The 102,497-nt window shown below is 41.1% G+C and overlaps 2 protein-coding genes and 1 pseudogene across 8 annotated transcripts; 2 read left to right on the forward strand and 1 right to left on the reverse strand.

The window, feature by feature from the left end:
- Positions 1 to 30,997: 30,997 nt before the first annotated feature.
- Positions 30,998 to 94,731, forward strand: LOC104593765 (ubiquitin carboxyl-terminal hydrolase 9-like). 4 transcript variants are annotated; one of them, XM_010253757.3, is made up of 13 exons: positions 30,998 to 31,645; positions 47,617 to 47,862; positions 59,461 to 59,605; positions 77,534 to 77,593; positions 77,683 to 77,778; positions 83,810 to 84,208; positions 84,341 to 84,481; positions 88,121 to 88,291; positions 91,726 to 91,983; positions 92,095 to 92,243; positions 92,656 to 93,222; positions 93,320 to 93,596; positions 94,128 to 94,731. In XM_010253757.3, exons 1-13 carry the CDS (start codon positions 31,494 to 31,496, stop codon positions 94,293 to 94,295), a joined length of 2,829 nt encoding a protein of 942 aa, XP_010252059.1. In that variant the 5' UTR covers positions 30,998 to 31,493; the 3' UTR covers positions 94,296 to 94,731. The 4 variants fall into 4 exon arrangements, with proteins under 4 accessions (XP_010252059.1, XP_010252083.1, XP_010252075.1 ...); XM_010253781.3 differs by lacking the exons at positions 30,998 to 31,645; positions 47,617 to 47,862 and adding exons at positions 51,181 to 52,251; positions 52,569 to 52,688; XM_010253773.3 differs by lacking the exons at positions 30,998 to 31,645; positions 47,617 to 47,862 and adding an exon at positions 51,181 to 52,251.
- LOC104593788 (Glycosyl hydrolase superfamily protein) lies at positions 48,821 to 98,208 on the reverse strand. Of its 4 annotated transcripts, none has more exons than XR_016084062.1 (4): positions 97,327 to 98,208; positions 96,113 to 97,224; positions 95,459 to 95,610; positions 48,821 to 48,923 (listed from the first exon to the last, which is right to left on the reverse strand). XR_016084062.1 is itself a non-coding variant. In XM_010253794.3 (3 exons), exons 1-3 carry the CDS (start codon positions 97,373 to 97,375, stop codon positions 95,545 to 95,547), a joined length of 1,227 nt encoding a protein of 408 aa, XP_010252096.1. In that variant the 5' UTR covers positions 97,376 to 98,208; the 3' UTR covers positions 95,026 to 95,544. The 4 variants fall into 4 exon arrangements, 1 of the variants encoding a protein (XP_010252096.1); XR_016084061.1 differs by lacking the exon at positions 48,821 to 48,923 and adding an exon at positions 93,753 to 94,288; XR_002022547.2 differs by lacking the exon at positions 48,821 to 48,923 and adding an exon at positions 95,026 to 95,188.
- Positions 98,209 to 99,451: 1,243 nt separating this feature from the next.
- LOC148801127 (F-box protein PP2-B10-like) lies at positions 99,452 to 101,183 on the forward strand (annotated as a pseudogene).
- The last annotated feature ends 1,314 nt before the right edge of the window (positions 101,184 to 102,497 follow it).

The raw sequence follows: 102,497 nt of genomic DNA on the forward strand, positions 1-102,497 counted from the left end.
GCTGCAAGTCGTGCTGTGGGCTCGAACTGTGTCCAGTTGGGCTATGGGCCAGGCTTGGGCCTAGGATGAACCGGGCCAAATTGTTTTTTTTATTAAATAAAATTAAAATACTTAATTTTCCTTTGGGAACAATTGAACAAATTGAAAATTAAAATTTCTAACAAATAAATGAAAAAAAATACTTAATAAAATACAAAATGTCAAATGGACAACAAATTAGAAAAAAAATAGGAATTTTATTTCATTGAAATTTGAAACTTTAACAATATAGTGGTCAAAAAATACTTAACAAAGTGGAATAAAATATAAAAAATATAATACAATTACAAATTAAAAATTATATTGTTGAAAAAATAACAAATAATTTAAATAAAAATATAAAATTGAATAACAAAATTTACAATAATTTTAAAAAATGTACAAAATTATTAAGTATACGAACAAAATACTGTCTTCATCATTTTTCTTCAAGTTCCACCTCCATCTCCATCTTGAGTTTGATCATCTACTTCAAATGAATCATCAAGGGTATTGCCATGCCTTCATTTGTCTTGTAATCTATCCTCAACATCTAGCCAATCTTTGAAGTAAATGCACATCTCCAGACTTTCATCATCCATACAACTTCTCTTGCCATCCAATACCTTAATACATGCACTACTAAAACAAGACTCAGATGGAACTATAGATACCCAAGGGGTTAGTAGATCACATGCGACAGGGATTTGATAATTTTTTTCAAGTCCATTCCACCATGCAAAAATATCAAAATTATTCATTCCTTTCGGGTTGAAGGAATTAATTAAACTAGAAAAAGTTGGTTGTAAATAAAAATTAAGTTAAGTAAATGAACTTGTTGAGAAGGTGGCATCAGATTTCTACGCCCTACTTATTAAAGACCAAAGTATATCTTTCACACTACTAGAACTAGTTGTTTTAGAAGTGGAAGTTGCACTTGTACAAATTGTAGATTTTTTATACCCTACCATATTAGATTCTTTTTTTTTTGGTAAATTACCATATTAGATTCATATAAATTATACATTTTAAATAATAAATTATCAACTATTCCTTTTGATTTAAAATTTTAATATTCATATTTTCACAATATGATTAAAGTAAATATCTACGCCATCTTTTTTTTCTAATCCTAGGATCTAATATTGAAGCTAAACAATAAATAGAAGAAATGTTCTCCCAGTATTTTTAAATTTATTTTTCATGTGGATTTTTTCAATATTTTGTAAAACATTCATTAACCATAAATAATTGATTAACTAAAAGACAACTTGTTAGGTAATAAACATCTAAAAATTCTTTAATTGCATCATAAAAACTATGTAAAAAATCTGTTATACAAATGGCCATTTCCAAATCTTCATCAAGTATAATATCATGTGGCATTTTTTAATTATAAAAATCAGAAATAAAAAAAAAAATTGTTTATAGGGAACACAAATTTCTAACATAAAATAGGTAGAATTCCATCTATATTGAATATCTAACATAAAATGTTTGGTTCTTGCTCCATAACTTTTAATATATATATATATATATATATATATATATATATATATATATATATATATATATATATATATATATATATATATAATACAATTTCTAATTTTAGAAATATAATGAGATAATACTTAAAGCATATTGAATACATAAATTTAATATGTGGTGTGCATATCAAATATGAAATAATTTACCATTAAAATAAGGTTTTAATTGAGATTTTGAAATATTTATTTTTGAACCATTATTAATGGCATTATCAAAACTAATAGAAAAAAAAAGTTTATTGACAATTCTATAAGCATGTGAAGTATTTAAAATACTTGCAGCAATAGTTGGGCTGGTATGTGGCCATTCAAGCCTAGTAAAATTTAAAAATTTATTTTTTTTTGTAAAAGCCAATTTTCATCAATAAAATGACAAGTAACACAAATATAACTTATATTGAATTTAAAAGTCCAAATATCAGAAGTAATTGCAACTCTAAAAATATAAATTAAAATTTGTTTATATGAATAAAAATTTTTCAAAGCTTCTGCTCTAATAGTATTTATAGAAACTCTTTTTAAATTGTGGATTTATAGAATTACATAAAAAATTAAAGTTTATTATCCTCGGCTAATAAAAATGGTTGTTCAGCATGTATAATATACTGTCAATTCTTGCCTCATTTTTTATTTTCAATATTTAAAAGTACCAACCCCCTCCCAATTTGTGTTTGGGATTTTTCTTTCCCTTCTTATTCTTCTTGTTTCTCATGGGTCAGCAAATGTCTGCCCAAATAGCTAGTACCACCCTTACTACAATAGCTAAATCCACTCCTACATTTTTTGGTAAAAGGCCCTTTTTCCCTTCCCCTCTACCATTTTTGTTTTAAATGGTTTCCAAAACCAAGCTAGTCAATTTAATTCCCTTCTTTTTCCTACCCCTAGCAATAGTACCAGTACTAAGGGTGGAAACTCCGGCAATTTCAGTAGCATCCATATCAATGTTATGACTGAATATCGTCAACATTAAACATGCTAGGGAATTGGTTTTAGAAGGAGTTGACAATTGTTTTTCTAAAAAATAAAAATTAATTTAATTCCACTCACCTAGATTGCCAGTTCAAAATCTCAACTTGATTTCAACGGTTGAAGCCTCTAAACCTCCAAAATTGCTAACTTGAGATACTTGAGCAAGCCTTCATCTTGTTGAAACTTGAAAAAAGTCGAGATTTAAGAATTTGAGAGTAGAGAGTGTATTGAGAGTATGAGAGAGTGTATGAGAGCCTAAGAGAGTATAAGAAAATAATTATTGAATTAATGTGGTAAGAATGGTGGAGAATCGGGCTATTTATAAAAATTAAAAATGAGTTAATTGCCCAAAATACCCTAATAACCAGCCATTTTGTAGTTGTTGGGGGTATTCTGGTCATTGTAAAGTCACTTATCACTTTACCCAAAATGCCCTCCCAAACTAATTGTTATATAGCTATCGAGGGCATTTTTGTTATTTTTTCTCCCATAGAGCCAAAATATATAAATACCCTCCTATATAGCTATTTATAGTTGTTGGGGTCCCAACAGTTTTTTCTCCCACTCTCTCATATTCGTTATGTAGCCAAATCAAAACCTCTCTCTCTCTCTTTCTCTCTCTACCTCCCTCCCTCCCTCCCTCTCTCTATTGTTTTCCCTCAATCTTTCTCATTATTCTCCCTCACTCTCCCTCTTGGTCAATATCTCCTTCTCCCTAAATCTCTATCGTTCTCCAATTGGTATATATTTCATAGCCAAGAGTTTCTTGTGAATTTTTATCAATTTGGTGTAATAATTTTTGAGCCATACCAAGTTGGTTTCATGTTATTTTGTACGATTTGATTAATACCATATAAGTGTGTAAGAAAATAAAACAAATGAGAGAGGGAGCGGGAGAGAAAATGAAGGAGAACGATAGAAATTAAGGAAGAATGAGAGATCGACCAAGAAAGAGAATGAGAGAGATTGAGGGAGAATGATAGGTAGATAGAGAAAATGAGAGAAATTGATATAGAGAACGTAAATACATAAACCAAAAACCATTTTTATTTATTTTCAAATCACATAGTCGTTGAGCAAATAAAGATGACTAAGAGAGAGAGAGACTAAAAACCCCTTTTATTTATTTTCCAATCACCCAACATTAAAGGGCAATTTCAATATAAGTTTTTTGTTGTGTCCAACATGGATTAAGAGTCCCATGTTGGCAACAACCACATAAGCCTCTGATGACATGGCAAGGGTTTTTATAATTTGAAATGTAGAGTTGGTTGTCAAAGTTATGTTGGTTTATGGACCAAGTCCGGATCTCCTACCCACGAGAACTCTGCCCCACGCCTACCCACAATACACTACCCCCCATGAATTTGGAACATCTCCCATAGAGGTGAGATGTTCTCCATGTGTGGCTACGATAATTGTGGGCAGGAGATTTGAATTCTTATGGACCAACTTGTAGCCCAAGTTTAAATGTACAACCGAATCTGATTATAAATTTCCTTAATTTAAAACTAATAAAAAAACAATGCTATTTTCTTATAGTGGGCCAATGATCCAACTTTTCCAAGAAGCCCATGATGACATAATTGAATAACAAATATTTAAGTTTATTTTTAATCATATTGTTACTTTTCTTAATTTTTAATTTCTATTTTAACTATGATATATCTAAAATTCAAGTAATTAATATGAATAAATTTTTCTCACATGCAACGGGATGTAGCGCGATCCGGTCACTCCTAGTTGGCACTCACGTGGCTCCTAAAAGGTACCTAAGATGAGGAAGAAGAAGAATCCCCGGGGAGTTTACCCGGTGGGGATGCTCCGACGCTTAAGTTAGTACTGTGAAGGAGAAGCAAGAAGAAGACGAAGGCTAAGAGTGCAGATAGCGCGTTCTCACTATACTTGAGAGATTAGAGGTCTCAAGAAGAAGTTTCTCTTCTGCCCTGATGGCTTTTATAGGGACACTCACAACAGGTTGGGCATAACCGCCTCTGGGCTCCTGCCACAGCCGTTATCTGCCAGGGCTACGCAGGTGGCCGTTGTGGCGTACGTCTCGCCTGGGTGAGTGACACGTTTCCAAAGTGGTAGGCACGCCTTTGCCTGCTGAGAGACATGGACGCAGACTGCCGAAAGGACTGGGACTGCGCCGTCAGTAAGGGATATGGCGCAGTATGGCCGGTACGGTCAGTCAGTCAGAAGCTTCCTGAAGAGCGCTCGTACGGCTCATTCGTGAGCTATTTTGTAGCGAGCTTGGAACAATCCAGGATTACTCTTAGTGGAATTGGTCATCGGAATGACTTGTCTGCTTGGGAGCTCAGACGAGCTAATAACTTTAGCACGCAAGCTACAGTTGCCTCGGAGTATCTCTTCAAAGGTAGCTCAGGGAGCCTGGGGTTCGCGTCGCGGCGAAATCCTTTCGCGAGCTACAACGTAGCGAGCTGCTTTGCAGGCCCGTCACTTGGTCGTACTAGGTTACAACGCTAAGTTGTCGCTCGTGTTGATTCAGTGTCCATGTGTCACAATTTCATAGGTGGGGTCAAATCACCCTCCATCAATTGCCCCCCAATCCTTGGGCTAAGAGCACTGCCTTAGCGCAGGGAGTTTGTGAAGTGCAATGGACTGATTTGACCGAAATTCAAACTTGATTGACTACCCACATTAATGCATTTGCAGGAATCAAGAGATTTTATGACTTTCTTGACTTTTCGAACGTGCTGAAGTGGCTTTTACCTCCGAACGTCATGCGGCCGCGATTACCTTAATTATGGAAGACGTGCCGCCAATCACCTTCGGTTTTTAGAAGGCGTGCGGTCAGGGCGCCCGCGGGCCATTGGATCTGCTTTGATCCGGGCCGCCAATTTGAAAGGATGGAGACTATAAATAGGGGGGCCTCCCAGGCCTCATTTTCTCCCACGCCATCTTGCTGTCTTCGGATTCTGAGGTCGCGCACTTCATCTAGTCTACCCGAATTCCTCATTTTGCTTCGTTCCGTCTCTTCTGGTGAGTCCCAATCGCTGTCAGCCATGTCTGGGTACCCATACCACACCTACCATCGGAGCGATGGCCAGGACGACGATGCTCCCTCGAGCTCGGGTGGAGCCTGGGAGCAAATCCCGGAAGCTCGGGAGGCCTCCGGCGATGTAGCATCTACTTCTAGGGGGAGGGAGCCCGACACTTTTGGCCCTTCCTCCATGACAGCAGAGAGACTCAGGTCTCTAATCCGCTACTTTCGCCTCCCTGGGGACCTGGTCTACAGCCACCCTACTGGCAACTTCCCTTGGGAGCATGGTCCCAATGACATAGTAATCTTCCAGGAACAACTCGAGGCTAACTTGTGTCTCCCCCTGCACCCCTTGATAGTGGAGGTGCTAAATCACTTTAACATCACCATTGACCAGCTTCATCCCAACGTCATTCGAAATATGGTTGGTACTATATCTTTGTGTTACGAGTACTGTCTTCCTTTGGACCTTGATATTTTTGCCTCTATCCTTTGTATAAAAAATGTTGCTCCTGGGGTTCCTCCGAAGAAGCGCTTTTACTACCTCTCTCCCTATCGCGGCTATAAGCTCTTGTATGAGCTGCCGAATAAGATTCCCGCCTGGAAGCGGGATTACTTTGTGGTTCGCAACCCTGAGGGGTGGCCCTTCCCAACTGCTTGGAGGGGCGCCATCCAGGACCCCGGGGCTGAGCTGGACCCCGAAACTCGGAAAACGATGCAGTCTTGGTCATCGGTAGGCTTCCTTTGCTCAGACTACTTGGCCGAGGAGAAGCTCGTGCAGGCCAGCTTAAGCCCGGGTAGGTTATCTTTTTAGGTCACGTGGTTTCTGTAACGATGTCGTACTCACATTCGCATGCATATATTTTATTCTTGTTGGACTAACACTGATGCTCTTCTTGGCAGCCATCATGTCTAGTGCCGATTCGCGCCGCCTTCTCTCGAGCAGCCAGAGGCACCATGCGAAGAGGACGCGCCCTGACCGGACTCCCCCTTCAGGAGGTACTGAGTTTGGGTCTCGAGCCGGTTTTATCCTCCCCTCCGCCCAAGATTTCGGCACCCCCTCCCGAGGGAACTAGTGGGGTCAGCTTCGGGGGGGATGTGCTCCCTCAGCAGGGAGAGGCTCCTTGTAACTCCCTCCAGCCACGCCCTTACCCCTGGTTCCCAGTGGGGAAATGGGAAGGGGTGAACGATTACCTTGTGGCTCGCCGGAGGAGCTGGAAGGCGATTACTAACGATGAGGTCGCTTAGTGGGGGAATATGGAGCCCGGAGACCTCGCCGCGTTCGCCTCCGCCCACTGCATGGTGGTAAGTGACCCCTTTCCCTCTTCCTCTCTTGTTTTGATCCTCTCTGCTGTCCTCTGATCTTCTCTTCCGTCGGCAGGTGAATTCCGCCATCCATACGCGCATCCATCGCGTCGACGCCCTCGACCAGTGGGCTGCTAACAAGAAGCTCCAGGGCGAGCTCGACCGAATCCGAGGCGAGCTCCATCACACCCGCAAGGGGAGCGTGTCTCAGGAGCTGCTCGTCCATGACCAGGAGGCTCAAATCGCCCGGCTTTCTGAAGAGAGCGCACGTTACAGGGAGAAATCGTCGAGGATGGTGGCGGAGAGGGAGCTCCTCAGGCAGCAGGTGCGGGACTTGGAGTCCACTCTTCTAAATCGGACTCGAAACTTTGATCAGATGGTGGAGGCTGGACGAGAGAAAGCGGTCTGGGATTTTAAAGACTCCCAGGAATTCCACGACCTCCAGGCGGAGTATGGTTCAGGTTCTTATTGCTCTAGGTTTAAGCTTTGCCGGTGGCTGGTTCGAAAGAAGTTCTCCGGACTCAACCTCGATGGCATTACTATGAAGGGTCTGTCTCCTGAGACGGCGGACCAAGCGGAGGAAGAGGAGCCTGACTCCCCAGAGGATGAGGAGGCGGATCCCTGAGGCAGTGTTTCTCTGGACTTCTGGTGGCTTCTGGATGCCGTAAACTCGGTCTTTCACAAGTCGTTGGTTGGGCGGTTGTGCCCTGTGATAGTCAGACTTTCCTGAGTTGTTTAGCTCGGTTACCGCATTGTTATTTTTCTTCTCCTTTTTTTTTAAGTGACAATGAAAGTTCTCCCTTTTTTCTTCCAAGTATGATGTGCTTTTAAGGCATCTTTATGGTGCGCGACAAAGTGATTACCACGTATGCCTGAACTATATGCTCATTGGTTATTCTCTAGTTCGATCATCGTACTAGAACAAGCTATGCTTGGCGGGGTTTAAGCCTGAGCTGCTTACACTTCTCACTTGAAGTTCGCCCATGTCATGAAGACAACTGGGTCTGATTGCGCCGAGATTGTGTCAGCCCGACATTTTGGCCCTTACTCTCTGGGAGTGACTTATGGTTCACTTTTGAAGTTCGTCTGTGCCTCAAAGGCGACCGGGTCTTATTGCGTCGAGATCGTGTTAGCTCGGCATTTTGGCCCTTAGGCTTTGGGAGTGGCTCGTGGCCTACTCAGTTGTTACAGATAGTATTGTCTTAAGTTGTTAATATTCCATGCCCGAGGTACTTGTTTAACTTCGAGGGTCTCAAGCTCATACATTCCTTCCCCGAATACTCGTTTCACTCGGTAAGGTCCTTCCCAGTTAGACCCAAGCTTACCAGCGCCGGGCTCAGGTACCATAACCTTTCGAAGAACCAGGTCGCCGACACGGAGGTTCCGCTTCTTGACCCTGGTGTTATAGTACCGAGCTACTCTCTGTTGGTAGGCTGCAGTCCTGATATACGCAAGGTCCCTTACTTCGTCGAGTAGATCGAGGTTGGTATGGAGCTCGTCTTCATTCATCTTATCACTATATGCTTCTAGTCGCAGCGTAGGCACCTCAATCTCTGCAGGGATCACTATTTCGGTGTCGTAGGTGAGATTGAAGGGTGTTTCTCCCATGGCGGTTTTCTCTGTGGTCCGGTAAGCCCATAGGACGCTAGGTAACTCATTTGCCCACAACCCTTTAGCCCGGTCCAGCCGTGCTTTCAGTCCGCGGAGGATGGCTCTATTCGTGACTTCTGCCTGACCGTTTGCTTGAGGGTGCGCGACTGAAATAAATTCTATCGGATTCCCATGTCTTGGCACCAGTCTTGAAATTTGATGTCCTCGAACTGCTTGCCGTTGTCAGAAATCAATACCCGAGGTAATCCGAAGCGACACACGATGTTCTTCCAAAAGAAGTTTTGAACATTTCGGGTTGTAATCGTTACGAGGGGTTCGACTTCTACCCACTTGGTAAAGTAGTCCATTGCTACTACTAAAAACTTCCTCCCACCCGTTGCCGGCGGGAATGACCCGAGTAGATCGATGCTCCATTGTGCGAAAGGCCACGGGCTGGTGAGATACTTGAGATCGACGACAGGTTGGTGGTGAATATTGGCGTGCTTCTGGCATTTGTCGCATTTTTTAACAAGCTCAACAGTGTCTGCCTTCATTGTTGGCCAATAATACCCCTGTCGAAGTGCCTACTAGGCGAGGGCCCTGCCCCCCAAGTGTCCACCGCACAATCCCTCATGAGTGTCACGGAGTACGAGCTCGACTTCGGTAGGTCGAAAACAACACAGATAGGGGAGCATGTAAGATTTCTGGTATATCCGTTCGTCTATCATGACATATTTGGCTGCCTGGCGCTGCACCCTTCTGGCTGCATTGTGATCTACAGGGAGGGTCCCGTGTAGCAAGAAGCTCGCGAGCGGGTCAATCCAGCTCGGCTCTGCTTGAACAACGGGAGCAACCTCCTCTACCCCCTCGAGAATGCTAGACCAAGACAATTCCTCTATGTACACGGTTCTCATGGTGATGTTGCTGGCGCTGGCTAATCTGGACAGGGCATCAGCCTCAGTGTTCTCCGACCTTGGGATTTGCCTGACACAGTGTGACTGGAAGTTGAGCAGGGCCTCTCTGACTTTGGCTAAGTAAGCTATCATGGTTGGCTCGCGAGCTTCGTACTCGCCGGTGACCTGGTTGACCACGAGCTGGGAGTCGCTGCAGATAACGATGTGCTTTGCTTTTACTTCTCTGGCTAGGGCCAGTCCAGCTATCAACGCCTCGTACTCCGCTTCATTGTTAGACGCCGCAAACTCGAAGCGTAGCACGTACTCCAGTTTCGCGCCACTTGGGCCGTGCAGAACTATTTTGGCTCTGCTGCCCTGTTGATTCGAGGAGCCATCTACGTAAAGGATCCAGGGCTCCTCATCCCAGCTCACGCTTGGCCGAACTAGGAGAGATGCCACACTGGCTGCTACCTCACGAGGTTCAGACTCGACCAGCCTAGGAGCTTCGGGCTCACCCGAGCTGGGAGCCTCGTGCTCAACCGGCCTGGGGACTTTGGAGCTAAATGTGCATTCGACTATGAGATCTGCTAAGGCTTGGGCCTTAATGGCAGTTCGCGGCTTGTACTAGAGGTCATACTCGCTGAGCTCAACGGCCTACTTTGTCAACCGACTAGAGACCTCGGGCTTAAGTAAGACTTTCCTCAGAGGCTTGTCGGTGAGAACGCTAACAGTGTGAGCCTGGAAGTACAGGCGGAGCTTTCGGGCTGCAATTACTAGTGCGTAAGCCAGCTTTTCTATCTCTGGGTATCTCGTCTCTGCTCCCTACAATACTTTGCTAACATAATAGATGGGTCATTGAACCTGATCTACTTCTTTTATTAGTACCGAACTAACCACTTCGTCGCATGCCGAGAGGTACAGTTCTAAAATATCATCCTCCTCGGGCCGGGTTAAGATTGGCACACTAGCGAGGTATCTCTTGAGCTCATCAAATGCGAGCTGACATTCTTGGGTCCACTCGAACCCTTTGTTTTTGATTGCCTTAAAGAACAACAGACAGCGATCTGTCGATTTGGACATGAAGCGGCTCAGGGCGGCTATGCGGCCATTCAACCTCTGAGCCTCCTTCAATTTCCAGGGTGGTTTCATATCTAAGATGACTTTAATTTTGTCTGGGTTGGCCTCAATGTCGTGCCGGTTAACGATGTATCCTAGGAACTTGCTCGAGGTCACACCGAATACACACTTGTTTGGGTTCAACCTTATATTAAACTTGCGCAAAATTTCAAAAACATAATGCAGATCTTGTACTAATTCATGTGAAAATTGAGTTTTGACGACCATGTCGTCTACATAGCATTCTACTTTTCTGCCAATTAGTGGCGCGAACAACTTATTTACAATTCTTTGAAAGGTTGCCCCTGTGTTTTTCAACTCGAAGGGCATAACCTTGTAACAGTATAGACCGAACTCCGTGATGAAGGCGTCCATGAAACTTAGCAACTTGATTTGGTTATAGCCCGAATAGGCGTCCATGAAACTTAGCAACTCGTGCGCTGAGGTCGCATCCACCAAGCAGTCAATTATGGGGAGTGGGAAGCAGTCTTTTGGGCAAGCCCGGTTTAGGTCAGTATAGTTGACGCACATGCGCCACTTGCCGTTGGCCTTCTTTACCAGGACGGGGTTGGCCACCTAGATAGGGTAGTGGACTTCTCTTATGAAGTCAGCTGCGAGGAGCTTCTCGACCTCCTCGTCGACCGCTTTCCACTGCTCTGGGGCTAGGTTGCGTTTTTTCTGTCTAACGGGCCTAATTACAGGATCAATATTCACCTTATGAGTTATAAGGTCGGGGTCTATACATCTCTGCCGCGGACCACGCAAAAATATCTACATTTTGGAGTAAGAAGCTTACCAGTTCGGATCGTAGAGGTTCCCGGACGGAAGCACTGATCTGAAGCGTTTGAGCCAGGTTGGTTGCTGAGGTCGAGACTGTGACTGTTTCTTCCATGGGTGCGACTCATTCTTCGCTTTGCTCCGTAAGCCGCTCCAGTTCGAGGTTGTTGGCCACATTGGTCTTTCCCTTCTGGGCGGCGACGTAGCACTTGCGGGACTCAAGCCGGTCACCCCGCGCTACCTCACACCGAAGTTTGTTGGGAACTTCATAGCCAAATGGTAAGTGGAGACCACCGCCCGTAGGACATGGGTGATCGGCCGACCGATTATGGCATTGTAAGGGGAGGGGGTCGCGACCACCAGGAAGTCGTGTTTGAATCTAACCACGCAAGGCCATGTGCCGATTTCCATAGGTATTGTTATTTTCCCAAGGGGCCAGATTTCCTCTCCGCTGAAGCCCACCAAAGGAGTGTCCGCAGACTTCGGGTCGCTTCTTTGCAGCTGTAGTTGGTCGAACGCAGCTTTAAAGAGGATGTCGACCGAACTGCCTGAGTCGACAAGTACATGTTTGACCTCGAAGTCGTTGATCCTTAGCTTTATCACAAGTGCGTCATCGTGGGGGTAGTGAACCCCTCGCGCATCATCTTCTGTGAAGAAAATTGACTCTTTTGTCCTCGGCCGCTTTGGAGGGTTATGCTCTTCTCGGGCGGCCTCACGAACTGATGTCCGAGCCGCTGCTAAAGTACAACCTGCAATGATCGAGCCTCCCACTATCATGTGGATGGTCCCCCGAACCGGCCTCTCTTCCGGAGGCTGCCTCTGTGGTTGTTCGACCGGCCTGCTGCTGGACTCGGGAACATCCTTACCGTGCTCCCCTTGCCGATCTGCTTTATTATTACTATTACTATTATTATGTACAAAATTTCTTAAATACCCATGACGGATGAGCTCCTCAATCTCGTCGCGGAGGTTTTTACAATTTTCGGTACTATGACCGTGATCTCTATGAAAACTGCAGTACAGATTCTTGTTTCTTTCATTGGGATTCCCCCTCAAACGAGGTGGCCACTTCACATACGGGGCACCCTTGATCGCCATCGGGATTTCGGCCTGCTTCGCGTTTAGTGGGGTGTAATCAGTTCGGCCCGCCACAGGAGCTCAGAACGACTGACCTGGCTTTGCTCCCCGAGCTGCATCTTTTTTCTTTCGACTGTCCCCTTGGATGGAAGGCTCTCATTCCCTCTTCCTCTTTTCGGGCACGCCCTCGCCCTACTGGTTGATCTCCTCTTCGGTGGTTATAAACCTGTCCGCGAGCTTAAGAAATTCGGTTATGGTCGTTGGTTGGTTGACGACCATGTGCCACTTGAACTCCTTATGCGTCACGCCTTTCTTGCCTGCTGCAAGGCACACAACGGGGTCCAGGCGCGATATCTGCATACAAGCATCGTTAAACCGCTTGATGTAGCCCCAGATGGACTCTCCCTCTCTTTGCACTATGCTGAGGAGACTCTCTTCAGTTCGCGAACACCGCTTGCTGGTAACGAAGTGGGACGTGAAGGCTTGCGCGAACTGCGCCCAACTTCTTATCGACCTAGGTGCCAGGTTCCGGTACCACGCACAGGCTGCTCCTCTAAAAGTGGTGGAGAAGGCAACGCACATGCACGACTCGCTGGCTCTTGCTAGGTGAATCTGCAATTGGAAGGCATCTACGTGATCATTTGGGTTGAACGACCCATCGTATTTGTCAAGAGGGGGGAGCTTAAAGTCTTTAGGCATTGGGACTGCCAGGAGCTCCGAAGATAGGGGAGACTGGACTGAAAGGAGGGGTGCCTTGGCTTCGCCTGAGCTTACCTCTTCTTTGCCTCCGAGCTTGGGCAGGTCGGGGGTGGCAGATCGGTGAGCTCGGCGGCGGCATCTCTACTTCTTGGCGGGCTCGGCGTTGGTGCTGCTCACTTCCGTGCTGTCAGGAATGGTATGTGCAGGAAGCAGCTCAGGCCGCTGGTGACGGCTACGGACAGAGGGCTCCTGCTTGGAGCCTGCGGCCAAGATCTCGAACCGGTTCTCTAAGAACGGGGTATTGGGCTTGGAGGGCTGAGACGATGTGGGCTTGGCGAGCTGGGGTCCTTCCTACCTGACCTCCCGTGGCGAGGCCGGAGTGGCCGACCTTTCCTACCTGTTGCGGGAGGAGGCCTAGCTCCTTGGAGGGTTCTGGGGGGCCTTTCCTTGGCGGGAAAGGTGCTCTTCTTGACGATGGGACCTAGCCTTCTATGAGGCTTGGTGCCGAGGAGGGAGTTGCGATTGCTGATGCTGAGGTTGCGGTAGCAGGGGAAATTGCTGCTGATACTGGTACTGGGAGACCTAGTGTAGCATGTGTTGTTGATAGATCTGAAACTACTGAAACTGCTGAAACTGCTGCATTTGAGCCTGCATGGCCCGCATGCACTGCACCAAATCTTCCAGCTAGTTCGGGCTGGCCGCTGGGGGCACAACCGAGGGTTCAGTAAAGGTTTTTCCGACTGTGGTAGGGAGTGGAGCAACGACGGGTGCCCCTGCAAGAGGCACGTCCAAACTAGGGATCCCGTTTGCTGAGAGGGGGACGGTTAACTGTCCGATACAGACAGTAGGGAACTGGGGCTGTTCCATGGAGTTATTGATGGAGTTATTCATCTCCATGCTTCGTCCGATGTTGCTAGAGGAAGCCATGAGCGTTGAGTTTTTGGAGAGTAAGACGATGTGAAAGTTTAGAGAAAGGCTTTACGAAGCGTTTCCCACATACGGCGCCAAATGATGTAGCGCGATCCGGTCACTCCTAGCTGGCACTCACATGGCTCCTGGAAGGTACCTGAGATGAGGAAGAAGAAGAATCACTGGGGAGTTTACCCGGTGGGGATACTCTGACGCTTAAGTTAGTACTATGAAGGAGAAGCAAGAAGAAGATGAAGGCTAAGAGTGCAGATAGCGCGTTCTCACTATACTTGAGAGATTAGAGGTCTCAAGAAGAAGTTTCTCTTCTGCCCTGAGGGCTTTTATAGGGACACTCACATCAGGTCGGGCATAACCGCCACTAGGCTCCTGCCACAACCGTTACCTGCCAGGGCTACGCAGGTGGCCGTTGTGGTGTATGTCTCGCCCGGGTGAGTGACACGTTTCCAAAGTGGCAGGCACGCCTTTGTCTGCTGAGAGACGTGGACGCAGACTGCCGAAAGGACTGGAACTGCGCCGTCAGTAAGGGATATGGCGTAGTCTGACCGGTACGGTCTGTCAGTCAGAAGCTTCCTGAAGAGCGCTCGTGCGGCTCATTCGCGAGCTATTTTGTAGCGAGCTTGGAACAATCCAGGATTACCCTTAGTGGAATTGGTCCTCAGAATGACTTGTCTGTTTGGGAGCTCAGACGAGCTAATAACTTTAGCTCGCGAGTTATAGTTGCCTCGGAGTATCTCTTCAAAGGTAGCTCGGGGAGACTGGGTTCGCGTCGCGGCGAAATCCTTTTATGAGCTACAACGTAGCGAGCTGCTTTGCAGGCCCGTCCCTTGGTCGTACCAGATTACAACGCTGAGCTGTCGCTCGTACTGATTCAATGTCCATGTATCACCATTTCATAAGTGAGGTCAAATCATCCTCCATCACAACGCATGTAGTGTATATTGCTACTACACTCAAGTAATTAATACTTATTGTTGTTATTTTTATCTTTTGAAATTGCTACTACAAAGCATGTACATATCTACTAGTATCTTAAAAAGTGTTGATTCAAGATCAAATATCATTTTGGATCCTCTCATAGTCTCATGCATGCCACTCTCTTTATTAGTCTTGAAACATTGTGCCGCAATGAAAATAGTAAATTGGGGTCAATCTTGGCTAACCTGATCATTTATAGTAGTCCAGTATTCCTTTCAAACACATTTATCCATAACTTTTTGTTCCTAAAATATAGATAAATCTTGTAATTAAATGTGGTAATTTCTTAGGAGACGATGGGCAGCATTAAGTATAAAGCATGTAATTATTTTTCCTGAATTATTAATTGAGACCTTATAAAAAGAACAAAGCACACAATTCAATGACCATATAGAAGATAGCGTAAAATAAGAAAAAAAAAGACCATATACATGGGTGAATAATGTTTGGGAATTGTGCTCTTTATCTCTTGTTATTATTATGTTTCTAAATTGGGTCTATTTGATTTATGGTTGGAATCAGAATTGGAATGGTTTATTTTTCTCACCTGTTTGGTTTAGACGAGAATTGAAATTAGAATCAAAATTGATTGAAATGGATTGTCATTCCCAGAGGGAGGGGAAGGAATGGCCTTTTATTGCAAGCTTACATTTGCTAAACATTTTGTCTTAAATCTGTTAAAGATCATTGAAAGTCAAACTCTTTTTACTCCCTTGAAAATGTATTCATAATTCATAATTCATCATCCTCATCGGAACCAGCAATGTTTTGTCCATTTCTAGAGACTAGATGTGATTCGTCTGTTGTTAGGAAGACGTGGATACCATAATTAAGCTTCATCCACACCCAACTGTGAATAGAGAGAGGGAGAGAGAGCCCTCCACCTGCAACTCGATTTATTATTATTATTATTGTTGTTGGTGGTGGTGGTGATGGTGGTGGTGGTGGTGGTGGTGATGATGCACACTAGACAATATTAATAACTCCTCCCCCAAAATCTATGATTGCAATAATCGAATTCACATTTATACTGGAACAAACCAGCTAACAGACACCCCTCAGTTGGTCCGATGTTCTTAATTGTGTTTTAATTATCACTTTATACAGTATGCATAACTCCTCCCCACTACGCTGATGTTCTACGAAAATGAAGAAATGAACTCGATATGCTAATAATTGATTTTAAATGTATGTTTATGATGAATTCAAGCATTTGCAACGGCATAAAAGATCAGCAATGTAGACATGATGCTCTATTCAACTCCCCTAATATTGGATGTATGGCTGAGTTTCGGCCAAGAAACTAGACCCTGTCCTAAACTCAGGTTTGGTTGTAGTTTGGGGCTTCTAGTTTCTTAAGCCTGTCCTAACCCAATATCTATAGATTCTTCAAACCTAATCGACCCATTCAGGCCCCAGCTCGACATGACCCAACTTAAGCCTAACCTGATTGTGTTCTGTTAAGCTCAAAGACCCGAACTCAAGTCATTCCTATTACCCAATCAGGTTTTAGCAGCCATTAAGACATCTGAAATGACTGATTTAGAAAATTTATTGTTTTGTCTTCTTTTATTGGCCTCATGGGGGCTATACAACAAGATAGGGTGGCATGTCCTGGTTTAGCTTGAATAAAATAGTATTAGGTTCAAGTTCAACCTCAAATTCAATTCGAATTATATTTTTCGTCTTAAGCTTAGTTCAATTAAATATTCAATGAGTTCAAATTTGTCTCAAAATCTCAAAAATAAATATGTATATTATATATGATATTTTTTATAATATATATATATATATATATACATATATATATATATATGTATTATGCATGTGTTAATCAAGCCAAATTCACGAGCTTCCAAGCCAAACTTTTTCTTGATCATGATCGGGCTTGAATAAATTAATCAATCGAACCCAAACTACTCAATTAGAGCTCGATAGGAATGCAACCTCACAACAGGATAGCCTATTCCCTATACCCAAAAGCCCATAACCTTGGTGACAATGGCATTTGATATCAAGTCTTCGCTACAATCAAAACTTGTCAATTGATTTATTATTTTGCCTTTTAGCCTTCTTAGTGGTTGACATCTTTTTTGATAAACAAGATGAATGGATTGATTACCATACACTTTGAGGGTAGTCTCACATAATACCCAAACTTTAAAACATGCCACTTCTATACCTAAACTCTCGACAACTGCCACTTTAGGTCCTGCCCTTCTCATTCCACCAGTTATGTATGCTCACATGTGATTTAAAACTTTCAAAATATTGAAATTGCCCTTTAGAATAAGACATTATTCATCGTTTTCTACTAAGACAATCAAAGCAAAGCTGAACATAGTCTCAAAACCAGCACCGGTTTACCTCCCTTCAAGTGAGTTCGGATCGTCTGTCCCTAGACTTATCAATTTTCTGTCTCCTCCAATGGAAATCAAAAACGTTGTTCTTCTTAAAAAATTTCAAAATTGACGTAGTCCAGACATTAACGGTAGTCTGGACTCCAAAGACATCAATTTTGGTTTAAGTGCCTTTTAGAATCCCACATTCCAAAATTTCTCTTCTTCGTATTCGTTCAGCATTCTTTTCCCTCTCCCAAACAACGAAAGTTCGCCCGCACTAACATCATCGCACACCGCCATTGCAATCGAGCCACCATTGTTCGTCCGCTGCAATAGCCAGAGTCTTTTTCAACCGTTGCTCATTCCTCCACTGCAAGCTTTCCGAATATTTTCACCGCTCACTGCTGATGTTCAGAGCCATTGCTGATTCTTTCCAGAATCTTTCCACTACAGCTCTCTGTTTTGCCTTCTAAGACAGTTTCTATTAAAGTACCAATGAAACCTGATGATCGAAGAGAACAACGATGAACCTGATGATAAGAGAAGAGGAGGCTACCAAGTTTTCCCTTTTCTTTTCGTTTTAGCGACGCTTATTTTGGCTTGAAGCCGTTTCATCTATTTTTTTCTAAGTTTTTATTCCTTTTTCACTATATCTTCTTGTTCCGAAAAATTCCGCACTATAAAGGTGTTTTATTTCTTCTAAAATTCCTTGTAAATTAATTAGATGGAAGAAGAAAAAAGTTATATGAGTCTCTCTCTCTGACTGTGCCGACATATGAGTTGCAAGCATATACTGGTGATCCTAACACCGCTTGTTCGTACTGCATTCGAATTTTCCGTCCACGAGGCTTATGTCGTAGAAATCATTGTTAGTGACGTTGACACTGGTGAATTCGGCGAGTGTAACGGGTGGTGCACCACCGCCCGCACACTTCAGTCCATTGCAGTCTCCGGTGATGCATTTACCGTTTCTCGTCTTGTCAATGTTACATCTGGTGCGAGCCCAAAGCCGACGAGACCATCCAAATGGAGCGATGAACTGTGTCGATGCAGCGGGTGCTAAAAACAAGCCACCCTTTCTAAGGATGGCACCATCATTCACTTGGCATTACCTCTTGTTACAAAGCCTAAAGTCCAGATTAAAGGGTGGAATATTGCCGGAGAAATTAAGGATGTTAGTTAGAGTTTAGGAGTGTTTTTTTGTTTTTGTAATAAAAGGACTACAGAGAAAAAGAAAGAGAAACAGATCAAAGAAACCCAATTCCTTAACCATACGGTGAAGAGGAAGAAGAAAGGAGGAGGGAGTTCATTAAAGCAAAGAAACATTTTGCCAGAACTCCATTAACTTGTTTTAATTAGGATCTCTTCTCAACAGTCACCTCGGGCGAAAGGAGGGCCGAAGGAAGAAGAGATACAGCGGAGGGGCGGTGGTTGGTTGTAATGGCAGTGAAGAGGAAAAAAAGGAAGAGGGAGTTCATTAAAGCAAAGAAACATTTCTCCAAGGTTCCATCAGCTTGTTTTAATTAGGATCTATTCTCAACAGTCACTGATGCTGCTCAATCTGAGGTAGTTCACGAATTGAGGAAGGCGATCAAATAGTCCTTATTGGCAGGGCAAGGCCGAGCTACAGAGATGAGGCCACGCTTCAAGACCTGTGATCAAGGAAACAGAAGTCAGAGACCCGAGGAGTTATCCCCGAGTAAGAACTCCGACGCTCAAGTCAGTAGGAGGTGGTGGGATGGTCGGGCCGAGCTATAAGGACGCCAGTCCGAGCTAAGTGACTGTGTAGGTCTCAGAAGTTGGATCCCTTACCTTGAGCATGTAGTACCTTTTTATAGCCAAAGATCCGTGTCTTGGTCGGATTGGGAATCCGGGGTTGTCGGGATGAGGTTAGCTGCCGAGGTATTCAGAATAGAGTCCCATTCCCCGGCGTAGTCGTCTTCCTTATTCCTCTTTATCCATAGTTGTGCTCATCCACGTGACGTGTAGTTGATGTGGCTGAAAGGAGAAGATGGGGGGCCACCATAATAGTGTAGCTCGGTTGAGCTATGCCGACATGGCTGAGCTAGCCCGACGTGGCTGAGTTAGGATGATGTGGCAAGGTGATAATTGGGTGGCCACGTGTCTCGCAGGACTAGCTCGGCCATGACTCGAACACCACTCCCCCAGTTCTGAAGTCGAGGAATGAAGTCTCCTAGGTTCGTTGCCCGGTTGAGGAACTTCCGAGCATGCGTATTGTCCGTGTCGTGTTGGTCGTTGCCGAGGAGTCCTTCGATCGTTGGCTGTAGAACTTAAATAAGAACCAAAATTTCAGTTCCCGAACCACTCCCCCAGTTCTGCGATCGAGGAGGGGGAATGCTCGGCTAGACCATTGCACGGCCTTGTGGCAGTAAGCCGCCTAGTCCGAGGATTTGAGTGACCTAGTCGAGGATTTGCGTCGAATGTTGGACCGGTACGGTAGTTGAACCGGTGCAATTAATGGGTGCAACCGTTGCCTGCTGAGGGTGCCGCTTTGGTTTCCGAGGCTTCCTCATGTATGCTATTGGTTGCACTGGTTGGCCCTCTGTACCGTTGATATCTCCTCAGTCTGTGCCCCTGATAGTTATAAAAGGGAAAAGGGGTCCCCCTTCCATCCCCAGTATCGCTTGTAAGAGTTTGGCATCCACTGCTCGGTAGATTCGTCGGTCGCAAAGTTTGGTAGAAAGCTCGGCAAATAGCTTGGCAGATAGCTCGGTAGCTTTCATTCTTTGACTCTGCAAATTACCCGGTATGCCCTTTTCATCTCGTCGGTCATCTTCCTTATCCGGGTCCTCCAGTAGTTCTGGTTCCAACTCTTCTCACGGTTTGACCTACAAGCCTGAGCTGAGAGACTTCGTGGTTGTCGAAATTGATGAAGCCGAGGCTGGTCCCTCTGGGATGGAGACAAAGCTTCCTCTTCGGGCAGGTCACCGGTTCGATACCACGCCCGGCGTCTTGACGCCCGGGGATATGGCTCGGATCCAAGCTACGTATGCCATTCCCGCGGAATACTAAATGATGTGTCTGCTGCCTGGGGATATGGCTATTGATGCTCATCCCGGTGAGTTGTGTGTTTATGAGCACAACTTGGAGGTTGGGCTGAGGTTCTCGTTGATCGAGGGGTTCGCCAAGGTGCTAAATTGGTACAAGGTGTTTCTAGTGCAGCTGATGCCGAACTCATTTAGGTTTTTGCTCGGCCTCATGTCCTATTGTGCGGTCCGCGATATTGATCTGACCCTAGGGATGGTGAGCTTTATACTCCAACTGAAACACCACCATCAGGGGTACTATTACTTCTCCACCCGATAGAACATTCGGTCATTGGTCGGAGCCCCTTCTTTTGTGAAGCACTGGAAGGAGTCGTTCTTCTTTGTGCTAATCCTCGAGGGTCTCTTTTTCCTTGCCGAGCTACGGGGGCTAAGGACGTCTATGCCGTAGCCCTGATGGTCGGCACTTACTTGGGAGGAGAGGTCAGCCCTGAGCATGATCCACGAAATCGACATTATCGCGTACACATGCTCGGAGATGCTAATGCTCGCCGGGTTGATGGAAAGGGTGGCCGGTCTGTTTCCTTTTTTACTTCTGTTTGCCGATCTGACTTTATCTTGCTTGCTTTGTACTTATCTTGGGCCTCCTATGTTGCAGGTGTGAGCATGGCCAGCGAGGAAGAAATTGTTCGTCGGATGAAGGTGCTCCGGCAAAGGCAGGAACGAGCCGGTGTGCAACCGGAGGCTTGTCCCGAGGCAGATGAGCAGCTACGATCCAAAGATAGAGCGGCTCGTCGGCAAAGAAGGGTTCGACAATGAGAGGTCGAGGAGGATGACATTGTCATGGTTGACCCCGAAGGGGTCCGTCGTCCCGCTGGTACGCCGGTGGACTAAGGCAGAAAGCAGCTTGGGTCTGCACGTGTCGAGGTGGTTGGTTCGCATGGACAACAATCTGGAGACACCCGAGGTTCTCGAGCAATTACTATGGGGAATCATGACAATGTCCATGGCTCGAGAATCGGTCGGGGTTGGTAGTGGAGCCTTGGAGTGTGCTCTGCTTCGGTCTACTAATCAAGTAAATCCTCTTCTCATTATTCCTTGTGTTTTGCTCTCCTTTCCGATGTACTTAACATATTTGTCTGCATAATGCTTGTGTAGTAGTTGCTCTAGTTGATCGTCTTCGGGACATTCGATCACCGTATGAGCGGGAACACTCCGAGTATCTACGGCAGAAGGCCCAATTGGTCAAGCTCCAGGCTGCTGGGGAGCGGTCAGCCGCGCTGGAGAGGGAAGTGGCCGAGCTAAAGGCGCAACTGGCTGAGCAAGCTGGTATTGTCCGAGAGCTGAAGCGGGAGATCACCGAGCTCAAGGCTGAGCGGGACAGGCTGAGGCAAGAGGCCGCTGGGGAATCCATCAATGAGTACAAGGTGTCAGAGGAGATGTAGCTGCACATGGACGAGTATGTCGAGGCCTCCTTTGCGGCTGGGTTCAACCTTTTCCGACGAAGGATCCTTCACCGTCACCTGGAGTTGGCCGATGAGTCGCAAGGCTGGTACGCTTTTGATCCAAATTCTCCGCAAGGGTCCGCCGAGAGAGTTGAGGATGAGGCCGAAGTTGTTGTTGGCGCTGCTGATTCTGCCGCCAAGGACTGATCGGTGGCCTCATATGTTCATTATTCCCTGTGTTATTTTTTTTTGTTGGCTTGGTATGTCGAGCCTTAAACGATTGTAATAGACCATCTTAAGTTGAATATTAGCTCATCTTTATGTTGACTATATATATATGCCTCTTGCTGTTGTTGCTATACTTGTGCATGTGCATTTTTTTTTAGCCGAAGCATGCCCAACCGGGTTATTACGCGTGTCGAGCTCAGCTATGCCTCGGCCTCTTGTTACTTGTACCATTTTTCTTTCGCTGGCCCAGGTGAGGCCGGTTGGGCTATTGTGTGGGCCAAGCTGGGCTGTGCCTCGAGCATCTTCTTCGTTCTTCATGATTCTATTCCGTTAATCGAGGTATAGTCGACCAAGGTATGGCTGGCCAAGGCATGACCGGCCCTGCTAAGCCCCGATGTCCCCCGTCTTGCGCTCACTGAGGTTACTGTGGGTCGAGGTGTAGCCGGCCGAGCTATGCCTTGGCGTCCCTAGTCTTGTGCTAACCGAGGTTACCGTTGGCCGTGGTCTAGTCGGTCGGGCTATGCCTTGGCATCCCTAGTTTTGTGCTGACCGAGGTTACCATTGACCGAGGTGTAGCCGGCCGGGCTATGCCTTGGCATCCCCAGTCTTGTGCTAGCCGAGGTGTCGTTAGCCGGGCTATGCCTCGACGTCCCTAGTTTTGTGCTGATTGAGGTGTCGTTATCTGAAATCTTTCGGTTTCTGAGCTCTCAGCCATGAGACGCTCAGTTTCTGGTCTCGGGAGCCTTTGGGGCCCTTCTAGGGCTAGCCGTTTCCCAGCTAGCTCAACCGTTAAGGCAGCGGTAGTGCAGAGTTCCTCGACCACCCTCAAGCCTTGGTGGGCGAGGGCATTCTTCCTCCATGTTTAGGCTTAGCTATTGGTAGTTGAGTCGGGTAGCATGCTTGGCAATGTGTTGTCGAGGTGGGAGTAATGGGCTCAGCCGTTTTGGGGATTGGCGGAGTCAGCTCAGTTGACAGTGTGACTTAGCATGTGCGTGTGTAGTGTGCGCGGTGGTCGTGGACACGCCTCTAGGTCGAAGAAGTAGCTTAAAAAAAGACTTTCATTGCTTGTGGGTCTACTAGTAGTACATCCTGAGGTTTCCCGAGTTCCAACTCCTTGGAATTGGTCGACCTTCGAGGTCTTAAAGTCTATAAGTGCTTGGTCCGAGGACTCTGGTGACCCTATACGGCCCTTCCTAGTTCGGCCCGAGCTTCCCTTCTCCTGGCGTGGGTACAATGACTTTGCGCAGAACGAAGTTGCCTGTCTTGACAATTCGTGTCTTCTTACCTTAGAATTGTAATGTTATGCCATCTTCTGCTATTGTGCAACCATCTTCACATGTGCTCAGTCCCGAGCTTCTTCCACCAGGTCCAACTCTGCGTGTAGATCTTCGTCATTCTGTCCCTCGTCAAAGAGCTCGATTTGAAGGGTCGGGGAACCTATCTCCACGGGGTCTCTCCAGTGGCAGTTCGCGGGGTTGTCCTGTAAGCCCAAAGAATGCTCGACAGCTCTTCAACCCATCTTCCCTTTGCCTGATCCAGGTGTGTTTTCAGGCCATGTAGTAGGATGCGGTTGGTTACCTCGGTCTGCCCGTTGCTTTGAGGTCGGTGTACCGCGGTAGTCCAGCGATCAATCCTTAGGTCGGCACATAGGGCCTCAAACTTCTTGTCGGTGAACTGTGTTCTATTGCCTGTGATGAGCACGCGCGGGATACCAAAGCGGCAGATGATTTCCTACCAAAGGAAGTTCCAGGCATTGTGGGCGGTGATGCGCGCCAGGGCTTCGGCTTCTACCCACTTCGTGAATTAGTCCACTGCTACGAGAAGGGACTTCTTCTGTGCAACCGCGGTGGGGAAGGGGCCGAGGATGTACATTCCCCATTGGGCAAATGACCATGGGCTAGCGATCGGTCTCAAAGGGGCCGCAGGCTAGTGATGTATATTAGAATGACGTTGGTAACTATCGCACTTTTGGACTAGCTGGGTGGCATCCTGCTTCATCGTTAGCCAAAAATACCCCTGTCGGAGTGCCTTATGGACCAGTGTGCATGCGCTGGGGTGATCTCCACAAATGGCCTCATGTATTTCCCTAAGGATGTAGTCTACCTCAGTTGGGGGGAGGCACCTCAAGTCGGGAAGCGTGTGGGAACAGCGGTAGAGTTGACCCTATATCAGGCAATATCTGGTTGCTCTGTGTTGAAGTCTTCTTGCTTTTGCCCGATCTTCCGGGGAGGTGCCTTCTCAAAGATACTCGATTATGGGATCCATCCAAGATGAGCCATGTTGCACTGGAAGGATGAGGATGGCTGATGATGTGATGCTCGGTTGGGCCAGCGTGTCTAGCCGGACGGTTGAGTCAAGGTCGGACTGCGGCGAGCTGGCAAACTTTGAAAGGGCGTCGGCTTGAACATTCTCGGCCCGAGGGATTTGCTAGATGTCGAAGTGCTCGCGCTGCTGAATGAGCTCCTGCACCTTTTGTAGGTAGTTCGCCAAAGAGGGAGTCCGAGCCTCGAACTGGCCGTGAATTTGGTTGACCACGAGATGAGAGTCGCTGAAGGCCTCGATCCGTCGTGCCCCGAGGTCTAAAGCAAGATGGAGCCCAACAATCAGGGCCTCATACTCGGCCTCATTGTTAGACACCTTGAATTCGAATATGAGTGTGTGTTCCAATACTACGTCATCTAGGTCGAGGAGAATAAGGTCGGCTCTGCTTCCTTGCTGGTTCGATGAGCCATCAACATGGAGGGTCCACGCTGGGGGCAGTGTGCCGGTTCCTCCACGGTAATTGTACATTCCACGATGAAATTTGCAAAGGCCTGGGCTTTTATCGTCGGTCGGGGTGCGTACTTGATGTCAAATTCACTCAGCTCCACGCTCCATTTGACTAGGCGGCCCGACACTTCCAGTCTCTGTAGCACCTGCTTGAGGGGCTGGCTGGTGAGTACTCGGACGCTGTGGGCCTAGAAGTAGGGTCTGAGTTTTTTGGCTGCGATGATGAGGGCCAGAGCCAACTTTTCGAGATTGGAGTACCGAGTCTCTGCGCCGTTGAGGACCTTGCTGGTGTAATAGATTGGTTTCTGTACTCGGTTCTCTTTTTAACTAATACCAAGCTGACGGCCTCATCCTCGGCCGAAAGGTAGAGCAATCTCCTAGGTTCAACTTAGTCAGGAGGGGTGGTGAACCTAGGCACTACTTTACTTCCTGGAAAGACTACTCACATTTTTCTGTCCAATGGAAATCCTTTGGTCGTTTGAGTGTTTTGAAAAAGGGGAGGCACCGGTCCGCGGACTTGGACATAAACCTGTCGAGGGCGGCTATTCTTCTGGTGAGCCGTTGCACTTCTTTGTGGGTTCGGGGGGATGGCATGTCAAGGATGGCTTTTATCTTTTCCAGATTTGCTTCGGTTCCTCTCTGTTTTACCATGAACCCCAGAAACTTGCCAGAGCCAACCCCAATGGTGTACTTGGTCGGGTTTAACTTCATCTTATACTTTCTAAGTGTGTCGAAGACTTCGCAGAGGTCGGCCAGGTGGTGCTCGGCCTTTTTGCTTTTTACAAGCATATCGTGAACATACGCCTCCTCGTTCCTACTGAGCTGCTCTTTGAATACCTCGTTCACCAGCCGTTGATAGGTAGCACCGGCGTTTTTTAGGCTAAAGGGTATTACCTTATAGCAGTACAAGCCGTGGTTAGTGATAAAGGTTGTTTGCTCTTGGTCGTTCTGGTCCATCCGGACCTGGTTGTAGCCTGAGAAGAAATCCATGAAGCTTAGGAGCTCATGTCCTGCTGTTGCGTCAACAATCTAGTCGATCCGATGAAGGGGAAAACTGTCTTTGAGACAAACCTTATTTAGGTCGGTGAAGTTGATGCAGATCCTCCACTTTCTGTTGGCCTTCTTCACCATCACTACATTGGCCAGCCAATCAGGGTATTTGACTTCCCTAATGAAGTCGCCGTCGAGCAACTTCTATACTTCCACAACGATCACTTGCCACCACTTTGAGGCAAAGTTTATGTTCTTCTGTTTCACAGGTCGGTAATGGGGGTCGACATTCAGTCGAAGTGTGATAACTTCGGGATCGATTCTAGGCATGTCCTCTGCCGACCAAGCGAACACGTTAGCATTATTTCTCAGTAGTCGAACAAGTTCCTCTCGGAAGTGGTCGCCTAGTGGGGACCAACTTGGACCGTCTTTTTGGGGTCATCCTCAAATAAGGGGACCTGGACGAGGTCCTCCACAGGTTGGCTGCGCTGTGCCTTTACTTTGTCGCATAGGTCATATGCTTCCGCCATCAATGTCTCGGTCACTGGATGTGGTCCTCGGCAGGATAACTGATAGCAATGTCACACTGTTTTCTAAGTCCCCGCACGCCACCCCTATGCCATACTTGGTTGGAAATTTCATGGCGAGGTGGTACGTTGAGACTACGGCTTACTAGGCATTGAGGGTCGGCCTGCCGAGGATCACGTTGTAAGAGGAGAGGTAGTGCACCACGATGAAATCTACCATGGTCGTCGCAGTCACGTCGCCATCCCTGATCAAGGGGGGGGGAGAGTTATCCTCTCAGTGGGCTGGAAGGACTCTCCCGAAAATCCCATCAAGAGAGTGCTAACTGGTGCAAGCCGTTCTCTATCGATGCCGAGCTTTTCGAATGCATCTTCAAATAATACGTCGATAGAACTCTCTGTGTCAATTAGGATCTACCGTAGCTCAAAGTTCGCTACTTAGGCTGTGACGACCAAGGCGTTGTCGTACGGTGTCTGGACTCCTCGGAGGTCATCGTCAGGGAAGGTAATAGATGTGTCGTGCCTCCTCCCGTGACCTCGGTCGTCGATCTCACACAACTAAGCATATCTTTTCTGTCCCAAGCTGCTTTTCCCTTCGGAGGCGGTTCCCCCCGATATCACATGGACAACGCTGGCTGGGGAGCCTCAGGGCGGAGGCTGCCAAGCTTCGTCCGGTCTTCTTTCTTCTTGGGCTGATTTCTCCTTTCTGTCTATGAAGCCACTGAGATAAACGTGCCTAATTAGATCTTCAATATGGTTGTGCAAGTCAAAACAATTCTCTGTATCGTGGCCGTGGTTCTTGTGGAACTCACAATATTTGTCTTGGTTCCTCTTGTTACTTTGTGTCTTCATCTTCTCGAGCCACCTGACATAGTTGTGGTCATGGATTTGCATCAGAACTTCAGACCGCAGAACATTAAGCGGCGTGAACTTCTGATAGGTCGGCGGAGGGGTGCGAGGTCTATGGTCGGTCCGACAATCTTGCCTCTCGGGGTCTCTGTTTGACCTCTCAGACTTTTGCCCGTCGTTCTCTCTCCTTTTTCTGTTGGGCTTCTCATCCTCGTCTCTAAGCTGCGCCTAAGCCTTTTTAGCGTTGATATACTTCTGTGCGTGGATCATTAGTGCGACCAACGTTTGAGGAGGATTCTTGGAGATGGAGAAGGAAGTTGAACGGGGAAGGGCGGAGTTCGTGTTGTATGGCTGTCACCGCGACTGATTGATTTAAGTCTCTGACTTGAAGTGCTTCTTTGTTGAACATCGCCAGGTAGTCCCTAAGGGACTTCGCCTTTCTCTGTCGGATTTTCATGAGGCTGGCCGAGGTTTTCCAATGCTTCTGACTTGCTGTGAACTGTGCTAGGAACTGGGTCTCCAGTTGTGCCCGTGACGATATAGACCTTGACGGTAGGGAGGAGTACCATGTCAAGGCTGGGCCTTGCAACGTGGTTACAGGGGCTTTGCACATCAGTCCCTCTGACGCACCATGTAGCATCATCTAGGCTTGGAGCACCGCAATATGGCCGAAGGGGTCGGAGTTCCCGTCGCACTTGTCAAGTTGGGGGGCTTGCCATCCGACAGGGGGTATCTCGTCCATGATGTCTTGGACGAAGGGTGGCTCCTTGGTGATATGTGTGGTGGCCTGCACAGGTTGATCTACGGCGGGGATTGCACTCTTATGTGCGGAAGTACATTCTAACTCTTCCAGACGTTGCTGAAGCTCCTTAATCTCGGCGTCTCTGTTATCCGGGGTTGTAGTGTGTACGACCTTCCTTTTGGGTCGTGTGGGGTGATCCTTGACCGAACTTGACTCGGCGACGGAGACCTTGAAGGGCGACGTCCTTTTGCCAAGCCTTTCTTTGGCGGGGATGCGCACTGATTGGTGTGTCTGGCTACGGTGGTCCCGTCCGCGAGAACAGACAGTGGTAGTGGGCCTTTGGGTCATGTCCTGCCTCATATGTTCAGGCCGCTTTGCCCTTACGTCTGTCCAACGCGCTTTGGGGTCATCGGTCCGAGAATCATCCTTTGTGCGTGTCGGGGCGTCGGGGGGTGGCCCGGTTGAGTGGCGCAGCAGACCCTAGTGTTTGCATGAATTTGAAGATCCTATCAACCTTTTCCTGCATGGCTCAGAACTGCACTTGATCTACTGTGGCTAGACCTGTTCATGGGTTGGGTGGCCCGACGGGCCGGCCCAGCCCGGGCCGACCCCCGGACGGGCTTGAACAGGTATATAGGCCCGCGGGCTTAACCTTGGACCAAAAAGCCCGATCCGCAATAAATTCGAGCCATGCTCGGGATTTGCCAAAATAGCACGGCCCGAGCCCGACGTATAACTAAACCTAAAAACCCTAGTTTAATACCCCTATTTTTTTCACCTCCTTCCCTTCTTTTTCCAACCAAATTCTTCTTCTCCACATCCTCTTTCCCTTCTTTATATTCTTTTTTTAATATAAATAAATTTTGAATTTATATATTTTTTTAATGTAAATAAATTCTGATTTATATTGATTATTGAATAGGGAAAATTTCTAATTTTTTTATTAGGTCGGGCTTAGGGCTCGAGCTCGGGCCCAAGTTGTAGGCCCGTTGGTCGGGCCGGGCTCGGGCTCGGGCTCGGGCCTAACATATTTCTGTTAATGGAGAGTAAAAGCCCGACCCAAGCCCGACCCGGCCCGACCCATGAACAGGTCTAACTGCGGCTGAAGGTTGCGGGACTTCTTGGTGCGGGGAGTGTTGGTTTTCCCAAGACGGGGAATGGCTAGCTGATCACTTAGGCTGGTTTTTAGGCATCTTGATCGCTTCCTTAATTGCGTGAAGAGGAATTAGATTTTCGAGAAAGGCTTTTTGTGTGCTTCCCACAGACGACGCCAATCTGATCCTGCTCAATCCGAGGTAGTGCACGAACTGAGGAAGGCGATCAGATAGTCCTTGTTGGCATGGCGGGGCCGAGCTACAAGGACGAGGCCACGCTTCAAGACATGTGATCAAGGAAACAAAAGTCAGAGACCCGAGGAGTTATCCCCAGATAAGAACTCTGACGCTCAAGTTAGTAGGAGGTGGTGGGATGGGCGGACCGAGCTATAAGGATGTCGGTCCGAGCTAAGTGGCTGTGTAGGTCTCAAAAGTTTGATCCCTTACCTTGAGCATGGAGTACCTTTTTATAGCCAAAGATCCATGTCCTGGTCGGATTGGGCTTCTGGGGTTGTCGGGATGAAGTTAGGCACCGAGGTATTCGAGATAGAGTCCCATTCCCTAACGGAGTCGTTTTCTTTATTCCTCTTTATCCGTAATTGTGCTCATCCATGTGATGTTTAGTTGATGTGGCTGAAAGGAGAAGATGGGGAGCCACCATAATAGTGTAACTCGGCTGAACTATGAAGACATGACTGAATTAGAATGATATGGCAAGGCGGTAGTTTGGGGCCACGTGCCTCACAGGGCCAAGTCATGAATCGAATAGTCAATTGAGGCGAAAAAAGGGCCGAAGGAAGAAGAGATACAACGGAAAGACAACAATTGATTGTAGTGGCAGTAAAGAGGAAGAAGAAAGGAGAAGGGAGTTATTTAAAATTGAGCGATTTAATAAAATTTAATGTTTTTTGAGTCCGGACTGCCGTTTAAGTATGGACTCATTAAATTTGAGTTATAGACAAATAGGTGTTGTGGTAGTATTTTATTGGATGGGACAGACGATCCGAACTCTCTTCAAGTCATCCATTAGAGTCATAGTGAATAATGTCTTGACTCAGGCACTTAACAATCTTGGACGAACGAGAGCGGGTCCTCTCAATATAGGCAACATATGAAAGTGTAATTTGATAAATTTACTATCCAATAAAAATGGCAATTCGTTGGTTATGTAAATGTATTTATTATTTGTAATATCGAAAGGGCAATTTGATAAATTTACAATCTACTATAATGTCCGTGAAAAGTGTTAAATTAAAAGCAGTAAAGGGACAGTTTTCAGGAGCTAAAAAGTATTGCATTGACACATTTTAAAGTTAGAGTAATAAAGAGATACTACCCTAAATTTTAGGGTAACATTGACACGGAAACTAACAATGCCACTCTTCCATATACAATGAACCTACATGTGAGCCCCATGTGTATTCACACACCTGTGTTGTAATATATCCCGGTTCAGTTATTTTATCCACTAAAAATAAAACAATAAGTCATTAGAAGAAGAATAAAAGGAAAAAGAAATTCTGATTAATACTTTGTATTTTGGGCTTATTGTTATTTTGGTTTCCAAATTTTTAAAATGTGTCAGTCTAGTACTTATCAATAACTAGCCGTTAAGTAGTATTTGAAAGAAGATAAATGCCTTTTCAAATATAATTTAATTCTTTTTATCAATTATTTAAATATTGATAAAAAATTGAACAATCCCAAATTCTTATCTATTCTATTCAAGCAAGTTGAATTAAGATGGGCATTCTGATGATTCTACCTTTTTTGAATAAAAAAAAAGAATTTAGGATTATTCATTTTTCTCAATGTTTGGATGATTGATAAAAAAATGTAAATAACGCTTAAAATGGCATTTGTATATTTTCATATATTTCTTAATGGTTGATTAACGGGTAGATATTAAATTGGCACGTTTTTAAAAGTTTAGACATTAAATTATCGTATTTTAAAATTCGAGCTGACAGTAGAGTGAGGATAACAATAATCGAAAATATTCCCAGAAAAGTTGAAAACACAAAATAACAATCAGTTCAGTCGTTTCTCTTTGAAGCGAAAATAAATAAAAGACATTGGGTCGTTATTAAATGGCCCCTTAATGTATCCTTTGCCTGTAATTGTATTTTGACCATTTGCACTCTGCGGGGTGCGGGCTGCCATTTAAAGCTCCGCGTGACGGCGTGACTGGTGACCCGATCGAGGGGAGGAAATGGGACACAGTTGAAGAGACGATGAGGGAGTAGAAGTCGGATTTCCCTCGTATTTCTCTTTTCTCTTCTTGAATTTCTACGAGATTAAAACCACGTGCAATCTTTGTTTCTTCCCACTTCCCTCCGATCCCCATCCCACTCCTATGAACAGAAGGAATCAGAGATTCATTTGATACTCGAACCCAAAATTCTATCCCCATCCCACTCAGTTTTTTTTTTCTCCCTCTTACATGACTTGTTTTGAGGGTAGATTTGGCCGTATATTGGGGATCAGAGGCTGCAATACATAGATGAGTTTGAAACCTGTGTACCTGTAATTGCTTTTTTTTTTTCCCTTTCTTAAAGTTTTGATCGGAGAAAGAGGTGAAGAAACCGCTTTCTGATCGATCATGACAATTTCCAATTCGGGTTTCCTGATGGACAACGAAGCGAGCTGCTTGCCGTGCACTCCGGAGGAAGAAAAACGCATTATAAAGGAACTGACTGAAGCAGCAGAATCTAATTTGAAAGAAGGGAACCTGTATTATGTTATTTCCGCTAGGTATTTAAATTGGACGTTTTGTTGCATTTTGCATTTTTATTTTTTTTATATGTCCATTGCTACTGAATTGTTGAATTCTGAATTAATATGTAATCCTGTAGTTCGTTCAGACTATCAATGATACCAAGGATGTGGCAGTGCTTGTTTAATTCCCGATTGTCTCTTTTTTTGTTTAGGTCTTTTACTTAGACTATATGACAATTAACACATATGGCATTAGCTCTTGGTTAATCAGTAGGCTTCGTCATATTTTTGGTGTTAGAAATCTATTTGGACTTTATTTGCTATAGGATTTTATTTTAGCACACTTCTAGTACAAACATATGAAATAGAAAGTTATTGTTTCCGTACCTTAGGCAATCTTTTGGAAATTGTGATCGTATCATAAATTGTAAGATTATTTATGTTTTTTCCCATAGACGTGCCAAAAATCTGTATTATCAATTTGGTGAGGTGATGACTAAGTTGTTTTGGCCTTTCATTGCTACAATGACTGGTTGGTGCCTAGGCGTTGAATAGCCAATAAAAAACATATGCTCTAAATTTTATGATATTAATACTATCAAGCTAATATAGACTATAACTATGCCTTATCCCAACTATATGGGGTTGACTACATGAACCCTATTTCTCGTTCTGTTTAATGCCATATCCATTGTTAAATTATTAGTGCTTAATTCATTTCATACTACTTCGATCCATGTCCTTTTTGTCTACCCCTACATATGCTCTAAATTTTATGATATTAATACTATCAAGCTAATATAGACTATAACTATGCCTTGTCCCAACTATATGGGGTGGACTACATGAATCCTATTTCTCGTTCTGTTTAATGCCATATCCATTGTTAAATTATTAGTGCTTAATTCATTTCTTACTACTTCGACCCATGTCCTTTTTGTCTACCCCTACTCCTAGCATTTTCAACTTGCAACAAGTCACTTCTTTTTATTGGTGCTTCAAAAGTCTTCTATGCATTTTACCAAATCATCTTAGTCTACTTTCTCTCATTTTATTACCTAATGGAACTACTCGTAGGTTCCTTTGAATGGCTTCATTTCTAAACCCTATCCTTTCTTGTTGTTCCACTCATCCATCTCAATACACACAATTACATATTTTTGTCACATTCATTTATTGGACATGTTTTATGACTGCCCAACACACTGTTCCATACAACATAGCTGACTTTAAAACTGGTTTATAAAAATTTTCTTTTAATGTAAGTGGTAGTCACCCATCACATAAGATTTTGGATACACTCCTCCATTTTGTCCATCCTGCTTATTTCTATGGATGACATCCTTCTCAATCTCTCCCTTGTTATGAACTATTGAACCAAGGTACTGAAAAAGGTCATATTGAGTTATCTCTTTGTCCCCAATCCTAGATGTACCCTGATTTGTACTTCTATTATTATTTAATTTTCATATCATATATTTTGTTTTAGCTCTACTTATTTTAAAACCTCTTGTTTCTAAGGCATTTGTCCATAAACTTAGTTTTGTATTTAATCTTTCATTAGTTTCATCAATTAAAACAATATTGCCAATGAACAACATGCACCATAGGACTTCTTCCTGAATATGTTTAGTCAATTTATCCATGATCAGTGCAAAAAGATAAGGGTTAAGTGTTGAACCTTGATGATGACCCACTTAACTGTAAAATCTGATGTCTCTCTCACAAGTGTTCTAACATTGGTTGTTGCACCCTCATACATATCCTTGATTAGGTCTATATGCCTATTTGGAACCTCTTTCTTTTCCAAGCTATGAAAGAAAAAAGTGATATTGAATATTTAGTTTATAGTCTTTGCTTTGAAAATATAAAAAACAATTTTTACAGTCCAAAGAAAAGTGTTGGAGAATAAAAATCTATTCGAGGCCTCACCTAACAGCTTAAGCTTTTAGGTTGAATGGTTCATTGAGATGGTATTAGAGCCTATTTCGACCACTTGGTCTAGTGTTCGATCCTCGTTGTCTCCTCTATAATTAATTAAATTTCAGCACAAGGTATGGATGGGTCATGGGTTTGTGCTTGTCCATACTTCTTGATGGGTTTTCACATGAGGGGGCGTTTTTGAGAATAAAGATCTATTCAAGGGCCTTTGAGCATGTTAAACAACAAGAAAGAAGAATAATAAACCAAGAAGAAAATAGAAAGAAGAAAGAAGAGAGAGCATTAAGATTTAACATGGTTTGACTTGGTAGTCTACATCCATGGGAAGAGAGGGAAAACATCCACTATGAGAATAAGAGATACAAAATGTCCACTCTCATTCAACCCTACTCCCACACAAACATTGGCTTAAATAAGCAAAAGTCTATATCAGAATTACACTCTGGCCCCTCTTTTTCCATAAATACATTCAAGTCCCCAAAATTATCAATATTACAAATATATCACTGTAACTTCCAACACTCTCCTTGAAAGATAAACCCAAGTACAACCAAATACAATATATCTCTCAACACACCCCCTCAAACTCAAGGTAGGAAAACCAGCTTCAGTTTGCAAGTAAGGATGCTGAAGCAACCTCAACACGCCCCCTCATTTCCAACTCACAAAACACACTTACCCAGTAGTTGACTGTTAACAGTAGCAACTGACTGCTTTAATGAGCGGTCAGCTATTTTAACAAGCTCTTGCCACCTACACCACTGCAATACCATGAGAATAAGAGATGCAAAATGTCCACTCTCACTCAACCCTAATCCCATATAACCAATGACTTAAATAAACAAAAGACCAAAGTATATCAGAATCACACACTGACCCCTCTTTTTTTTGAATTTTCACATTGACCCCTCTTTTTCCCGTAAATACAGACAAGTCCCCAAAATTTATCAAAATTACAAATATATCCCTGTAATCTCCAACACTTTCCTTGAAAGAAAACCCAAATACAATATACCTCTCAATAGAAAGTGCAACCTTGATTACTTGATCTCCCTTTTGTGTGTATCAACTCCATACTAGGATGCCACTGATTAAAATAAAACTTAAAAGAACTCATCCACTGCCTTCTTTTATTTTGTTTTTTTCCCTATTTTATATACCATCAACCAACCATGTTCCACCACAAATATTTAAAGTAACAACATGAATATAAAAAAAATGCAAACACATTTTATATCATTTTAAATAGATAGAGATACAAACAAGAAAGTAAAGCTTTAAAATGACTTTATGGTTAACTAGACAATCTAGTTGATCTGGCTCTCAACAAGCCAGATCAACTACTTGGTGTTGTGGTTGGTCTGGCTCTCAACAAGTCATCCTAGGCAACAAGCCAACAACATCATGAGTATCAAACAACTACTTGGTGTTGTGGTTGGTCTGGCTCTCAACTGATCGATTATCTAGTTGACACTTTGACTTTGATAATGTTGATATATATATACACACAAGTAAATGTGGACGTGCATTGCACACTAAAATTTTAAATTACAATGAAAATTATTATCAGCACCACCATCATCATCATCATCATTATTATTATTATAATTATTATATTTTGTATTCCATTTTCATCATAAATAAAATTAATTTTTATTTTAACAAAATTTTATTTAATATGATGAATATATAGCATTAAAAATGTCCCAAATGTTTTTGACAAAGTTGTATACTTTTCATTTTTTGTGTTCTATCTTTTTAGAATATTTATTATTCAATTATGACATCATCATGAGTTTATTTGAAAAGTTTGATAATTGGCCCACCATCTAGATAGGAAAATAGCATGCTTTAGATCAATTTTAAATTATATATTTCATCTACATTATATAAATAATGTTTGTTTGTTATACTTAATTTTTATTTGATATAATTAATATATAATATTATATATGTGTCCAAATTTTTTATAATTTTTATAATTTTAATTCTTTGTACCTTTTTATTTTTTAAAAATTATTATTTCACTATAACATCATTAATTAATCCATTTGACCCAAACCACTAACCTACCACCCAAACCATTTGTTATTGTATTTCCATCATTGATAAAATTTTGTATAATACTTATTTTTGTTCAATATAATGAATGTATAATATTATAAATGGACCCAATATTTTAGTTTTTTATAAATATATAACATCAAATATGTGCCCAAATTGTTCTCTAATTTTTTCTTTATTTTTGTATTTTTATTTTAAAAAAATTATTATTTGACTGTGACATCATTTAATTTAATTTCAAGGGTTATTTTAGATTTGTAGTTCCATTTTCATCGTTAATAAAAATATTTCTTACATTTCATACTTACTTTTATTTAGTATAATGAATATATAATATTAGAGATATGCTCAATTCTTTTTTCTTTGTATTTTTATATATTATTTATTTTATTTTTTATTATTTGATTATGGCATTATTGGGTAACCCATTTGACCCAAATGGTTGAATTGCTTACCCACCACTGGGAGGGAAGAAAATGGTTTTGTTTTCAAATTATTTTTATACTATTAAAATCAATGTTGTGGATTTAATTAAGAGAATTTAATGATGAGAAAAATATATCTTAAATATAGGATTTAATGAGAGAATATACCTTAGATATGAGAGACTTAATGAGAGAGAATAAGAAAATAATTTTATTTCCAATTGGTTTTAAATTTTATATTCCATTTCCATCATTAAGAAAAGTATTTCTTATTTATCATACTTATTCTTGTTTAGTATGATGCATATATAATATTAAAGATGTTCCCAAGATTTTCTTTAATTTCTATACTTTTTTTTTGCATTTTATCAAGTTTTAATTTTTTATTATTTAATTGTGGCAGCAACATGGGTTGGCCCGTTTGACCCAAAATTGTTTAATTTCTTACCACCACCTAGATAAAAATAATGCTTTTCCAAGTTAATTCCAAAAGTACAAGTTTTTATGTTATTAGAATTATTTATGTATGGATTTAATTAGTGGAATTTAGTAATTAAAAGAAACGAAAATGCCTTAAATTTATGGTTAAATGAGGGTGAGCGAGAGTTAATACCTTAAATGGGATTTAATGAGAGGGAATTGAATGCAGCAAATAGTAGTATTCAAATTACATTTTCTGCCCTCATAATAGATAGGAACCCTATTTCAAAAAAGGGGTATTTTAGTCCAGAAAAATTTCAGAAATATTAGACCCTATTCGTACTTTTTATAGTTGTGTGTGTGTGTGTGTATATATATATATATATATTATAGGTTTTTTGATAAATAGATATAGACACTACTTTTAATCCATATTCACCATAAGCCTAAGTGGCCGTTTGATGACAGCTGAGGTTGCTGAACTGAATGACTTATTGTTTTGTTTATTAGTGGATAAAATAAGAAAATAATAAAATATTCAAGGGTATGGTACTACCTAACTTCAGCTTCAACCGTTAAGGAGCCCACAAGTTCCTTGAAAACTTATTCGCTAAAAGACAAAGCAATAAGCTAATTCAACCATTTCAACTGTTATCAAGCAGCCCCTAAGACATAAACACATATGGATATCATACAACTTTATTTTAGTGATCACTTTTATTAATTTTTTGGGTTGAAAATTCGTGTATAACACTACTTATTTGAATTACATGTAGCCCCAAAGTTAAATAAAATTTAAGTTAATTACTTGCATAGCATTGGGGAATGGCCTACTGGTATGTGCTCACACCTTTAATTTGAAAGACAAAGGTTCACATCTCTCTATAAACATGGTACTTGTTTTTTATAATTTGTATTTAATAAGAGAGTATTGGCAGGATTTGAATGGTAATTAATGTGTTTAATTTGAATTTTGAAATTTAAAAAGACTCCAATTAATATAAAATGCGTTAAGGAACAATTAATGATAGGCTAATAGTGGAATTGAATGGGCTGGCACAATTAATGATTTAAAATTCAATTTGAAATATAAATATGTATCAGTTGATACGGAATTGATACCAACTGGTATAGGATACGGCACCAATACAGTATGATACTGACCAAACAAACGATATGGGAGGAATGGCATTAATATTGGCCATTCCACCTGTATTCTATGCCACCCAAGTTGGAAACCAATATGATACACCCTGTATTGGATCTATTGTAATAAGTTATCAAGGAGGTTGTGAACTCCATAATGGCTGAAGCTGAAGGTTGTTTGTTATACCCTCAAATATTTATTCACTAAAAGACAAAGCAGCAAGTCTTTCAGTTCAAACACTTCAGCCATGATCAAACAGCCCCTAAGTCTTAATTGAATTGATTTGAATTGCATGAATCAAATTAGAGGATTCAAATAATAAATCATAATACTTTTGTAGAAGAGGATTCATATATAAGATTCAAATAGAAACCCTTTAGATTCATCATTTGAATCATGAAAAGTATCATAAATTGTAAGATTTTGACAACCGTAATTGTCAAGGCACCAAGGCGAAGCTAAGCGACTAGGGAGTGGCAGTGAGTTTTGAAGATAAAATACCCCCAAATCCTAGGCTAATTTCATAATTTGCATGGTAACTAGCTATCATCTACACTAACAATTAACAATAATACTCATCAAATAACTTATAATTTCACATCAAAACATGTAAAAGCATCATACTGTTAACAAATTAACAAGAATTCATTTTAAATTTTAATATTTCAAACATAACAACTGTCACAAAAAGAAGAGCCAAATAGATCAATACAATGAACAGTGTTTCATTAGAGGATGTGTTATGCTTCATTACAGAGTTAAGCAATTAACTCTGTAAAGATTCATCAGTATGGATGGACCTTGCAAAGATTCATTAGTATGGATTGTTGATGTTGACAATACCTATGAGGATTCTTCTTCAGTTTTTCTCATCAATTATGGGAAATGGCTTGGTCTTGCTTTGGTGTTTTAGTCCTTCAGCTTCTACAACGGTGGACTCTCAAGGGTTTGAATGTAAGGGTCAAGCTGCTTTGGAGGATTTTTCTTGCTACTATATTGTGGGGTCTAGGGAAGGAAAGGAACCTATTGGATTTTTGACAATAAATATAATGATGTAGCTTCAGTCAAGAAAAAAAGTCTAGGCTTTCTGTGTTCTTGGTTTAAGTGTACAATGGCTTTCAATGCTCTCCAGATTTTCTTTTTAACTGATTTCTCAGGTCTTTTTTGTATATTCCCAATGTACAGGCTCTCATTGTACATGGGATGGTGTATTCAGTTTTCTTTCTTTTTCAATATAATACCTTGCCTTAAAAAAACAGTATGAATTTTTGTACAACATCCCACATGCAAGGTTGCAAAGGAAGAGATTCAATCATTGAGGTTGACATTACTGATTCTTTAACTGGATCAGAAGGGAGATGGTTAACAGCTGTCCATTTCGGGTTTGAAGGCAGGCACAGATTATGCAACTGCCTACATCAAAGAAGAAGAAGAAAGAAAAGAAAAGAAAAGGAAAACAGAAAAAAAAAACGAAAAAAGAATACCTGCTTCTTGGTCACAGTCCTGTATGGATCTTGTATTGATTCTGATCTCTGTGTTCAAGTCTTGCAGAGTTCAAACTCACTGCAGTGACTTGTATGTTTGATTGAACCCTAACAAAATGAGAAAAAAAGGAAAGAATATAAATGGCTTGATGTAACTTTTCTTATATTAACACTGTAAAGCACAACATATAAATTATAAAATACATAAGAATTAAGAAGTTAAGTGTCCACCTTTAATTAAGCACTCTCCTTTTATTTAAGCCCCTTCTTGTTGCCTGGGCGTGCAATTTCAAGATCTTAGGGCATGAAATATCTGAAAATTCAAACCAGTTGAGATTTTCTGTAAAAACAAAGATGGATATACTTTGATAAGTGGCAGAGGCAGAAGCAAAGAGATCCCTATGAAACAACAATTGATGAAGAAACAGGCCAAATGGACTGGTTTCAGTGGTGGCAGCAAAAAGAATGCTGTGGCTAATGGGTCTTTTTGTTGGTCAACAAGAACCAAAGCAATATAATTTGACCATTTCAGCAGCAATGCCCAAGGGATTTAAAGTGCTATGGCTAATGGGTTGGAACTGGAGAAGATTTGGTGATTGACTAGGGGAGAAAACTCTTGCATTGAGAAGAGGAATAAGGTTGCTATTTGATTTTTCAAGGATTTAAAAACATAGAGAGAAGGCAATAGAATATCTGGATGCACTTTTTACACTTTCATGGTTTCACTCTGGCACATGGACCAATGGTGCTTGGAGGAGCTACCTTCGTCCACTCATCAGTTACTTGGTAGACAGGTCCATAAAATTCAAATTTTGTACTTTATGAATTGCAATGTTATCAATTAACCCAGATGTCATGTTTTACTCCAATTGGTGATTTATGTAAAAAGGGTTCTAGTATCTTACAAATTTTATTTTATTTTTTAAAAAGAATACCAAGGCAAGGCATGTTCAAGTCTGATTAGTATGGTCAAAAGAGTGAATGCTAGTGATGCTAGACTTTTCAATGATATAGAAAGGACAGAGGTTCTTTGTGAATGTTTCATCACAAGGGCTATATATTGGGTTAAAACCTTAAATCTTTTTTCCCTTTTCCACTTTGGTGATATTTGGCAGAATTGGGGAGCTGTGGCAAACTGTGCAGATGCTAAAGCTAGGCCTAATCCAGCCTGGGTTCCCCGTGAAGAAGGTTTCTTAAAACCAAACTTTGAAGGCTGTAGCCTTGGAAATCCAGGGCCATCAGGAGTGGGATTGTGTTCAGGGAAGTGGGTGGGCATATAGTTGCTTTATATTCAGGCCTGGTTGGTTTGAGGTACTCTATCTTTTTTGAGTTCCAAGCAGTATTGCAGGGGGTGCAGTTTGCAAGACAGCTAAATATGGACAAATTGATAATTGAGGTGGATTCTAAGCTGGTAGTTGGGTGGATGACAGTTCCGGACTTTATTTTTTGGACCTACCAACCTACAGGGAAGCTGTGAAAAGATTCAAATGGTTAACCTCTAATACGACTGTAAAGATTCGTTGGCAAAGGAGTCCGACTAATGGGATAGCAGGTTACTTAGCTAAGCAAGGGGTGCATAGGGTAAATAAGTTTTGGGCTCAATTGTAATTTTCTTTATAATTGAGGCTGCATCTCGCCCCTCCACTTGGGAAGCCTCTTTGTATACTCTCCAGTTTAATTATTAATAAATCATTTCTTTACTGATCCAAAAAGAGAGGGAATGCTAATGGTGCCACACAATAAAGGAGGTGGAATCCCTAGGATTAATTTAGAAATTTGGGGAAGGTTGAGGTTTAGTTCTGGGGTGTGGCAATTAGAGGTGTAAACCGGGCCATGCTGTGTTGGCACGACACGACTTTGTGGGCCATGCCAGGCCATGAGAGGCACAATTTTTTAAGAAAATTGAAAAATAATGAAAATTTAAAATAAATTAATAAAATAGACAAAAAATAAAAAAAATCCTAAGATTTGATTTATATGAAAATGAGCTGTGTTGGACCGTGCTATGCTGGGCTGTGGGTCCGTGCTAGAACGGCCCACGGGCCTGAAAACCCAAGCCTGGCACGATCCGATTTACAACTCTAGTGGCAATTAGCTCTAAGGATGATTTGAGGCTTATGAAAGCAACCTTCTCGCAAGGAGACTCTGAAGATGACTCAAATTGGGAGCATGGTTCAAAGTATCGATACGATATGAGTTTCGATCGTATCGTATCGATACTTTGAACCATGATTGGGAGGTGTTAAGAGATGTGGAAGAAGACGAGGGTGATCTACTGTCAAGTATTGGTAGCATCAACTCGACAAAGACCTGCAAACTTTTAGACTTTGAAGCTTTCAGAACTGAACTGCTCTTCTCTAAAGATGCTGGTACGGAGACTCTGGAGATACAGGATTCAGGGGCTGGTAACCTTACTGCGGAAAGTGGAAGGCCTACAGGAGATTCTCAGAGAAAGAAGAAAATAGATACAAATCAAGAACAAAGACAGGGTGACAGTTTTTTGGAGACGGGTTTCCATTGCAAACCGACTTTGGAACCACTTGAGGAACAACTCCCCCCAGCTGCGCAGGTGGACACTGTACTTGAACCTGAGCCATCTGGGTTTGTCTTTGGAGGAATCAATGAAATCTAGATTCAAGATTAGTGAGTCTCTTCCCCCCTTCCTCTCAATCCAGTTCTTTCTTCGCCCCCACTTTTCTGTCAAAACTCATTTGATTTTGATCCTTGTAACCTTCGGCCTTTGGATTTTGTTGTTCCAGCTGTTGAAACGTCACTGGTGGCGGATAATGACCCATGTGCAATAGAAAAAGGAGGGGGTGGTGGAAAAGACAATGAGGAGAAATTGTTTAATGTGATGGTTTTGGAAAAGGATGAGGGGGGAAATGAAGTTATTGCAGGTACCCAAGAGAAGGACAAGGAAGACTGCCGTTTGGATGAGGGAGAAGAAGGCTGTAGAGAGGTACCCAAAGTAAAAGGAAAGGAACAAAAAGAAGCCAAAAGGAAGTTCGACAAAGGAAAGGTCTATCTTAGAAAGGGGGTAGAAGATGATAAAAAAAGAAAGAGAAGAATGAAGGAGGTGGAAAGGCTAGCCTGTGGTGTGTCCTATGAGAAGACTGTAAATAGGAAAAGGGAGAAGAAAAGAGGAGAATAGGATTTGGGATTGAATTAGGGTCGGGGAAAAAAGAGTGAAATGAAAGTGCTTTGCTGGAATGTAAGAGGTTTAGGAAGTGCAAAGAAAAGGAGAATCATCAGGAATGTGATAAGAAAGGAGAGACCGATTATAGTCATGTTATAGGAGACAAAGCTTTCGAACTTGAATAAAAGGTGGATAAGTATTTGGAGTTGCAGGGGTCTAAGTTGGATTTTTGCCCTGTCGTGGGGTGCCTCGGGTGGAATCCTTACAATGTGGAAGAATGAGGAAGTTGACTGTCAGGAGGAACTTATAGGTCAACACTTAGTATCAATAAAAGCCAAGAGGATGAGTGATAGAAGGGAGTGGGTATTGACTAACGTGTATGGGCCGAATTCATATAGAGAGATGTTTGGGTGGGGATTTCAATGTAATAAGATATACAAATGAGACAACCAACCCCAACCAACCCTTAACATCTAGCATGAAACACTTCAATTCCCTGATTGAGTCCCTAGAACTAAAAGAGCCTACCTTGTTACAAGCCTCTTTCACCTGGTCAAATCTCCAAGAAAATCAAATTTGCTCAAAACTGGATAGATTCCTGTTCTCCATTGATTGGGAAGAGTTGTGGGGCACTTTGACACTAAAAGCCCTACCTAGAGTGACTTCTGATCGTTGCCCTTTAAGCCTTTACCAAGAAAATCTTATTGGTGGCCCCACACCTTTTAGATTTGAAAACATGTGGCTAGAAGTTCCAAACTTTTTGCAAAGGGTAAAAGAATGGTGGTCAAAAAATGGGATTAGGGCTAGAAAGAAAGTGGTGAGATTCTCTAAGAAACTGAAAAGATTGAAGGAAAAGGTCAAGGAGTGGAACAAAGAGGAATTTGGAAAACTTGAGGTCATAAAGGAGGATTTAGCTAGGAAAATAGAGGAAGCTGACCAAAAGGAGGCTAGGAAAGAGTGTGGGGTGGAGGATAGAATAGAAAAATGGAACTTAAAAGTGCAATTGGAAGAGATTCTAAGAAAAGAAGAGATTTCTTGGAGGCAAAAATCTAGATGTAAATGGCTTTTGGAAGGGGATGGAAATACCAGTTTTTTCCACTCTCTAGCAAATGGGAGAAGATGGAAAAACCAAATTTCCAGTGTAGAGGTGGATGGAAGAGTGGTAACTGCAAAAGAAGAAATTGAAAGATGCTTTGTGGATCACTTTAAGTCAATACTAGCATCCTTTGATGAAAACATGGCAGGATTGGGAGATTTACAGTGGGACAGAGTGCCAGAATCCGAAGTTAACCTCCTAGAAAGAGCCTTCACTATTGAGGAGATACATGAAGCAATATTCTCAATGGATAGATCTAAAGCATTGGGTCCAAATGAATTTTCAATGGCTTTCTATCAGGATTGTTGGCAAATTTTGAAAGATGAATTAATGGATGTATTTGTGGAGTTCTATCAAGAAGGAAAATTATCGCCTGTAGCAAATGCAACTTTTGTTGCTTTAGTGCCAAAAAAGGAGGCCAAAACCCCTAAGGATTACAGGCCGATAAGTCTTGTGGGTAGCTTGTATAAAATCATTGCTAAAGTCCTGACTGGTAGGTTGAAGACTGTACTGCCCTATATTATCTCTCAGAACCAAGGAGCTTTTGTAGAGGGTAGACAAATTGTGGATCAAATTTTAGTGGCAAATGAGTGTGTGGCAGCTAAGAGAAAATAAGGTGACAAAGGTTTGATTTGTAAATTGGACCTTGAAAAAGCTTATGATATGGTGGATTGGTTCTTCCTGTTGAATTTAATGGAAAAGATGGGGCTAGGTGAAAGATGGAGGATGTGGATTAAAGAATGTATTAGCTTAGCACATTTTTCTATTCTAATGAATGGGGTAGCAAAGGATTTCTTCCAGGCTAAAAGAGGACTAAGACAGGGTGACCTCTTATCTCCATTCTTATTCACCTTTGTGGCTGAGGTTTTGAGTAGACAAATCACCAAAGCTGATCAAGAAAACCAGTTTAAAGGTTGGAGAATGGGTCGATCAGAAGTGGTGGTGTCTCATTTGTAATCTGCTGATGACATAATTATTTTCTGTGAAAGCTGTGATGAAGCCAGCTTAAGGAATCTGAAAAGATTGGTGGATGAATTTCAGCAGGCCTCCAAATTGAAAGTCAATTGGGGAAAAAGCTGTGTAGCCGAAATCAACATTGAAGGGGGGATATCCAAGCCATGGCAAATCTGCTAGGTTGTGAAGTGAAAAATTGACCTCTGGAATACTTAGGAATGCCCTTGGGTGGGAATTCGAAAGCTGAAAGCTTTTGGAAACCGGTGATAGAGAGGTTCATGAAGAAGTTGGCAATGTGGAAGAAAAATTATATTTCCTTAGGGGGAAGAATCACCTTGATAAAATCAACCCTTGCAAACCTTCCCACTTACTTCCTTTCCACCTTTAAGATCTCGGTGAAAATAGCTAGGAAATTGGAGAAGATTATGAGGGACTTTTTGTGGGAGCCAGGTGAAGAAAAGAAAGATTATTTAGTGAAATGGGAGCAACTTTGTTACCTTGAGGACCAGGGTGGATTAGGTATAGGGAACCTAATAAAGAGAAACAAGGCCCTCCTAGGGAAATGGCTATGGGGATTCCCTTGTGAGGAAGAAAGGTTGTGGCACAGGGTCATTAAAAGCTTACATGATGATGTAGATAACAGCTGGGATGCAAAATTAGCCCCCAATGCAGCTCCATCCTCTCCTTGGAAGGCAATCTTTGAGGTATATCCAACTTTTCTTCAATTTATCAGGTTTGATGTTGGTTGTGGCAATAAAGTTTTATTCTGGGAAGACCTTTGGGTTGGGGATGTGCCTCTTATGTTCAATTTCCCAGGCCTCTACTCTTTATCAAACTATAAAAACAAACCTGTTGCTAGGTTTGGTGTGCTTTCAGAATCAGGGATTTCTTGGGATTTTGGCTTTAGAAGAGGGTTGAGGGAAAATGAGTGTGAGTCTCTAGTGCTGTTGATTTCAACACTTGAGAGGGTCTACTTGGACCAATCTATATCTGATTGTAGAGTGTGGTCTCCAACTTCTGATGGTTTATTTTCCTGTGCATCTTTCTTTGGTTTGCTCACTCATATTAACCCTATGGGGGTGAACTTCCTAGTGATAGAAATTTGGACTAAACCGATCCCTCCAAAAGTACAAGCTTTCTGTTGGGAAGTGTTCTTAGGGAAGGTAAACACTTGTAATGTGCTACAGAAAAGGAGGCCAAACAATTGCCTCTCTCCTCATGTGTGTGTTCTTTGTTTGGGATGTGGTGAAACTCTAACCCACTTACTATTATCCTGCTCTTTTGCTTCTGGTATTTGGAATGTTGTTTGTTCTCTCTTTGGATGCAGATAGGCTCCCCCACAGGACGTGGTAAGTCTATTCAGCCCCTCTTTCCTGTGTCAATGGAAGAAAAGGGGAAAATGTATATGGAAGGCAGTGAGAGTAGCTATAGTATGGACTATTTGGGAGGAAAGCCTAAGAATCTTTTCAGTATAAAGCAAAACAATGGAGGAAGTTATTGAAGCCATAAAAATCAGAACTGCACATTGGGTGAAGACCATGGAGATATTTAGAAACTACTCCGCGAATGAGATACTAAGGAATTGGGCTGTAATAGCACAAACAGATGTACCTAAAGTTCTTGTAAGCATGGAATGGAAGCCACCAGAATGGAACAAACTAAAACTGAATTTTGATGGGAGTTCTCTTGGCAACCCTGGAAGGGCAGGCATAGGGGGTGTGTTTAGAAGTTATCTGGGTGTGGTGGTGACTCAATACAGGCTGAAACTCTAGCCCTACTTCAAGGTCTAAAGATGGCTGAGCAGATAGGAACAACAGACTTAGAAATTGAAGGAGACTCTCTATTGGTCATCTCTTGGGCCAAAAACATCACATCAGCACCTTGGAAGCTCAAGTTTATTTTCAGAGAAATTGACACACTTGCAAGGAAGTTCAACTCTCAGTTTGGTTGGGTTAAAAGGGATGCAAATGGGATGGCGGATACTCTAGCAAAACAAGGGGCAAATAGATCTTCATTGTATTGGGCAGAATTGCAACTGATTGCTGGAGGTTGCAATTTCCTATGCAATCTTTAGCTATTGTATCTTAATCTCTCTGTTATTAATGAAAGATTTTTACTGATAAAAGAAAAAACTAAAGATACTGGATATGTAATTTGAGTTTTTAATCATAAGGTAGCTATCACTTGATTTTAGGGTGGAATAGTTGTGAGAAATTTGAATCAAGAGAACTAATAATTTCATGATGCTAAGTGAGCTTTATGTGATAGTTATGGTCTTCTAAGATGTGGTGATGTTTCTTAGGGATGAATGAACCACTCTTTCTTCCTCTAGGACAAATCTTGAAGGTCTACGAAGGCAAAACTCCAGAAAGGATGCAGGTGAAATAGATCAAAAAGTAAGAACTCTAGAAAGGATAATTCTCAAGCAATAGATCTCATGAAATGAAGAAAAGTCAAAAACTGGTTCAAGAATCAACCAAGAACAAATCAAACCCAAGTCAAATCTGGCAACAAGAAACTGTATGATAGGTTATATCTTATGAAGTCAGATCTTTATGCAAGAAATTCTAATGAGTTTCTCTCACATAATGAGACTGTCATTGGAAACCCAAAAAGAGGATATTTTGAATTTCTCGCATAAATGAGTCTTAAAGAGATGATTGCATCACACCACATGTTTAGGCATGTCCCGGGAAACAGCTGAGGTAACTGGCTTCACCTGAGGCTACAGAGCTTCAATTTTGGTTTCTTCCAATTTCTCCTAGTCCCTTTTGCAAACTGGGAATGAGGCCTGAATCCTTTTAGTCCTTTTAACCTTATTTTTGTATCTGAGGGCTTCACTTTGGTCTTCCAAAGGGTTAAATCGATCTGCCCATGCACATGCTTCTGTATCAGATGCTCTTGGGGGAAAAAGCCATTACTCAATGTTGGTCCTGACTAATTGGGGTCTTGGGAGGGGTGGACTAGATATGAACCTAACTTCTGGTACACGTAAAATAATTTATTACCCAGAAGTTAGTATTTTTTATTTTTTATAATTTTTTTTATGAATATGAGGGGAGAGGAAGGGACTTGACTGAACCAGTGGTAGGAAAGATTGGGGGTCTATAGTACCACTAGGAAATGAAACACAAGTCTAGACAGATATGATTGCTGAATTTGGTATTATCTAAATAATGTCTTCTGTTTATATAAAATTCTTTCCATGCTTTTGCTAAATGGTCCAGTAGCTTAATCAAGGAAAATTTTCTGCTTTCATGCTAGACTGTATTGGCATCATAGTAGGCACCATTGCTTGTTTATATTGAAGAATTAAGTCTCTTGCTTCCTACTTTCTCAGGTGGTTTATGAGTTGGCAAAATTACGTCGGAGGAGACAATTGTTCAATTAATGATCAGTCTACTAGTTTTCAACATTCAAATGGGCTTTTAAAGACAGCAGAAAGACCTGGAATTATAGATAACTATGATCTAGTTAAAAATAAAAATGATACTGAAAGCAATGATTTGGAGCTTTCTAGAACACTGGAAGAAGGTTGTGATTATGTTTTGGTTCCTCAAGAAGTTTGGAAGAAGCTTGTTGATTGGTAATTATCTTTATCTTTGAGCTTCTTGATGTGATTATATTTGCTTGAGGAGATCTTTATATAATTGGAGTTCAAATGAAAAATAGTATTTTCTTTTGATAGATAAAGAACAAGCACATTATAGTAATATACATGGCTTTATAATACACACACAGACATACATGCAATGGTACAGTACAAATCCTTTCTAATTCAAATTAGTGCCTTAAAGTTATAGCAATGGAAAGGTGCCATCACTTCCAGATGTCAGAGGTGTAATCCTTGAGATGTGAAGTTCCATCCTCATGAGCTCTCATTTTTTTTTTCTGCAAAAAGAAAATTCAAATTACAAAGATTTTTTTTTTTTTTTTTGAAAACGAGGTTTGACAAAATGATTGAACTGGAAAAACTGGGAACCACTTGCCCCTCTGGTAAATTGTCTATCCCTTAAAGTCCATTTATTTCAGTAAACCATTGTTCAAACCAGTCCTGAGTGGACTCTCCTAAATGGAGATGTGTTTGTGTCAGACATGCATTGGAGCCCAACACTCCATGTATTCTTGAGGACGCTTCTACATAACAATTCTTTTTATCTCTAATAACTAGTATCAAGGTTCAAAATATCGATACGCCTGATATGCCAGTATGGGAGTATCGGGCGAATCAATACAGTGTTTCAGGCTTTTTTTTTATTTTTTTTCGCAACCGGTTCAGGGGGGCCGGTTTAGGTCTCCTCTACCCCTTGAACCGGTCAGACCTCCGATACACCCACTGTAGGGGCTTATCGGAGGGGTCCCGGAATGATACGTATTGGCCGATACAGGCCGATACATGTCGATACTTTGGACCTTGACTAGTATACAGGATTAATGCCATTTTTCATATCAAACATCATTCGGTAACAAAGGCAACACTTTATATTTCTTTTTGCAGGTAATGGTAGAATTCAAAAAATATGAACTATTTTAATAATACATACTTTTCCATAGATGTGTCTGTGACTCCATGTTTTCTCATCTTGCTAAGTCAGACTCTTGGATTTGCCTCAAACTCTGACTTCTATGTCCATATCCATGCAGTACCTGGTTCAAACCAGTCGAGTCATTCAAATTTCAAACAAGTAAATAGTTCTAATAACTTTGATGTTGGGTGTATTTTTTTTTTATTTTAATTTTTGAAGAGAAAGATAACTTATATTCAAAAGGGGGGGGGGAATGTACAAACAGGCCAGAGAATCTAAAGGTGCAGTTCAGCAGAGAAGACAGCTCATGAATTTCAGCAAGCAGGTGAGCTATCCTCCACAGTCCCTCATCTGAGTCTTTTGCCCACTAGATGGTGATCCTTGAATACCCTTCTACTGCTAAGAGGCTGAAATGGGGCCTCTTTCGCAAGCCTTAAGCCTTCTAGTAGGGAGTGGGCTTCTTCTTCAGAGGCATCTACAGCTTGAACTGGACCACTGAAAGCCCAGAAGATGTATCCATTAGAGTTTCTAACAATGCCCCCTATTCCAGCTGCTGAGGGAGGAAGCAACGACCTTCTAAAGCTGCAATCAAACTGCAACAGGAACTCACACTCCCTCCTTGGCGGATGTAGAGTTGTTGAAATTGGAGGGGAAGGGGAAGTAGGCAGAATCTGCAGCCAGCTTCTTTGTAACTCCCCTCTGCTCACATCATGTGTGTGTGTGTGATTATATATACACATGAGTGGTTTTCAGTAAAGAATAATAAGAACTTAATATGACACATATCAGCATGAGTGGTTTCCAAAACATTATAGGTCTTATTTCTAAGAAACTGCCACTTAATTGTTGCCTAAACACCCACTTAAGCACTTGGGGTAACGGGAGCAGGGGGTACCTTGTTGCTTAGTCTCGACAGCTATGTCAGTTACCAAGTGAGGAAACTTGTGGTGTAGCCGTGTAGGGGTGTTCAATGGTATTGGCATTATTTAAAGGAGCTGAGAACCTTAAGAGTCAGAAATTAATGCAAGCTTCACATGGACATACAGATCAACAAATGTGGTGGCAGATACCATGGCTAGACAAGGGGTTAATGAGGCATAAGGCATAACTCTACTGGGGTATATTGTATTAGGGCACTGATGTAAGGGGAGGGGGCGGGGGCAGGTGCTAGCCTTACAAAAGGAATCCTGGGTATTCTGTTGTAGCTATATACTTATTCTTTTTTAAAATCTAATAAAGTTCAAGTTACCAATAAAAAAATAATTGCATGGAAGGTTATAAATGAAAGCAGATCCTACTGATTAAAAATGTTTAATATACTGATTAAAAAGCTTTCTGAAGATCCACTGGATAAAGAACTAACTGTAACAAATTTGCAAATTGTAACACCAAGTCTGGATCGTCAGAAAGAACATTAATGGTACTTCAGTTGATCCAACAGAACAGTGCAAATCTTCTATTTGATATATAAATCACTTGGCTCTTGATAGTCCACAATGACAGGATAAGATTTGTCTAACTGACTTAAAATAGTTAGGATTACGGCTGAATTGAATTGAAATCACTTGAAATGGGAAGAAAATGTTTTCCTTTTACGAATATTAGACTCTTTAGCTTGTAAATAAGTATTCTTTTTTTTTTTACTTTCCCTTTATAGTTTTGTAGCTTCTATATTCATTACTATTTATGATATTTATTAAGATTACATAATATTCTTCATTAGAGTAGATCTTACTGGATGTTTCAATATCTTTCATCTCATTGTACTTTTAAGACTGTCACTTTGTTCAAATTAGGTTAATAAATGAGCCATATTGAATTATGGTACTTCTTGATGTTTAGAATTGGTGGTTAAGTATTAGAATATGAACTAGGATAATTATGACTATCTGTTTCATCTTTGTAAAAGGTTTTTGTCATTCAAATCTGTTTGCATTTTATTGTTTCACTTTCACAAGGTAATTTGTTGTTTTTTTTTTTTTTTTTTTTTTTCTAGAGTTGTAAGATTGGTAGTTTGCTGATAATTGGTACCGAATGTTAAGAAGTCTAAATGTTTAGTCTCTTGTTGCATTTTCCATTCTGCAAAGAAGTGACTTGCAAGTGTTGGAAAGGGATGACGAGGATTATTCCTTGTGGAATCCGAGTCAGAATCTTTCCTGTTTTTTTAGTTATTTATTTTCTTATTTAGACTGATTATTTTCCTTTTTTTGGCTGTGATTTAGTTTCCTTTTTTTCTTTAGGCTAAATTAGTGGGTTAGTTTCCTAGAATAGCTCCTAGATTGATTCTTAGAAGTTGTATATATTAGTACAAATCTTCTCAATGAAATTAGAGCAGAAATCTTCAAACATTTGTTTCTGTTTTCATGGTATCAGAGCCTGCGACGATGTCTAGAACGAGCCATTCTTCATCAACAGTGGACTCGACAGCAGTTGATTCAACCATGAATGCATCGAGATCCCTTGGAACCTCCTTCACCACCTCTGACATATTCCATTCTCTGCAGATTACCCAACACAAATTAAATGGGTCCAATTTTCATGAATGGTTTCAATTCGTTTTGTTAGTGATTCGAGGAAAAGGAAAAGTGGGTTACCTTACTGGTGAAATCCCTCCTCCGACGAGCAGTGATGCGAGTTACAAGACATGGGAAGATGAAAATTCCATTGTCATGGCGTGGTTAATTAATTCCATGGAGCCGCAAATAGGACGCACGTATCTGTTTTACAAGAATGTTCACGAAATATGGAAGGCTGTTCAGGAGATGTACTTAGATCTTGGAAACATGTCTCAGTGTTTTGAAATTCGTTCTCTCATGCGGAACATAAGGCAGGGATCAATGTCAGTAACTGAGTACTACAACAGGCTGATTGACCTATGGCAAGAAATGGATTTGTTTTATACAATTCCATGTAAGTGTACTGATGATGGAGTACTGTACAATCAAGTCCTTGAGAAAATCGAGTATTTGATTTTCTTCAAGGACTCGATAAAGACTTGGATGAAGTACGAGGTCGTATTCTCGAAATCAAACCCCTTCCTTCACTTCGTGAGGTGTTCTCTGAGGTTCGACGAGAAGAAAGGAGGAAAGTCATGATGAACCCATCCTCACATGGAATCCTAGAGGAACAATCTCAAGGAGCTACACTTGCATCTACTCGGTCTCAACCTCAGAAGAAAAAAGAAAACCACCAGTGGTGTGAACACTACAAAAAGTCGTATCACACAAAGGAGACTTGCTGGGACATTCATGGAAAACCTCTAGATTGGAAACCACGGAATCAGAGGAAAGGCAACCCTTCAGCTCATGTAGCCGAATCTGCTGAGACAAAGAAGCCTAACACAACAGCTTTCACACCGGAACAAATGGAGATTTTAAGGTCTCTTCTTCACCAGCAACAAATTTCTGAGACATCAGGTTCTACACCTACAACGGCAATTGCACAATGAGGTAATATCTCATCATTTCTATTATCACGAAAAGATGATCTCAATGACTGAATTGTTGACACCAGTGCATCAGATCATATGACAGGACATCATACAACTTTTTTGAATTATAAAAAATGTGATGGTGAGATAAAAGTCTCAATGGAAAATGGGAATACAATAATTATGGTTGGAGTTGGAGATGCTTTTTACTAAGGACTTTATTTGAAATTTGTTCTTCATGTTCCGAGTTTAAGATATAATCTCCTTTCTGTTAGTAAGTTAACTAAGGATCAAAATTGTAAAGTAACATTTCTTTGTGATTGTTGTATTTTTCAGGATCCGTCTTCGGGGAAGATGATTAGCAATGCTGAAGAACGACATGGTCTCTACTATCTCACTGATTCTTCTCCAAGGCCAAAACCAAGATGATTGGCATCTAGTTCGTTGAATTTAGATGTAATTCTATGGCACAAACGCTTAGGACATCCTAGTTTTCAATATTTGAAACATTTGTATCCAAACTAATTTCTCAATAAAGATCCTTTTCTTTCCATTGTGAGTCATGTATTCTTGTGAAACAGTCCAGAAAAAATTATCCTATTCACAATTACAAACCTTCCAAACCATTCCATCTTGTTCACAGTGATATTTGGGGAGCATCACGGGTTGTGGATTTAACAGGCAAGAGATGGTTCATCACCTTTATAGATGACCATACTCGTGCTTGCTGGGTCTATCTCTTGAAGAACAAATCTGATGTCGGGTATGTGTTTCAACAGTTCCATAAAATGATAAAGAATGTGTTCTAATGCAACATTCACATACTCCGCACAGATAATGGAGGAGAATACTTTGCACAGATATTTGGAGATTACCTCATTCAGAATGGCATATTTCATCAAAGCTCATGTACATCTACCCCACAACAAAATAGGGTTGCAGAACGAAAAAATCGTCATTTGTTGGAGGTAGCTCGATCACTCATGTTTGCTAGTGCTGTTCCACATCATTTTTGGGGAGAATCTGTATTAATTGCTGCCTATTTAATCAATAGACTTCCATCAAAACCCCTCAAATTTCGTACACCAGTCAGTTGTCTCCAAAAGAATTCCCTCATATTCGTTTACTCAACTCTCTCCCACAAAAAATATTCGGTGTTCTGTGTTTGTTCATAATACCAGTCCTACTTGGGGAAAACTTGATCCAAAGGCCATCAAATGTATCTTCATAGGATACTCTCCCACTAAAAAAGGATATAAATGTTACAATCCTGTCACAAAAAAATTCTATGTATCCTATGATGTTACATTCCTGGAAGATCAATCATTCTATTCCCATGATTCTCTTCAGGGGGAGAACTTAATTGAAGATAATCATTGGGATCCTTTGATATCTCTTCCTATGTCTTTGCCCCAGTCTCCATCAGTGTCCACTTTACCATCCTCTGAGTCTCCACCATTACCCCTACCAGATACAACCATAGGTCTCGGTCAAGGGGGAGAATTAGTCCAACAACAAAGTGAACTAATTGTTTACTCAAGGAGGCCCCGTGTTACTCAGCAAAACCAATCATCGGAACCTATGGCGGATTCACCACCAGATTCGCAAAGAGGTGCTGTTACAATTGATGATCTGGATGTTCCCATTGCTATAAGAAAGGGGGTAAGATCTTGTACTCAACATCCAATTTCAAATCATTTGTCATATTGCCGTTTATCTAACACTCACAGGGCATTTATATCTCAACTGATAATGTAACAATTCCTACAAATATATATGATGCCTTGAGAGATTCAAAATGGAAGGCTGCTGTTTTGGAAGATATGAAGGCACTAAATGACAATAATACATGGGAAGTTGTAAACATGCTTGAAGGGAAGAAGTTAGTGGGCTGTAAGTGGATTTTTATGGTGAAAGTAGGCTTGGAAGGGAAAATAGAGAGATATAAGGGGCGTTTGGTTGCTCAAGGGTATACGCAAATATACGGGCTTGACTATGAAGAAACTTTTGCACCAGTTGCAAAATTGAACTCTATACGGGTTCTCTTGTCTATGGCAGCCAACTTGGATTGGGAATTGCACCAAATGGATGTTTCAAATGCTTTTCTGAATGGAACTCTTGATGAAGAAGTCTACATGAAGCTGCCTCTTGGCTTTGAAGACAAAGAAAAACTAGGATCAGTGTGTAAATTGAAGAAATCTCTGTATGGGTTAAAACAATCTCCTAGGGCATGGTTCACTCGATTTAGCACAGTTATGAAAAGATTTGGATACACACAAGGACAGGCATATCGCACCCTATTCATAAAACAGTCAAGGGATGGAAAAAAATCAATCTTGATTGTGTATGTTGATGATATGGTAATCACGGGTGATGACAATGATGAGATTACGAATCTCAAGGGCCTACTACAATCTGAGTTCAAAGTTAAGGATCTTGGAAAAATTCAGTATTTCCTTAGGATAGAAATTGCTAGAAGCAAAACTGGTATTTTCATCTCTCAAAGAAAATACATCCTAGATCTGTTGAAGGAAACCGGGAAGCTTGGTTGTCGTCCAGCTAGCACTCCACTGGAGAAGAATTGGAAGCATAAGATCTCTGAGAATGATCTTCCAGCTAACAAAGAGAGAGATCAACGTCTTGTGGGAAAACTAATCTATCTATCACTTACTAAGCCCGATATTGCCTATAGTGTTAGCATAGTAATCAGTTTATGCATGCTCCAACTGAGAGACATCAGTGTGCTGTTGATCAGATCCTTAGATATTTGAAAGGAACTCCTGGCAAGGGTATATTGTTCAAGAAAAGTGATAACCGGTTAGTTGAGGGATTTGCAGATGTTGATTGGGCTGGTTCGGTTGAGGACAGTAAGTCTACTACAGGATATTGTACAAAGGTTTGGGGGAACATTGTTACATGGCAAGGTAAGAAGCAAACTGTTGTGTCCAAAAGTAGTGCAGAAGCAGAATACAGGGCAATTGCACAAGGGATTTGTGAGTTAATATGGCTTGAACGACTACTGTCAGACTTAAATGTTCCACTTGATATTACAGTAAGTCAACAATAGCAATAGTACACAACCCTATTTAACATGATCGAATGAAGCATGTTCGCATTGATAGAAATTTCATCAAATCAGAGATCGAAAGTGGAAAATTTTGTCTATCCTATGTGCCATCTGGATCACAGGAAGCAGACATCCTCACTAAACCATTACTTAGGGTCGGGTTTGAGACAAATGTATCCAAACTGGGAATGATTGATATACATTCACCAGCTTGAGGGGGAGTGTTGGAAAGGGATGACGAGGATTATTCCTTGTGGAATCCGAGTCAGAATCTTTCTTGTTTTTTTAGTTATTTATTTTCTTATTTAGGCTGTGATTATTTTCCTTTTTTTGGCTATGATTTAGTTTCCTTTTTTCTTTAGGCTAAATTAGTGGGTTAGTTTCCTAGAATAGCTCCTAGATTCTTAGAAGTTGTATATATTAGTACAAATCTTCTCAGTGAAATTAGAACATAAATCTTCAAACATTTGTTTCTGTTTTCAGCAAGATACTATTAGCAGAAAAATACAAAAGAAATAAGGAAGAAGAAGAGAGGAGAGAGAGAAGAGAGAAGGGAGAAGAGAAGAGAAGAGGAAGTGTTGGGAGTCAAATCTATTCTAGCGGCACCAGAATATATTATATTATATAGGGCGACACTTAAAATATGGGGAAAATACTCTTATGCCCCTGTGTCGCTTATAGTACATAAATAGAATAAAAAACTAAGTTATTCTAAATAGAACATAATAAAATAAACTGAACAAAATAACCAGAATAAACTAAGTTATTTCAACACTCCCCCTCAAGTTGGGACATAGATGTCATGTCAATCATGCCCAACTTGTCACAAAAATCATTGTGCTGCAAATGCTGCATAGGATGAATACCCTTGGTGAAAATATTTGCAATTTGTTCTTCTGAACTGACATAGGGAGTGCATACTTCTCCATACTGTAAAGCCCAGTTCACATAATAGGTTCTTTATCCACATGATTTTATCAACTCCATGAGACATAGCTCTGTATTCTACTTCAACATTGGACCTAGCCACCCCACTTTCTTTCTTACTTCTCCAAGTAACTAAGGCCATGTTTGTGAGTGCTTACAAATAAGTGTTTATTTGAAATAAGTGCTTATTTGGGTTGGGACCACACCATTAAGCACTTATTGGTGTTTGGGAAATAAGTGCTTATTTTTTAACCCCAAATTTCTAGCTTTTTCTCAAGTGCTTCAATTTTTTCTCCCAGATTTGCCCCCAATAAATTTTTAGAATGCCAATTATACCCTTTTTGTTACTTTTAGCAACAATATTGTTACTTTTATGAAAGCACTTTTACGAAAAACACTTTTATAAAAGTACTTTTACAAAAGAACTTTTATAGAAGTACTTTTACAAAAGAACTTTTATAGAAGTACTTTTACAAAAGTACTTTTATAAGAGCACTTTCGCGAAAGTACTTTTACAAAAACACTTTTATAAAAGCACTTATACAAAAGCACTTTTATGAACGTACTTTTATCAAAGTACTTTTATGAAAGCATTTTTATCAAAGTACTTTTACTCATTCACTTTGGATTGGATATTTTGAAAATTCGAAAGAAAATGAAGGACAAAAGAGTCACAAGTGCTTATTGGAGAAAAAGACCACCAAATGCCCAATACAAAATAAGTTCTTATTTTTTAAAATAAGCACTTGAAAAGTTGGGTGGCAAATGCAAATAAGTGACAAAAGAGTCACAAGTGCTTATTGGAGAAAAAGACCACCAAACGCCCAATACAAAATAAGTTCTTATTTTTTAAAATAAGCACTTGAAAAGTTGGGTGGCAAATGCAAATAAGTGCTTATTCGAATAAGCGCTTGTTTTTAAGCACTTATTTTTAACATAAACACTCCCAAACATGGCCTAAGTTTCATCCCACAAAGGTACAATACCCATCGGTAGACTTTCTATCATCAACTGCTCCTGCCCAATCAGCATTTGTATACTGTATACACTTCAACTTTCAAATGCCCATGTTTCTGAAACAACAAACTGGCCCCTGGGAACCTCTTGAGGTATCTAAGGATCCTTTTTGCAGCTTCAAAGTGGGAAAGTCTTAGGGTTATGCATGAACTGACTAAGACACATTTATAAAAAAAAAAAAAAAAACTGACTATGGACACCCACTACATAGGCAATGCAGGTCTGGTCATAGACTAATATAAGAGTCTCCTTTCAAGTCTCTGGAACCTCTTTACATCTTTCATAGCCTCCCCTGACAGTCACCCAATCGATGATTAGGTTCAATGGGTGAATCAATTGGCTTCACTCCTAACTTGCTTGTGTCCTCTAAAAGATCCAATACGTATTTCCTTTGAGAAAAGATGCCCTTTTGAGAGCGAGAAACTTCAATCCCAAGGAAATAATGTAAGGAGCCTAGATCTTTCACTTCGAACTGAATGGCTAAGAATTTCTTCAACTTCTATATTTCAGTTTTTTTATCTCCTGTGACTACTATGTCATCAACATACACGATTAGAGCTGCAATTTTCCCTTCACCTTTCTTCACAAATAGAGTATGATTTGACTGGAATTGTTTGAACCCCATTGTTGTACAACTAAGTGAAACTTACTAAACTAGGCCCGAGGTGATTGTTTCAACCCATATAATGATTTTTTTAATATGTACACCTTCTCCTCACTACCTTTGGCACAAAAACCTAGAGGTTGAGTCATGTACACCTCCTCCTCTAGGTCTCCATTCGAGAATGCATTTTTAATATCTAATTGGTGAAATTTCCAGTCAAGATTAGTTCCTAGTGAAAGGAGGATTCTGATAGAGTTCATCTTGGCTACTGGAGCAAAGGTCTTTCGTAGTCTACTCCATACATCTGTGTAAACCCTTTTGCCACCAATTTGGCTTTGCACCTTTCTACCGTACCATCAACCCTATGCTTCACTGTGAACACCCACTTATAGCCCATTGGTTCTTTTCCTTTAGGAAGATCCACAAACTCTCAAGTGCCATTTTTGTGCAAGGCATTAACTTCTTCATTCATTGCATTTGTCCATAGTCTATTCCATACACATGTGGGGCCTTATACTCTAGCAACCAAGGTGGTATATGATTGACAATATATGCAGCACACATAACAACATCCATCTAGAAGCATTTCAGAACATGCATATGGAGTAGTAATCCACGAGCACTTACAGTGCATAAACTCCAATGATGTATATTGTTTTTGTTCTCGGTGCGTTTTATTTGTATTAGTTGTATTATTTTCCAGCAATTCCCCATTTAGGGGGTGTTATGTAGTGTGGATGAGAAATTGGGTAGTGTGTTCTCATTCGCACCACACCTATGTGGACTCATCCATGCCACAGGTGGTGAGTTGTTCTATACTGTGGACAAAAATGAGTGGATTGAACCATACCACACCCATAGAAGCGTACTGCTACTGCAAGGTGTGGTGTAGTTCAGTTTACACCCTGTGTGATGATGCCATGCATCTCACATACAACATGTGGGACGATGTCACTGCTGATCAAGAATATAAATTATTGTGTTTTATAAGTAATATAAATAATAAAAAATGATACAAATTAACCATGGCCAATACAAAATATTATAGTATAAATAATGAAAAATTGATACAAAATAAACCATGTACATGTAATTACTAATAATTATAAAAATTTAAAAGTAATTAAAAAATTAGTGAAGTTCAAAGAAAATCTATCTAACAATAGCTAATAAAAATCAATAAATAATTAGTGCAAATATTTTTTAATAACCATAATAATGAAATCAAAATTTAAATTGACATTTATTGTGGTAGGCATGTGAAGCATTGAATTGAAGTTTTTTTATTTTAGCCACCGTGGCATGGAACCGACCACAAGATATAGCTGTGGGCGATTATTTGTTAGATAGTGTGGACCGATCCACAAGATCATGTGGATTGATCCACACCATTCCTCAAAGAAACTCCAATTTCGGTGTGACGTGTTTCAAAACTGTCCATCCAAGAGATGGACCACACACTGCTGAACACTGCCTTGGTCAATTATAGGAGCTAATTGGTCATGGCCCATGGGTGTGATTTTTGGGCACAACCTACTCATCTTTCTATAAATGTGTATATCATCTTCATTTTTCCTTATACGTTCAACTCTTTCTTCATTGCATTTTTGCAGGTACAAAGGAGGGCCTGCTATACCCAGAAGGTTGATTTTACAAGGTGATCTTAACAAGAATTTTATTGTTGAGGTTTATCCACTCTGTCTTAAAGTAATTGACTCTAGAGACAACACCCTATCAGTTATCCAGATAAGTAAGAAGGTATTTCTGTTTGATCCATCTTCTATCATCTCTTAGATTCTAACTATTTCATGATTTTCCTTTTGTAGTTGCTTAACTTTATTGTTTTCATTTTTTGATGGAACTTCATTGTTTTCTTACACAAGATGTTGATAGTATTTTACTTTGTTGTTTTCTAAAAGAAGTCTGTTTTTGAATGGGTGAAGTATAGAATTTCATTAAGCTTCAAGAAATGAATGATAAGCATGACCACCCATGTACACCAGAGGACTATATACTGACAAAATACAAAACATATAAAACCCCTAGGGCTTTATCTTCTTACCCAAAGGTTCTCCTTTACAAAAAAGAGGTAAGAGGGATTCCTTCAATTATAGATAAAAGACATGAGAATACCCCATCTGAGTTGAAGATATTGGAGAGTTATTTGCTGTGTTCAGACTACTTACACCTTAAGAAAGTTAGAAATTTTATTTGAAGCAGTAGCTAATTCTTCACAACAAAATTAACCTGGGTTAAACCAACGATTTGGGAACCAGAATCAGCTGGAAGGTGGAACCACTTGAACTGGGGCTTGGAATATTTTCTGTTTGGTTCATGCTAATTGAACCAAGCTACTATATAAATTAAAGTAGAAAAATTCTCAAAAAATCATCTGGTTCAGTCATGAGAAGAGAAGAAAACCAAAGATATAGTACAAGGAGTTGACTTTTAATGGTCCATTTGTTTGGTAGCATCGGATGATTAAAAGAGGTAGGTTGAAATTGCATGATCTCCAGATCCTGTTGGAGAATTCAAATCAAAATTTAATGCTGGAATTTGATCTCCAGTGTAAATATTCTGTAGCTTTGACCTTTGATATACTGCAACACTAAGTATGCCGGCATGTTCATAATTCCCTGTTCCCTGAGTGTTATCCACAAATCAGATCATCAAGTTTTGGAGGAGGGGAACAGTTTTAACTGTTTCACCTGGGACAAAGACGCTTCTTGTTAGTGGTGTTAGTGAAGGGGTATTTTGTTCTTTGCACTTGTTGAGAATGTTGATGTGTACTGTTATGTTAGTTCGAGTGCCTCTTACTTAAATAAGGGCACATAAGTCTTTTCCAATAAGTTGATAATATAATAACAGGTCTGGCCGAATCTAGGGAAAACTTTTTCTCTAATTCGAACCAGACCTTCTCTCTTTTCTCTCTTCTTCTTTCCTCTCCTACTTCTACTTCTTGCTGTTCACTTTACTTTACAGTCAACGAATAAGACAGAATTCTAGGGCAGGTCGAACTTCAACATGGTATCAGAGCCACATTGAACAAATCAGATTTGCTAGAATTCTGTCTTCTGCGCATTTGAGCTAGGGTTTCTCTTGGGTTTCTCAGCTGTGAGTTGGAGACTGGGAAAAGGGTTGAAAAGGAGTGATCGCCCTCTTCCCTTGGAGGTTCCTATGCCTCCGATTGTGTCGTTGGTGATTGGTTGCTGTGGTTTCTAAGCCCTAATTAGGGCTGGTACGTTTGGTGCAGTGGTGTCTCAGTCCTTTGTGTGGTTGGCCTTCAGGCGATGAGGTAAAGTTTCTCTTTATGCATATTTTCTGTTATGGAATACATGAGAGGTGTAGTACAGTTCGTATGATGGGTTTTCAGATTGCAGTATGCTAGGGTTTATGTTAGGGTTTATTCTGGTTTGTGTGTGATTCGAAGGGCAATAGTGTCTACTTAATGGTGAAACTTCCGGTAGCTGTGGATTAGGGTTTGTGGTGTTACAAGTGTGGTTTTCAGCATTTAATATTGCTGAAATTAGTGTGCAGACTTCGGTGAGTAGGGTTTGTGGTGTTGCAGTTTTCAGCATTTAATATTGCTGAAATCGGGGTGCAGATTTCGGTGAGTAGGGTTTGTGGTGTTGCAGTTCTTAGCATTTATTACTGTTGAAATCAGTGTGCAGATTTCGATGAAGTGTTTGTGTTTGTGTGTAGTGTGTAGTGCTCAGAATTCAGTGATAAGGGAGTTCGGCAATGGCAGAAAACAATGATAGTAAACCTAGTGTCATGATATCTACTGACTACCTGAATGTCCAAATGACCTCCATTAAACTGAATGGAGAGAACTATGTCCCTTGGGCCAAGTCTGTAGAGTTTTTTCTGAAGGCGAAGAAGAAAGTGAAGCACATAAGAGAGGAGAAACCCCCCGCTAATTCTCAGGAGTATGAAGACTGGGAACAGGAAGATGCACAAATCATCACATGGTTGTGGAACAGTATGGAACCCAGAATCAGTGTGAACTTCATGTTTCTTGACACAGCCAAAGAGGTGTAGGGTCATGCTAAGAAACTGTATTCAGGTCAGGATAATACCACTAGGGTATATCAACTGTATCAAGAATACTTCAATCTGCAATAGGGAAATCAGAGCCTTGAGGAGTACTATGTCAATGTGAGAAATATCCGTAATGAGTTAAACGTCTATCATCCTCTCACTTCTGATGTCAAAGTTCAACAACAACAGCGAGAGCAGCTTGATGTGACACGGTTTCTGGTGGGGCTGAAGTCTGAGTATGAACCAGTACGAGCCCAGATACTAGGGGGATCTGCTCTTCCATCTTTAGAGGAGGTGTTTGCTTGTCTTCGGAGGGCTTCCATTGGATCTATGGATTCTAATGTCTTAGATAAATTAGCATTTGCAGTATCGAGAGGTCGAGGTGGCAGAAGTGGGGCTCGAGGAGCCCAGCCTGGCAGGAGTGGTAGTGGTGGACCTACACATATCCGTGGTGGTGGTCGTACTGGAGGCAGAGATTCAGGGGGAGCTCGTGGTAGAGGACGTGGCTCGGGTCCACGGAAGTGTACTCATTGTGGTTTGGATGGACATACTATTAACTACTGCTATGACTTACATGGTCCTCCCTCGACGTGGGCCAACCATGCCATGACTAGTGACACCAGTTTCAGCTCTAGACAAGAGAACCGAGCAGCTGATCCGATGCCTTCTACTCCCTCAGATGGTCCAGGCAAGGAGATGATGAGTGTTCCTCGGGATGAGTATGAAAGGTTTGTTCAATCCAAGTCGCAGCAGAACACAGCTACCTTTGCACACTCAGGTATGGCTTGTTTGGCATCCACACCCAACCCCTGGATTATTGACTCCGGAGCCTCCGATCACATGACGGGAACTCCAAGTGTGTTTTCATCTCTCACCCATTGCTTAACATCACAATCTGTTACCCTTGCTAATGGCTCCATATCATCTATCTGTGGTGTTGGTAATGTTGACCTAGACCCTGTATCCCTATCCTCTGTTTTATTTGTACCTAAGCTTCCATTTAATCTTATGTCTGTTAGTAAGCTGACCAAGTCCCTTAAGTGCTCCATCACATTTTACCCCTCTATGTGTGTTTTTCTGGATCTCAAGACGGGATGAAGATTGGTGGAGGGCATGAAGCCGGTGGACTGTATTATCTTGATGGTGGTGGAAGAACGTCAATGGCCCTTCAGTCATCAATTTCTCCTCTCCAGTGGCATTGTAGATTTGGTCATTCTTCGCTGAAAGTGTTGCAGTCCTTAGTCCCTTCATTGAGTCAACTTTTTGTTTTAGATTGTGAGTCATGTCAATTTGGGAAACACCATCGTGTTCCCTTTCGTTTTAGGGTCGATAACCATGTGTCGAGTCTTTTTTCTTTAATTCATTCAGATGTGTGGGGTCCTTATAAAGTGATGTCATATAATGGATACAAATATTTTTTTATTTTTGTTGATGACTGTTCAAGAATGACGTGGCTCTATTTAATGAGAGAAAGAAGTGAATTATTTGCCATCTTCCAGAAATTTTATGCTGAGATCCGCAATCAATTTGGCGTTCACATCAAAATTTTCCGTTCTGATAATGCTCGTGAATACTTGTCTTCATCTTTTCAAGAATACTTGGACCAACATGGCATTATACACCAAACTTCCTGTGCCTACACTTCGCAACAAAATGGGGTTGCTGAGAGAAAGAACCGACATCTTGTAGAAACGGCACGCTCCCTCATGCACCACATGAATGTTCCTAAAACCTTTTGGAGCGATGCAATGCTCACCTCTTGTTTCTTAATTAATCGGATGCCCACGTCTATTCTTGATGGTCGTTCTCCTTTTAGTGTCTTATTCCCCAACATGTCTCCTTCTGCTTCCTCCTCGGGTATTTGGGTGTGTCTGCTTCGTTCATAATCTGGGTCCCGAGACTGACAAGTTAGATGCACGTTCCTTGAAGTGTATCTTCCTTGGCTATTCCCGAACTCAGAAAGGGTACAAGTGTTATCATCCCAGTTCTCGTCGTTCCTTGGTATGTGCTGATGTTACATTCTTCGAGTCTACTCCGTTATTCGTGGGGTCCGGTGATGCTGCTTCCTCCACATCACCACCTCCTCTTCCTCTTCTTGTGGCTGATCCACCTCCTCTGGTTCCAGTCATGCCTACATCCTTGCCTCCGGTGCCACCGTCTGTTGACCGTCCACCCATCCGTCACGTGTATACACATCGCTCGCGTGTACCGGCTGCAGCTCCTCCGACTTCATCACCGTCGACAGATCCAACTCCATCTCCAACACCAGCTTCTGACCTAGATCTTCCTATTGCCTTCCGGAAAGGTAAACGTACCTGCACCTTTCACCCTATTTCCAATTTTGTTTCACTTACTCACCTCTCCGCCTCCCATCACCAGTTCATCTCTTTGTTATCCTCCGTGGTTGTTCCTAAGGATGTCCAGGAAGCCCTTACCTCTCCAGAGTGGTGCCGTGCTATGGAAGAAGAGCTCTCTGCTCTGCATCATAATCACACTTGGGACCTCACCGCTCTTCCTCCTGAGAAGCAGGCTGTCGGTTGTAAGTGGGTGTATAGTGTTAAGTACTTGCCAGATGGTCGTGTTGAGCGCCTGAAGGCGCGGCTGGTTGCCAAAGGGTACTCCCAAACCTATGGCATTGACTACACAGAGACATTCTCCCCGGTTGCTAAGATAGGGTCAGTTCGTGTCGTCATCTCCCTTGCAGCTATGTATGATTGGCCTCTACATCAGCTAGATATCAAAAATGCCTTTTTGCATGGTGATTTGCTCGAGGAGGTCTACATGGAGCAACCACCAGGGTTTGTTGCTCAGGGGGAGGATGGTAAGGTATGCAGACTTAAAAAGGCTATATATGGACTTAAACAGTCCCCTCGAGCATGGTTTGGTAGGTTTAGTGAGGTGGTCAAGAAGTTTGGTATGAAACAGTGTCAAGTTGATCATTCTGTCTTCAGTCTTGACTCTTCGGCAGGCAAAATAATATTGGTGGTGTATGTGGATGATATCGTTGTGACTGGGAATGATAAAATGGGCATTGACAGATTGAAGGCCTTCCTATAGGAACACTTTCAGACAAAGGACCTTGGCAAGTTGAAATACTTTTTGGGCATAGAGGTAGCAAGATCTAAGCATGGCATTAATTTGTGTCAGAGGAAATATGTGCTTGATTTACTGGAAGAAACAGGGTTGCTGGGTACTAAACCGATTGAGACACCTATGGAAACAAATACGAGGCTGAGCAGTGATATAGGTGAAGTATTTGAAGACCCTGGCAGATACCGACGACTTGTAGGCTGAAGAAAACTGAAGAGAGGAGAGCTTGAGAGTTTAGCAATGAGGGTCTGAGAATGAGAGTTTCGAACCTACTCTCTCTCAGCACCCTAACATTCTTTTATTAAGATATATTTGAATAATTACAAGGAGGCCCTTAGGTGGGCAAGAATTTACAAAGAACTTAATATAGACAGGATGGGCCCAGAATAAGGCCCATTATAGAAAAGAAACATAAATAACAAGAAAGAATAAACAACCTATGGGCCATTCGGCCCATCTTCTCTACACTCCCCCTCAAGCTGAGCATAGATGTCAATCATGCCAAGCTTGTTGGTATCATGCTGAAGTTTTACCCGAAGATGTGATGAAAATCTGCCAACTATCCTTCAGATGTGATGAAAGGAAGACACACTTCACCCGAAGAGATCCTTTCCCTAATGAAGTGTCGATCAACTTCAATATGCTTGGTTCTATCATGTTGCACTGGGTTGTGAGCAATGTTGATGGCAGCCTGATTATCACAGTACAACATCATTGGCTTGTCATATTCAACTCCAAGTTCTTCCATCAATGATTTTAGCCGTAATAATTCAGAAACTCCATGTGCCATGGCCCTGTATTCTGCTTCAGCAGAGGACCGAGCAACAACCGATTGTTTCTTGCTTCTCCAAGAAACAACATTACCAGCCACCAAGCTGCAATACCCAGAAGTAGATCTTCTGTCATCAATGTTTCCGGCCCAGTCAGCATCGGTGTAGGCTTCAAGTTTCATATGACCATGCTTGGCAAACAGAATATACCTTTTCCTAGGGAGCCCTTCAAATAACATAGGATTCTCTCTGCTGCTGCCAGATGAGTGTCTCGAGGAGCATGCATGAATTGGCTAATGCAACTGACTGCATATGCAATATCTGGCCGAGTCATGCATAGATACAAAAGTTTCCCAAGAAGTCTCTAAAAGATTCCTTTGTCTTCTAACAATGTCCCTTCTGAGGCTGAGAGTTTATGACTCGTATCAATAGGAGTAGCAACTGGTCTAGCACCCATCTTTCCAGTCTCGGAGAGCAAGTCAAGAACATACTTCCTTTGGGAGATAAGAATCCCATCCTTGGATCGAGCCACTTCTATACCAAGAAAGTATCTCAAGTCCCCCAAATCGTTAATCTCAAACTCTGTATGGAGAAAAGATTTTAGATCATGAATTCCTGAAACATCATTACCAGTCACTACAATATCATCTACATACACAATGAGGTATACTGCCAGAGGTCCACTCCTCTTCACAAAAAGAGTATGATCGGACTGTGTCTGCACATAACCAAAGTTAACAAGTGCTGTTCTAAATCTCTCAAACCATGCTCTAGGGGACTGTTTTAGTCCATAAAGAGATTTCTTCAGCCTGCATACCTTCCCTTTCATATCAGTTCCATACATCCCTGGAGGAAGAGACATATAAACCTCCTCATGTAATTCACCATTCAGAAATGCATTCTTCACATCCAATTGATAAAGGGGCCAGTCAAAGTGAGCAGCTAAAGATAGAAGAACCCTCACAGATGTCATCTTGGCAACAGGTGCAAAGGTCTCTAAATAATCAATCCCATATGTCCGTGTATAGCCTTTTGCAACCAGCCTGGCCTTGTACCTTTCAATAGTGCCATCAGCTTGGTATTTGATAGTAAAGACCCACTTGCAACCAACTGGATCATTCCCTTCAGGAAAATCCACCACTTCCCATGTGTCATTCTTGTATAGGGCATCGATTTCAGATCTCATAGCATCCCTCCACTCTGGAATCTTAAGAGCTTCTGACACAGACCTGGGAATAGGATGAGAAGCAATAGAAGAGAGATAGGCAAAGTATGGAGGTGAAAGCAAACTGTAAGAAAGGTGCTTGGAAATGTAGTGTGCAGTGCACTTCCGTTTTCCTTTCCTAACAGCAATGGGAATATCAAGGTCAGGGAAGGATGAATCCAAAGATGCTGAAACAGTACCTGTTGTCTCTTCTGTGACTGGAAGTGTATGAGGCCCATGTGTTGTAGGAGAAACAACCTGCACATTTCTGGATCTTTGCCTTTGATACATCTTGGGATTGAGGATAGGACGAGGAGGTAGAGTACTGGGACAAGGGGAAAGGAACGATTGATCCACCCTTGATGCATTTGAAGGAGAAGCAGACACATCAAGAGACTCAACAGGGACAGGAAGAGGAAGAGCAAACACCTGTGACAAATCCTCCCCCTGTGGACAATGTCCTTCTGGAGAGGAACCATAAAAGGGGGAAAGCTCATCAAAGGTGACATCCATTGAGACATACCGATTGCCAGACTTTGGATCAAAACAACAATAACCCTTCTGTGTGGGGGAATAACCAAGGAAGATACACTTTTGAGCTTTGGGTTCAAATTTATGCCTTTGGACACTTGGAACATGTACATAACAGGTGCAACCAAAGACACGAATAGGGACAGGAAAAAGGTCATTGTCTGGATGAAGAAGATTGAAGGGAGATTTAAACCCCAAAACCCTGGATGGCATACGGTTTATAAGATAGGTAGCAGTAAGAACAGCATCACCCCAAAACCTGGTAGGAACATGTGAGGCAAATAAGATACTTCTTGCAACTTCAACAATATGCCTATTTTTCCTCTCAGCAACCCCATTCTGTTATGGGGTCCTAGCACATGAGCTTTGATGAATAACCCCCATGTCAGAGAGATAGCATGATAGGTTTTTCTCAAAGTATTCTTTTGCATTGTCAGATCTGAAGATTTTAATCCTGGTATCAAATTGGGTTAAAACAAATTCATGGAATTGTCTTACAAGTCTTGGAACTTCATCACGGGATTTCATCAGGAATATCCAAGTGAACCGAGAAAAATCATCAATAAACAGGATAAAATATTTATAGCCACCCATGGAAGGTAAGTGGTAAGGCCCCCACACATCAGAGTGCACAATATTAAAAGGAAAAGAAGATATTTTATTACTCAAAGGATAATTGTTTCTACAATGCTTTGACAATTCACAAGACTCACAATGAAGACTAGACAAACTAATTCCCTTAAACAGTTCAGGGAAAAGATGACTCAAGGCAGAAAAAGACAGACGACCAAAACGATGATGACACAACATAATCCGACTAACAGACTCTGAAGAAACAGATCCAAGAGCAGCATTCCCAAGATGATCAGTGCATTGTTCTGGGGTATCAAGCAGGTATATTCCGTTCGCCTCATGGCCACTCCCAATCACCTTCTGAGACTCTAGATCCTGAAAAACACAGTAGGAAGGAAAGAAGGTTACACAACAGTTTAGTGATTTGGTTAAACTGCTTACAGACAACAAATTTGTATTTAGTTTAGGTACATGAAGGGCAGAAGGTAGGAACAAGGAATCTGTAGCCTTGATGGTTCCCTTACCAGAGATAGGGGCAAGTGAACCATCAGCTAAAGTGATTTTATCACGTCCAGGGAGCAAGTCATATGAAACAAATAGGGTAGAAAGATTAGTCATATGGTCAGAAGCACCTGAGTCAATAATCCAAGGGATCTTGAGATTACCTGAAGTGGTAGCATGATTGGCAGAAGCCCTTATACCTGAATGAGCAAATGCTAAAGCAACAGAAGAATTGCCTGAAGGGTTGGAAGAAGAGGTCACATCACTCAGCTGACTGATCATCTTCCCAAACTTTTCATATTCTGCTCTCATGGCTGCCAACTGTGCAGAAGCAGACATTTCTTCACTAACTTGCCCGGCAGCTACATTTGCACTTCCTGATCTTTTACTATCATACTTTTTCTGAAACCGACTGGGAACAAGATTAGGATGTAATTTCCAGCACTTATCTTTGGTGTGCTTTGACTTCTTGCAGTACTCACATATAACTTCTTTCTTTCCTATGCCACCAGAAGTTCCAGCATTCCCTTTGGTGTTAATCCCCATATTGGCAAAGTGATCATTCATATCAGCCCCTTGAACCTGAACAGCCCTTCTGCTCTCTTCACTACTCACCAATGCATAAGCTTGTGACAAAGAGACACACTCCTTGGAAAGAATATTCTGTTTTGTGATATCATATTCTGGGTTTAGTCCAGTTAAGAACTCAAATACCCTGTTCCTTTCAACCAATTTTCTGTAGGTCTCTGCATCATTGGTGGTGTCCCAAGGTACAGCTTCTATTAGGTCAATCTCTTGCCATAAGGACTTCAGGGTTGAGAAATATACAGCAAGAGGTTTCTCCCCTTGTCTTAAATTCTTTACATCACTTATCAATTTATATGCCTGGGCCACATTGAGTTTTTGTGAATAGGTTTCCGCAACACTGTCCCAAATTTCTTTTGCTGAATTCATCCATAGGTAGTGTTGGCTGATTTGCGGCTGCATTGAGTTCACAAGCCACCCATGACAGTGTAATTTTCTTGCATCCACTTCTCGTAGGATGGATCATCTTCTGGGGGAGCCTTCTTACTCCCGGAAATAAATCCCCACTTTCCTCTACTACAAACATGAATCTTTACTGATTGTGACCATGCCAGATAATTAGTTCCATCTATTTTAATTGTGGTCACAGTCAATAAGGAATCATTTGGAGTTCCCTGAACCAGTCCATATTCGGCACCACTTTTGTTTTCAAACTCTAAGGAGTACATCATGTAAACACTCTAAACAGAGTTCAGCCGACCACAAGAAGACAATATACTGAGTTCAGCCTTCAAGAAGTAATCAGAAACTCCTAGGCACTGTGCAATCAGCCGAAGTACCTTTTCAAAGTTGTGCACTCAGCCAAGAAGAGTAAATACCCATCGGTATTGCTGAACAGGCCTTTTCACAAACACAGTGTGGGCAATAGAGACAGCCCCACTGTCAAGGAAGAGAAAAGACCCCAAAAAATAGTTTGTACAACCCCTTAAAACAGCCAAAATATGAGTAACAATACACAGCCTTGTTACAAGGATGTTTCGACAGGTTTTAACAGTCCAAGAAGAAGAGAAAAACAACCCAGAAATTTCTGGGTTAAACCAAATTTAATGCAGTCGAAGGTAGTACAGAACAGTTAGGGTTTTCGGACACTTCAACAGTCCAAACACAGTCGAAGATAATACAGAACAACCAAAACTGAGCACAACTTACAGTTCGAGCTTCAACAGTCCAAACACAGTTGAGCTTCAATAGTCCAAACACAGTCGAACTTCAAAGCAGAAAACTGAGCACAACTTACAGTTCGAGCTTCAACAGTCCAAACACAGTCGAGCTTCAAAAACAGAACCGAGCTGTTCCCACCAGTCCAAACACAGTCGAGCTTCAATAGTCCAAACACAGTCGAACTTCAGAGCAGAAAACTGAGCACAACTTACAGTTCGAGCTTCAAAAACAGAACCGAGCTGTTCCCGCCAGTCCAAACACAGTCGAGCTTCAATAGTCCAAACACAGTCAAACTTCAGAGCAGAAAACTGAGCACAACTTACAGTTCGAGCTTCAACAATCCAAACACAGTCGAGCTTCAAAAACAGAACCGAGCTGTTCCCCTTCTCCTTCCCCTTTTTTTTTTCTCTGATTCTTCCTGGTCACCGAACCCCTTCCCCAAGAGATTCTAGTCTTGGGCTCGTCCACTGACCTCCAAGAATCAGGCAGTATGTGACTAAGCTTCCAGCCCTATGATATTCAGGTTCAGATATGCTTTGATACCATGAAGAAAACTGAAGAGAGGAGAGCTTGAGAGTTCAGCAATGAGGGTCTGAGAATGAGAGTTTTGAACCTACTCTCTCTCAGCACCCTAACATTCTTTTATTAAGATATATTTGAATAATTACAAGGAGGCCCTTAGGTGGGCAAGAATTTACAAAGAACTTGATATTAGACAGGATGGGCCCAAAATAAGGCCCATTACAGAAAAGAAACATAAATAACAAGAAAGAATAAACAACCTATGGGCCATTCGGCCCATCTTCTCTACATAGGCAAACTAAACTATCTAACCATTACTCGGCCAGATATTTCATTTGCGGTTAGTGTGGTGAGTCAGTTCATGCAGAAACCTTTGGTCCCACATTGGAATGCAGTGCTAAGTATTGTGAGGTATCTGAAAGGAGCTCCTGGTTGTGGTTTGCTGTACAGGAGTGGTGAAAAACTGGTAGTAGAAGGGTACACTGATGCTGATTGGGCAGGTTCTATGTCTGATAGATGATCTACCACAGGCTATTGCACCTTTCTGGGGGGTAACCTGGTAACGTGGAAAAGTAAGAAGCAAACAGTTGTGGCAAGAAGCAGTGCAGAAGCAGAATATAGGGCCATGAAACATACTTCTTGTGAATTAGTGTGGCTAAGGAACCTTCTACAGGAGATAGGATATGACATCAGTACCCCAATGAAGCTCTATTGTGACAATCAGGCAGCGGTTCATATCTCTTCCAATCCGGTGTTTCATGAAAGAACCAAGCACATCGAAGTTGACTGTCATTTTGTGAGAGAGAAGGTGCTGAATGGAGTGATAGAAACTGCATATGTTAGTACGGGAAACCAGTGGGCAAACTTGTTTACAAAAGGTTTGAGTCGGGGGAGAGTGGACTACATATGTAACAAGCTGGGATTATATGATATATACTCACCAGCTTGAGGGGGAGTGTTAGTGGTGTTAGTGAAGGGGTATTTTGGTCTTTGCACTTGTTGAGAATGTTGATGTGTACTGTTATGTTAGTTCGAGTGCCTCTTACTTAAATAAGGGCACATAAGTCTTTTCCAATAAGTTAATAATATAATAACAGGTCTGGCCGAATCTAGGGAAAACTTTTTCTCTAATTCGAACCAGACCTCTCTTTTCTCTCTTCTTCTTTCCTCTCCTACTTCTACTTCTTGCTGTTCACTTTACTTTACAGTCAACGAACAAGACAGAATTCTAGGGCAGGTCGAACTTCAACACTTCTATTTGGTGAAGAAAGGGGTATGGGTGGTTAAAGGCTTTCTAAAATTCTTCCTCATTCCTAACTACATTGTGGTGGATTTAAGAGATTAAATTTTGGAGAGATCTTGGGGAGGTTCCAGTATTTCACTAGGTTTTGTGAACTGCTTACTTTTTGGTTGCTAAAAAATCACCTCATCTCCTCTCTCTCCTGGCTTTTTCTCCCTTGTTCCTTTTGTGCTTCCTCTTTTTTTGGATTGATAGCTGTAACTTTATTGAATTCAAATTTCAAAGTTTAAGTGCACAGCTATGACAGAGTGGTTAGCCTCAACTAACCAACCCAAAGGGATTGGTTTTGCCAAGACCTTTTCATTCTTAAAACAGATTACCCCAAAACATTTCTACCCTGTTTACCCTTTGCCTAGCCATTTCATCAGCTAGGCCATTTACTTTGGCCGCCAGCTCTCAAATCTCCATTAGCTGGTACAAGTAATGCAAAGAACCCTGCTTATTTTGGCTCAGCCAACACACCACGACCTTTGAATCAGAAGTAAGTCAGTCCTCTAAAACTGATATAAACTTGATTAAAATTAGAGAGAAAAGTGGAAGAAAGGTAGAAGACAGCAGTACAAAAGAAGATGGAGAAAAGAAGAAGAAGAAGAAGAAGAGTTCGATGATCTCCTCTCTCCCCTGTCTAATCCTTTTGTTAATCTTCATTCACTAAGTTAATTACAAGTATGCCCTTAAGTGGGCGGCCAGCTAAGCAAGAACTTAAAGTAAGCTTATAAAAAGAAGTAACAGGCCCACAAAGATAGGCCCATTAACAAACAAATAAATAACACACTACAAAAAAATAAAAGAATAGATACTAGGCCCATTCGGCCCAGTCTCTCTGCAGAATCCCCCTCCAGTATCTTATTCCTCAGGTTTAGAGACTTTGCCAACTCCAGCCCATGCAATGGTGCTAGCTGTTCTGCTCTTATTGAATTTCTCAATCTGATAGGTCCTGAAAAGATTGCCAAGATGCTACCATTGTGATCTCTGATAGTGATAGCCCCCTCTACCCCAGAAATCCCTGGGTTATCCAGGCTGCAAACGTCAAAGTTTAACTTGAACTCACCTTCAGGTGGCAGGGACTGCCCCAAAGAAGTTTCTACTCTTTGGATGGAAGTGGCATTTACAATACCCTAGTTTCTTAACAAATCATCACATGAGAAATCATCAAACATTTTCATAATTTTAATCCCTATGTACTTGCCTCCTTTTTTATGCTCTTGCTTCCTCTTCACAATCAATCTTCCTGGAAAAATCATTTGGTTTGGTCCTACTAATCTATCTATACTACTGTTAAATGTGTGAATGATAGTGTAGAACTTTTGTTTGACTAAAGTACCCAGTACCCCATTTTTTTGAATTTGGTCCCTCTAATTGTAAGGACAGAAATGCAAGTTGAACAACCATCTTTCTCCTCATTGAAATCCCTCTCATTAAGTCCTTTATTTAAGATATTAATTTCTATTATCATTCATTGGATCCTGTACTTGACTAGAATACCCCTATTTTTGAATTTGGTCCCTCTCTAATTGTGAGGGCACAAAATGTAATTTGAACTACTACATTTCTCCCCATTCAATTCCCTCTATTAAGTCTTATATTTAGGATATTAATGGTGTTGGATAGTATTTTCATTACCGTCTCTTGCAGATCAGACACTGTGATTTAAGGATACTTTCTCTGTTTAGGATGCTGCCTGTCCATCCTACTAATCCAAAAAGGTATTTCCTAAGAGTGACCAAGACTTTAAGGAGGAAGAAAAGCAAAAATTTTTCTGGAGCTGCATTTCTTTTGGAGTTTGTTGGGGGATTTGGAAGGAAAGGATCAGAAAGTTCTTTAAAGGAAAACACAGAAATATGGAGAGATTATGTGCGGAGATAGGATCTAATTGATTGGGTTTTGGTGCTTGAAGAGTTTGCTGAAGTCTCTAGAAATTCTCTTTGATCCAATTTTTGGTCCTCGTTAAAACTGGAATGAATATATGTTTCTGGATATGGAAGGATGGAGAATGTCTTTTTGAGATTTCTGATTATAATATTTGTTTTATGTGTTTTAGAGGGGTAAACAAGGAACTTTGTAGTACCAAGATTATAAGCTGTTAGCTTATTTTATGCTTTGGGTGATAGGTGATGTCTTATCACCCTCCCCTTTTCAGGGGCTTGATGTTGTCATCACCATCCAAGCCTTATCTCAACTTATGGGGTTGGCTACGTGAATCCTGTTTTATCGGTCTGTTCTATTTAATGCTTCATCTATTGTTAATTTATTGGTGCTTAAATCATTTCTTACTACTTGGTTCTTGATTACCAATGAAGTAGTAGAAAATAGAAAACAAAAAAGAAAAGAAGGGGTGGTTTGCAAAATTGATCTAGAAAAGGCGTATGACAGAGTGGACTGGTAGTGTCTTTGGAATACCTTGAGACTTAAAGGCTTTGGAGATAAATGGATTTGTTGGATGAAAGGCTGTATTGAATCTACTTGGTTCTCAATTCTTATCAATGGAGCCCCCCAAGGCTACTTTAAGGCCTCAAGGGGACTGAGACGATGATGTCCTCTATCCTCGCTTCTGTTCACTTTGGTAGCAAACTTACTGGGCTTTTTCCTTACGTCCGGTTCAAATAGCAATCTATTAGAAGGTTTCAGTAGGTAGAGAGAAGATATAGATCTCCCACTTGTTTTATGCTGATGACATAATTCGTTTCCTAGAAGGCAAGGTAAGTTACTTCAGAAATTTGAAGAAATATCTCAAATTCTTTGAGGTTTTGACAGGTTTAAGAGCCAATTTAGCTAAGAGCAGCATAGTAGGTGATGTAGCACGATCCGGTCACTCCTAGCTGGCACTCACGTGGCTCCTGGAAGACACCGTAGAAGAAGAAAATTCCCGGAGGGAGTTACCCGGCGGGAACGCTCCGATGATTAAGTTAGTACTTGGTAGGAGAAGCAAGGAGGAAGATGAAGACTAAGAGTGAAGATAGCATGCGTACCGTAGATGAATCCCCCTCCCGCCTTGATGCTAAACTCCTTATAGCAGAAATATGTTACCTCTCCCCGTCAGCCTCTGACAGGGCAAGTATAACCGTCACTGCCAACCTGCCGCAGCCGTTATTGGCAGGGCTGAGGTGGCACGTGCGGGGCCGTCACCGCTGGGTACGTGTCTGTCAGGTGTAGGACACCTTCTAAAGGTGGCAGGCACGACGCTGCCTGACGAGGGCACGGTTGCTGTCACCAGATTTGTCTGGTACGGCGGTCGGGCAGGAGATCTTCCTGCCTTCCCTCATGCGGCTTGCCGAGCTGCCACAAACTGGGGTGCTTCAGGGCAGATGGGTCCCTGCCTTGAAGCACCGAGGTGCTCCTTCCCAGGTGGGTAAAAGCTTGGCGTCCCTTAGAGGAGAGCCCGGGCTCTCCGAGCTAGGCGGGGGACTGACTCACCGAGGTATTAGCCCTCGGCGAGTTGATTGTCTTTGACTTAGCGTTTCCTCCGTGCCGAGTCGGGATCGTGCTGCTAGGCTGGACTGTTCACCAAGCCAAGTCATGCGCACGTGTCCTGGGTTCATGGGGTTGAGCCAAATCGTCCCCCATCAATTGCCCCCCACTCCCCGTGCTGGGGACGGGGGGCCCCAATGCGGGGAGTTCATGGTTCGCTGGGCGGATTTGGCTCGGTTGCTCACACTGCCGTGCTAGGCGGTTCAATGGCTGGACCGGCCGGGCACTTGGTTCTTTATGGGAAAAAACCCACATCTTGTGCAACTCACGCGCGGACGTCAGGCACTTTATGCTGCGCGGACGCCAAAAAACGCGCTAAATTAATTTCGCATCGGGAGCCCCGCTGCCGGTTTCTTTGAGGTCCGTTGGATTGATCCAATCTTGACCGTTGGTCACCGGGCGTCTATAAATAGTGGGGTTCTGGCATTCTTTTCGCTGCTAAGTAGCTTTCGCTTTGAGCTCGCATCTGAAGTCTCTAGCTCAGGTCTTTTCAGCTCGTTTTCGCCTATTTCAGGTGAGTCTCTGAGTCTTTCCTTTCCTTTTCTTTCTTCTTTTCTTAGCCCGTCCTCCTTATGTCTAGCGAGAGTAGCTTCTCGGATGAGCCTGGGGTGGGCACTTCGGGTCATGGTGACCCTTCGGATAAGATGGCGTCTACCTCCCATCGAGGTCAGGTGCCGGACCAGTTCGGTCCCTCTACTCTAACACCAGAGAGGCTTCGAGACCTCATCCAGCAGTTCAACCTTCCTTCTAAGTACGGCTACAGCCTTCCCACCGGTAATTTCCCCTGGGAGCACGGTCCGGATGAGGTCGTGATCTTCAGGGAGAAGCTCGTCGGCGGGCTTCGTCTCCCTCTTCACCCCCTTATCCCCGAGGTGTTAAGGTGTTTCAATATCACGCTGGATCAGCTCCACCCCAACTCCATTCGGAATTTAGTGGGGACCATTTCCCTCTACCATGAAAAGCGGTTCTCTTTGGACGCGGACATACTCTGCTCCATACTGCTGATAAAAAAGAGCGCCTCTAGCGCTCCCCCTGAGCACGGGTAGGTCTACTACTTATCTCCTCGCCCAGGCTTTAAGCTACTGCATAAGTTCCCGAGCAAGGTCCCGGCTTGGAAGCGGGACTACTTTGTGGTCCAGGCCAGCACAAGATGGCCTTTTTTTGCCCTTTTTGAATATAATAATTACCTTTTTTAAAAAAAGAATCATTTCTTACTACTTCTATCTATGTCCTTTTCGGTCTACCCCTTCAACTCGTAACAAATCACTTCTTACGGGTGTTGTTGATGGTCTTCTATGCACATTAGTCTACTTTCTCTCATTTTATCACCTATTGGAGCTACTCTCAAGTTCCTATGAATAACTTCATTAACTTCATTTCTGATCCTATTCTTTCTAGTTACTCCACTCATCTACACATTCTGCCACATTCGTTTTCTGGACAGTTTCTTGACTTCCCAACACTCTGCTCCATACATCATAGCTTCCTTGCAACTGTTTTATAGAAATTGCATTTGCCTTTAAAAACAAAAAACATCAAAATCTAACTAATACCACTTGCTTTTCTTTATATACATTCATAGAAACCTTATCCTTGGTTTCTAGAGAAGTTTTTCAGCATAAAAAAGATTAAAGAATTTGTGCAACTAGAATGATTTGAACCTTGATCTTTTCATGTGGATCATTTTCAATGGTTAGTACTTGTTTGCCCAAGGGAGCAATATTCTTTATCTGTCCAAAATTTGGTGCTAATAGTGGTTTAGATGATGCTATTTGATCAGACTTATTTGTGAGTTCTGTAAAATACTTTTTAGTGGAATAGGTTTTTTACTACCATTATTTGTTAGACAGATGCTTGTGTAAATTTCTTTTTCTTCTCATAAATACTAACTTCCAAAGAATGTTATGCCATCTTACATAACTTGATGAGCTTATCTTCAGGCTTCTATACATGAGCTTTATGACAAGGTCTGTGCAATTCACAAGCTTGAACAAGAGAAGGTATGCATCAGGAATATTTTGCTTGAGGTTCTCCATTTGGGCCTATTATTACACTTAATAAAAAATTACTTGTCTTTATTCGTCCACAGATTACCATTTGGGATTACTTCAATAAGCGGAAATATTCAAGGTTGACTGTTTTGGACCGGACCCTCGAGGAATACAACTTGCAAATGGACCAGGAAGTGAGTATTGTTTACAATATATTTAGGACCATTAGCTGGGAAATTTTATGGCTGGTGCTTACTGCTTGTAGACAACAATATTTTCCTATACCAATTATTGGTGTGAATCTAGCTTACCCATTTCCTGAAAAGCAAAGAGTGCCGTAAATGCCTCTTGTTGGGCTGCTGCCTTTCATCTACCATCTCTATGTTTTTGTCTTTCCTTTCACAAAGAAGCTAAGTTTCGGTTATGTACCAATTCCGCCGTCACTGTCATTAGCAAATTCATGCCTAAGTACTTCCGATGCGTATTTGTGGTAGTGGTTTTATTTTCAATTGCATGCATGCATGCATCATGCTAGACATCATTTGAATTTCTGTCTAATTTTCATTCTTTTAGTTTATAATTCATCAAGAAGTTGCATAAAGGATCCTTTTAAATGGGTATTTTTCCCCACTATATTTTTTGTCTGGAAAGTTTCTCTAGTTGTTTACACTTTCTAGGTTCCAGTTTTGATGGCTCATTTTTTACCCCCTTCAAGAGGGTTTTTTGTTTTTGAAGAACCATTATTTTAATGTACCCAAATTAATCTTAAAGGGGTGAGGAGAGCAGAGTTCTTAAAAGTGGTGTTTGTCTAATATTATGGTTTTACTATTGCATTGTTGATTCATGTTGTGTTGTTGTTAGCTTTCCATTGTAAGCTCCTTTTCTTTTGAAAAAGGTAAAGTATAATATTCATTAAAACCAAAAAAGTAAGCTATACAGACCCATGTCCAAGGTAAGCTTGATCTGGCTTCAAGTTTATTGGAAGCTAGATTAATGTATTCTTATTAGCTCTTCATTGATAAAAATCTCTTTGATCTTGATACATTTTTCTTTTTTCTGATGTTATAGTTTCTTTTGTAACCCACTAGTACAATCGGAAACAAGAATCCAAATATCAACTCTGACTACTTAGAAAGATTGACATTCTGTTTTGCTTTATTATATTGCTAATTTTCTTCTATTTTAATTTTAACTCAATAACGGGAAATTCCTTTTTCTTCAATATTGATTGTTTTGTATCAATAAATTTAAGAATGACAAAAGGTTTTACAAGAATCAGTTCAGTTGAATTATTTTGGATTGAATTTTTAAATTGCTATCTTTTCATATTATTGTGCTGGAATTTAGGGGCATTAAATTCTCAGCTTCATTGATCTTGAGGCTCAATTTTAACCTTTTTGTGTTGTATAGTTTAGTTTTAGTTTTAGTTTTCCACACCCCCCCCCCCCAAAAAAAAAAAAAAAAACCCAGAGAAAAGTACCTTATGTTTGAAAGACACATAACCCAGCTGGTTGTGTTCGAAAATTTGTTGTATATCATGGTTTGAAAATTTTACAAAAAATAGTGCACAGGAGGCTTGGAAATCCTCCTTTACAAGAATTCCTATTTACAATATATCTCAAAATAAAATATTAAAGTATGTAATGCCTCACAAACACCTACCTTTTGGGATCAAAATCAATCTTGCTCATCTTTGCAATTCCTTGTGACTGTGGGTGCTCACAAATGTATACGGACCGAATGACTACAGAGAGAGAAAGGAGTTGTGGGAGGAATTGGCTGATGTTAGAGGGTTGTGGGATGGGCCCTGGTGCATGGGTGGGGATTTCAATGTGATCAGATTCTCAGAGGAATCCAATAAGGTTAATCGGAGGGTGACAAAAAGCATGAGGAAGTTTAACAGTTTTGTGGATGCCTTTGAGCTTAAAGAGATTCCCCTAGCCCATAAGACATTTACATGGTCAAATCTCCAATCTAGACCCATTTGCTCTAAGCTGGATAGATTCCTGTTCTCTTTGGATTGGGAAGAACATTGGGGAACCTTGGCTTCTAGAGCTCTCCCAAGGGTGACCTCGGATCATTGGCCCATAGTGTTATGTAAGGAGGAAAGAAGGTGTGGAGGTCCTACCCCCTTTAGATTTGAAAATATGTGGTTACTTCATCCAGGGTTTACTAACAAAGTGAGGGAGTGGTGGTATGAGTGTAACCCATTGGTGGAATGGGAGGGGATGAGATTCCATAAGAAACTACAATTCTTGAAAGCAAAAATCAAGGAGTGGAATTTGGTGGAGTTTGGGAGGATAGAAGAAAGAAAGGGAGATCTTATGGATAAAATTGAAAGCCTTGACTCTAAAGAAGAAGGGAGAATTTGGAGAGGAAGACAATGAACTCAGGAGAGATTTGAGAAGACAGTTAGAGGATTGCCTGCACAAGGAGGAAATTAGTTGGAGGCAAAAATCTCAGTGTAAATGGTTGCAAGAGGGAGACAGAAACCCTAGGTATTTCCACTCTCTAGCAGATGGTAGGAGAAGGAAGAACTTTATCTCCAAATTGGTAGTAGATGGAGTTGAGTTAATACAACAAGAGGAGATAGTCGGGGCCTATGTGGAGCACTTCAAATCTATTCTAAGAAGGCTTGTGAGTAGAAGGGTGTGGGTAGAAGGATTGGATTGGCCAGATATAGGGGTGGAGAACAAGAGAAGGTTGGAAAGAAGCTTTAATTTGGAAGAGATCAAGGAGGCTGCGTTTTCTATGGATAGAACAAAAGCTCCAGGGCCGGATGGGTTCACAATGGCTTTTTATCAGGGTTGTTGGGATATTTTGAAAGATGATCTTTTGCGGGTGTTTGAGGAGTTTTTCAGGAGAGGAATTGTCAATCGGGGTGTGAACTCTACATTTATAGCCTTAATTCCAAAAAAGAAAGATGCATCCCACCCGAAGGATTTTAGGCCAATTAGCTTGGTTAATAGCTTGTATAAGATCATTGCAAAAGTGTTGTGTTTGAGGCTGAAGGAGGTATTTCCAGATATCATTGCACACTATCAAGGAGCTTTTGTGAGTGGAAGACAAATTACTGATCAGATTTTAATTGCTAATGAGAGTGTGGAGAACTTTAAGAGGGATAAGAAGAAGGGAGTGGTTTGTAAGTTGGACTTGGAAAAGGCTTATGACTTGGTGGACTGGGATTTCTTGAGGAAAGTTTTGACTAAATTTGGGTTTGGGGCTAGATGGTGTAAATGGATCATGGGTTGTGTCCGGAATTGTCATTATTCAGTGCTAGTGAATGGGACAGTGGTAGATTTCTTTCCAGCCAGTAGGGGTATAAGATAAGGAGACCCCCTTTCTCCTTTCTTGTTCATTCTAATTGCGGAGGTATTGGGGAAACTGATTCACAGATCAGATTCTAGGGGGCTCATTAGAGGCTGGAGAGTTGGGAGGGTGGAAACCCCCCTCACTCACTTACAGTTTGCTGATGACACGATTCTATTTTGTGAAAGCGGTAATGTGAGCTTTATCAGGAACTTGAAGTCGGTGATACAACTGTTTGAGCAAATGTCCAACTTGAAGGTTAACCTTGGGAAAAGCTGTGTAGTGGGGGTGAATTTGGAGGAGGGAGAGATCAGGGAGAGTGCTGAAGTGTTGGGGTGTGAAGTCTCGGGGTGGCCTTTGAACTACTTAGGGTTGTCATTAGGTGATAATCCTATGAGAGAGAGCTTTTGGAACCCGATGGTGGAAAGGTTTGAAAAAAGACTGGTATCCTGGAAAAAGAACTACCTCTCTCTTGGTGGAAGAGTTACACTAATTAAGGCCACGCTTGCTAACTTACCCATCTTTTTCCTGTCGATGTTTAAAATTCCAGTGAAGGTTGCTAACAGATTGGAGAAGCTAATGAGAGATTTCTTGTGGGAGCCGGGAGAGGAGAAGAGGGATCATAGAGTTAGCTGGGAGATAGTGTGTAGGAGTAAGACTTGTTGTGGTTTGGGGCTTGGGAGTATTAGGAGAAGGAATATGACTCTTTTGGGAAAGTGGTTGTGGAGGTTCCCTATGGAGAAGGAGAAGCTATGGGCTAGAATAGTGGCAAGTATACATGGGCTGGAGCACAATGGATGGGACGCTGGAATTAGAGCTAGGATCACAAGCAACCTTGGAAAGCCATTCATGACCTGCTACCAGTTTTCTCCCCTAATATCAGGTATGATTTGAATTCCGGTAACTCCATAAAATTTTGGGAACAAACCTAGGTGGGGAGTGCCCCTCTAAAGGATCAGTTTCCTTCTTTGTATGCTCTTTCTGATTTGAAAAATGAGCCAATCTCGTCTTTCACGACCCCGTCCTCTTCCACTTCTGGGATTGGGTGGAACTTGGGTCTAAGAAGGGATTCGAGGGACTCAAACTTCGACAGTATTTTGAGCCTTATTGCACTTCTTGATAATGTTGTCTTAGACCCCACTAGGGCGGATTCTAGAATTTGGACACCTACCCCCAATGGCATCTTTTCTTATGCTTCTTTCTTCAAAGTCTTAAGTCAGTCCACCAGTCCTACTTTTCCCCCTTTCCCTGTTGATGAGGTTTGATGCAGAGCAATACCTCCTAGGGTTGGTAGTTTTTGTTGGGAAGCCTATCTGGAAAGAATCAACACTGATGATCTACTCCAAAAGAAGAGACCCAATACTTGCTTGTCACCTCATTGGTGTGTTGTTTGTAAAGCGGATGGGGAGACTGGTTTTCACCTACTGGTGTCTTGCCATTTTGCGAGGTCAATTTGGGATTGGGCTTTCTCCCTATTTGGATGTAGCTGGAATCCTCCATCAGACTTGCAGGACCTTTTTTCCCCTTCTTTTTTCAGGTGGCGGATAAAAAGGGGAAGGACTATGTGGAGAGGACTAAGGGCTGCAATATGTTGGACACTTTGGGAAGAAAGAAACTCCAGGATATTCTCAGAAGCTAAGAGAGGAGCAGCAGATCTGAGGGCTATCATACATATTAGGGCTGTATAGTGGCTGAAATCATTGGAGCTATTCACAGATTACACTGTGGATGACATGTTGGGGAAATGGGGTGAATTTGCAAATTGCACACAGACCATGTCAGTAATGAGTGTGGCTTGGACCCCTCCACCTGGTGGATTCTTGAAATTAAACTTTGATAGGTGTAGTAGGGGAAATCCGGGACAATTGGGGATTGGGGGTGTTTTTTGGGATGAGAATGGGGTCATTTCTGCCATGTTCTCAGGCCCAATTGGAGTGGGTGACTCCCTTAGAGCTGAGATTTTTGCAGTTATGGAAGGTATCCGGAAAGCTAAGGAGTTGAACATCAGGAAACTCATAATTGAAGGGGATTCAAAGGTGGTGATAGGGTGGCTGATTAAAGATAACAATGGCTTATGGAAGTACAACAATGAGAGGAGGAAATTCAAGTGGCTGGTGCGGGAGATGGAAGTTAAAATATGTTGGGTTAAAAGATCGGCTAATTCCCTAGCTGACGGTTTAGCTAAACAAGGGGCAGAAAGGGATTCACTGTTTTGGGCTAAGCTGTAACTTTAGTGTTTTTTCCTTTTTTTTCCTTTTCTTGAGGTTCTTTGTTGCTCTTGGAAGATAAGTGTGTTTGTCTTCCTCTTGTAAATCTTCTATTGATGATTTAATGAAAGTGTTATTGATAAAAAAAAAAAGAGCTCAATCCATGATAAATAATCTGATATCCTTGAAAATCCTATTCTGTGTCCTCCTTAGCAAAAATCCTTCATTTCTCCCCTTCCAAAGACAAAATGGCAAAAGGGGTGTTCCATATTGAATGGTACCTCCTCAAAGGAGATTGATGGCCATGATTAAAAAGTTGGGAAACTAATGTTGGGATACAATTGTTTGGATGAATAATGGAAAGAGGTAGTCGTCCATAGAAGTCAAAAAAGAACCCCAGGCTGACTTCTGATCCCCCAACTCAATCTACATTGCATTATTTAATATTTCTGAATCTGCTTATTAGTTGCAAGATTTTGGACTCATGACCTGTTTCAAATTTCTCGTCTACATTGCATTATTTAATATTTCTGAATCTGCTTATTAGTTGCAAGCTTTTGGACTCATGATCTGTTTCAAATTTCTCATCCCAAGACTTATTTTATATATGGAAAGAAGTCCATTCTGGACAAATAGGGTAGCTTAGATTTAGTTAATCAGATCCTTTTTCCTCCCTCCTGTTAATCTATTGAAGTCTTATTTTCTGCAGATTCTTTTGGAGGTGCCTTTTGATGGCTCTCAGACCCCTGCATTCCGAAAAGAGTCAACAGGAAATGAATTGGCTTTGGTTCCAATGCAACCTTCAAGGTCATCTGTAACAATTGCAGGAGGCCCTGCCCTTTCTAATGGTTATTCAGCAGGTCATAGCTCAAACTTGATTCAGGGGAATAGTTTCAATTCAGTATTAACGGATCTGGATGATGGTTATGATCTCTTGAGCACCATGACAAAAGGAGATAAAGGAGGGTTGGCAGGATTACAGAACCTGGGAAATACTTGCTTTATGAACAGTGCTATTCAGTGCTTAGTCCATACGCGACCTCTTCATGAGTATTTCTTGCAGGATTACAGCGAGGAGATCAACAAACAAAACCCTTTAGGAATGCATGTATGTGGCTGTTGTGTCTTATTTTCCATTCAGCTTTTTCTATAGGAGTTAGTCTTCTAAAATTAATCCAGTGGGTTCATTTGTTTATCCTTAGTGTATTCTAAAACTTGATTATTTGTTGTTGCTATGCAGGGTGAGCTTGCAGTTGCATTTGGTGAGTTGCTGAGGAAATTATGGTCTTCTGGTCGGACACCAATTGCACCACGAGCTTTTAAGGGGAAACTTGCTCGTTTTGCACCTCAGTTCAGTGGGTATAACCAGCATGATTCTCAAGTTAGTAGTATTACTACAATTCCCAATCTCTCTACTTTGCTAGTGTGTATGAATCTTTATGTTCCTTTCAGAATTTCTAGGAGGCTATGGTGTTTTTCATATATTTTTTAGATGCATGAACAACACTGTTATCCATTGAAGGAAGGAAAATGGAGTGAATAAGAGAGGAAAACAACCTTTAAGTAGTACCATATATAAATAAATTTTAGTTTTCATTACATTAGAGTGTTGTTTGGATTCTTCTGTTATGCTTATTGCATTACTTTTGAAGATACAACTCTAGTGTTGTAACCCATGTAGTGTGGAAACAAATATCATAGGCTGTTGAAAGGGCCAACATGGAAAAAGTAGTCGTACAAGACTACAGATTTGAACAGAAAATAAAAGAAAAGTTAGAAGAGAAGAGAAGAGAAGAGGAGAGAGATGGAGAAGAACTTGTGGAAGAGTTTCAGGAGAAGAGAGTGGTTGGTTGTGTTAAAACAGCCGCCCCACCCTTTGAATTTATATACATGGTTTCCTAATTGTGAAAGAACTTTAATGCTTACATGGCAAGATAAGATAATTAAAACTAATCCTAGATAAGATAGAATAGGATTAAAACTAATCCTACTAGGAAAGCTGATCCTAATCAAAGACTTGATTAAATCTAAGTACAACTCAGGCTGTCACACGAGTACACTAATGTGGGGTCCACAGTTTCCTACAGAAAATATGCTCCTCTGGATTGAAATTGATATCAAGAGAACACTGTTTGATTGATTTTTTTTTCCGAGTATTTAATGTACTGTGGCACCTCATTTCATACTGAGATAGATACTTTGTTGGACCTTTTTCTACTTGATTGTGGCAAGTGTGAAAACACTTATTCAAGTCTGATAGTGGCCAATTTGTGGTAAAATGCCAAAGCTATTCCTATCAAGTCTACCCCTCCCAGGACCCCAAATAGCTAGGACCAACACTGGTTAATGGCCTTTTTTCAATATTCTTTATTTGGTTGATATCTTCTTTTTTCAATGTTGACATGGAAAACTAGGATATTATTAGCAATAAAGAACATAAGAATTTAGAATGAAAATCCGATTCAATGTTTGATTTCTTCTAGGTTAACTTGATGAGAGAACACAAGGAATTTTACTAAATTTCAAGGTTTGGGTTAAGGTATTCAAATCATGTGCGGCACTTGAATATCCATGATGTTTATGCCTTTGCACATAGGATATAACAAGAATTTAGGGCTTGGGAAAGTTAGGGTTATCAAACCAGGTAAAGCATATAGGCAGATTAGCGATGGCAAGAGCTAGGACTTATTTAGACTGGACTATTGACAGAACCATAAATGTTTAATAAAGGGTTAGGTGGTTAATATGAGTTCAACAAGTCTAATTACAAAACATATCTATAGAGGATTATGGGGGCATTAAAAGGGATTAATGACAATCTGGGGTTTATTTCCTTGTATTATCTCTGTCTCTTTTTGGCTGCAGGTTAAGTCTTTCATCAGATCTAAACTCTAAAGAGCCTATTTTTGCCCTCTTTTTTATCACCACAGCCAAAAAGAGGTTAATCTTTATGGAGGGGTACAAGGGTGGCTATTCTATGGACTTTGGGAGGGAAAAAAAAATAACAGGGTCTTCCTTGACAAATCCCAATTATTTGGAAGCAGTGATTTATGGAAAGTGTGGTGCATTGGATAAAGACTTCAAAGCTGTTCTCCTTAGTATCATGTGATGACATTCTTAGGAATTGGCAAGAAGTAGCTAATTCAACTACTACAAGATCTGGAGCAAGGGCATTCCGGATGCCACAATGTAAAGTTTGATGGGCTGATGCTCAGATGGGCTGATGGGTCTATCTTGAATCTATTCTCAGGGCCTTTAGGGTATGGAGATTCCATGAGGGAAAAACTATTGACAGTTTTACAAGGACTGAAGTTAGGGAAAGAATTAAATTACAAATGGATCATTGTGGAAGGAAACTCAAAGGTAGTGGTGGAATGGGATGGCTAAGAGATAACACTAAAGAAACCTGGAAATACAGATACACTTTAGGCCCTGTTCACTTTTCGGAAAGTTAGTTACCTAGGTAAGTGCATTTACCCATGTTCTTTTATTTTCCAGGTAAACAAGACACTGATCGTTTTAGCTATAAAAAGCCATTATTAAAAGGGGCAATTTTGTTCCATCCAAGTGTTGGCAACTTCCCCCCAAGGTGGGAAAGTTACTTACCCACCTGGGAGATGGGTATCACTTACCCGGGTAAGTGAGATACCCAGGGAAAATAAATTTTCCGTAGACTCTACATAAATCTGAAAAAAGAACATGGGTATCTTGGTAAATGGGAACTAAAATCCCATTGACCAACTTCCCCCTCTCAAAATCCAAAAAACAAATGGTTCAAATGAGATCATTAGTAGAAGAGTTGAATGTCAACTTTCAGTGGGTTCCTAGAAGTGCTAATAGTATGAGTGATGGCTTAACAAGACAAGGGGTAAACTGAACTGATATGTATTGGGGTGAGGTTCCAAAGGGAGCCTGCTGTAAGATATCTTGGGTAGACAGGAAGTGCTGGTCTACAAGCTTTAAGAGAATACTATAACAAACATGATTCCTCACTAAGTGGGACACCTCATAAGTCTAGGTGGGACTTTATTAATTAACACGTGCTTAACTCTTTTATGGCCTTCTGCACATTTAAGTATGCTCTACTATAGGTCCATTAAGTGTTTAATGAGTTATTATTAGGGCCCAACTCTCTTTTAAATTGATTTGGGCATGCTGTCCACTTAAATAGACTTTATTGAAGGGTTCTCTCTTTCTTAAATAAGTTGTTCCGGCCCCCTATAGGACTAGGCCTAGAAGATTGGTTTACAAAGAGAGGTTTTATAAGTTGTGACTGGGAATAGTTTAATAGCCTACTCCGAAATCCCAATCCAGCAAGAAACTTAAGGCTTCAACAAACATGTGCAGGGCATATTGAACCTTGGTGCTGAAAACACTTGAACATTTCAGCAACATGCATTCTCCAAGGATTTTCAATTAAAACAAATATTTTCATGATGAAAAAACCACTCCCTCTGTCCTTTAATTTTCAAACCTGAGTTCCCCCAACTTGCAACTGGACATTCAAGCAAACTCTTCCTGGTAGCCCTCTAAACAAGATTTTCCTTTGAATCAGCCCCCCAAAGATGCCATAGAACTCAAGAGGCTCTAGTAGTAAAAGAGACCCTTGATATAATATTAACAATGAGAGAAGAAATGAGAGCAGAAAAGAGGAGGGAGCAGAGATCGTCACACCAATCTCTTTAATGAGGAGACCCTTGATATAATTATATTTTTTTGGTAATAAATAAAAAAGAAAACTCATTAAGAAAAGGAACAAGAAAATCTCCAATGGGGATGATTTTGTTAGGAGAGGGATATGAAATGTTGTCCAACAAATAACCCTTGTACTAATTAAATTGTCCAACAAATAGAATATTTTTAATGTCTATTATTGTACATGCATGCTCGGTCAGCCTGTTTGCAATGATAACCATTTGTTAGTTTGCTAATTCTGATGGGATAGATACAAGAAATGTTATCTATTCATGCTTCCATTATTTCCATTATGATTTTCCACTTAAGAGATTTCTTCCTTTAGGAACTTCTGGCTTTCTTGTTGGATGGACTGCATGAAGATTTAAATCGTGTCAAGCAAAAGCCTTACATTGAAGCAAAGGATGCAGATGGCCGTCCAGATGAGGAATTTGCAAGTGAATGTTGGCAAAATCACAAAGCTCGAAATGATTCAATAATTGTGGATGTTTGCCAAGTGAGTGGTTGATTTTATCCATAATCTTTATTGTTTTCTCCCAGCTCTATGGTTTCTGCAACTAATTGATTCATGGTTGCACATGCATCATAATGTATCCTGGAAGTCAGTAAGGCAATAGATGTGATCATTAGTGAATTGATCTCACCTTTTCTTCTAATTTCCAGAATCTGGTTGACTAATCTCAACCTGATTTAATTTGGAATCAGGCCCAAGGATGTTATAATACTATCTCGTGTGCTTCACATGGTACCCATAGTGTTCATAGGAAATATGCAAGTTCCAATAATATTTCTTTTCTGTACCCATGGAAATGGAGATGCCATGGAAATATGTCAACATTTTAAACCATGGTTACATGAGATAATATGTCTTGGATCTTGAATAAGTTTCATCTTTTGCACCAAAGAAATGGAAAAAGTTAAAAAGGATAAGTCTTTTCCTACTTGGGACATGATCGATCAGATATAATCGTCAGAATGTTTACTTAGGGATTGTGATTGGCTGGTTAAATGGGAAAATCTGCCCTGCTTTCTACTGTAATGGATTTGGTAAGGACTTAAGCGGGGTAGGCATGGGTTTGATATCTTGAATGACGACCCAAACCAGAGTAATGGCAGTGTTGGGTTTCAATGGTCCCTAAAACCCATTTGTCCGGTTATTATACCCACTCTATAAAAGGTAATACATTTGTTGAATATTTGGGGTTTAAGTGTTCAAAAGCTGATGTCTTTGAAGAGAGAAACCTGGTGATGGCTACCATATTTGGTGTTTGGTTTTCCACAAACACAAAGAAAAGGGTATATTATGTCTAACTGATCTTTTGAAGAAAATTATCAATTCTGTAGCCAAGGCTGAAAGGATGGTGATTGGAGTCTATTATTTGTTACCCAATGTGCTGGTACCGAGGGATGTGAAACATTTTATTTTTGAAAAGGTAAGGTAAAAAGATTTATTAATGAAGGAAAATTACAGAATAACAGCAACCTGGCGAGTGAACACCAGGATAGATTCTACAATACATTACAGGTCCCAAATGGAGTGGGAATCCAGGAGCTGAAAGACATTCTGATCTTTAAATTCTGAAATTACAGATAACCAAGAAGCAAGCCTATGAACCACCATCTCGAGCAGATCTTCAGGAGCTCTAGTTCTGTTGCAGAAGATACAACTATTTCTTTCAGACCAGACCATGACCAGAACAGCTGCGGGAATTGATTTCTAGACCAACTTCCCTTTCTTGCTCCAAACCAGGAAGTTTCCAAGTACACAGCAACTCCTTGACAGACCGAGGCATAACCCAGCAGATGCCTGCTGATTTGATGAAATGCTCCTATAACATAGCAGAAAGAGGGCAATGAATGCAGAGATGGTCACTAGTTTCAAGAACCAGTCTACATATGCCACAGTTCAGGTCAGGGATCTGAGCCCCACAGTTGCACAAATTGGATCTAGACAAGCATTTATCAAGGGCTAGAACCCAAACCAGAAAACTTGCCTTAGAAGGAGTGGTAGAGACCAGGTCTGCTTGCTAGGGAACCCCATATTAGCTCCTTGACTCAGCTTCTCAGCCATAGATTTGACTATGAAAACCCCATCATTACTCTACTTCCACTTCCACTCATCTTCCACTTCAAACAGAAACTCGCTGGTTCTGCAATAGCTTTAGCAGCTCCAACAGTTGCTCCAGTTCCCAGTTGTAGAGATTTCTTCTAAAGAGGGGACACCAAATCACATTCCCCTCCTCCCACTCAAGGGTTTCAGATACTGATGCATCAGGGGATAAGGCACAAAAGCAGAGGTTAGGGAAGACCTCAGCCAAAGGGGAGTTTAGACACCAGGGGTCCTTCCAGAATTTCACCCTCTTTCCATCCCTCCAAACATTCTAAAAAGGAAGGGAAATTTCTCATAATACCTTTCCACAAGGAACAGCCCCAATCCACACCATATTTAGCAGCAATCAGAGACCTCCACCATGCATCTCTTTCAGAGCTGAATCTCCACATCCACTTAAAAGGGCAGAATTAAAGATCTTAAGTTTTCTCACTCCCAGCCCACCTTTAGCAGGCAAACAGACCTGATCCCACTTAACTAAATGAATTTTCTTCTCATCTTCCCACCCCCTCCACAAGAAATTCCTTTGGAGGGACTCAAACTTTTTAGATTACCTTGGATGGGATGGGAATAGTGAAAGAAAATAAGTCGGGAGATTAGAAAGGGTGCTCTTGATTAGGGTCACTCTACCTCCTACCGAAAGACATTTAGCCTTCCAGGAAGCCAATTTCTTCTCCAATCTCTCAATCACAGGATCCCAAATAGAAGAGGAGGTGCATTTGGCCCCCAGAGGAAGACCCAAAAATTTCCCAGGAAGGTGATTCACCTGACAAGCCAAAATCTCAGCTAACTCCTCCAAAATTTCCACATGACCAACGGGAAAAATTACACTTACCAAGATTAACCTTGAGCCCAGTCACCACCTCAAACCAGCAAAGAATACCCAACATAGAATCAAGCTGCTCAGCCAAAGAATTAATAAAACATAAAGTGCCATCTGCAAATTGGAGAAGATGAACCTTCTCCTCTCCTGGAGAGATTTCAAAGTCATCCCACATGCCTCCATCCACAACCAACTTACTAAACTGAGTGAGGACCTCCATAAGGCAAATGAAAAGCAAAGGGGAGAGAGGATCCCCTTGCCTAATGCCCCTAGAACTCTCAAAGAATTCCGACACCTGCCCATTGATTAAGACTGAACACTTAGGAGAAGACACACATACATCCAGTTCCTCCATTTACGACCAAAATTCATCTTCCCAAGGATAAAGTCCAGACACTTCCAATTCACATGGTCATAAGCCTGCTCAATATCCAGCTTACACACCAAACCAGGCTTACCCATCCTCTTTCTGGTATCAATTAACTCATTCGCAATCAAGACACTGTCCAACATCTGCCTCACAGGAACAAAGGCACCTTGGTTCACAGAGAACACAGAAGGCAAAACCTTTTTCAACCTCTCTGCCAACACTTTTGCCAAAATTTTATAAAAGCTATTGAGAAGGCTAATAGGTCTGAAATCTCTTATGTTAACAGCCCCAGCTACTTTAGGGATGAGAGTAATGAGGGATGTAAGACATTTTTCTTTCTCTTTCTCGTTTTTCCCTTTTAAACTGCTCCAACAATCATAAGAGAAGCAAGTAGTTTATGAAATCACACCTTGAGATTAAAGTTTAAACATCAATTGGTCAATAGTGTTGATGTACATGGTATTGTCATGAAATGCACAACTTTTCATGCTTTTGTTTTGTATAGTTTGTATTTGTTGACAAAATCAAACTTAAGCTGATCTAGTTTTCAGTTCTTTGGTGCATTTTTTGCTATATAATATTCTGTTGTTTAGTTGCTGAGAACAAGCAATGTTGCCAATTTCTCAGGGTCAATACAAATCAACACTAGTATGCCCTTATTGCAGAAAAGTTTCAGTGACATTTGATCCTTTCATGTACTTATCATTGCCATTACCATTAAGTGTCACCCGGACAATGACAATATCTGTATTCTGTGGTGATGGAAGTGCTCTTCCCATGCCCTATACTGTATCAGTGCTAAAACGTGGTTGTTTTAAAGATCTTAGTCAGGCCTTGAATACTGCATGCTGCTTAAAGAGTGATGAAAGCTTATTGCTTGCAGAGGTGAGTCTACATTATGTTCTTTTAATTTTTCATAGGAACATTATTTCATTTGTGTATTATACTATTATTTTGTTTATAAAATTGCTGAACTAATGGATTGATACTTTCCAGGTTTATGAACATCGAATATTCCGGTATTTGGAGAAGCTTTTTGAACCCTTATCTATGATAAAGGATGATGGGCATATTGTAGCTTATCGGCTTCCTAAAAACCATGATGAATTGACAAGAATAGAGATAATTCACCTTGGCAATGCAAAGTAAGTCCTGCATAGCAATAACAATTTTCTTAGTTCCATATAAACTAAATGGTTTTCCATAACTTGGTCTCTTGTTATTACATGTAGGTTCAAATGTGTTTGAGCTTATGTTTGTTCAGAAATACAAGTTTCCAACCATATTATTATTTACTTTTCATTTTCTAAAGGAAACTATGGACATTTATTTCTATAATTTGGTGATGCCAATTGATCTTGATCTATTGTTCACCTTTTTTATGTATATATCCACCATATGGTCATTATTTGACCAAAGAAATTCATATGGCTTGAGGTTGGCAGCAATCTTTCTTGCGTCAGTTGTTTATTGCTCTACAAGTCCCCACCCCCCATGTGTGGGCTAGCTTTTCTATGCTTTTATGTGTCTTATTATTTACAAAGTTTTATGTTACAGAGGTACATCAGACATACTCAGCAGTGGGGATAGGAAGCTTTTTGGAGCACCATTAGTTACTTGTTTACCAGAGGGTGCACAGACTGCAGCTGATATTCAAATTGCCATACATAAAGTGCTTGCCCCATTGCTGCGAAGGAGATCAAATTTTTCTATTAATCATGTCAATACCAACAAGGAAAATGGCTGTGCTACAGGAGTCAATGTTGATAGACCAGTTAACAGCTGCAATTCTCAATTTGAATCCAGGAACCACAAAGATAAAATAGAACTAGAACAAATGACTTGTGGCGAGTCATCCTTCCATCTCTTTTTAACTGATGAAAAGGGTTTGAGCAGCAGCCCCATTGAAAATGATTTTATTATTAAATTCGATCAATCCTTAAAGGTACTGTTGGATTGGACTGATAAGGAAAAGGAATTGTATGATGCTAGCTACCTTGAGGACCTTCCTGTGGTATATAAGGTTGGACTTGCAGTGAAGAAGACACGGCAGGAATCAGTTTCTTTATTTTCATGCTTAGAGGCATTCTTGAAGGAGGAACCTCTAGGTCCTGATGACATGTGGTAAAGTTTTTTCACATCTTGCACTGCATTGTTATTTTTCATGTCAGACAAATATCTGTCTTACATCTTTCTGTTGTCTGTTTTTATTTCAATTCAGGTACTGTCCTCGTTGCAAAGAACATAGGCAAGCTACTAAGAAACTTGATTTATGGAAACTGCCAGATATTCTAGTTGTTCACCTGAAACGATTCTCATATAGCCGATATATTAAGAACAAGCTTGACACATTTGTAAATTTCCCTATCCATAACCTTGATTTAAGCAAGTATGTAAAGTGCAAGGATGCAGGACTTCAATCTCATGTGTATGAGCTCTATGCCATCAGCAACCACTATGGTGGTCTAGGGGGAGGACACTACTCTGCCTATGCTAAGGTGAGAGACATGTAATCTCCAACCAGCTCTTCCTTCTTAAATACAGTAGAGGACGGCATGATCCTACAATCTAAGGATATCAAGCAGATTTCTGTCTTCCTCACTAAGATTAGAATTTTTTTTTTTAAAGAACAAACCCTATGACTTAAGATCAGATTTTCAAACTCAGCTTTGTTTCTTTCGTGGATTTCCCTCGTATAATAAATAATAGTATTACAGATTCATAATTACATATAGGAATCCATCACTTTTAACACCAAATTGGACTCCTCACTGTTGCTAGCATTCTTCAAATCCATTATTACTGGTACAATCCCTCGTATAATAAATAATAGTATTACAGATTCATAATTACATATAGGAATCCATCACTTTTAACACCAAATTGGACTCCTCACTGTTGCTAGCATTCTTCAAATCCATTATTACTGGTACAAGTGATTTTTGGCTGGACTGAATTTTGAGACTGCTCATTTTACACAATGCGGTGTCATATCTAACTATTTGCTTTATATCTTTCTGAGTCCGCAGTTAATCGAAGAGGATAGGTGGTACCATTTTGATGACAGTCATGTTTCTCCAGTCAGTGAGGATGAGATCAAGACAGCAGCAGCCTACGTATTGTTCTATCAAAGAGTTAAAGTTGAACCTAAAACACAACCAGGAGGGCCATCAGATCCTCATTCTCCAACCTGTTGAAAACCGTTGATTAGAGGGGTTAGGTCGCATCATTTTATTTTCTAAATTTACTGGTTCGTCTCCCGCCAAATACTGCATTTCCCTAAATATCAATTTTTGCGGGATGCATTATCCATGCAAGAAGGGGCGGGGTTGCTGCCAATTAATTCAATTTCTCATCGACGAGGGGGAAGGTTAAATTTGAGACTGGTGAGAAAGCTGCGCCGGATTCAGAAAATTTTTTACATGATTCAGAAAGTTCACAAGTTGGTCAACAATAATCCATACTCAATAGTCAATAGTTTAGTTTGTTGTATAGGAAATTTTGTTGTAAATTTTCTTTATTTTGTTTTATCAATTTATTTATTTGGTTTTTTTCATCCTTGTATTCGGATGTACTACTTGTGGGCAGATACTGATTGGATTTTTATGCATAAAATTCTGTCCTTTGCCTTGATTCGACTTCCATTTCCACTAAATGAGGTTTAGAATCACTTAGGTTTATATGTGCAATACAATTAAGTGATGTTTAATTTTACAGCAGTGAAAAGTAGAAACATAAATTTGTTCTCTCTTTGTAGTAGAGATTTGTAACAAAAGGTTAATTTTTATTTTTGGTGGTAGGGACGGAAAGATTACTTGTTTGGATGTGTGTTTTCAGCAGTGGAAACATAAATGAAATGATTCTTTGGAGAAGATATTGACCAGACAACCTAAGAAACTGAAAACATAAACACCGACACACCAGGAAAAAAGGAAAACAGTAACATTTCATTTCTCTATCCAATCAAAAATCCATAGGGTACACGTACAACACTAATTAGTATACTTGCAATAAAATGGGTCCTATCCATTCCTGAACTACCAACGCCCAATTAGCACACGAACACACGCACACCTTACTAAAACCCCCCCTGCAAAAGTGAAAGAAAACATTGAGGTCGGAGGTAAATAAGACCATTTTATAATCAATTGAATCCTTTGACGCCAGAAGCTAAATACATGGGTGGGACCACGTATCAGCTCAGCCGTAGAGATAAACACTAAATTAACTTTTAATTTAGTGAAAGTCGGATAAACACTTAATTAACTTTTAATTTGAAGAAGATGAACAAAGATCAGCATGTCCTTACAAGCAATCAAAGAATAACAACATCGATAGCTGAGATAGAATTTTTTTTCACCTTTCCCCAACTCCCAGGTTCCCTCCCGTTTATCCATCCATCCACCTTCCACCACAATATGATAAAGCGAATGAAGCTTCGTTCCATCAAAAGAATAGCCAAAATGAGCTCAAGAACCCACAGAACACGGCCCCAGCCAATCGCAATTTGTCCTGAAAAGCCAAAATAAGCATATATTACGAAGCAAAAAGGAAAAAAAAAAAAAACTATGGACAGAAAAAAGGAAAAGTGTTTGATTTATCTTTTACAACAAAACAAGAAAAATAATGTTTCATCGCAGAAAATTTGATCTAACGTCTCGATCCTGCGGTGCAATTGCGCAAAGTACCCATCCTCTCCCACCGCCACCAGCCTTTGATTGAGAATTTGAGGTTCAGACCTCGGCTATCAGGCACACTATCATAACCGAACTACCACTTAGTTTTTTCATCGTTGGCGTACGTTAGATTTTTTCCACCCTTATAGCTAAGATGCGCCAAACCACAATAGTGGTCACTACGGTCACTGGTGTGTCACGGGTGAGTGATGATGACTCGAAAACCCTCGGCAAATTTTCATTTTTTTTATGTCGAATTAACAACCATACCATGCTGAACCAGATCTTGCAGAAGAGAAACAGGGAAAGAAAGTGGGAGTTTTGCGTTAAATACTTACAGTTACAGGAGAGGCAGATGATATAGATAAATAGCCAGTGGACGAACTGATGGGTTGCGAAGGACTGCCGGAATCATCCCCATCTCCGGTGCCGCTTCTGGTGCCAGTACTATTATTAGTTTTACTGATTCCAAGCTGATACGCGGGCGTTCCGTCAGGTTTAAAAAGTCCATAATTTCTCTCTGAAGTCGGCCCTGGCTTCATATTCTCATTAAATAAGGCAAAAACGTATATATTCAAATCACAATTGGGCCTCAAAGGTGTCCCTTTTTTCTGTGAAATCAACTTCATCAGATTCCCGTTATATTTTCTGGCGTTCTCCGGCGTCGCTCCGGCCTCATCTTCGTCCCCTTTCGACGGCCAACCTGTCTCAGATATCTGCACCGGCAGCTTCTTGTAACCCACCGAAGTGAGTGCTGAGTATACAGCATCGATTTGAGCGAACAGCATGTTGTCGTAATGGAGGTTCGAGATGGGATCCGAAACCCCTTGGTTCGGCTGAAAGAGAACGAAATCAAGTGGGACTTGCTTTGGGTTCGCTTTGTATGCGAAGTAAGGATAAGCATTGATGAGGAAAGAGGAGCCGGTTTTCGCATGGAAGCTTAAGATCGGGGTGATGAACTCCGTTAGATCTCGGCGGAAAGCTCCGGCAGAAGGGGGATACGAGGTCTCGAGCACAGCCAACGAGTGGGCAGTAGTGACGCTCACGTTCTTGTCCAAACCTAGGTTCACCAGGGCTGTATGAACGCTCTGCATTGCGGGGAGGAGGTACTCAGTCAGGGATGTATCGTTAAACGTCAAAACCTCGTTACCGACGGTGATACAGGTGATTTTCGTGGCAGGGAGGAAAGGCTGAACGTTGGTCTTCACCCACGCTTCGGCTTTCTCCGGATCTCTCATCTTTGCCAAGTATTCATTTCCGAGTCCGACGACGAATTCAACACCGGAATTCGCGAATGCACGAAGCACCCGAGGATCTGCATCGTAAAGCTTCACTTTATTGACGCCGATCGATCCGAGCAACGGAAGAACATTTTCCGGAGACGGGAGATTGTTCGCGATCTGGCCATAGTTTATGCCCACTGAAGCTACTAGTGCGGGAAACAAAAAACCTGCAAGGAGATAGGATTTGGGGACAAAGGGTCGATTACTTTACTTTCCGGCGAATGTGAAGGGTGTCTAAGGGCGGTGAGAAAGCAGAAGAAACCCCTTACCTGAGACCAAAACAATGACTGAAGAACAGAAAAATCTGCCGAAATCCATGGATTCAAGCTCTCACCAATCACTATTCGGCTAGTAAAAAAGAGAATGAAGAGCGAGTGAAGAGAGAAATCATGCAAAAACCATATTTAGGCGGCGTCGGGATCTGACGTCAATATCTGTGGTGTTTGAAGGTTGAGTAGATCTTCACGCGATGTAATTGTAAGGTATGGAGGTCTACCGTCTACAGAACGAATTACAGTTACAGTTAAAGCCGTTTCCGGAAACCTCCCACTCTCCCACCTTCAGCCTTGTGGTCTATCTGTCACACTGTCCCCTGCAGCGAGCAGTCGGTCTATGCGTCGCAATTCGGCTTGGGCACGCAACAGCAGAAAGTGAAGATGCCCAAAACGAAGTGTCGAACTGTAACTCTCTCTCTCTCTCACTCACTACAGTGGATGTGGACAAAAAAGCTCACGTTAGCTTAAGTTTGTGGACTGCTGACAACGGAAACCGCGGGTTCTGTTGTGTTGGGTTCAGACTTCAGACGCTCGGGGTGAAGGATGTGGCTGCACTTGGAACTTGGAGTTGGGAGGTGTTGCTGAGTCTGGGAGAGTGAGAGCAGCGTCAAAGACTCAAAGAGATAGAGAATATATAGTTAGGGCAGTCCAGTGCCGTCACACCGAAGACAAGTGTATTTATTATTATTCATTGGTTTTGATTTGACTCGTTATTACTATTATAGCTATCTATTATTATTATTATTATCAGAGACGGAGAGAGATTTTCTTTTTTTAATGTTTTTTCAAGTGATGTTATTTTATTGTGCTGGAGCCCATTTATGTGGTATTCCCAATCTCAGGTTCACATGGGTGACATTTATATTGTGATAAGCTTTTTTTGTAGCCTCTACCCCATTTTTTTCTTTTTCTTTGCCCATGTGTGGGGATGGATTGATGATATTTGATAGAGATGAGATGAGAGATATCCGTCGCCTTCGCTACGAAAAAGTAAATTGGGACGACCCCAAAAAGGCCACCTAACACAGGCTGGAATACTTTCCATATTTTATTTTGTTTTTGACCAATAGCCTAAAGAAAGCAAAGCAAAACCTGGTAAGCAAGGCATGGTGCCCAACAATACATTTCACACAAAAAGGAACAAGTTAGTTAATCAGCGCAAGCTACCTAACTTGGAACCAAGTTTATTTGTTGCCTTAAATTTCCGCAGTTAGGTTGGGGTTTGGACATTATGAAGCAAAATATGCCAAATATTTTGAGGTTTTGCTATAAATTATTGCAATGCGTTACTTGTCGTGTACATGTACATTTAATATATTCTGATATATAAAAAATGTTTAATAATTTTTTGGCTTCTCACACATTCTTGTGCAAATACCATCTTTCGTAACTGATGCCACTGCGATACATAACCAAGGTTCAAACGACCGAACTTTGTACTACATGCATTTCATTTTTTTTTTTTTTCTTTAGTTTGTTTTTTAATAGCGAGGGATAGATTTAACCATTATTTAAAAAAAAACGTATCGGTTAAGCGGCCGATATGATATGGGCGTATCGTGTGAATCAACTGAAGCTATAGACTGCTGGGTCTTCTCCCATTCAATCTGAAGCTTTTGCAATTTTAAGTGGTTTGAATCTGTTGAAAGACGTGAATCGATCTCCAGTGATCGTGAAATCAGACTGCCTCAAGCTATCACCAGCAAATGGAGCGGATTGGCGGAGTCGGATGCTTTGTCTTACTGTAGGGATATTTTAGAATTAGCAAACAACTAAGATAATGTTGGATTTGTTCATGTAAATAGATCGATCTGGCAATCTGTTGCCCGTCAGCTGGCCAAAAAGGGGTCTAGAAGAGAGTCTGGTTCTTTTGTGGGCTCCTGCCCTGAGTGGCTAACTATGCTGGCAAGTGGCAAACCAAGACTCAAATAGACCCCACAAGTAATGCTTGTGTTCTTTGTTTAATGTCATCGCTTATCTTCTCTTGTAGCAAAAAAAAAAAAAAGAAATGAAGCTATAGACGTGCCTCCTAAATACATATTTTGTTAACCACACGTTACGCATCCTTTGTTAAAAAAATAAAAAACTGTCAAAATTGTTCGAATGGTTAATCGCCTGGTTCAGTGATTCGTTAATCAAAATCAACAGTTTTAAGAAAAAATCCAATTTTTGGGAAAAAACAGAACCGACCACTTGACCGGCTCCTGGTTTTTCTGATCCAATCATCTAATCCAGTCCGATTTTGAAAGCCATGCCGATACGTATCTATTTCCGGGTTACAGATATGAAGCAGTGTGGAATGGAATGGAGCTTATCCACAATATTGACCAGTACATTCATGGCATCAATCTATAGTGGGCAAACATTAGAATTCAAATTTGTCTTGATAACTTCTCAAACCATGAAATTCCATTGATTACTTTAACTTTTTTGGTATATTCTGAATTCCAGCCCCTCCTATTACTAGCCCTTTCCCCTTCCCTATAAACCACATCCTGGCTGTGAATTTGGCATCAATTTATGGTCAAGATGCATTTCCCCTGTATTATGGGACTATAAAATTCTGATTTAGGCTGATTGGTCATTCTCCCTAAAAACTACAGACTTTAAATTAAAACCTTGGCATATAAAAAACAATAAAGGCAGTTCTTTTTGCTTCAGAAAGCAAAATAATACACCGGCAAAAACAAAAAAGTGAAACACCCTTGAATAGCAGAAGTAAGGTGTTACGATGGAAAAACAAAATGCCCTTGTACTGATCCATATCCCGTTATCCGAGCTCCCATCGTCTGTCCCTTGGGGACAGAAAATTTCCTGTCCCTTCCAATAGAACTTGAACACGTTATACATCCTTTTAACATTTGAAATTAACGGAGTCCAAGCGTCTGGACTTCAAAAAGTGATGAAATGCATTTGATATTTTGACAACCCACCCAAAGTCTCGAATCCTTTCATTCCTTCCTCCATCTCGAACTCCTCTTTTCTCCCTCTTCTTTTTCTCCCTCCTCTCTCACATCTAGTTCCACTGACCACCAGAGACTGTTGCTACCAACTACTGGAGATCATGTTCAACTGCTCAATCCTCTCTCTCTCTCTCTCTCTCTGAATTTTAAATTTTCATATGGCATGTATAGGTTCTCAGAGGTGGCTGAGCTCTTAGACGCTTGCTAGCTCAAAATGAAAGAGATAGAGACAAGATTGCTGTCCCCAAGAACAGGTTACGAAGCATACCTTGTGTTCAAGTTGGCGAAGAGCAGAAAAGGCCTCGACTTTCTCCAGACAAAGTTGTCTGTAAGGTTTGCCTGAACTAAGGATGGAGATATCCAGAATGTGTATCTAGATCCCTAATTGCCTCACTAGTTGTATCCTGGAGTGATTTACAACCATGTACATTGCCGTAGGTTCACCTTCTTGCAACCACCCATATTGCTGGATCGACACGAGGCACATTACCCTATGGAGAGAAAATGGAAGGATGAAAATTATAGAGATGGATGAGTTATTTAATGACATAGGAGGAGATGGGGAAGTGGACATGAATATCATGGAGGTGATGGATGGGCACTAGAAGGCTGGTCTTATCATCCAAGGAAATGAGATTAGACAAAGAGTAAATAAATAATATAGGCTTTTCTTTAGCTCTACTATGTATATATTATACACCTTTTCGTTTCAATGAATGTTACATATGACTATGAGAATTGAATAAGTATGTTTTGACAGAACCAATGTAAAATTCAGCTATATCATGTGTGTTTGTCATCCTTGTTCTTGATCCATTTGTGCTATGTGGATTCAAAAATTTCCTCAAAGATAGAACAAATTGGATTGGAAGCCTAAAATCTGTTAAATTATTGTTGGTCAGCTTCACATCATTATACTAAAATTAAATAACATTGACAATGTTTGATTAAAAAGATCGGATGTCATTATTACTTCTTTTTTTATCTTTTAATTTTCAAGAGCCCCTTCAAAGTCTTACTTGTTCCAGGCAAAAATGGATTGGTTGGCCAATTCTTGGTCCCTACCTCATTTCAACAAGAATGAGATATAGGTGATGAAAAATATCAATCATTTCATTAAAAGATACTACAACTTTTAACAAATTTGTTTGAAATGGACAATTGCCAACCAAAACTAGAAAACATTGTTACAATTCATTATTCTGTTGTTTCTCATTCTGAAATTCTCTCTCCCAAATGAGCAATTTGATATGGCTACATATCTTGTAGGGAATATTCTCGATTAGTACCCTATACTTTGGGTTTAGTGTTACTTTTGTCTCCGAACTTTAAAATGTGACAATTCAGTACCTGAACTTTTAAAATGTGGCAATCGAGTGCCTATTACTAGTTGTTAATCAGCCATCAAGTGATATTTTAAAAAGACATAAATGCTCTTTGAGTGTCATCTAATTTTCTTTATCAACTATCCAAACATTGACAAAAAAAATTAATAGTCCCAAATCCTTGCCTCTTCTATTCAAAAAAGTTGGGGTCACTAGAATGCCCACTCAAATGTAACCCCAACTTTCTTGAATGGAAGAAGTAAGGATGTGACTATTAATTTTTTGTCAACACTTGGATGGTTGATAAAGAAAATTAAATGGCACTCGAAGGGCATTTGTGTCCTTTTCAAATGTCACTTAACAATAGGTTAACTACTAATGATTAATGGCAGGTATTGGATTGTCATGTTTTGAAAGTTTGGACACTGAATTATTGCATTTTAAAGTTCAGGGACCAATGTGGCACTAGGCACAAAGTACACGGTACTAATCAGGATTTTTCCCTGTTTTGTAATTGCTAATCAATTTACTTGATTTCATTCCTAACCAGTACTTGATATTCTATGAGCTCAAACTAGGAGAGGGATTGGAGATCATTTTGACACTGGCAGAATTAGAGGCTTTTAGGGTACAAAGACCAAAACATAGTTTAATGCAACATTGAGTTGTTGTCTGCAGTTATTTCCTCTTAGACGTTTTTTTATTTTTTTATAACTTTATCTTCCCATGTCAAAGAGTCCAATAAATCGATTAGTTACAACAAAGAAAGTTGGTTTGATTAGGGTGAAACAGGAAATTCAGCACAACTGAATCTTGATCGCAGTTTTTTCTTTTTTCATTTATGAACAAACAAAAACCATTAAGCAGCAGAAGGTAC

Source organism: Nelumbo nucifera, chromosome 3 (assembly GCF_055504915.1).
Source record: "Nelumbo nucifera cultivar China Antique chromosome 3, China Antique-T2T, whole genome shotgun sequence".
NCBI classification, from domain to species: Eukaryota; Viridiplantae; Streptophyta; class Magnoliopsida; order Proteales; family Nelumbonaceae; genus Nelumbo; species Nelumbo nucifera.

Bases quoted from the DNA above. Each gene is read 5' to 3' on its own strand.
- LOC104593765 (XM_010253757.3), top strand. From the start codon at position 31,494: ATGACAATTTCCAATTCGGGTTTCCTGATGGACAACGAAGCGAGCTGC. The intron at 31,646-47,616 runs GTATTTAAATTG...CTACTTTCTCAG, and splicing joins TATTATGTTATTTCCGCTAG to GTGGTTTATGAGTTGGCAAA. The intron at 93,597-94,127 runs GTGAGAGACATG...CTGAGTCCGCAG, and splicing joins ACTACTCTGCCTATGCTAAG to TTAATCGAAGAGGATAGGTG.
- LOC104593788 (XM_010253794.3), bottom strand. From the start codon at position 97,375: ATGGATTTCGGCAGATTTTTCTGTTCTTCAGTCATTGTTTTGGTCTCA. The intron at 97,225-97,326 runs GTAAGGGGTTTC...ATCTCCTTGCAG, and splicing joins AGTCATTGTTTTGGTCTCAG to GTTTTTTGTTTCCCGCACTA. The intron at 95,611-96,112 runs GTAAGTATTTAA...TTGGCTTTTCAG, and splicing joins CATCTGCCTCTCCTGTAACT to GACAAATTGCGATTGGCTGG.